General features: G+C 38.3%; 1 protein-coding gene across 4 annotated transcripts; it reads right to left on the minus strand.

The window, feature by feature from the left end:
- Window positions 1–1,997: 1,997 nt before the first annotated feature.
- znf609a (zinc finger protein 609a) lies at window positions 1,998–94,547 on the minus strand. Of its 4 annotated transcripts, XM_052597182.1 has the most exons (9): window positions 94,008–94,547; window positions 60,909–61,781; window positions 22,197–22,422; window positions 11,513–11,600; window positions 7,728–10,050; window positions 7,154–7,571; window positions 6,733–7,068; window positions 6,127–6,205; window positions 1,998–4,945 (listed from the first exon to the last, which is right to left on the minus strand). In XM_052597182.1, the coding sequence occupies exons 2-8, from the start codon at window positions 61,647–61,649 to the stop codon at window positions 6,132–6,134; spliced, it is 4,206 nt and encodes a 1,401-aa protein (XP_052453142.1). In that variant the 5' UTR covers window positions 61,650–61,781; window positions 94,008–94,547; the 3' UTR covers window positions 1,998–4,945; window positions 6,127–6,131. The 4 variants fall into 4 exon arrangements, with proteins under 4 accessions (XP_052453142.1, XP_052453144.1, XP_052453145.1 ...); XM_052597184.1 differs by lacking the exons at window positions 60,909–61,781; window positions 94,008–94,547 and adding an exon at window positions 50,542–50,751; XM_052597185.1 differs by lacking the exons at window positions 60,909–61,781; window positions 94,008–94,547 and adding an exon at window positions 34,959–35,086.
- Window positions 94,548–106,938: the final 12,391 nt, after the last annotated feature.

Here is a 106,938-nt window from a genome sequence, read left to right on the forward strand (position 1 = left end):
CTGGGTTTAGTACAAACACAACACTAGTCTAGGGAGGAATAGTCTTGTCTCTGAGAACAGGTTTCCTCAGTTTTCCTTAAGGCCGTCCTGGTCCAGTTTGCAAATGGCTAAAAGGGAAGAAAAAAGAACAGATAGAATCAGTTCACAGTTTTATGAAAAGCAATGAAATCCTTATAATCAAGTGATGATGAACTTAATCGGTAACACTTTTGAATAAAGATCCATTAGTTAATATTAGTTAACTACTTTAGTTAACATGATCTAAGCAAGAACAATACTTCTACAGCATTTATTAATCTTAGTTGATGTTAATTTCAACATTTACTAATGCATTATTCAAATCAAAAGTTGTGCTTGTTAACATTAGTTAATGCAGTGTGAATTAACATGAACTAACAATGAATAACTGTATTTTCACTAACTAACATTAACAAAGATGCATAAATACAGTAATAAATGTATTGTTCATAGTTTGTTGATGTTCGTTAATGAATTAACTAACATTAACTAAAGGACTAGTATTTTAAAGTGTTACCACGTAATCTTTGTAAATAAGTAACGGTAGTGAAATTAAAGAGAGAAGATTTACCTCCATCATTAATCTAGACAGTCAAAGGGCTCACTCTGTATATTGTGCTCATAACATCATTTAGTTTATTATATAAACGGCATACGGCAATAAGTTAAAACGTAATAAGAATTCATTTAAACTTTGAATTCTTATAAAGTCTCAGCTTTCACTGCGCTAGCAATATCGCTAGCCATTTATTAATAGTCTGACACTGGTGGTTAATTAAGCGGTCAACATAATGTTAAATGACCAAGAAACATCGAGAAAGAACAGCTGAGTCTTACCTGTGAAAAGATGACACCCCGAGATCTGTTTTTATTATCGTGTGACGGTTTGTAGCTGTCCAATCTGTCAATGAGTCAGGTACGTTTTCTTCTGTCCTGATGGGAGTTATGAGAGTTGCCCGCTCCAATATGGCGGCGACGTTGACGTGCGGTCGAGCGGCCAATGAGGCGTCTAGTCATGTTTATGGGAAATACGTTAAATATGGCGTCCGCAGTCATACACAGTCAATTATTTGGTGTCATACGAACATGTCAACGAAAAAAAAAATACTTGTTTGTTTTAATCTCGAATAATTAGTGGAACAGATACACATTTTGCAAATACGATCAATTTAAAGCAGGTAAAAGACAGCCCTCTTCTGGCTAAAGCCTGGTAATACAATTCCTGTTATTGATTTGGTCAGTTATTTGGAATATAGTTTTTTTCTCTCGCTCTTTTTCTCTAAGGTCATCTACTCTGCGTTTCTTATTGGATATTCTTTCAGATTGGCCTGGGTTTATGGTTCCAGATGGATGTTGAGAATATAATCGTAGTCTCGAGCTACACATCCCCCCCTTTAAAAACAAAAAGAGACTAATTTATTAACACCGAGGATAAATTGGCATGTAAGAACAATATTATGGAATATTATATCAATAATAACAGTAATAAACTCAAAATGATTTATAGGAACTCTGAATATATAAATATAATTCTTCAAAGAAACATATAATTAGAGAACTTTAACACAATACAAAAAAATGAAAGAATAGACTAAACATTTGGACCATAATGCTAATATATTAACCATATGGAAGCTTTTTTTTTTGACTGGGTTTATTTTAAAAGAGGCATCATAGAACATAATTAACTTTAGACATCTTTGCAAGTTATTGCAACCAAGTAATTTTGCATGAAAGTGTTTCATTTCCATAGGTATTTAAAATAAAAATGCAATTATACATATTTAAGTCTGAATTAGTATTGTTATCCCATTTGCAAACCTCTAGGGGTTCACAAACCCTGAAAAATCTCCCACTCGCTTGATTTAGTTTTTGTTTGTTTTTACTAAGTTTCGTCTTTGATCAGAAGATAGCTTCCAATTTTAATGCACAGCACATGCGACTCTTTTAGACGGATAAAACACAGACGATTACAGGGGTGATTGTCTCATAAAAAGATTTATTTTCTGCCTAAATGTACAAAGGCATGTTACAGTTTTGTATAAAAAAATGTAGCAATTTACACTTTACATGAGAGATCCCTAAGAAGAGAGTGGGAGCCAGCTAGAAAGAGAGGAAGGCAGGGAAAGAGAGAGCGATGGATGGTGTACAAAGAGAAGTGTTTCCAAACACAGAAATGAAGAGGTGTAAACATCTTTCTTTCAAGTACCGATGACTGACACCGAGCCGCTGCTCTCTGTGGATAGGTGGGGCTTAATTAGTGGGATGGGTTGTGGGAGGGGCCTAATAAAACCGGAAATAGAAATTAAACGAAAACAGCAAATTCCCTCTTCTCTTCTCACAAGGATCACACAGGCTATATTAGCACCGTCTGAGACAAGTATAAACCAATGTTTGAACTGTTAAAACCCTCCGTTTCGTCTTTCTACAAGGAGAAAACCTGAACTAGAAAAAACAACAGCAACAACAAAAGAAGAACCCTCAAAAATAAATTAAAACAATCAAGCGCTTTTTCCTCAACAATTATGAATCAAGTCACCCGACAGCACAGGTTTACTGGCTAAACGTGCGAAGACAGAACAACTAAAAGTGAGGTTATTACTATATATAAAAATCCTAACTCTCTGGTATTGGTGCAAGCCTTTCGATGCTGATCGGACACCAGTGCTGCAATATCTCTTAGTTACTATTTAGGGTTTAGGTAGAGAAAGCTGGTCCTAAATCAGCATAAAAAGTGAAAAGTTGCGCAGAGAGGAAAAAATAATTCTTAAAGAGATCTGGCCCGGGTCTCTCCTACAACAAAATAAAACCAATGCATTGTGCCGTTAGGCCTCATTAGCATGAACATTAGTTAAAATCAGATCAGGGGTTTTGTGGTGGCATTGAAATTAATGCTCAGTTCTACATTTAAGGAGCATCTTGCAGATACTGAACGTTTGCCGTTTTGTCTCATGAAAACAAATGGTCATGTTTAACATAGTGGAAAAGCCACCTCTTCACTATAAACCAATTACGTTAAGTACTGTCTTCTTCCCTGTGCTGTTCAATAATCGAGTTTGAAATCAGCAGAGAGCGATGAACATGCCAGGCTCAGATTTCAATAATGCTCTCCTGAGAGTTTCAGATTCACACAAGAACTGCATGATGATGAACTGGAACAACTAGCTCCAGATAGCACCGGAGTTGGCTCGTCGCTTCCCTCCATTGCCATGTATCTTGCAGGGGTGTGGACGAAAACTCCTGACCTTTTATTAAAACTGACTTTATTTCACTAAATGCAAAACATGTGCTTCCAAACTGTTTCAGAGCAGAGTGGGACCGATTTGACGTTGAAGAGGAGGGGTAGAAAAAGTAGTAAAAATCAAAAACACTTTCAATATAAAGCCGTTATACCAGCTAAACGTTGATATTACGTCAACAATGCTAGAAAAAAAGGCTAACAGAAAAAACAACGTAAGAGAAAGAGATAGTAAGACAATCCGATAGCATCCAACAACCCTTTTTAAAATAATTCCTTTGTACAGATATATACAGAAAGCACATAGTGAGGACGTCTGCTTGTGTCGCATTGCTCTGTTTGGATTAATGCTTTTACAGAGCGCTGGAATACACCGTGCAGACGTACAGAAGTTTCAGGTCTCCCTTGTTTCGTGCTGCGCAGGTCTGTGGATCGGACCCAAAGTAGAAGAAGTCTAGAAGCTGGATGCCGGCTCTAAGCCTCTTTTGGGGTTGTCTCACTCCAATCGCTCTTCAAGGTTCGCACCATTTTGGACTTCACTCATGCGGTCTGGCATGAGATTAGCAAGCAGCAAAGTATCAGTGAAGGTTCAGTTGGTGACCAGACACACACAGTTCGGTAGAGGCTGGGAACCCCATTGGCAAACACACACATCGTGTCCCAAATGACTCTCTAGAGCCTGGGAGAAGCAGATCGGCTTGTGTCCGCATATGATAACGGTCAACACAGGCCGGAAAAACCCATAAATCCAGTCTGGAAGTCAAAAGTTCCTGCTTTTTGGGCCACTCCATGTTAAGCATGTCAGAGAGCAGCCAATGCTTTATCATCCCTCCGCCATCCGGATAATCCAAAACGCCACCTAACTGGAAACCATCGAGTCAGTGTTGAACAGACTAATGCTGTTGGCTTGTTAGTTTATGCTTTAATGCCATACGAGCGGCCTAGGCCACATTCATGGCAAGAACCAACCAATGCAAAAGCTAATTCGCCCATTCTAGAACAAAACCAGTGCTAAGCTGATGGAGTGACTCTGAGAGATCTGTTCAGAAAGAAACCAACATAACTATGAGCCAGTGAAATGCGTTTATAAATGCCTCTTGGACAAAGAACGGTCTACTCTCAGGTGTGTTGACGATAGCTTCGCAATGGTAACATGAACTAGAGAAAACCAAGAATTATCCACTTGCATACTCCACAAATGGATTATGAATGTAAATGTAAGAAGATGAAGAACGGCAACAAAGATGCTGGAATCCTTCGGAGCAAAAAAACCTTGGAAATCCTCTTGGCTCTAGATCAGTAGCACTCCATGCTTTAAACACAATGTAGTGGCTTCCAGACTGTCTTTGAATCCAGGTCCATTCAAGATCTCCCAAACTCTGTAGGAGCTTGCACATCATATGAGGTTCCTGCAGACAGACTGTGTCTCCTCTCTCCTGAGTATGTATCCAGCAGCACAGAGAGGGAGGTGTACAGATGTGTGCTTCCCCAGGTGGAGTTCAGCTTGAATACAGATGCCTGGGCATCCACTTTCTCCGCTCTGAAGGTGTTGCTCAAAGACACAAGGAAATCCAGGAAAAAGAACCGTCAAGAAATCGGGAACATCATTGAACTGATGTCATAAGTTCCACATCACATCCTCGTGTGAACCAGTCACATGTCTGCAGAGGAACGGCCAGTTACTTCTCCCTAGAATGGAAATGAGAATAAAACCGATTATTAAAATCATTTATTTTCAAATATGATAAACGACTTAATAGACAGCAGACACGTGCTTATGCTGCATTATCATTATTTCAGTCTTACAAACATTCAAATCACAGAAAAACTGGGATAAAAAACTGATTTGTAGGCTAGTGATTTAAAAGTAAATCACCTTTCAAAAGTCAATTGTATCGATTACATTTTTATGCAAGGGGCTGTTAAAATGTGAAAACGTGAAACGTAAAAAAAAAAAATCAATTTATCCAGAATCATGCAATTCTATTTTGGACACAAACAGCCAAAAAAATGGCCTGTTGATTTATGTTGATGGTATTCAGCTCCAATAAATGGTTTGCAAAAAGGAGACACTGGATACAATGTAGGATATCATTATTTAATCACATTGGAATACAAAAGAACTGGAAATGATCAAATTCTAATGATACTTAACCCTAATCATATGTGACTAAACAGCCATTGTAGTCAAGAATGAAAAGGCCTTGGGAATGTTTGGAGATTTGGACCACTAGAGGACAGCAAAGACTGCACAGCACTTAATTCAGGGAATCAGTCAAGGATACAACACAATTAAGGCTTGAACGATATAGCAATATTATTTTGTTAGCAACAAAATTAACTTGCCTTGTGAATATTGCGATGATTTTAATATGCTTTTTATTGCCCATTAAGAATCTAAAGACCGTGGGAGTAGCCTAGTTATACATGCACTTCTTGTGCCAAGGCTTGTTTGTGAGATAATAAAGACATTTTAATAGCAGCAAAAATGAGTTTTCATTTCGGCAGTTTAAAGAGTTAACTCATTGAACGATTCACCTCAAGTATGTGGAGGCCCCTCATAGTATCTTTGCATGCTTTAAAATACTTTATGATATTTTAAATGGAAATGTATGGTAAATGAAAAAATGCATATGGTAAATAGGGTTGTTTAACCATATACAGTTATGATGGCCCATTAAAAAAAAATAATTCTTTAAGTCTGACGAAAGTGAAAAATTCATGATTATATGATCGTCTTTTTTTTAAGATTATGAATCTACCGAGCAACAATCACTGCCAAAATAATGGTTCTTCTGCAAAAACACCTACAGATATTTAAAAGTGTTGGAAAATACAGTATATATAACTATAGTGATGAATCTTCTTACCATTCTCACCTCCGTGCTGGAGGGTAAAGCGAGGGAGCAGAGGCCTGTTGACTGGCAACAATGGCTGAAGAGGAGATACCTGGGAGATGGAGAAACACCTTAATTACTTCATTACCTACTTTTAAAAACAGGAATTCAATCACGGTCAAGACTAGCTTTTGTGATAACAAGAAAATCCTTTACCGATTTTACAGAACACCCCTTTAAGTCAACTTAGACTAAGGAGCCGAGCGCAATTTATGCATTACTGGAAGTTTTCAAATGTAGAAATATGAACTGTACCGCATCTTCAGCATTATAATCAGTGTTCCTGTAGCTCAACTGGTAGAGCATTTGCATTATCAAGCGCAAGGTTGTGGGTTCGATTCCCCGGGAACACATGATAAGTAAATATTGATAGTATGAATGTACTGTAAGCTGCTTTGGATAAAGGGTCTGCTAAATGCATAAATTGATAACTATTTTACCTGCGCCGGACAGAGACTGACGGTGTCACTTCATGTCATGCCAAATCTCTCACGGCAGGCGCATCATCAGCTTTAGAGCGGTTAATGAGACACCGCCGATCAAACATCCCAAAGCTAATATCATGGTGAATATGTTTACCTGTAGCATAGGACAGGTCATACTGTCCTGGGAGTAGTGGATAGCCTAGGTGATGGTGGGACGGCATGATCCTCTGAGACGGAGAAGATCTCGGACGATCGCTGTCTCTTTCCCTCTCGCTCCCACTTCTGTCTCTGTCGTGGGGCATCTTTTCACCCACCGTGGGCGATTTGCTCTTGTATTGGCTAGCATGCTGATGCAGGATGTCCAGCGCTTTAGACTCGGATGCAGACTTGCCACTCACTGTAGGACTGGCACGAGCCTTCTCACAATCCTCTCCAGGTGGCATCTTACTGCCATATGGAGAGAAGGAGTACCCTGGGGACAGGTACGACCCTAGGAAAAGGGTTGAAATTAATAGTGGGCCTTTATATCTGGTAAAATGAACTGTGGTTTATAGTTAGCTCTACAAAGGACTCACCAGGGTAATTCTGCATCATGACAGCTGGCATCCCCCTGTATCCCGGATGGCTGGGGTCATAACCCTGGCCGTAGGGGTATCCGTGCATGTAAGACATATACGACTGGTGCTGCGGCAGAGGAGAGGAAAACTGCATGTGTGCTCGGGGATCTTTGCTGACTCCTCTGTGCTCATCTGAGGAAGATGAAGTGCGTGGTTCTGCCCCTTCCTTGCTCTCCTCTTTGGAGGGAGTGTCTTTAGGACGCATCCTTTCCTCTTTGCCTTTCCGTTCTCTATCGCGGTCTCTGTCCCGTTCTCTTTCCCGCTCACGCTCCCGCTCCCGCTCTCTCTCATCCTTCCATCTCTCCTCATCGATCTGTTTCTGAGCATCGGGGTACTTGCTGGGGTAAACGTAGGGCCACAGTCGAGAGTCTGGCTCCTGGGAAAGAAAGCAGAGTTTGAAATGCCCATTACGAAAGAAAGATACGTGCATAGAGAGGATTATCAAAATGGGAGTTGTACATTTATTAAAAAAACAAACTGTGATGAAAATGATTCAACAATAAATGTTTAAGCAATGCTTGAGGTTTCATACCTGTCTGTACATGTACATTGCCTGCTCCATAGCCGATCTCCCAGACTCAATGCCTGGTTTCTGCTCGTCTTTTGCATGATGTCCTGCTTCACTTAGCTTCATTTTCAACCCCTCACCTTGCTGGGTCTGTCCCTTGCCATCTTCCCCTTTGGGGATAATGACTGACTTGCCAGGCTCCGAGGGATCTTTGGGCTTGCCCTGTGGGGACGGTTTGCCCAAATCTGAGAGACTTGGTGCTTTGGACAAAGTAGGAGGAACCGAAGCTTTCTGCTTCCATTCTTCTTGCTTCATGGATGCTTCCCTATCCTTCTGAGCAGCCTCTGATTTCTTCTCTGCAGCACGATGCTGCTCAGCTGCTTGACGTTGGCGGTCCTCACACTGCTGCCTGTAAGCTGGGTTTGTGTTCATCAGGTGGTTATGGTAGGCCTGATCAGGTGAATAGCCGTAGGCAGGTACATAAGCATACTGATTGTAATAGAGGGGCTGCATGAACATGTTAGACCGCTGCTGAATGACTGAAGGCTGTGGTGGCTGCTGAGAGGATGCACCCGTGTCTGGCTTTCGATCTTCAGGTGGCTCTGATTTGCCCTTGTCATTGCCAGGTTCTGGGTCTTCCTCTTTTTTCACCTTCACTGCACCATCTTGCAATGATGTGACAGTGTTAGCAACTCCTGGACTGGGGTTTGGGTTGACATAATTGGGCGAGTAGTACGTTTCATAACTTGGGAAATAAGTAGAGTCTTTGTTTGGTGGTTGGGATGGGAATAGAGATTTCTTGGCTCCTTCCCGGATTGCCTGATCCTCAGACTTGTCCTTGACTTTGCCCTCTCCATCTTCCCCTGCATCAGAGATGTCGGAGTACGCCGGGCTGTTGGTCTTCACAGAAGAGTTATCAGCCCCATTTTGGGTAACCACATGAAGTGGAGTGAGAGGTTGTGCCATCGCCCCGCTTTCTATCCGACTGGCCACTCCTATTGAAGGACTGGGAGAATTATCAGAGAAGCTGTAGATTTTGTCGGCCTCTGCTTTCATGCTGGCTAGCCGACTTTGATGTGGATCTGTGGATCCATTTAACAGCCCCTCGCTCTTGCTGCCTTGGTCTGAGCTTTCAGAATATGGGCTTTTACCTTCTTCAGGTTTCCCTCCTTTGCCAGGGGCTTTTGGACTGTCTCCTTCCTTACCACACTCCTTCTTTTTCTTATCTTTCTTTTTCTTGTCCTTAGAGCTTCCCAAGGCTGGGTTTATTGAGGAATCTCCAATCACTGCAGGTTTGGGTTGAACGGTTTTTAGCTGGGGGCTCTTGCTAATGGACTGGACCACAGAGCCTACACTGGAAGAGGAGCCAGAATTAGGGGCAGGGAAGCTGGAGGCTGGTAAGGCGTACAACTGCTGTGGAGGTAAGGAAGGAACGAGGGGCCTTGCAGACTTCATTGGCTTCTGAGCAAGCTTGTCTGCCTTGGTTCCACTGCCAGACTTCTTAGCTTTGTCCAAACCTCTTTTATCATCAATGCCATCGTTGCTCGTCTCATCTGTAAGACATGGGCCATCTTCACAACCATCCATGGGCACACACGACTCATGCTCAGCCTCTGATTTCTTCTTGCCAGTCTGCTTGGAGCTGAACTTTCCTGATGATGGCGATGGGCTCTGGGCATCAAATCCTCTGCCTTTAGGGGTGACCGACCGTGCAGGAGACACACATCCCTTCTGTGAAATGGATGCACCATTGCAACTCCCTGGCTCTGGGTGCAAAGTGGAGTCTTCACCATACTCACTATCACCATCTATGTCCAGCTTGATGTCATCATCATTGTGTGCACGAGCCTGGTGATACTTCAGGCCATTAATGTGCTTGTACTTCTTGTTGCAGTTGGGATGGGGGCAGTCGATGAGCACCGGCGAGGGGCAGTTGCGATCCAAAGAGGGAGGCAAGGATTCAGCTTTGATGCTGGATAGGGGAAGAACAGTATGAGGTATTCCACTGTTTGAATTGGTGCGCATACGTTTGCTACCCTTAGTGTCCTCTGAACTGGAATTGGGCTCCATGTCGGAGACAGGTTTGTTCTTGCGTTTGTTAGCAGATGAAGGACTAGCTTTAACATCCTCAGTGTTGCTGTTTGGTGGGGTGCGCCGTTCAGAGGAATTCTGACTGCCCCGTCGCCCTTTGCTGTTGGATGCGGCTCGAGTCTTGCTATTGTTGCTGCCTTTGTTATCAGAAGAGTTGCTGTTCTCGTTGACTGGCGTATTGCTATTGGGCCTCATTCTTTTACCCCGTCCACGGCCATTCCTCATCTCCAGGTCACTTGTGGGTGACTCACAGAACCTGAGGAAGCAGGAGGAAAAATCCGTTCTATATGAAAAAGGAATTTTTCCATTGACAATGAATTCAGAATCAATCAATCAAATATATAAGCATTGTCCTTTTTCCACATAAACCTCTCACAATTATCTGCAAACCACAAAGGGTGCTAACGGTGCTCTTGGATGAGAGATGTCCTCTCTACTAAACCAGCCTCTCCATAAAAAGTGCTTCTCCAGTGGGCCCTGGAGAGCCAGCAACGTGCTGTGCGTTTTTATCCTCTCGTTATCCCTGATCTCGACAGCAATGCTTGTTCTGATGAATTGCATGCAGTGCCACACTGCTGCAGGATTAAACCAGGGTGACCTGGCTGCTGATTAGATGCAGTGTGATAACATCCTCCAACAGAAGAGCAAGATCAACCAGAGAGCTTGATTCAAGCACATGCATTAAACCGTAGTAAAGTCTACAGAACAGGATCATCACAACACCCTCCCACCCCCTTAACTAACTGGAACACATCTTAACACCCAAACCATCACTGTTCGTGTTAGATCTGTTATTAGAGGCTTCAGAAATGGTGATAGTAAAACAAAAACACAGGAATGACTTTTGCATTGATCTTTAATTGCTTTAACCTGTTCCAGGGACTACATGTGACTCAAAGCAGCAGAGACTGGGAAGCAAACATCCAGAAGAAACGCTCCTATATGAATGCAGTGCATCATCTTCACCGACACTCTCCCCAGGGGCTAACGCTGTGTTAGTAATGTTTGCCTGCAGCCTCCTGCAGCCGGCAGATAAAGTGCACCATGGAAATACAGCCTTTTCTGGAACATTACGATTAGAAATTACAAGCTGCCTCCTGAGGCAGAGTCTCTTAAATGTACACCGCGTTATGTACAGCAAATAATTTGTGCCATGCAGTGCTGGTATCTGACCTTGGGCAGGATACAGCATGAAAAAACAAAGTGTTGGAGTGTCTGTACTGTATAAAAAAATAAATTAATGAAAAAAAAACACTTTGCAGGGTGAAAAAGAAACACTATTATTGCTTCAAGCTATATTAGCCCCAATATTTTTGGCAGGCATGACTTTCATGGCATTAGGACCCAGTAGAATTATAACTGAAACGCTGGTCTGTGAAGGACTACTGCTGCTTTAGATCAATGCAAGGAGGAGAAAATCAATTCCTTCATGATGTTAGATTTCAAAAAGTGGGTGGGGATGGGGGCTGGGGGGGTATTGAGCCATTACCCTAATGTTTCCTTCATTACTACAACGGCAACACACAAAAGCCCAGAGGAGGTGATGAGAGGGTCGAGTATGTAGAGGCCAGGATGAATTCAAACAGATCTATTGTTCAAAGAATTAACATCATGCTGTATTTGTTCGGCAAAGCTGTGCCACATTCATAACAAGCTGAACGTATGCATCTGAAAATGATGTAGAATTTTCCCTACCAAAAATAAGAGCATAGGCTTACCGTGGGGGTGCCCAATCATGACGAGTGCAGTCTAAAAGCGTGCCCACATATGTCTTGTTCCTCCAGGTAACGTTCACAACCAGCATACCTGAAGAAGAAAACAACAATATAGGAAATAATACTTCCGTTAAACAGAACTACAACTAAGATCATCTCAAGTCAAAGATCTATTTGGGATCTTAGACCTAGACTACCCTAGTGAAAAATAAATATAATAAAATGTATTTGAAATCCATTTATTTCATGCTTAAGTGTATTTATTACAGGTGCATTTACATGGTTATGTACTCAAAAAAACAAAACAAAAAAAAAACGTGCAATTGTACTTTTAGCATACTAAACAGGTTTACTTACAGTCTCTTAAATTAAACAAATTTTCTACTTAATGCACTTTAATTATGCAGAAGTAGTCCAACTAAAGATATACTTAAGTATATGTGATTGTGCTTAAGTGGAACTATTCCAAGCATACTTCATGGACACTTTAAATATCTTGCATTTTAAGACAGAGATCATACATTCCTCATCCATAGTGGCAGTAAAACACATGTTAGGCTAAATATAAAGAAATGTGCATTGTGCACAAGTAGTACCCCAGATAATGATTTATTATAATGTTTATACGAGTAAGTCTCCTGCTGATATGTCAGAAAACATGTTCATGGATTTGAACTAGGGCTGGGCGATATCAAAAATCCACCAGAAATTAGATTTATGATTTAAATTGCATTGAAACGTATTTTAAGGTAGGTTTGTTTGCAATAACCATTAGCCTAGTTCTTGATCTACAAAAATGAAAGTTGGCAAAAAAGATAAATGAGTGCTTGTTGGCACAAGTATACTGCCGATTTTACATTCCTCGGCACAGATGTCCAAATTTAGAACACCTCCTGTATAAAGACAACAGGAACAGCAGGGTGCACAGAAACCTATTAGTATGCAGAGGGAAGTATAGGATAGAGAGAGGAAAAGAAAGGGTGTTGGGGAACACTGGTCAGCCCATGCCCTCAGTATGCAGGATCTCCACATATATTTTGTGTGTGTTTTGAACTGGAATCCATCCAAAAAGAATCATCTGCATCCAGCATTCCCAAGATCTGTCAACTTCAATCTCGGCTTCCTGCAGGTTGTGTGCCATCTGCTTGACATTTAGCACAACAAAATCCAGACACTGAGAGATGCAGCGTGCCAAAAGAGTGACAGGGAATTAGCCTACACCTACTGAACCTCATTGGTTAACACCAGGTGGCGGCAGCTATCATTTTTAAGGATGCTGTATCAGTAAACATCCAGTGCTTGGAAGACTTTACACACCTCTACAACTCCCCAGCCACCCACAATGCAATTCCACTGCACACACTCAATCAAGCAACTGACCTCCTAAACACCACCATTTTTTTTTTAAATCTATGGTGCTTTTGAGGACAGCCTCTGCAACCTTTCATTGTGACTGACAAAGCACACTAGAGATATCTGTTTGATTTCAAGCTGCAAGGCGCTATTCGCAATGGGGCATCAATTGCCTGCTTCTAAAACAGCTAATCAAGAGGTGCCAGGCAATAAAAATTTCACACCGCAGTCGACTGCGAAGGGAGACAAAACCCCTCCATGTGTTTAGTTCTGCCTTTCACGCTGTGTTTCCTTGACAACTGGCAACTGCGAGCAGCCACTGCAACGGCGCTCATTCCATCTCAATGACTCAAGTGGGGAAATTGAGCAGAATACTCAAATCACGTCTCCAAATGGGAAATGGCGATAATTGGCCTTTTGTACGCGACTGAAAAAAACACCACTACATCTGCTAACAATTAGCATGACATCAGCTGTTGTTGGAATGGTAATGGTTACCACTGAAACCAGACCCAGGACCACCGGCGTGGCAAGGTGAATTGCAAAGTTAACCAACTTGCCCATTCAGTGTCATTTTCTGAAATGCATAATATTATTTCTAATGGCACGCGGCGCGAGGACCTTATTCCAGCACCCTATAAAAAGAAGCTGTAATTGGAACCCTGTCTGATTCTTTCGGTTCCTGAGCCTCATTAAAACTCACTGAAAGAGTCCAGTACAGTACAGGCTGGGAAACAGGTGTGCGCTCACCTCCAGAAATAATAAAAGAGTATTATGACACAGGTGTGCCACAGCCAACGGGAAAACACTGCGACGTATTGAGAACATGAATGTGCGTAACTCACATTCCCTGCCATTGACCTCTACGTGTCAGCAAGTCTCTTTGACGAAACCTGAGCACTAGTCGTCAGCTCTGAAGCGACATTTGCACCCTTGCACTGGAGACCTTTACTGCAGACTACTTTAGTTTTTATAAGATAAGAGATAGCGCTGTATAACTGCAGGAGTGGCTGCCAATTCTCCAGCATGGCTCATATTTCCACAGTAGGTGTTTAACTCTGTGAATGGAAGCCCTGACCTGCTCAGACGACAGCCTTCTTATGTTTACCAAACACAAACGATCTTCCTAGCAGACAGAACATTCCCTCATGGTAGCGTTTGGTTCCCGTTTGGTTATTTTTCTGGGAACCAAAGAGTGTTTTAAGAAATTTCTCTTGAGGTTCGTTTTTGCAACCATAAACATGAACACAATAGCTATGTTTCCATCCACCTATGTTTATGTGCATTTTGGAATATCACAAAAAAAAAATATGCATAAAAAGCTTTCGCACACAGTTGAGTAGGATAAACATTTTATTCGTTAAGATAAAATTCTAATACCTTGTAAATTCCTCCATGGGCACCAAAAAAGTAATGTGACTTTGCACAATGGGATGGGATACCTTGACTAATTTTGACTAATTTTGTGGTCTTTGACTTGTTGGATGTAAATGGTGCTTTATTCGCAAATATTATAACTGATTTTCCAGTCTTTGGATGGAAACATAGCAATTGTTGCATGGGTGTTTCTCATGACAACCTAATGACAAATCATACATTATGTATCCAAAGAAATGTCATTCTCAGAATTTTCCGAGTACCAAAACTCTGCATGCTACACCAAGAAAACGAAGCCTTTAACACAAACAATAAGTATGAAATACAATGTAGTCTTAATCCCTCACTTCACAGTGCATAGTAAAAACCTCCCCACACCCCATGCCTTCATTCATCTGGAATTACTCACAGATAACCTGTAAATCATCTTAACATTCTCACAGGTTTGGTCGCAGACAGATTAAGACAGCGCTCCTAATCGTGAATCGCAAGTGAAGCAATGAGATCTGGGGGTTGGAGGGATGCTAGAACCGGCTACAAACAACGAGACCTAAAACCCAACCTTGTTTCCATCTGCTCATGAAGCAGCCATTTATTCACTCTCGAAAGCCGCCCAATCATTAACCAAGCTGAAACTCTCCCCCTCTCTCTGGGGAAGGGAGCCTCAGGCAGTTGGTTCCACTTATCTGGAGAATTCTTTCAACATTACACATTTCCCTCCTCTCTATGCCAGTTAAATCTTATGCAATCTGCAATTCTGCAAATCTGGTTGGATTGACAAACAAGAATACATATCTTAATGACACTTGGTTTGGAACAAACCACAGCCCCAAGTGTCGCACTCGCTCCAAAGCATGCTGAGCTAAATCAAACGCTTTGAGATTATTCTACGTGACAGATTCACTGCAGCCATCAACATGTTAAAGTGCCATGTCATTGTTTGTTGATTTTGCAAGAGCTTGCCCAAACTTTCCCTGTACGCCTCTTAACCCGGTGAAATTTCGAGAGGATGAATCATTACAAGTCTGTGGATCACGGAAAACGTGACGGCGAACAAGCTGAGAGCGCCTGCTTCATTGTGCTCGCCTTGGCTGTTTTTCCAGCTTGCTGCGCGGGGCTCTCAATGGCTGTTCTGCATACCTCTGTGCTGTCCAGCTGCCAAGAGAAGCAAATTGGTGCACCAGACAAGTCCAAACTAAGACTCCAGGCACATTTTCAAGGCTAAGAGAAGAGCCCGCTGTCTCATTGAGTTAAGAAATAGACACTAAAAAGCCCTGAATGATTGACGCTAGTCGACTGAGGGCACTTGTTTGTTTTTGCTTTTGTTTAAAAGGCAGGTAGCAATTTTACATATAACCACAAGCTACATTACATGAAACTGACATGGGGGACTGGGAGCTTAAAAAGACTGGATGTTGATGCACAGAAGAAAGACCCTTCGTACCACACCTGAAGAATCCCCAAGATCAAATGGATTGATTCCTTAACTAGCAAAAACAAACATGGTAAATTCAGAGACTGAGGCTTAGAGTACTCTCTTTGGGTTAGCCTTTAAGTTAATCTTGGCAATGACTTGGGGAGAATGAAAGTCTGATTCTAGCACCCCTCTACCCAAAAAGCAGTGCACTTGTCATCTTATACACCATTTCCACCCAGCGCCCTTGCCTCCGAGCAATAAAGGGGTCATTGCTATTGCTTTAGGCCCTTTAGTCCAACCTTCCCCCAATAGCATCATCAAAGAGTATCCTATTGGCAACAAAGAACTGACAAGCCCAAAAAAGAAGGTTGGGGGGGGTGGGGGGATAGGGACCCTCACTGCCTGGGTCACCAGTCTAATTTCTCCCTCAAAGAGTTTCAATAATGGGCAAGCATGGTCTCCATAATCTGCCCCTGTGTCCCGCTGGGTGTGGGGAGGGGGCAAGACTGCAGGTCGCACGGCATTGACCCAGCACCTCCTTTCCTATTCTCTTTTAACTCGCCATTCCCCACAGCCCCTCTTTTCACCGGCTGAAGGTCAAATGGAGAGAAAGAGAGTGGAAAGGGCATCGGTGTGACCGGGTGGACAAAGAAAGGCTAACAAGTCACTCACGAGAGCTCAAGGTCAGGGAGAGTCCATAGAAAAGGGAGTTTTAGAAGTTATTGTGTCTGATTAATTTGGGATTTGTCCGAACACAGGGACAAAAACAGAAAGACTAGAAGCAATATATATACATATAAACATAAACACACACACACACACACACACACATCAAGTCCTTACAAACGAATACAGGCAATTCATTCACAATGAAAAACAAAACACTGTGCTTTTGTAAAATAAAAACAAATAGGATGTCGCATTCTGCCATTTGAGTTTCCTTTCTGTGAACAAATTTAACGTGTCAGAAAAATGAACTGAAACTCAGCATAGGCCAATTTACGTGTCACACTGGTTTTTTCCCTTGTTTATCTGTTATCAAATATATTTCAAGAGAGATTACGTCCACAATAAAGAAAGGTTTCTTCAGTTATTTCAACTAAATGGCTCAAGTGTTACAATCACAATAAATAAAAAAATCATCTTTTTACGAGTGTAAATTTTTATTTATTTTTTTTACAGATTTTTGCCATGAGTATACACATCTTCATTAATTTTATATATATGTATATATATATCTAAAAGGTAAATCTGTTTTCTTTCTTCCTTTTTGGAGTCACAGCACAAGATTACACAACATCAAAAAAGAAAGAAAAAAGCACATTGTACACCTTGCATGTACTGCATTTTAATACATTTTTTGATTCAATAATCAATAGGAAAAAAAAATTCACAACGTTATGTAGACATACGTGCACGAAGGTGCATTATTTTCAATATTTATATGAAATGATCATCAAACCACTTAAGAAATATACAATGAAGGAAATCCTGAATTGAAAATAAGCTACAGATTTTCCTGTTTGACATCTGTTTTTGCATGAGACTAGTGCAGAAACAATCAGTTATCTTAAAACAACTGAGAACAGAATTGGTTGTCAAAGACCTGATTTTGTATTTTTTTATGAGGTTGTGATCATGCTTGCTTTGGTGGCTGCCTCTTCTGATTATCTGGGTCACATGACCGAGGTGAGCAGGTCTCCTGGGAAAGAAGAAGGGGAAGGAGGGGACGTGAAGGGGCCCTTCTTTTCTAATATCTACACTAGTGATTTGGCACAGCTTAGTAACATCCCTCCCCCCAGACATCCATCCTCAGAAGTTTTCCCAGTGGACGACGAAGGGTTGCCACATGGCAATTATAAACCCTTGAGTAAAGCGGGTGGACTGAATCCTACGAGTGTGAAAGGTACTCAACAAAACGCACCATTCAAACCTGGAAAATACTCACAAAGACCCAGGCGATATCACTTTATCGTTACAGAAGACAGCTCTGAGGAACTAACGTCAACACTGTTGAGGTCATTCTTAGCTTGCATGTCTTCATCGGTTTCAGATTTTTAGCTTGCACAAGCCAGAGGAGAAATGTGAGCGAGAACGAGCCGCATCTGGTCATTGTTGTCCAATATTGACAGCCTGCCGAGTGCTGACAGGAACCCAGAAAGCTAGCTGGATCCCCGCTGCGAGATGTGAGGGCCGTTAGACGAGGAGGAGAAAGACTTTGATGGAAGATCTGAGGAAAAAAGGAAGAGAGACGAAAAGGGAAGTGTGGAACAAAACCAAAAGCAGAGCGAGGCCGAGTTGAGGCTTCACCACAGGCTGAGAGAGAAACAGACAGGCTAGATCTGGCATTCTGTGTGTGTTTCGCTTGGCGAGGTCCGTCTGACTGACAGAAAAAAAGAAAGAGACGAGAGAGACTAAGAAAAGGAATGAATACCACTCTCTCCAGGGCAAACACGACAGCCCAACAGGGCTCTTTGTGTCTTTTCCAGAGCTGACATCCTCATGTCAAGTGTCTGTCTTCATTACATTCCTTCGGAAAAGCGCACAATGGCCACGGCACTAGACTTCTGCTCTGGATTTGGACAGCGCCACCATGTTTATGACAGACACGGCGGCTGGAGAGGTGGAAATGTGCCACCAAGAGAAACAGCTTTCAGACAGCTCCAAGGACCTCCTCACAGCGAAGTAAACAACCTCGAATTGTTTGGAAAGGTCTGGCCGTTCTCCAGAACAAAGTTTGTCTTATCTCCTCCGCCATTTTCCTGCTTCAAATCCCTTTTATTTCTGGGAGAGACAAAGGCTTATTTGAACATCACGCTTTGAGGATGGTGAAAACAGGACTGGTTATGGCAAACGTCTAATAATAGGAGAAAACTTGCTTGGAGATATTGGCTCAAAAGACAGAAAGAACCTGCAATGCGTGTGTAGAGGTTTGCCACCCGGATTCAAGAATCGAAACAACTCTGGCCTGGAAAAAACTCCGGTAGTTTTGCCAAAGCCGAGCTAGTGTCTTGCCAGCCCACCTCAGGGATGTTTTTCTGGCAGAGAACTCCAGGAGCCATGAAGCACTGGGAGATTTGAGGGTGTCAGCAGGTGGGGTTGACTCTTGGCGCAGAAACGCATGTTGCTGTGCTGCTCTTGCAAAATATCACTGAGCTTTTTGCTCCCTCGCCCAATCTACTGTCTCTTCTCCGTGAACCTCCCGTTACTCGCTCTGGTTTTGATGAGCGGTCGCAGGCTGATGGAGGAGGGTCTGGGTTGCCAGGTCAGGGGCACTTCCATCTCCTCATGCTGACAGCTCAGAAGGAGAGCGATCTTTGATCCGCACGCTTCCCTTTAAACACTGCCGCCCCAAAGGTCAGCATTTGGTAGTCAGATTACATCGCAAAGAGGTTGTTTAAACTTCAGGTGCAAATGAGCATGACTTCAGTTAAACAGAATGCAAGGTTTTGGATGAGAGTCACATACATATGCAGAATAATTCATGCACCAGTGATGCAGAGAAACTAGCCAGCTGTGCAAGTACATTTCTATTAGCTGCGGTGATTTATTCGGATTGCGAACACCTACTACTACAAGACCTGTCAGGTTTAATTGTGAAACACTGATCCCAAAAGCCATTAATGGTCTTTGCTGAATGACTTATTAAAAACAAAAATAAATTAATAAAAGCTATATTATTAGAAATGATATATAAAAATTTTAAATTCACAACCCACTTGCATTAAAAAGACTGGCAATATAGAAATAACATTTTCGATTAAATTATACTAGTTTAGCAATTGTATCAGATTAGTTTAGTCAAATGCATTTAACTTTGACAGTCCTAAAATATTAAAAGTATAATAAGATTAAAGCTAAATGAAAACTGAAAAACACTAAAGCGAAGCTAAAACTAACAATAGTGGAGTGAAAGCGCTAACACTACAATTTATAACGAGTTAATTTGTTTAACATTAGTAAACACGAACAAACAATGCCATAAGCATTTATTAATCTCAGTTAATGTAAATTTAATTTACTAAAACAATAAGACAATGCACTGTCAACTAAAACAGTTTTTACTAACATGCTATAAAAATAGTTCTTTGTTAGTTCACTATTAGTTGACTAATGTTAAAAAATAAGAATTTAGTGAAAGCATCAGTGTGAAAACTAAACCAAAAAAAAAAAAATTTTGAAATTAAAGTGCAAAAAAAAACACTTCATGTAAAATTCAAAACTATGATAACTCTGTCTCGTATGAACTTCATAAACACCACACTAGTTTATGTAAGCCACTGTAGATCAGATGAACCAATAACCCAGACGTCCATCCATTACACAACTCTCCAAAGAGCTCAGAAAGCCTCCGGGCGTCCGAACAGAGACGTCTCTAACAGCTCCACAGCCTCCAACTGCAAGGCATGCTGGTCTGGCTGTTATTGCTCATTCCCGTGTCCCTCTCTGGAGGTGCTTTCAGACTTTCCTCTGGCTTGTTTTCTGCATTCGTCAAATGGAAACCACTGTGCCATGAGACCTCAGCACTGAATCATCAGGACAGGAGGTAAAGCGAGACAGATGGAGATATGAAGAGACCGGGGGAAGACAGGAAGCATTTGATGTGGTGTGAACGAACACAATTTCTGTGCGTTAGCGGAGCTAATGGAGCTAATGGAACGAGTGGGCGAAGGTGAAAGTACGAGCTGCGTGGAGCCTTTTGACCTTGCCTGAAATTGCCAGCGGCAGCGATTCTGCATTAATCGAACAGAGAGGAAACACGGCTGGGTGTTCAAATAACAGACATCGGCCAAATAGCCGAGCAAGACTTGCTCATGTTACAACATACAACACCATTAGCCTGCTAAAACAAGACCTCTACTGTCAGGGTAACTTACCTATGAATGCCCACCAGTCTATAAAAAAAAAAAGAATAAAAAAAGGAGTGTCTGACAGATAGCTAATAACACACACTTCAGAGGACTTAAGAAGAAAAACCCAGAGGTTAAGCTTCACTAGGTGGAGAAAACAAACTGCGATGTCTGGATTTTGTTTGTTTATAGCACAAACACACATAAATGGCTAATGGCTACAGCAACGCAATCCTGACATACACATCTAAACAGTCTGGCACCGGTCCTGGATGAAAAACATCGGTTTTATGGGAGAAAAATGAGGCAAACAGCAGCTTTTCTGTCAATCACCTGCTCCAGCTCAAAGCCAAGGTGGAATTAGCGTCCAGGAAGCTTAACAAGCAAATGTGTGTTCTCCCTAGTCTGCACTCTACTAGATGGGCAAAGAGCACAAAACAGGCTTAATTGTTTATAGATGTATATGCGCAATATCCTGCTAGCATTTTTTGTTAAACCACATATTAAACATCTCTGCTAGCTGACAGAAATAAGCATCCTGAAGAAAAAAGAATCTCAGAATCTGAGTGTCAGCCAATCAGAACACTAGCATTGTTAGAGGGCGGAGCTTCAGTGAAAGTTTGTGGTCTGATTCTTTCAGTGCGGCTGAAGAAAAGCTACATTTAAGGATTTAGAGAAATCGAAATAAAACCAGCTGTTGTGTGTTATTTTAGTATTTTGATTAGATTTTTATATTCATGGTTATTGTAATTAATTAAACCTAAGACCATAAAAAGAATTTAATTGACAAATGTTAACTGACATTAAATGAAATGTATATATATATATATATATATATATATATATATATATATATATATATATATATATATATATATAAAACTTTAGTCATTATTATTTCGTTTACTTTGAGATACTACAACTGAAACAAAAATGAATTAAAACTATATAGACACAAATTTTTAAAACGGACAACTAAACTAAATTGCTTAAACATTCTAAATTAAAATGAACACAGAAAATATGATAAAAGAATTCAAACTATTAATAAAAATTATAATGCAATTCTAAATTATAATAATCTCAGTGATACTAAACATGTTTAGAACATTACTTTTTTTATTTAAAATTAAAATTATTTTACAAGTGTTTTTTGGCAACTAGCTGAAATAAAATATTTTTGTATAATTTATATAAAATTTTCCTAAATCATTTTATTTTTAAATACTGAAAATGTTTTTAGTTTTAGTTAATGATAACAAGCGCAGCTCTGTGTTCATTTACATATGAGCAGCTCATGATCCAGTGTTTTCAGCATCTCAAGAGTGGCTCAGTTTCACATCTCTGCATCTGTTCTTAGTTTTGGGACACTTATAATGTGTATTTGAAACTGCAACTGCCTTTTCAATACTGTAATGAGAAGCACTTATGAACTAGCAGTTATCAACAAGAGAGAAACTCAGGGCTCCCTGCAGATTTTTATAATCAAAATTGTTTTTTGAATAGTGCATGCATCCCGACAAAGAAGTGTAGAAATCCTGAAGTACTGTAAATCACAAACTGCAGAAGAATTGCAGTTAGACCCTCCCCCCACCCCACAATCAAGCAGCCCTAGCCTTCATTTCAACTGACATGAGCTTAACATTAAATATAAGAGTGATTAACTGTTTAACCTGGCTCCAGTCCTTACCGTCCTCAGTCTCCTGCCAGACGATGCCCTCCAGGTTGACGCTGGTGCCAGGTTCGCAGGGACCCAGACACTCGGGCTCGGTGGCCAGAGCCACGTCAGAGGTGTTGACGGCCACAGAGCGCGTACGGACCATGATCTGCTCACACGGGGAGGAGATGTCAGCGTTGACGCCCGGAGCGAGGAGGTGTAGCGGTGGAGGTGCAGGCGTGGAGACCGGAGACTCCATCTGTGGGAGATTTCAGAAAGGATTCAGTAAGCGAGTGACGATAAAATGCGAAAGATCCGCTCAACCAATCACAGTGCACCATTCCACACATTGAGAACAGTATCTGACAAGCTACACAATTATAAACTAAATATTGTACAGCTTGTCAGTGATTTATGGCTCTGTGTATTAAATGCGCTACATCTGAAAGCATGCGATGGAGATTTACTACTAATCACAGAACAGGCTTCACTGACAAGATGCACATGACAAATCGTATGCGATTGACCTTGGGGCACTAAAAAATGTATCATTTTAAATGCATTGATGAACCTGCGATGGGGAAGAAACGCAAGCTATTAATAAGATTAGTATTAACCAAGTTTAGAGGCTGTCATATGTGGATCAATTTACTTTGTTGTGTATTTTCAACAGTTTCAACATGAAAAATAACTTTTATATTGCTTCAATGGATTAATCGCTTTTTGGGGAACAAATAATCAGTTTGAATTTTTAATGTTATGATAACCTAAAGTTGCTATATTAAAAGTACGAAACAGAAAATACTGGTTTTTATATGCCACTTCCTTGGTAAAAAAATAAAATAAAACAAAAAAATAAATAACTTTTTTCTCAAATTATGAGTATTGGCTTAAAAGTGCACACTCAAATATATTAATAGAAACCAATATTACTACTACTACTACTAATATTATTTGAGTACTGATCTGCATTACCTGCATTTGATTTAAGTTATTTATAAAAGTAATACCAGAATAAACAAGTTTGAAGGCTTATGAAAGAAAAACTGGTTAGATGTATTGCTAGTTATGAATACGTTTTTTGGTTATTAAAGTTCAACATAATTAACATTAAATTTCAAGTAAGGTAAAAGGAGTAATGCGAGGATAAGTAATGCAATTACAGAGACTGTAAACAGACAGCTATGGAAGCATTAGCTGACATTAGGCTCAACGTCAAACCTCTACGTTCAATTACAGCAATTATCATATGTGAACACAGAACAGAGCTTGGGATTATTTAACCTCAGTGCCAAGAACCATTAGCGCTCTCTGTGATTATTACTCATGGCCAATGATGCTTAATGCTGTAGGTTCATCATAAGCTGCCACAGCTGTTCCTCCTCAACCCGTCCCCAACGCCACCATTGGGTCTCACAAACACTCCTGCAAACTCAGCACTTCACGCATGAGCCCATTTGATCATCTAATTATGGGCTATTGAATTAAAGCTTTTTGGTGGGTGAAAACGAATTAAAACCAAAGATAAATGTGCCAATTTAATTTAAAATGAATTTAAACTACTGCAAAGTAATTAGTTCGTTTCTCTGTTGACATGCATCCTTATGCTATTGAAGTAGTTTGAGATAAATGGACTTACTGACCAAACAACTGCTTTATAAAACAATCATGCAGAAGAATCAGACTATTTAATAAGAATGACTGACTTCAACTCAACTTTGAAAAAGTCAATGCAAATTGATGTCTGTGCACTAAATCCTAGAAAAAGTTGCGAATAAAACTGTAGAGCTATTTCAGTCTTTTTACATTTCATGTCAAATTCAATTTGTTACTTGATGCTTCTTTGTAATTATTTAACACATTTACTAGAAAACAGTTTCAATGCAAATTCTACACCAAACTGTCTTCAGTGTAATTTAATATTAATAGCAAACCTCGCATGTTGCATTGTTTATTCCTTCCAAAAAAAACAAGCAAACATTTAATTTGCCACATTTAGACCAAGAAAGTGTATTGAAAACAAAGTTTGGATTGATTTCATATCGTCTTCGGATGTAAACACCCTCATGACCGAATGTGTATTCTGTACCACAACAAAATATTAAATCTGTACGAAGTGAAAAGAAATTAGAAAACGGAAAGGCAAGATGTGGGTGGTTGTTAATGAGAGATGACTGAAGAAGCATAAACATTTGTTCCTATTGTGACTCACTGCTTGTTCACCAAAGCCAAGCAGCAGAAGAGGGCTGTAATTGATAAAGCAGCTGGCGTTTGCAATGCCAAGGTCACGCATTCAATTCCCAGGGAACGCATAACGGATAAAATGATGGCAATGCAAGTTGCTTTGGATATATGTGCCAGCCAAATGCATTAATGTAAAGGAAAACAACCATTTTGGATCTTTAACAACATTTCAGTGAACATCTGTTAAAAGAACCAATTAAAATAAAAACATTTGAATAATTTAAACACATTTTCTTATACTTTAAACTTTTAAATATGAAGGTTTTGGAATCTATGGAGAACCTTTAACATCCATTGAACATTTCAATGCACAAAACATGATTTATAGGTGGAAAAGAGTTTTTTATTTTTAGATTATTAAAATGTTTAACACTGAAAAAGATGGTTCCATCAATGCCAATAAAGGATCTTTTTTTTTTTTTTTTTAAGTCACAGTAGGTTTAAGATTCCTCCAAAACACATTGCACAAAATTATTACAAATCAAAATAAAAATGTATTTGTAATAATGCTTTCAATCGATTAAAGAAAAAAATTATCACATTTTTTAAATTGCTCACGATTAAGCACGATTAATCCTAACTAACTTTAGAGTTTAAAAAAATATTTTTACAGCATATTGCAATAATTCTTCACATTCAAGATGTGAAGCCTCCAAATTAAATGTAGAAACTAGGGATGTAAACGATTAATCGATGATTGGTTAATTGTTGATAAGAGATGCAATCAGATTAAGGCATATATAAATATATAAAGGCATCATTCATTCACAATGTACTAATTAAGCTTTTAATGTGATTTAAACTTTAAAAGTACATTAAAATGGAAACAATACAAAAGTTCTTCAACATGAAAAGCAGTAGAAATGTAGTAACTAAGTCATTTCATCAGATAACAAAGGACAGATAGATTCATTCATTCCTACAACTTGTTAATTCAATCCTACGACTGATTCATTTGTGGCGATTGTCCATGTTTCATTAATTTTGTTCCCAAAATAACCCATGATTTAACTGAAATTTATTTTTAATAACAAATTAATAAATAGAACGAATTCTTAATTCATGAAATCTTTAATTTCCCTTCCCATGTTTACCACACGCAGTCAAGAGATGCGATTAAAAGTGAAAGATAATAAATATAAACCTGCGAAATTAGAAGATTTAGGAAAATAAACCCGCAAACCAGAACAATGAAGGCACGGTCACGATCTAACATTTTCCTGACCCTATAAGAGCACAAATCTTTTGTTTTATTGTGAGAGTGCACAAATGAAAGGAAACACTTGTGAAATAGTTTTTATTTTTTTTTATCGCTGGAGCCTACGTATATTCTAGCGATTCAAACTTACATCGCAGTCTGTTCATTATCAAAATAAAATACAATCAACTAAACATTCAAAAGGTTAGACTGGTCAGTTTAAATAGACCAGTGTACCGGTCCTCTCTTCTGTTCCAATGACGTTTTTGCTCATATGAAGAGGATCATCTTTTCAGTTTAACATTCAAATACATTGCGAATATGGAACCATTTGGATTCGTGCCGAATGAGACATGAGCAGTAATCTCCAAATAAATTTAGCCAAACCCGCGCTCGCTCGTCCTCGTCTGCAAGTACACATGAGCTGTCATGATCTAATGCACTAGATGCTGGATTTTTAAAAATAGGCTAGGCCTACTGGAACGCAAAAAAAAAAAATCCGATCAAATTAATGTGAGCAACAGTGTGTTTTGCTGTAGCGAGGCTGATGAAAGCAGTTCACTTAATGCGCAGCGCAGTCACACGCGTGCCACATTTACGTTTGGGATCATTTTATTTTAATGCCTCAATGTCAGTTGAAAACATTGCAATTGTGTTTTAAAATACAACGAGCAGCACAAAACCATTTAAATACGCGCATTCAGCGGTCTCCGTGCCAGACCTCAAGTGTATGGCGCGCTCTCTTGATTTTATCAAATGATCATAATCACATCTATTCTTTTTTTAATCCTGCTACTAGCATTTTATTCCGGCTAAAACCCCATTAAATCAAGTGAGAAAGCTTTTACACATCCTTTCGTGCCAGTAACTGTTGCCTGCAAAAGATGCATTTTGCAGCATTATGGTTAACGATTAATCGATTAATTGATCGTTCCGACAATAGATCATGGAATTAATCAATATATTACATCCCTAGTAGAAACAACTATATGTAATGTTGACTATACTAACATTACAGTATAATTGAGAGCTATACATTTTAACATTTATTAGACTTTAAAAAGTAACAAATTTCCAATTTAAGTTAACTAAACACAATTTTCACGCAAACCTGTTACAATGTCATGTCATATTTGCCTGTGCCCTTCATCGAGAAGGAAATAAACAGAAAATGAATAAAGTTATCAAACAATACATTCTAAATTAAATATAGGTGAATACTTAAAGCTAAAAAAAAAGTCTTTGATTTCCTCGGTTTTCTTTTGTTCTTTGATTAACAGACATCACAGCAGCTGGGTTTTAAGGTTATACGGCTGCTGTTAGTTTAAGAGCTACCACTGCTGAACACAACATTGATCTTACATGCATTGCTCGGAGTTTCATTTGCACTTTAATATGAAATAAGCACAGTGCATGCAACTTTAGAGCACACACTATGAGCACAGTATAACAGCTGAACAGGGCAGGAATTCATTCGTAGATATTTTCAAAGCCATAAAACTGGGAAAATTCATTGCCTGCATCAACGTGCCAATTTTGACAGCACTAATTTGGAATACACTTTTATTAAAAGAAATATTGGACGGTTTTGGACCATTTGCCGGCTTTGTTCAGTGCGCCTTCCCTTCTCCAGTGAGCGCTCTTGAATTTACAATCTTGTTACTAAAAATTCACAAGACCACAGTGTTTGTGAGGGAACTGCGGAGTCACGCACTAATTCCAGTTCTCAGTTAAACCCAATGCATCTGACATTAAAGCATAAGCGTTTTGCTCAATTGAGACAATTTTATTGGACGACCAGTGTTTTTCTTTATGAAGGAAGGGCGATGCCTCAGCTCTACCTCTTCAGTTGGATGGCGTCCATTGGCTGTACTTTAGAGCGTCGGCAGCAAGATAGCGAACACATGGCTTCAGCTGGGATTACTGGAGGATTAGAGCGAGGGTGTCGCATTTGAACACCTGTCCTCTGCTACGCTACTCTAAGTGCTGTTTACACATACACCACCAACATCTATACCTGAGGACTACTAAAGGTCATGTTAAACCCACTGACACAAGACAGAAAAGAGCTTTAAGAAAGGTGTTAAAGAGCTCAATGAGAGCCACTTGCCAGTAAAACCAGTGTGGGACTTCAAACAACAACAAAGACCTCTTTAAATGGATTTGGATATATTTATTCATTCAAGTATTTATTATATTCTATTAGAATATCTTTAGATAACTTTAGCATCATCTACTGCCATCATTTATTGGTAAATATTTTAATGTACAGGCCAGAATTTATTAAATATAATATGAATTTATATATTTTAATGATTTTACTTAATTTAACATTTTTATTTATTTAATTATTACATTATATTAAAATTCAAATGTAGTGTATTTCTAAATTAGATTTTTAATTCATATTTAAAACATTTTTTAGATTCATTTAGCATCATCTAATGCCATCATTCATTGGTTATTGGCTTAATGCACAGGCTACAATTTATTGAATATAATATTAAATAACCTAATATTAATAGTAATTTTTTTTTTTATTAATTGAAAAACAGCAAAATAGGTAAAAACTTAAATCATATCACAATATTATAATGTACAATTTCGCTGGGGTATATTTGTAGCAATAGCCAAAAATGCATTGTATGGGTCAAAATTATCTATTTTTCTTTTATGCCAAAAATCATTAGGATATTAAGTAAAGATCATGTTCTGTGAAGAATATTTTGCTACTTTCCTACCGTAAATATATCAAAACGTACTTTTTGATTAGTAATATGCATTTAATTTGGACAACTTCATAGGCGATTACGAGAAATGTACATATATGCTCACACACACACACACACACACACACACACACACGTACATTCCTCGTAAATGTTTATCTTCAGCTTCCATCTTAATACGGCCTGTAGGAAATGAAATGAATGCATCAATTAATTTAAAAAAATTGAAATATTACGAAAAAATATTTACATCAATAAATTATTGCATCAACAGTGTCGTATGTTCCCATACCATAATCCAAAAATGTGTTATCTCCACAGAAATACCACCAAACGCTAACCATATGCACCAGCCGCTAAGTCGCTCAGCGTGAGGTGGAACGACTAGAGGGGAGGGAAAAAATAAAGAGCTAAATTAATACAGAACCTCAGAGGGAGAGACGGCGAGGTTCAACAAAAACAAGGTTGGCTTCCAGGCTCACGTTCTCATTTGTGGTCTGACGCACACCATTAGCGGTTCTGAGCTCGTTTTCTTTGAGATTCCCTCCAAGTTTGGCGTACACTAACCCTGCTGTCCACACACACCCCAGGGATCCTGCGGTTTACACAAGACTGAGTTTTTCAAACAAATGACAAACCAAAAAATAAATCCTGCACTTTTTCCCCCCCCTTTTTCTGAAACGATCATTTAAATCACCCCGAAACGGCTTCATAATCTGGGCCGACGACAGGCTTTACTTATCAAGTACAATTGTGTGAAATGAATACCTCTACAGGAAAGAAACATGATCTGCTTCTTCGGAGTCAATGGACGACCCAAGCGAGAGTGACACCCGATAGGACGCTTGTAAAAGGACACGGGAACACTTTCTTTACCAATGGAGAAGGAATAGAGGGGGGATCCCATTCGGTTCTGGAAAGCTTCAGGCAACCAGTGTAGAAAACTCTTTCAGCCGCGCAAATGATTTTGCCAAACCCTCTGAGGAGGACGTAGAAACTAAGAAGTCTCTGGAGAAAGACTGGAGGAAAAGAATGTCCCCCAGTGGTACAACAAATTCAGATACTTGGGTGATCTGACGTCTTGGGGAGGCGAAATGTGGCTGGTTCCCCAGCTGAGGAAACTCACATCTGTTCAACGAGTGTCACACATTAACTTGAACTGCACACCGATGGAAATAGCAGATGCCTCGTGCTCAAAGAGCAAAGTAACGTCTAGCCACAACAGAATGACCGCAGAGGTGGGTGTTTGCGATGACTTCAAAATGTTAGCAGGGAAAAAACCCAAAAGCGCCTGCCAAGACAAGCTGCTGCACCTTTGAGACGCGCTTTGTGGTTGAAAACACGGGATATTCCTCTCTTGTGATAAGAACACAAATAGCACTGACATTTGAGACCAATGAGGAAATAGCAAATGCAACTCAACATAGCTGTGAAGAAAAAAAAACTTATTTTAGTTTATTTGTTTGAAAGCTACAGTATCACAACATCATCATGTAGTATATCAGAAAAGGATGCACATTCAGATGAGTGTATTTGAACATTAGATGCTGCTATAAATATAATCGAAATCACCTGAAATGGATTTGAAAATTTCAATAATATCGGCTTATAACTGATATCTCTCTACTTTTATCACTTTTGTGCTTTTTAATGGAAGTTCCTGCTGTTGTGTCTAAAGGAACGCCACAAAAGCAAAGCTAGTAAGAATTTCACATCAACACTAACTTGGACCAAAAGAAAGGGAACACTATGATTCTTTAAACCAATCATCAATCAACACCTTTCAGCACATCGACATAGTTTAACCAATGTCACGTTATGTTCAGATGTACGTCAGTCTACGAGGCCTTTCAGGTTAGCGCCGTTAATCTGAGCCGTGTAAACATCAGATCACTTCGAGTTCAAATCTGGAGTACGAAAGAGAAAAAAAACAAGTCCGTTGAGAAAGAAAGAGGTGCTGGGAGACTTTAAACATCCTCTTGTCAGCCTCACATCCTGAAGTAAAGAATCGTTGCATTCCACCGCGTGAGAAAACAAAGTCTGCGAGCCAATCAACGGCTGGAAAACAAACGCAGAAAGAGAGCCGCGCTTAAACCCAAACACTTTCACACTCTGCCAGCCAAAACACGGCGCTCATGCGATGTTGATACTAGGAGGCCTGTTTTCTTTAAACGTGTCAGATTCAAAGTGGATTAAAAAGCCAAATAATTGCACACTTTGCAAGGTAATGTCACTCATGTTTATTCAGTTCCCTAAACGGAAAGCCACAATAATTGCTCTGTTCCAGCATGCAAACAGGCTTGCGTATGCTGAATCTGGTAATATCTCGAAGGTCATAAAACAAATGGGGCTCTAACCTCACTGGCCTATAATCAGAAAGCAGGGGTGACTTAAAATCTGATTCATGGAAACCAAAAACTGTCTGTAATTTGAGTTCGAGTGGCCTCTGGAACCTGCTCTTCTGACCACATTTAAAGCATTAAATTGGTACGTACAGAGATGTCAACCATTGGCCAGACCACCGAGGACAGAGGGACGGAAAGCACTTTTATACCACCATGTCATGCAAGTGCAAGCGTCCGAAAAGAGCATCACAAACACCACTTAAATATCATCTTAAGACATTATTGGGAGCTATAGAGTGACGACGACTGATATTTACGTCATTTTATGTTAGTATTGCTATATTGTTGTAAAGATCTGTTTAAAATCAACACTTTTTGGTTATAGAAATATCAGCATTTGCAACAATTGCACATTTTTGCTTAGTTTGGGCCTCTGAATAAATTGTTGTCCATGTTGTCCCTATGTCATATGAGGCATAAAAGCCTAATGTGTCAAATATGATACTCAACAAAAACACATATGCAAAATTTCTTCAGATTTGTTAAATATTTCAATAAGGTTTAATAAACCATACAATTTCTAAAAAAATTGGTTCTTCTGTAAAAGGCATAACAACCTAAATCGAGAGCAAAGGAAACATCTGTGAACCAAAACGGCATCTTCAAACAATGAAAGCAAGAAAAATGCCTTGAACCACGAGGGGAACAAAAACTGTGTGAAAAAGAGCAAAGAGGGGAAAAAACAAGCAAAGACAGCCACCGCATCGACAGAGCCGAGTCTCGTCTAACATCATAACCCACATCCAGAGGAGATTCAAAACAGACATATGTCTCATTAAAGCCAGAGAGCATCTCCAGATCATCTGCCAACATACCCCTGCCTGCCTTGTTTATCGTGCCAAGATTCATTTGGCTTTCCAGTTGTTAAAACCAAGCAAGCCAAGCAGACATTTCAAAGCATTTTCATAGTGTTTTACAAAAGCGGTGGTTTCTTTGAGGCACGTGTCGTGCAAATCTACATATATTTAGAGGGACTATTCTTAAAAGGTTGATTCACCCAAAAAAGAGAATTCTTTCATCCTTTATTCGCTTTATATCTTATGCATAACACAAAAGATGATATTCTGAAGAATGGTTCCATACATATGAATGTCAATGGGGACAAAAAGCCAACATTATTATTAAGTACAGACAAAGACTTTATGTATACAGTAGATGGTCCACTGGGAGAACCTGCAATGCATAGTTTGGTGGAATAAGCCAGCCTTTTTAAATAAAAGAGCCAATCACCAATTGGTAAAGTTGTCATCATTACATCATCAAAACAGTTCCAAGATTATGAGACTGATTGGCTGGAGTGACCTTCAATGTTTTTTGACACCATCTGAAATGTTCATGTCAGTTTTTATTGCTGATTTGAACCACGTAACTTGAACAGGAGTTAAACAGTTTTCAGTTTTTGAGTTGAAAAGACCGAGGTGCTACAAATATGGCCACAGAGTCAACTCGAAATGATTACAACTCTCAATTTATCCCCTTTTTCAGAATCCGCCTGCACGTCTTCCGCGTCCCACAGTCAGCAGATGTGAGAAAAAAGTGTGTATTACATTTGAAATCTGGATATTTATCTTACAAAAACACATGGATTCGCTACAGGGGGCCTTTATTTACCCCCCAAAGCCGTGTGAGGGACGTTTTATTAAAGATGCGCGCACTTTATTTATCGTCTTCTGAACTGTTGGTAACAAACACATGCTTACCCCATTGAAAGGTTTGGAAGAAAAATGACTATTTTTAATAGAACTCCGATTGGATTTGTTTGAAAGAAGAAAGACACTTACACCTAAGGATGCTTCGAGGATGTGTAAAACATGGACGCATTTTCAATTTCAGGTGAACTTAGCCTTTAAATCTACAAATAAGGGACGGCCTACACAAACACAACTCACAGTTGAACTCACAAATTGACTAGTTCTTCCCAATCCAAACCCACTTGGCTCGCTTTAAATGTGCAGTTATCAAATGAACAAAAAGCAGATGTGAAACTCGGTTTTTCTGCCTGACATCTCCTGGTAACAGCATCCCTGTGGATTTCTTGTTATCCTCCTGTCAGGGTGAAGAGCAGACTAGCCTCTCCACCAGACTCGTGACAGAAGCCTGGCTGTTGACTTGTTACAGTTAAAACCACCGCTGAGGGTTTGACAGCGAGACAAACTGACAGGTGAACGGAACGTGGCGTTTTAGCCGTGTTTACCACAGAAACCTCATTACCACACCTCAGCGACAGCAGGCAGAAACACACTGCTAGCTTCTGCAGAGAGACAGGCGTTATGCACGGTTAATTTGGTTCAATTGGCCACGCGAGCGGAGCGCGGCGGAGGCAGAATATCAATTTTGGAAACCACGCCGAGCAGCTCGATGTTCTGCATCGATGGAAACACTGGGGGAAACGGTTTCCTGGTTCAGACCGCAAACAATGACACCATCTGAGAGACATTTTATACCTCCTCGGCTCAAAGCAAACGATTGGATTGGCTCCTAACTGGCGGCGCTCGTTGCCAATCAGATGCAGCGGTTGATTGAGTGGGCGGAAGGCCAAGCGGAGCCCCGTGGGAAAGGCGGGATAATCACAGGGAGTTTCCCTTCATCCGACGGCCCTTAGCAACAGCCTCTCAGTGAGAGATCACCTGTTGCTAAGAGGATGAAGAGACGCACATCCTTGCAACAACAGAAGCAGCGACTCTCTCTTTCCTGGAGAACAGAAAGACACCTACGTGCCACACAAAGCAATTATGAGAGCTGAGAAAAAAAAAAAAAAACAGGAACAAAACCTTCTCATGGCGCTTCATAAAACACAACGTCAAATGCAATCAGCATGAAACAAAAAGCACACCATGCATCTATTTTTTCACACGCCTGATATGCATTTAAAATCCATTTACCTGTAAGACGCCTCTATCCGGCTCGGCGTTATGAGATGAGCGTGTGTGCATGCATTGCTGTGAATGTGAAAGCGTGTGAATGTGTGAGTGCGCGCGCGTGTGTCTCTGTGCATCTGTTGAGCAACCGAAAGAGAGAGCCTTGGAAAGGAAGCAAGGAGTGGTAACCTCAACAACACCTGTGTGCTGCTGCTAGCAACCAATAGTGTGTGTTTTCTGTGTGTCAGCAGACGCTCAGAGCTAAATATGGAGAACTGACAATGGTGAGGGAAAAAAACTGACTGTAACATCACTGCTACACCTAAGACCACCTAAGCACTTACAAACATTTACGATTATAAAAACCGGCAGCTGAAATTAATATATTGAACCCTTAGAATGACACATTTAAAATGTGATTCGGTAATAATATTTTTATATCTTATTGTCATTCATGTTGTTGTTTTAATAATAGGTACATCAAAAAATGAAAGATAATCAAAAAAATCAGCGTTACAATACAAGACTATTTCATACTATTACTATATACATTGAAATAAATACATAATATTATTATTATAAATAATAACAGTAATGTTTTTTCAAAAACAAAATATAAAAAGCAACAGTCAACAAGTCAATATTTTAAAGTGTTTTTTAACAAATTAGCTAATTAACATTATTATTAACTTTTTTTACATTAGATAAAAACATAAATAATAAATATATTATTAATATAATAAATAGATTTTAATGTTACCACTTTAACATTATTAATTAAGAAATAATAATTACTATTATCATTTATTTTATTTGTATTTATTTATTTTTGTTTTTATTAAGCAACACTTGACTCAAGATATAAATTGATGTGTTGCTCTTTTCCACAGACGTGCAGATAAAAATTGGACTGTTGGACTGAATAAAGATAAGGACTGTTCACATTAAAACTGTACCTCCAAGCTGCCGAGTTAAAAGTCGTGGGCTGTTAAAACAAGCAGTTTACTAACTACACGTTTGCACCGTCACCTAAAAAAAAGGCTTAAATTATATTTTTAAACCAACAGTTTTAATTGACCCATCCAATCAACCAACAAATGGCTCAATAAGTTACGTTCAGAACGAGAAAAATCACTGTGAAAACCGATAACATTTAGTTTTAATCCTGGTATCAATTCATATTTTATTCTCTTGGTTGCTAGTAGGCTTCAACATTATTGCATTACCAATGATTGTTGTCGCTCTAATTCTCATTGAAACTGAATGACTTTTCGGCATTCAAAGCAGTCATTGTGAAAAGTGTTATTAAACCACAACGCAAGTGTGAAACGCAGCACACATAAAGCCAGGCTTTTACTCACTGGTACTGTAGACACCACAGCATTTAGAATGGCTTTCTCCGCTTTTGCCCTAGTTTCTCTAAGATGGATCAGTGCCAGTTCACCTCTGGGGTACTCTCACTTTTCAGCCCATGCATGAAAACAGACAATCTGAGAAAAGAAAACGAGTGGAAGAGAGCGTAGGGGGGGAAAGGGGAGCGTTGGTGAAGATGTATTTGTGTGGCCCAATAAAAAAAACAGCCTAGTACAGCTCTGAGTAATCTGACCTCAACGCAAGCAAGAGCCGAGCGGAAAATCTCCCCGACAGACAGCATAACAATCAAGATAGTGTGAACCTTAACCGAGGAATGACAAGATTGCAAATCGAAACCCTGCAGAGTCTTGTTTCTCCATCTGTGGATTTCAGAAGCTTGGTTGCTTTGCTTATCAAGGTCTGACAATTAAAAGTGAATTGCAAATCTGATTAGCCGTTAAAGTGTCTTCAGTTAATTTTCGTCAATTAATCACGTATTTGACATGGTGTTAGGTTAACAATTAGGGATGGGAGACATACCAGAAGACACAATTATCCGGAAGAAATCTGTCAATAGTCTCAATCACGATTACACACTCGAGCAACGCTGTTGTGTTACTTGGTCACAACAACTTTTGAATGCATTTTTAAACATGCCAGTTTAAAAACAAGTGATTTTAAGCCATTTAAATGCAATTTTTGATATTTTACAGGCCTTAATCAGTTAAATAAAAAAATGGTATGTCAAAATGCCGTCTTTGCAAGTACCTTTTTAATCTCAATAATTTAGGTCTTAAGTGAAAGCAAACAGCTGAGAAAAACAAAACAAAAACGTGACAGTAGGCTATATTGGATCTGAGCTAATATTCTAATATTCCTGCTCTCTGTCATTCATGTTAATCAAACAACAAAAGAAAGAAAATCTCTCACTACTCTTAACTAAATCACTTTTGTGAGTTTAATAAGAAACATGTTGAATTTACACAGTGAAGAATATGCAGTGATCTTATACATATACATGTTGCATTGAAATAAAATTACTTAAGATTTAAGATTTACTTAATGTTTTTGTTTTTGAAAATTGGGTAGTTTGAATCTAGGCACAAATTTATGGCTGGATTGGCCTTGATGTTAAAGCACATATAAGATTCTACGTAAAGCCCAACTACCAATGAAACCCTTTAATATTTCTGTGAAGGGGTCACAATCTCGCCCTCAGATAGTTTCCATCAATACACCACCAATACACCAGAGACCAAGCTCTGGCTTCTCAAAGTTTGTTTTGCACCATTTAAGCTGTAGGCTAAGTGGAATGAGTCGGCAAAAAAGAAAAACACTTCAAGTTCGAAACGCTTACAAACCCCTACTTCACAACAAAATCCATTCACATCCAGAAGTTACGCATTAAAACTGCTGAATACAAAACTGAACAGGGTTCTAAAGTTTAATCTGTGCTATGTAAACTACTGGACCACCCCAACGTTTCTCGGCCAACCAAGTCCCTCCCTCCTGACCTCAGGTCATTCCACATAAGCAGAGCTCATTACAATAATAACCCACATTCAAGGTCAGCCACTGGTGCACTAGCGGTAGGGGGTGAAACAAGGGCGCGGTAGGTCAAGAAAGAGCTGATAAAGACAAAGAGCCCTAAGGGGCCGAGAAGAAGAAACAGCTCTTGGAATTTGGCAATGTGGACTGAAAAGGGAACTGGTGTTAGCTTTAAAACGTTCCAGAGGAGATTAACTTGTCTAAATGTTTGAGAACCCAGCACATGCCAACAATCACAAACAGATTTTGGATTTAATATAATTTTTAATCCTATTTGGCAATCATCAATGATCTGTAATGAATATTTTAACACAAAATGAGTCGAATAGCCATAAGGATATTTTATATCTCAGGATAGACGACGCAGATCTCAAACCCTGCCTACATAGGAACCTTACAACTGACTGATTTGGAAAACTCTACATAGTACTCATCGTGTGAACTGCATGAGAAACTCAACTCATAATGGATTCCAATAGATTTTGATTTAGGTACCTTGGTAAAATAAATGATGGGTACTGGTTAAGAACATTTACGGAAAACATCTTGCATGCCTAAAATGCAGTGAGAATTACATTTTTACCTTTATAGGTGCTTCTCAATAAATTAGAATGTCGAGGAAAAGTTAATTTTTTTCAGTAATTCAACTCAAATTGTGAAACTTTTGTATTAAATAAAGTTTCTGCCTTTTAATACAAAAATATGTATTAAATCAATTCAATTTACACATACTGAGGTAGTGATGATTTTGGCTCACATTTAACAAAAACCCACCAATTAAATCTCAAAAAATTAGAATACTTCATAAAACCAATTGTTTTTAAAAAAACTAACGTTTTTTGTGAATTGTTGGCCTTCTGGAAAGTATGTTCATTTACTGTACATGTACTCAATACTTGGTAGAAGCTCCTTTTGCTTTAATTACTGTCTCAGTTCGGTGTGTCATGGAGGTGATCAGTTTGTGGCACTGCTGAGGTGGTCTGAAGCCCAGGTTTCTTTGGCAGTGGCCTTCAGCTCATCTGCATTGTTTCGTCTCTTGTTCCTCATTTTCCTTTTGACAATAGCCCATAGATTCTCCATGGGGTTCAGGTCTGGTGAGTTTGCTGGCCCGTCAAGCACACCTATACCATGGTCATTTAACCAACTGTTGGTGCTTTTGGCATTGTGGGTAGGTGCCAAATCCTGCTGGAAAATGAACTCCGCATCTTCATAAATCTGGTCAGCAGTAGGAAGCATGAAGTGCTCCAAGATTTCTAGGTAAATGGGTGCAGTGACTTTAGTTTTCAGAAAACACAATGGACCAACACCAACAGATGACAGTGCAGCCCAAATCATCACAAACTGCGGAAACTTAACACTGGACTTCAAGCAACTTGAGCTATGAGCTTCTCCACCATTCCCCCAGACTCTAGGACCTTGGTTTCCAAATGAAATACAAAACTTGCTCTCATCTGAATAGAGGATATTTGGACCAATGGCAACAATCCAGTTTTCTTCTCCTTAGCCCAGGTAAGACACCTCTGACACTGTCTGTGGTTTAAGAGTGGCTTAACAAGAGGAATACAACAACTGTAGCCAAATTCCTTGACACTTCTGTATGTGGTGGCTCTTGATGCCTTGACCCCAGCCTCAACCCATTCCTTGTGAAGTTCACTCAAATTCTTGAATCGATTTTGCTTGACAATCCTCATAAGGCTGCAGTTCTCTCAGTTGGTTGTGCATCTTTTTTTTCCACACTTTTTGTTCCACTCAACTTTCTGTTCACATGCTTGGATACAGCACTCTGTGAACAGACAGCTTCTTTGGCAACGCATGTTTGTGGCTTACCCTCCTTGTGAAGGGTGTCAATGATTGTCAGAGACCATTTTGAAGGCTCAGGAAACCTTTGCAGGTGTTTTGAGTTGATTAGCTGATTGGCATGTCAGCATATTCTAATTTGTAGAGATCGTGAATTGGTGGGATTTTGTTAAATGTTAGCCAAAATCATCACAATTAAAAAAACAAAAGACTTAGACTACTTCAGTCTTAGTTCAGTCGTAGTGTGCACTGAATTTAATACAATAGTTTTACAATTTGAGTTGAATTACTGAAACTTTTCCTTGACACTCTAATTTATTGAGAAACACCTTTAAATCCATTTCTGCTAACAGTATCATATGTATGCCGGTCTGCTTTTATTTTGACTGTGCACATGACTCTTTATCAACACCAATACACAGGCACTAAATAACATTTATTCCAGCTATTGCTTGATATCTGCTAATCAGGAGAACTAAGACAGCAGCGAACTGCATCTAAAGCCAAGGCATCTGACTGAACAAACAACCCTGGAGTCAACGGCTTGAACATTGGCACACATTGAGTTTATCAATGTAGAGGACAGGGGATGATAGCAGAAGTTATCTCTATGTTGTGAGATAAAAGCGAAACAATTATAGAATCAGGAAATGCATGCAGGATGCTAAAAAGGGAAACATAAAAAATGAGTCAAACACGGAAACAAAATCACTACAAAAACAAAGATTTGGGGGTAGCATTTACAGATAAGCTATCAGCAAAAAGCAAGCTGGTGAAAAGTAACAGTAAAAATGCATGCTTTGTTAGACTTGCCTATTCTGAGGTTAAGAGTCAAGAACAAAAATGATTAATGGTAACAAATTCAATTACTGGTACTCAGAGCAAAACTTAAGGCTGGAGGGCAAAGCAGAAAAGAGGATGAACAAGAGAGGCCTAAATGGGAGGAGTAGCGTTTCACGCAAGGCAGAGTTGACCCTTGGAAGGTGATACCATTTCTGCCCCACTGCAAATCTCAGCTGCCAGACCTTACATCACACACAAACTCTCTTCAACCTGTTTTTAACAATCACAAGCTTGCCTCTCAAAGCAGCTTGAACACCACAGACTGCAAAATCCAACCTACCTCCTTTTCTCTCTTCTCAAATTCTCGATTTACTTCACCTCCCACCTTGTCCTCCCTCTTTTTTCCCACCTACTCAAACAGCCCTCTCTCTGAAGGATCCATGAGTAACTGACACCACTCTTGAATGTTGAGAGTTTTGGTACAAGGACACCGCTTGTTCGCCCAACAGCAGGAGAAGGGAAGGGGTAGAGAGAAGGGGGAAAAGCGCCCTGGGTGTTTTAGACTTGGCAGGGCTTGGAGAAGCTCTTCAGGCAGAGTTTATCTGCTGGGCGCTGGCAGTCAGCCGACTCTGCTGGTGCGCCGTGGGCTACAGGGAGGTTGAATACTGCATCCCCAGTCAACAACGAACCTGTCACTTACAGTGAGCTATCTGCAGGGATTTAGAGAGGGTGTGAGAGAAAAATGGAGAAAGAGAGAGAGGAGGAGAGAGAGCACACTATTTATAGCCTCTCAAAGGCTTCCTGTTTCTGTTCAGCAAAGCAGAAAGGAGGGGCAATCTCCCAGAGAGGGAGAGCAAGGCATAGAAGAGTAATGAGAAATAGAAAAAGACTCACTCCACCGCTTTTATCCACACAGGGAAACATGACTACCCATTATCAGTCAGCAAATATCACCAATGACCAGAAGCCCACTGCAACAAGCTCCTTTGTTGACAATAATCTCTAAGAATCTTCTTACCTAAAGTGTACATTGCCACAGGTCTTGGATGGACTGGGATTTTGGATGAAATGGTACAGCAACAACAACTATAATCTTACAAAGAAAGCATTGATATATTTAGCAATATATACATTTTTAACAAGTCAAATTAAAGGTTACCCAGATGCCCATTTTAGACAAAGCCACTTCAGCAATATGAACATATGATTCTACCACAGAACCTACACTGTGAACCTGACACTGGCTAACACTTTGCATGTATTCAAATATTTAGAGGAGTGAAGTGATGTTTAAATACATCTAGCAGACAAGGGCAAACCCTGAGTGAACTGTGTTCAGATGAACAAAGAGAGAAGAAGCAAGAGGGAGGGGGATTAGGGTCTGCGGTTTCCCTGTAAAGTTGCAATGCTTACAATCACCATTGTGCAAATCTTAGCTGCCCATAGCTGCCAAGGATGTTTTCTCCCCTCTGAGTGACAGGTATAAAGAGACACTGGGAGTGAGGCAATGGCTGATTAAGTGTTTGTGTGTCATTTCACCATAAGAATCCTTCAACAAAGGGCTCTTTGGTAGATGCTATCCCTTGGGTAGACCGAAATGTTCATGGGTAGACAATATCCACAAAATGGACTCTTTCACACTTTCGCTCTGCCTTTCTCAGAAAGAAGCCTTAGTTTGATGACCTCGTTAGTTCAAGCACTTAATCCGCTAATGCCCAGATAAAACTAAATGAGAGAGGACGGGAGGAGGAGGGTAGCAGGAGGAAGGGAGGGATGAGAACGAGAGTAGAGTAGGAGGAAAAAGAGAGAAGTTACGACGACAGATAACACACTGCAGAGCCAAGAGGAAATTCTGGCCACACGCTTCAGCCCATATTCAACAGCCCATGGAGTTATGGGAAGGTGTTGAATCCAGTGAACCCCTGACACCAATTCTAAAAACCAAAATATAAGATTCTCAAACACATACTGATCAGTTTAAATATCACAAGATGCCTTCTAACTTGATCTGACATCAAGTGGATTTCAAAGTCCAAGAGAAGATCCCAAACACTGGGCTCCTCCAGGGCCTAAATACAAGAGCCATACTCCAGTCAAGAGGTTGTGCCAGGTTGAGCCAATAATTGGATAACCATTCCATAGCCTCTTGACTGTGAGATCTAAAATTGTGGTTAAGGACAATCACGTGTGAACTCTAGAATACATTTTAGAGCTTAGCCATGAAATACTGCATTCTGCAAGCACCAGCTCTCTTGGCTCAGAACCAAACCCAATTTCCTCTTGTGAGGCAGATCCTTAAGAAGAAAAAAAACGGTTTAATCTGAGAACTCCGCAACTGCACCATTTCATGCAGAGCCAAGGGATCAATTTGCAGGGCAGAGAGACAAAAGGAAATGAGAACCCAGAGTTCCTTCTTGCTCTCAGAGGAGAGGTGAACCACATATTACAGAGAGAGTGAGAGAAATAGTCTGGCTTGCCTCCAGAACAGGCTTGAGGACTTTATTGTGGCCTTTCCTAGGCTATGGGGTCAGTTTTTGTTGCACCCCTGTTGTTACTTCAAACACAGTCATACACTGTGCAATGATAAACAATAGGTTTATCATAGGGATGCATCAAATGTATGGCAATTGAAATTATTCAGCTGAAAATAACAAATAAAGTTATTTCAGTGTACAGAACAGTTTTGGTGAGGCGGACAAACAGTAACCAAGAGCTCAATTTGTTAACTAAGTTAAAATGTTGGCCTGATTTGCGTTTAAGTTAAAGAGATAGCTGCACTAGGGCAACAAGCAAGCCATCAAGGTTTAAATAGACTTTGCCAATATTGGCAGGTCTATATCAAGGAAATAGTCTAGAGAATGGTCTCTCTTTCAGACATCTTTTCACTTGACATTCAGCTGTTGCTGGCCAACTGGCCTTAACAGTTCCTTCGTTCCTGCAAGGTTTTAGCTCATTTAGTAGTACTCCCTTTAAGTCCAGACTAGGGATGCACGATCATGATTTTTCATGGCCGATTCCGATTTTTTTACAAGCAAACTGGCCGATCTTTTAAGCAACAAACAAGAAAGAAGGGAAGTATGAATAAACAAGATGTTTATTTGGTATTTAAAAGGCCAAACTTAAAAACAATAACCATAACCATCTGAAATTAACGGCAGTAACTGCACGGTAAGTAGCCTACATTCAATACAACCATAGATGGTACAGACATCAGTATTTAGCTTTTGTTTTTGAATTGGGCTGAAACTACAGAGAACTGGCCTTAATTTAAAAGATTAACTGTAAGCATGTGAAATTAAAGGCAACAACTGCGTAGTTCTACAGTCTAAACAACACAATCAACACACAATCAATAAGATGCTTCTTAATCAGCATTCGGTATTTGTTTTAGTTGTTAAATTTGGTTTTAAATAAAAAAACTGTTCTTTACCAGTGAGACTAAATAAAAGTATGCTATACAAATACATTACTCCAAAATGTTAAAATCAAAAAATGTTGGTGCTAATAAAACAAAGATGCAAAGTGTTTCATTTCATTTTTAAAAATTACAAAAAATAGGGTAATGATCTATATTTTTGTTTTTTATTTGAGCCAAAGAAAAATAAATAACTTATCGTCTCAAGTAAAAAAATATAGATGTGAATCATTACCCTAAAATGTTTTAATTGGATGAATGAAACAGTTTTTTTCAGTGTGCTACAGCAGGTGATTTTTAAATCAAATTAATTCGATGTAATTTTAAGGTAAAATAAAAGGAATCATCCTAATGCAGAACTGACGTTTATTTCTGGCTTTTCAAACGTGTAAGCAAGTTCTAATTTGTCACAGTTTAGTCCGTTTCGTTTCTCATCCAACACGTGAGAAGTTGATCTGAACATCTCTTCACGGTCTACTCGTGTGCAGGGTGCGGACCGGTACAGTATATGCTCGCGCAGCTTTAGTGCGCAGGAAAGGGGCTCTTATTTGTCGCTTCCTGCTCTCTGTGCTCAGACATGAAGCTCTGCATTTCCAGTACTGATCGGCTGCCCGTGTCCTGCACACAGATTTCGAAATACTCTTCCACACAAATGAAATAGCGAACGATTACAATGACGTCTGTGCACGCATCGGAAAAACCGGCCGAAAAAAGAACAAAAACCGTCCGGTTCCGATTTATGGCCGGTCAACCAGTGCATCCCTAGTCCAGACATAAAAATTCTCGCCTAGAGAGAAAGAGGAAACCCTAGCACCCGTAAAGTGTCCACAGCTGATAAACCTAAAATAAAATCAAGAAAAAGTCAATGGCATCTGAATTACAAACTTTAACACCTTCCAACCATCCTTCTGAAACAGGCATTAGGGCAATAAATGGAAAGCACCTTAATTCCTTCCCTCAGATATTTTCTTGCTCATCTCTTTTTTTAATTGAAAAGATGTCAGTGCACATCAAGTAAAAGTCTTTAATATCACTCTTATCTTGATTAACAATGAATAGCTACTACTTTTGCCTGTCATTCCAGATGAGAGCTGATTAAATATTCACACATTCAAGCATTTCTCATACCGCAGAATGAACAGAATTTGAGCAGCTAACTGTATCTGGTGTATATGTCTAAACATCTCCATTTTCACCAAGCTGAGACAGGCAGATCTACAGAACTTTGATGAATAGCCAGATTTATTCTGACGGTTCCTCAGAGAAGGGTGCACAAGGACAGTTTCGAATATGAATTACCAGGATGCTGATGGGATCTCAGCAGCAGCCAGAGAGAGACAGCAGGGCCTGAATACCAACACACGCTTCCTGGATCAGGACAAGGACTTGATTACTGATGCCTGTCAGGAGGAGTGGAAAAGTCCTTAAGTGTACTCTGGAGGAAAGCCTGCAGGCAAGCACTCCAGGAGCGAGAGAGAGAGCTGCTTTCAATCAATTCTGATTCGGGGGTGGGGGTGGGGGGTTGGACGAGGGAGGGAGGGAGAGAGAGAGAGAGAGGGCAAGAGAGTGAAGACTTCAATCAATCCAGATTGAAAAAAGAGAGCAAGGAATATGTGCTTGCCAAAGACTTCTGAAAACACTTTAGGATTGCAAACGTCATTGGGGTTCAGAGAGGATGCAACTAAAACAGCGCTGACCTACCGGATAAGACAAGTTAATTCAGTCACAAATGATGACAGGTGGTCTATCTTTTAGGGCTCAGCACCTTCGCTCTGCCAGGAATGGTAGGAAAAACCATTGTGGTTTTAACCACAGGGTGCTCTGGGTATGTAATAAGGACAAATCGTCCTCAAACCAACCAGCAGAGCCTGATGAAACGTAAGAATGCCAAAAATGATGTGGGAGGAAGGGATGCTGGTTTTTCAGAACACAAGCAGGGGTAAAGATGTGGGAATTTTTGTTTTCTCTGCCCAAGGTGGAAGCATCTTTTGGTGACTTGTGGGGTCAAATCCTTTCTCCTTCTGCCAGGCGAGAAACACTGGCAGTGCCGGAAACTCTGTGGAATTCCGGAGAAAACCTGAGGTCATGCATTTGAAACTTTTTAAGGATGGAGTAAGAATCCATTAGAGTTTTTTATTCCGTAACGGGGACAATAAATTAGGCCAAATGCAGTTGACCCTATTCGATGCACAATGTGTGAAGGCCATATAAAACCTCAAGTCAATGTCTAAGGTTCTTGGCAAAAATAATGAATACATTATACAGGTTCTTCTGTTTCAGTTCTTTGTTCACCTCCACTCCTTTCAGAATCTCATCTCCGTCTTTTGGTAACCATAGTTACAAATGCTTTGCAGACATTTGATATTAGGCTCTAATCTGTGGCTCTTCCGGGAATTCATTTACAGTGGTACATGGAAGAACTTTTTGGAATAAAGCATCAAGCAGATACCAGGGGTCCGTTTTTCGCACATTGTTAACTCTGTTAGCTGGATTTGATTGCGGACGATTTGGCAAGATCTTGGATTGGTTGGTTATTCAAAACTCATCCCAGAGTTGCTGTCATAGCAACAGGACTGTAAACTTGCTTGGGAGCAGGCTTATTTCTTGTACACAGGATTGTGTAGATTGCATCTTTTTAAGCTGAATTTATACTTAAAATCTGTCCCAGCTACTGCTACTTTACGAGAGTACTTTGCTGGTCCAGGAACAATACAGTTACAATTACTTTATAATATATAATTATTGCTAACCACAACATTGAGATAAAAATATAAAGCCTATACAAATACTATAAATCATGAATATAAATAATTGGGAATCATGCAACAATATACAAATTAATTAAAAACGGTGCACATTTCATTAATGTTATAACATTTATGTAGTTTTGTTCACTTGAATATTTCCTTATAAAGGTCTAGAAATTTCTTGAGTTATTTTGTAAGGTGTCTTTTTTTAATTATATAATGTCATTACATTTCTGCTTTGCCACCAGCCAATCGCTGCATTGGTGATCGAGGTTTCGAGTATCAATACATGTGCACTTTTCGCGGAACACAAGAACGCATAGTTATCTTAGACCATTTAAAAAAGATGTTTTAATCAAATAGCAAATTTATTTAAAGAACTAAATTAGTTCTTTAGTTAAATCACGATTAGAAGATGTGGAATCTTTTAAATCATCTCAGATGTATGAAGCAAGGTATGAAGAACGGACCTCTGAATATCTGTGCAATTTCAGAACAAGGTCCTCCTCACAAAGGCCTGATAGAGCATCTACAGATGGATGGCTGAGCATGTGACAAGGTACCGCTGGCGGGGGCCCGTCTGGCTCGCTGCTTCCAGGAAGCCAGATTCCAGGGCGCTAATCCAGAGAGACTCAGAGGCCCAAAAATGCCATCAGGTCCCTTGGCGGAGAACACATGCCCGCTTGTATCCCAGGCTGCTGTCGATGGAGGGTTGCAGGCACGCAAGCCCCTGCACTGTTCCCCAAGTGGGAACCAAAGCACTCCTTGTTTAATCCTCTGTGCAAAAGCGTCAAGTAGGTGGAGTCGAGAGGATTCAGACGCCGGCTGAGTTTGGGAAAGAGAGGGGAGGTTAACGGGCAATCATACGGGACTCTGAATAGATCAAGGGGTTCAGGGTGAGGCTTTCATAGCAGTTCAGCTCTCAAGCTCAAATTCTGAATCAATCACACGTTCGGCTTTTCTCAAACTCACTGGGGCTGTAACAAATCTTCTTTCCAAAGCGGTGGCTTCTGTCACACTGCATTTTCTTGCAACTGTTAACAATTGATGTGTTTTTCTTCCGAAAAAGAGACAAAGACTATCGCTTTGTTTCACAGTTCAGGGTGTAAGCCAAGGAACTACGTGGACTTGAGGTTTGGGAAATAAACCGTGAACTGAAAACACATTCCACAGTTGAGCAGTCACTGCGTGCAGCAGCTCTCACAGCGACGTAGTTCACAGAACGCTTGACATTCTCTAACACACAGTGCGCAGGAGGCCGGGGGCCCTTCAATGCTAACACCTCATAAATCCCTTCATTCCTCCCCTGACTGCTACTTCAGAGCCCTATGGATACAAGGACAATTAAATAAGAGAATGAGAGAGGAACAGCGGTGAAATTTGACAGAGCTTTCAGATTTGTGCAACACAGTCATACTGAAAGTTCTTTTTCCACCTTTCACAAATATATAAATGCACGCTTTTCATAAGAACAGCACTTTCAACTGCACGGTTGCAAAATGCAGAGCAACTAACAGGTTAACCAAAGGTCTGGCAGAAATGACATGAAAACCGAAAACCAAAAACAGGTCACTGACATAAATGAAGAGTTCAAAGGCAGGTGAAAAACCGAAAGGTTGAAAGTGAAGGTCAAGTGATGGGAATACTTAGCATATTCATATTTCCACTAATAACTTACTAGAGTAAGTTCAAAAAATGGTAATGCTATGACACTTTCTCAGCGGTCAAATGTAGATAATTTGCATACTTGCACAAAATTTGTGTCTGGCCTTTTACTAAAATTGTTTTGTTGCTGTCATCATCGCTTAAATGTACATGGAAGAGAGAAAAAATAGAAAACCTCAGACAGACAGGGAAGTGGAACAAGGGTTATAAACAAAGCTCTGCCATATCTCCGGAAAACTCATATAGCATTTCTCAAAACTTTTAGTTTGTCTGGCGGTAAAGTTTGGGTCCTGTCAGGAGAGATGAGGTGAGAACAGCAGCAAACTCTCAGAAAGCCAGAACCGAACTGGCACCTACCTTTAAACATTTATGCCTTATGCATTTTTAACACACAACATAAAAAAGGCATGACTCTGATGTTTTCACTCCACCATCCTTCCCAGCTTGCTCACATACAGAGAGCCACACACACAAAGGTCTGCATTCTAGAGTTGTCAGGAAAATAATAACACCACACACTTGGATAAATAGTGTCTGTCTTACTAAAACCAGCACTGTTTAGCAACAGCGACATTCAGACTGACAGCAATTCAATCTCTTGTGCTGTTGGTTCCTACTCACTCAGCATAAATTTGAGTTGTGCACCACCATCGCCCACTCGGACTCTGACTTTAGGTCGCTTTGTTACTGCAAATCATTTTATGCAAAAGAAACCTCCACATTATTTCTTCCGTTTCAGAGTCTCAGTAGTGTTAGACTTTCAGACCAATGCTGTAATCTCATTAAAGGAGCCTTCTCTCCAAGGCCGACCTTATCAGGCCCAGACAGACACTGGTGTAGTGGCACCTCACCGGACGCCTGTTAACCTGCCAGCACACCTGTCAGCATACGTGTCAGAGAGAAAGCTAAGTTTTTCCACAGTCAATCACCACACCGGACAGATACATCAGAAACAGAGGGAAAAATGACACCAGGCGAGCTCATTATCAGTGTGAGGTGTGCGTGTGAACATGGGCAGTGCCAGATCACCAGACGTTCACAATTAGCCTAGTGTCTGTTAGTAAACAATCGCTTAACACAATAGCCTGCGATAATCTTAAATTAAATTTGAGTTTCTTTAAGAGTTCCTTAAAGAGAGGAATGAGGAAGCTTGTGATAACGAATTGGCTTATAAAAAGATGACTACCCACAAACCCCTAGTGGTTTCCAGAGCTCTTCCACAGCTGTGAATTTATTTTAAAATAGCTCAGATTTGAACAGGGCATTAAGTGTGATATTCTCCTCCTAAAAGGCTCCAATTGTTCTCTGATAAATAATCTAATGTCAGATTCGATTTCTAGACCAAACACAAAGGGAGCGGAAGCAAATCTGCACAACAAGACTTGCTGTTCATGAAGACACGGATATACGGCATTTAAACAGAGCACGAGAGATTGGTCTTATTACTGTTTATCAGATGTTTGTGTGGAGAATAAATTGAGTCGAAGAAACAGTCGACAGAAATATGCTTCTGTTTACTGATTAAAGAATATTAGATTAAATAATTGCATGAAAATACTGAACTACAAATGAAATAAAAACAAATTAAAGCTAAATCTAAATGTTAAAGAACAAAAAAACTATAAAAATGAAAAAAGCACATTAATAAAAACGGAAAATATAAAAATGCTAATTCAAAGTGTTAATTAGATTTATATACTAGTAATATTTTATTAGCATGTGTATCATACTTCAACAACACTGCTGCATAGACCTCATCTAACTCCAATCTACGAAGATAGTCAACATTTAGTTGACCATGATTTTCACACTAAGAGCAATGCGGCATAAATAAACAATGTCAAAAAAATCGGACAAATTCGCTCCGTGCATGAATAGGCTTTTCACATTTCTGGAAAAAAAGCAAAAATATATAAATATATATAAAAAAAATACATAAAGCCAATGCATCTGGTTTCTCTTTTTGTTCGCTCAAAGAAGAAACAAGCAGGGGGGCCAGTCTGGACTTATCCAATAGGCTTGCATGCAACGCATTGGCCTCCTCGGTCTGAGCATGTGACAGCCTGCGGTGAGGCTGGACCAGGCCTGCAGTGGCTGGATTGCAGAGGAAGGAGATGAATAAAACATTGTGGTTTTGTGTAGTCCTGCCCTCGGTTAACACCACGCTGTTTATACACAAGAACAGTGTGAACCGATGAGGGGAGTGGCACACATTCACACAAAAGCACAAAGACGTCGAGTATGAAACAGATATGCTCATGTTCTCCTTTCAGCACACAATCAATGAATTGACTCACAAAGTTCCTCTGTCTTGACCCATTTATAGATGCTGCCCATGAGAGAAGACGTTTCACAGGGTTATCGGGGACACACGATCGTTTAAAGCCTGAGAAGTCAGTCCAAGTAAAATTAGGATTCTAATTTTGTTCTTCAACAACTTTAATTACGAACAATTTTTGAATGGCTAGGAAAATTAGATTTTCTCCAACTTAAGACTGCAACTTATTAAAAGAGCCTTTCTATCAGACTATATGCTGCAGGTCAATTTGACACGTAACACAAAATCGAACTGTCGGAGATATAGTCAACCTTGGATCTTCTTTTATTTATTTTTGTATATTTTGTGAACATTTCTAATTTCGTGTCTGCAAAGTTTTGACACTTTGAGATGTTGTGGGATGTGTGTACGAAGTTTCTATTACAAAGTCCGACCTGCTAATTTTTGGCTAACGGCAGATGCACAGACCCAAAATACAAGAAATAAATAAAAAGATCTGTTACCTCAGAACTTCGCAAATATTTAGATGTATGCATTTTTGCAGATTTTTTGGCTTTTATCCGAATAAAGATAGACTGATTTTATCAGTATAAGCATTGTAAATTTGCTGGGAATCAAACCAATGATCTTGCTGCACAAAAATAATGAAAAATAGATTAAATTTCCAACAATTAAAAATAGTTTTAAAAGTATTAATGTTAAAGTTTTACGGTTTAACCGGAGTTTCTTTTTTATTTTCATGCTGTGATTTTTGGTTAATTGTATTGAATCCAATTAGGATCATTTTGACTTGCAACATAAAAGTTGCACCTAGAATTCGAACATAATACTACAACGGGAAATAATCTTTAGATTTTCAAGTGTTGGTTTATCAATGTCTTCAGTCACGGTGAAGATCTTGCACCATGAGTGTTGCATTAAAACTAGTTCAAATTTGAAAAACGTGTCTCAAGATCTCTTCCTGTTCCAATTAGATGTGAACGGCCTCTCACCAGATGGATTTAATAATCCCAATCTACACTGGAAGCGATCGCTCTATCAACAAAGCTATCTCTGTTATCACAAAGCTTGTAGTGTAGATATCTTTACTGATAATAATTGCACCACATGCACCATTCGCTTCTGGCGTAATACCACATGTTCCCTGGAAATATAAACACAACATACAAAGATTAGCCTGTTGTTGCGGTTTGCATTCAATCAAACGATGTTGGGTTTGCTAGAGCAGAACTAGTGCACTGAGAACACAATGAAAATGGAAGTACATTTTAGTACTGCAGTTCAATTAAATGTCTTCAATGTGGAAGTCAAGTCTGTCTGTTTTATGAGCGCTACAGTTTTGTCTCCTGAGTTCTTACCCTCCTAGCTGGTGGTGTTTGTTGTCTGGACGTCCTTTGCTTTCATAACTGCAGCTCAGACGAGTCTTTCTCTCTCTGTTTGAGCTGTAGACGGGACAGCATGGGCGTTTCCTGGCTCGCTAACCCAGGGGCCTAAAATACCCAGGGGCAGCCTTCACAAATTGTGCGGTGAGAGAGTTTAACAGCCTCTCCGTTCAAGAGCCGAGACGCTGTGCCAAAGTTACATGAGGGGTGAGAGAAAGGGGAGGAATTACAGGGGGAAGGTGGGGGGGCAGATGTGAGAGACAGGGAAAGAAATGAGATGAGAAAAGGTCACTGCCGACACTCATGTAAACACCAGTAAAGGATTTACAGTGTGGCGAGAAATCTCTCGTTGTGGAAGAGACACAAAAAGATTGGAGCCTCGGACCGGGAGGAGCAAGAGACCCAAAACAAGGAGACATTCCAGGAAAAGACAGACCTCCCCTTCTCTCCCAACTGGAAAAGCTTTGTTTTAATGGAGTACAGGCTTCCTGGCCGCTGTCAACTTGGGGACAGACAGGGATGAGAAAAGGGAGGTTTCTGATCTCAGAAACAATCCGGGAATTGGTTTCTTTCACACTGGCCTGCTCTCTTTTTAGCCAATTTTGAATGAACACTTGTATTTTTTGTTCTTTATTTACACTTTTAATTAAGACAACAACATGAAATGGCACTCAACATAATTAACTTAAATGTTTTGACATATTTCTGAGCTAAATTGTGTGCTTAGCAAGAAATGAGAAATGGATTGTGAAAGTAGGCTATGATGTCACTCCCCACCCACATGGCCTTACATCAGCAAGAGAAAAAAAGTTGTTGCAGAAGTGGAGAAAGGGAATTTATTTTGCAAAATATTATAAAAAAAAATGTAAAAATATATAATTAGATCAGGTTCGCAAAACCTGGTGGCTCAGGAGGGAACTGCAAGTGGTTCGTGATTTGTTAATAAGCTAATTAACTAAATTATAAAAAAACTTATTGTAATTAAAATAACTGACATATTTGAAAAAAAAGAGACACCTTTACCCATGTTTTGAGTGAATACATATCTATTTTCTTAACACTTTTTTTGAAGATAACACAAAATGGTGTTTGACATTTACCTTAATTTGCCGTATATATGCGTCTAATTCAATACTTGGCAAGAAATCATGTTGGACGGCACTTGATTTAATCTGATGGTATTAAAAGTAGGAAATGATTTCGCAAAGCCCTGGTGGTTCAGGAGGGAACTGAAAGTAAATCATGAGTTGATGAAAAGCTAATTCTTTAAATCATAAAAATGTAAAACTGAAATCATTTTAAAATAAAAAAAGAACGAAAATAAAACTTGCAAAAAAGATATTTCTTTGACCACGTTTTGATCAAATATGTCTTTTTCTTTATTTTTTGAAGATGACAACAACAAAAATGGTGTTTGACATTTAACTTCAATATTTTGTCTTTTGTTTCCAGTCTAATTGAATACTTAGGAAGAAATAATGAAGGGCGGCAGTTGATTTTTATCCTAAGGTATTAAAAGCAGGAAATTATGTCACTGCCCCGCCCACATGGCCTTGCTTACATCAACAAGACCAAATGCTATTGAAGAGGTGGAGAAAGTTTATTTAGCATTGTCTCGCGAATTTACTCATCATGAACAACAAAATGCAGATGTACGTGTTATGTAAGTATAAGTGTATAAGTATATTGTATTTATAGAGTGCAGATCGCTTCATTGATTATAACGGGAGTATTTTCTAGAGTGCAACTCATGCTACACTGAAGTAAGTGATGTTCTTTGATCATTAAAGTGTTTTTTGCTCATTTTCTGTAGTTGCTTTTTGAATAAATGTCGTATTAAAATATTTTATTACTTCCATATGCTACTTGACTAAAAAGATATGTGTAGTTGATAGATTATACTAACATTTGACTGCTTTTAGTCTTATGCTGGAGTTGGTTCACTCTCCGACTATGAAAGAGTAAATAAATTAATTAGCAAGATAATATCGTGTATCGGCGATCTCACAGATTGACGACAGGACGATATGATTATGGAGCATATCGCCCAAGACTACCAGATATATTATTAAATATTTAATGTTGTCTTCAAATTAGATACCTTAACATGAAAAATAAACCTGCAAAACTTAACCTAATAGTGTATTCCTCCTCCTATGTGCCCTTTCAAACATGGCCGCCACTCTTGCTGAATGTACAATGCATGCCCACGCTAAAACGCTGTCAACGGCAAAGAACAGAAAACTGAACGGCATCTCTCCGATGAAAACCGCATTTCCTCGCAGCAGCATGGGTCTTACCCTCCCCTCCCCTCCGCTCTCCTCACTACTCATGCACAGAGACACGGAACAAGGCGCATTGGAAAATACTCTGGTTGACAGCGAAGGACAGCTGCTCTCTCTCGCTCGCTCTTCCTTTCCCTTCCCCCTCAGCTCGCCGCACACACACACACATACACTGGTTAAGAGACAGAGCAAGTACATGAGGCCGGGAGGGAGAGAAAGAAAGATGGAGAAAAACTGGAGGGAGGGGAAAGGCGGCCATGAAGGGGCTTTGTTTCACATTTCTCTGATGGCTTTCGCAGGCCTCTCCACCATAGCAAGATTCAAATGTTTGATCAATTGAGACCAAATTCAATAGATTGCAATGTGTCAATTTTTTTTTATATTATTTAAATATTAATATGAATGAACAAATTCAATAACAACAGAGACATGCTGCTTTGAGGAAGGGATGGGAATCCCAAGGAAGTGAATTATTCTGATTCACAATTGTAGTCTTTATAGTACTTCTGAAGGAGCAATCGGTGTTTTAATTAGTATTAAAATGTTTAATTTTTTACTTTATTAAATAAAAACAAACACTATTAATTACAACAGAACACTGAAGCTCTTGTATGAGAGACAATCACAAGCTTGATTAATTTAATGAAATCAGTTCAAGAGTCAGCTGATCACAAATCAGACAATAGTGGTGATTTTTTTATGCATATGAATTGATGACGTAAACGCATTTCATGAAAATTATGAATTTAAGTTTTTATTAAATAAATTAAGGGCAACTTGATTTAGATGGTGAAAAGTATAATTACTAATAATACAATTTAAATAATTAAATTATAAAATTAAAACAAAATATAAAATGGTAATTAAACAAAATAGGAATACTAAAACAATTCTATAGGCTACTATTTTGTTTAAATAAAAATCACTAAAGACGTACCTAGACATCAAAAAAGTACAGAACAATAAAAATGCCCACATTTTAAGATTTTTGATTAAATAATTATCTGATTGCAAGTAAGACCAGTTTTTTAATTGTAAATTAGCTTTAGACAACATAACAATATTATGCAAAGAACAAAAATAAATTGACATTTATTTTGAGATTTTATATTTTTAATTAAATAAATCGGGTTCAGAGTAAGACCAGTTCTTAATTCGTAAAGGACATTTAAAATTATATAATTACATCTCCTTAAACAATTAAGCAGAGTAGTAAAATTATAATTTTAGTACTTTTGAAGGAGCAGCACTCATCTAAGGCTCACACAAAAGCAATGCTTTTTTAATAAAAAACAATTTATTAAAACAACTAAGAATTATAACTCATGGATTTAAGACAGAGTCTTTTGGATTGATTTTGGACTAAATGCCAGACTGTCACTAAAAATAAATGAAACAATGGATCAAAAGAGATATTATAACCTGTATAACACATCACTGGTTGTGCTGTTGGATGAATGGTTAACAAAAACCAATGTCATGAAAACCATTCATTACCAATATTTCTTAACAAACAGAACTGGTTCTGACTAAGACTAGCTCTTAAATCCCAACCCCACCTCTAACGCTGAACTGAAATCAATGATGTTGTTCAAATCACTAAGCATGAGTAATAGTAACAGTGACGGTTGCCTCAGCAAACACTGCTTAATTATAAAGAAAAAAGATGACTTGACTGTCAGAGTTAATGGCTGAATCACAAAGCAGTAAAACAGACAGAGAGAGAGAGCGAGAGAGGAAAGGCCATCACGATTCACCGGTTCCCACCTCCTCATCTTTATCTCCCGCTGGATTTATTGGCGAGGATGTAGCAATTACGCCCAAGCAGCCCAATGTGAAATTTTCAAAGAAAAACGTAGATAGTCTGCAAAAGAGAGAGAGAGAGAAAGAAGAGAGGCACGACGCCATCGCATAACGATAAACCTAATCCTGTTGTTGGCATGTCAGCCAGGATTATGCCAAAACTACAGCCTTCCGAAGCAGCGAAAGCCCTGCGATACAGAGATCGCCTCGGGGAACACGTATCCACCAAATAATGAAACCTTAAGAAGTGTTAAGAGGGAAAAAATAACCTGGGTATTTACGAGCAAAAGATCAACCCTCTGACAGGAAGAAAAAGAGAAACTATAAATCAATCTGTGTTCCTGTCAGCATCCCTTAAATTGGAGCAAGGCGTGCCAGAGCGTGTGGGTTGACAGATCGGTACTGAAATACCATGCACCATTACCGTGGCGCTTCTGTCGACCAGGTTTAAAATAAGGTTTTAAATAACACGTCACGCTAATCACAACGCATCGGTCGTTTACGCCAAAACTGGTGTGTTTTGATAAGGTTCTAGGAAACAAAAACAGCTGCCAAGAGCTCGAAGAAAAGCTTAATGTGTCTCCAGGGATTACAAATGTGCACTTTTGAATGCTTAAGATCCCAAGGGACAAGACAAAAAAAAAAAGTCACCTTTAAAGCAACAATACAGAGTAAAGCTTGTATGGTTTTACAACATACCCAAGTTAAAAGCTTTAATTAATTGCAAAGCACAACTAATCCATCAAGCGCCAAAAAGCTGGCGCAATAGAATCGTGTGGTTTAACTAGATTGCATTTTGTGAAGAAAGTCTGACTGGTAGTTGGCTTTACAAAAACCACATAAACATCAAGTTAGCTATTAAGTACTGAAGCAAACGAAAACAGAAAAGAGCAATAAACTCCATTTTCAGGTGGCTTTTATGAAGCGGCGATACCTTCATGTGCAGACAAAAGGGTTGCATCACTGCCAGATCTTTAAATCTGGATTATCTTGAGATGGTTTATTCACTGGCCGTCTAACAATTCCACTGAGCTGTAGTCTACAACGGCAGCTAATTCCTCGCCTGAGCCAATAACAACGGGTGTGAACCCACGGCCGGCCTGTTTTCGACTCAAGCGGAGATCCAGATGTTGGAAAACACAGTTTATGGGCAGCAAAGTTCCCAATATTAAACATTTGCACACCCAACGAATCCCTCAGAAAGGATTTCCTGGATCACCATCCGATGGAGCAATAAACTTAGCAACTCGCGTCAGTCAGAGTTATGGCCATGAGCTCTGATGTCGCTGCTGGGGCGAATTCACAGTGCGTGTCGTGAGGTCTGAGAGCAACTTCCACCGACTCGAAGCGATCGCCTCTATATTTAGGGTTAGAATGCAGACTGCTGAATCAACGTGGCTATAATGAATGATGGCATGGGATGCAGACGAACAAATGGTTCGAGTGTCAACAGTAGACATGTTATTTACAACATGTTCAATGTGAAACGGCATTCACAACTCATTTAATGGCTGTAATGTGAGCTGCTTCTGAATGAAACTGGATAATAATTGAAAGAGAGAAAAAGATAATGACTTGATTTGTAAAGACTAGGAATGACCAGAAAAAATAATAGTAATAATAATAATAATAATAGCAAATTCAACAACAACAACAACAATTATAATAATAATAACTAAAATAAAATGTTAAAAATGTCTCGATACACCAATAATGGAATTCTGGCCAGTATGGTAAATCAATAATTATACAAATACAGTATTGTTCAAAATAATAGCAGTACAATGTGACTAACCAGAATAATCAAGGTTTTTCGTATATTTTTTTATTGCTACGTGGCAAACAAGTTACCAGTAGGTTCAGTAGATTCTCAGAAAACAAATGAGACCCAGCATTCATGATATGCACGCTCTTAAGGCTGTGCAATTGGGCAATTAGTTGAATTAGTTGAAAGGGGTGTGTTCAAAAAAATAGCAGTGTGGCATTCAATCACTGAGATCATCAATTTTGTGAAGAAACAGGTGTGAATCAGGTGGCCCCTATTTAAGGATGAAGCCAACACTTGTTGAACATGCATTTGAAAGCTGAGGAAAATGGGTCGTTCAAGACATTGTTCAGAAGAACAGCGTACTTTGATTAAAAAGTTGATTAGAGAGGGGAAAACCTATAAAGAGGTGCAAAAAATGATAGGCTGTTCAGCTAAAATGATCTCCAATGCCTTAAAATGGAGAGCAAAACCAGAGAGACGTGGAAGAAAACGGAAGACAACCATCAAAATGGATAGAAGAATAACCAGAATGGCAAAGGCTCAGCCAATGATCACCTCCAGGATGATCAAAGACAGTCTGGAGTTACCTGTAAGTACTGTGACAGTTAGAAGACGTCTGTGTGAAGCTAATCTATTTTCAAGAATCCCCCGCAAAGTCCCTCTGTTAAAAAAAAGGCATGTGCAGAAGAGGTTACAATTTGCCAAAGAACACATCAACTGGCCTAAAGAGAAATGGAGGAACATTTTGTGGACTGATGAGAGTAAAATTGTTCTTTTTGGGTCCAAGGGCCACAGGCAGTTTGTGAGACGACCCCCAAACTCTGAATTCAAGCCACAGTACACAGTGAAGACAGTGAAGCATGGAGGTGCAAGCATCATGATATGGGTATGTTTCTCCTACTATGGTGTTGGGCCTATTTATCGCATACCAGGGATCATGGATCAGTTTGCATATGTTAAAATACTTGAAGAGGTCATGTTGCCCTATGCTGAAGAGGACATGCCCTTGAAATGGTTGTTTCAACAAGACAATGACCCAAAACACACTAGTAAACGGGCAAAGTCTTGGTTCCAAACCAACAAAATTAATGTTATGGAGTGGCCAGCCCAATCTCCAGACCTTAATCCAATTGAGAACTTGTGGGGTGATATCAAAAATGCTGTTTCTGAAGCAAAACCAAGAAATGTGAATGAATTGTGGAATGTTGTTAAAGAATCATGGAGTGGAATAACAGCTGAGAGGTGCCACAAGTTGGTTGACTCCATGCCACACAGATGTCAAGCAGTTTTAAAAAACTGTGGTCATACAACTAAATATTAGTTTAGTGATTCACAGGATTGCTAAATCCCAGAAAAAAAAAATGTTTGTACAAAATAGTTTTGAGTTTGTACAGTCAAAGGTAGACACTGCTATTTTTTTGAACACACCCCTTTCAACTAATTGCCCAATTGCACAGCCTTAAGAGCGTGCATATCATGAATGCTGGGTCTTGTTTGTTTTCTGACAATCTACTGAACCTACTGGTAACTTGTTAGCCACGTAGCAATAAAAAATATACTAAAAACCTTGATTATTCTGGTTAGTCACATTGTACTGCTATTATTTTGAACAAAACTGTATTATGGCAAATAACCAATAAATATAAGAATTTAATTTCTGTACTATTTTGCACTCCTATAAAATAAAATAAAATAAAATAAAATAAATAGAACACTTAAAATAATTACTATTAGTGATTTTAGGCATCAAAACATAAAATATATAAAAAAACATGAACTGAATCAATTAAATTTATAAAAATTTTGAGACTGGCTAAAGATCTAACTGTTTAATAACTGTTAGACTTAACTAAATTAATTATATGATGGAAAAAATAATTATAGGCAATATATGATGTCAATTAGGCCTATTGTTTGGTATCCAAGATCAGTCATAAATAAATACATATTAGCCGATATCCAATTTGGCACTGGTATATAGTGCAACATTAGTCAAATTTTGATGCTAATAATTTGCATACTTCTCAAAATAAAGACTGCATTTAAGTCATCACTAGCTTTTGTCATTGATGACTCAACTCTACCTCTCATTCCATCCTGATGATCTGACAGTAGCTACTCGCATCTGTTTGTCTAACAGACATTTCTTACTGGATGAAGGACCATCACATTCAACCTTACCAAGACAGAACTGCTTGTGGTTCCAGCAAACCCATCGTTTCATCACAATTTTGCTGTCAAGTTAACGCACATCAACCATAACTCCTTCAAAAACAGCCAGAAGCCTTGGAGTTATGATTGATGATCAGCTGACTTTCTCAGACCACATTGTTAAAACTGTCCGATCCTGCAGATTTGCTTTATTCAACATCAAGAAGATGATGAAACAGCTTGTTAAAGAAGGCTGCCTGCCCTCATCAAATGACTGAAGAGAGAGGTTAAATTAGCCCATGATATTCTCAGGGTGATAACGACTGTGTACGCAGTGTTAGTGGATGTGGTATCCCGACAGGGGCACACAGGTACCATCGCTCCTGCATTCCTGCATGGCCATGCTAGGTGGGAAAACCAGTCTTCCCTTCCATCGCATGGCTCGAGCCCAATGTGCCCCAACTGCACCAAGGGATGTGGAAATGCAAAACCACTTTAGAGATGGTTAAAAATCTGGTCTTGTCCCTCTCTCTGACACTCGAAAGCATCCCCTCTTCACACATCAAGATCTGGTTGTTAAAAGGGAAGAGGTATTTCATGTTTAGTTTGAGCTGTTGTCGTCCCTCCCCCCGAGGCCCCGGGGGGAAGGACCCACTGTGCTTGTTTAAGGAATGTACCAGAAGACAATAACAGCAGTCAGAGAAAGTCATGAATGGGGGCCATTGGTTGCACAGCACTATAGTGCCAACAGAAAGCTTTCTACCAGGGACAAAGCTCAGAATGGGTCTTCTAACCACCAGGACAGAGTCAAGCAGGAATACTACCCTTGGGACTACATCAAAAACACAATCAGGAACACAATGCAAGTCGATGCAAACGTCAATCTTTAACGAATGGCATGCAATTTACTACTAAGAATTTGACACTTATCCAAAAAAAGCTACTTGCATTGCATTCAAGGTATGCATTCAATCAGTCCCTGAGAACCGCACCTATGACCGCAAATCTCGAAAGTGCTAGTGAAACTAGCCATCAGTGATGAACGATGGCATCGTCTATCAGCCTAACCCTAACTGAAATTCCTTTTTTTTTTTTTACACATAAATATGGTCAAATGCTTTTGAAACATTCTACCATCCAACAACTTCAAGCCATAGTTATCCAAAAAAAAAATTCAAAGACATTACAAAGAGATCACCATCAGTTCTGTCTAAAGAAAAGCCCTTGTTGCTCTTTCCAGTAGCCTATATTTGGCTGCCTGTCACAGTTGAAAGTAAGCAAGGGGTCCAAGTGTTACATTTCAATGGCTCCCCGGAGGCCCACTATGTAGGGAACACAATGCTGTGAGTATGAACAACTTCTGACTGAGTCACTAGCAAGGAATTTCACAGATTTGTTGTAAGCAGATACGCTGGTCTATCCTCTCCGTTTGTAATGCACAACCCCAGCTTAGTCAATTGTTCAACTAAAAGCAGTGCAATATAATAAGTTCTCTGAATTTAATGACTTCAAAGACTACGAATACATTAGTCTTCGCTGATCTTTGTATCTCATATTTGCAATAGAAAACGGGTGTTAGTAGATGCTTCCGTGGTGAATATGCTGAACTCTACATTCTTCTAAAACAATCTGTTGAGGAATGGATACTTGTTTTAACATGAGAGATCAATCTACAAATTAGACCAGCTGCCAAAACTCCTTAAAAACTAGTAGGCCGATAATTGAGTGCAATGAATAATAGAGAAAAAACCCCTACAATCAGCCAACAGCTAAATTTAAACAAGACTGAGCAACAAGAACTTCAATCAGACAGAAAATATGCATGTACATATAAGATATCTAACAACAAGAGCTCTGTAACAAGACAGACTTAAGGCTTAACCAGTTGGCAAGATAGTTATTTGGTTAACAACAATTGGTACAATTATCTTATTAGCATTACAGCTGTTCTTATACACAAATCCTGGGATCTGATGGTCTGGTATCTCTGGACATCTGGCCTCTGTGCTAAATCTCTTTTGGCAGTGCTATATGCATTACTAAATGGAAATCTAGACCACCAAACTAAGCAAGCTCTGTCTTCCGCTCTTTAAAATGGACTAGTGCCAAAGGAACTGCAGCCAGCAAATTGGCACACCAGGATATATCAGGTGCCCCTAAGTCACTAGTTCACATCTAACAGTTGGAAAAGCATTAGCTTCCAGCTTCTACTGCATTATATAAATCACTGTTTAGAGTAATCAACAAGATTCTTATATGAATAACAACTTAAAACCCAACTGAATACCAGATAATGCAATTCTTGTTTCTAGAGCAAAGAAAACAAGTGGACTCACCTTTTCGCTTTTCACTTTCTTCATGGTCCTGCAGTCATTATTTTCCACTTCTTCTGGTTCACTCTTGATAGCCAAAGGTGTGACTATTCCAGTGGTATCAAGGGTAATATTCCCTAGTTGATCAGCACCAACAAGGTCCAAATTTTGCATCCCCTCAAACGGGGTATTGCGTGCCTGGCCTAAAGACATAACCTGTGTTGATTGGTCCTTTTCAGAGGGCACGCTCACAGCTTGTACCCCTTCATTTTTTTCCTTCTTGCTTTTCCCAGAACCCTCCTTGTCCTTTTTTCCACTTTGAACATTACGGGAGGCTTTGATACTTTTATCGGAACCTTTCCCGGAGGGTAAAGCTGTGGAAACTATTCCCATGGTTGGCCCAGTGGCCTCATTTTGGGTCCGTCCCTGGGCATCCTTTTTGGCCCCATCAGGGGTCGAGGACTTGCTACTATCCTTGGAATTCTTGCTACGCTTAGCTTTGGATTTGCTGTCCTTAATCGGTGGAGGAGGTACCGGGTTAATGAACTTGATGTTGTCCGGCAATGCCGCTACGGCACTCGAGGCAGCAGCCATTCCATCCCCGTCCTTTGTGCCAGACATCTCAAGCTTGTCTTTTTCCAAGTCGGCGTCGAGGTCAATGATCAGGTTGCCTACACCAATATCCCACTCATCCCCGCTGTCATAAGTGTCCACCGCATTCGAGTCCACACCTTTCCCGCCTGCAGTGTCACTACTGAGGGACATCTTAGTGCCAGCGGCCCAAGTGTGCCACAGGGAGGTCTGACCTTCTCAGACAACTGAGGCGGTTGGGAAGCACATTTACACAAGCATCAGGGTCCTGTTGGTTTCCCCTTCCCAGTAACCCACATTGTTGCCCTGTAGGAGTAAAAACAAAAACAAAATATGTAAGAAATTAGGAAATGTAGGAAAATACAATGTTTTAAGACCAACTGACAAGCACACTGCTATTAGAAAATGGGTTTAGAAATGCTGACTTAAATTTTCAGTTCTCAAAGTGAATGCTTCAATAACATCACAAACCCGTGAAGGCCCTAGATATAAAAGGTTTTGCAAGCTGTTCCACTGAACATGAATTACAAATACATGGCGTGTAATCTTTTTAGACTAGAAAAATTATTTTAGATGACTCAGGACAAATCAAACAGCTGAATAATGGTCACCATCAGTTCACTGGCAGAAAACAGACGTTGCATCATAACACACTTGGAAATAGGGCTGTGCAAAGAATCGAAGGCGATTTTCATGCGCATCTAGTCAGTAAAGGCGCTCCTAGTATATATCCAGGACGTGCGTTCAGATCAGGATTGCTAGGTTTAAAAAAAAAAAAACCTGCCCAATTTTTTTGGACGGGTAAAATTCACATTTTAGGGGCTAAACATCACATTATTGGGATTGGGGTCACTTCAACACGCAGACATGAAAAACAACTGCAGACTTGGCAACACTGGTTGGACGTTACTACACAAAACCGTAGTACACTGAAAATCTACACAAAATCTATTTCAAAATTGGAGGTGATTCATTGCCGATTTTGAAAGTGTTTTTGTGTTTAGCTTGTCCGTGAACTACGGCTCTGTGCAATAACGTTAAATGCTGCTCCACCGGAACGAGTTTTGCTGTTGTTGAAGTCCGTGGTTGTTTTTCGTGTCCGTGGGTTGAAGCGACCCCAGTCCCATTAATTAGGGATATTTAGCTCCTAAAATGTGAATTTTTTGCAACCCTGGCAAAAAAACGTGTATTATAACCCCGGGACGCAATGTTTATCGGGGAACCTCCTGGAAACGCAATTGGGCTAGTTTTGAACTAGTTTTGAGAAGCAACTGGGCAGGCTTTGTTGTGGAAAACTGGCAATTTTAACACACATGCTGGAGATATACTACTAATTACAGGAGCACCTTTACTGATGAAATGCGCATGAAAATCGAATACGATTTTTTTGCACAGCCCTACTTGGAAACACTTGACAGACTGACATCAAAGCTCAATGAATGACTGCACCAATCCTCAAACATGCCACTTGCTTTGAGACTAAACAGCATTGTAATTCATTTCCTCACATGTGAATACTAAAGATATTAAGGATGTGCTAAACTACATATTTTCAAAACCATGTAGTTGTTGGTTGTCTGGATGACGGTTAGTTAAGGCAGCACTTTAATTATAATGTTGTCCACTTGTCAAAGTTCCAACACCACCAGGTATTCATGCAGGACACGTTTTTTTTTTTTTTTTAAATCAGCAACAGTTCAGATTAAATCCTCATCAGGTTACACTGGCTACCAGTAGCCGCTCACATCAAATTCAAGGTACTGATGCTTGCCTACAAGACGACCACTGGCACGGCACCAACTTACCTAAACTCACTGGTTAAATCCTATGTGTCCTCCAGAAGTTTGCGCTCTGCAAGTGAACGACGCCTTGTGGTGCCATCCCAAAGAAGTTCAAAATCACTCTCACTGACCTTTTCCTGGACTGTGCCCAGCTGGTGGAATGACCTCCCAATCTTAATTCGTACAGCTGAGTCTTTACTCATTTTCAAGAATCATCTAAAGACTCATCTTTTTCGCCTGCACTTAACCAGCAATTTTCCTTTTCTTGTCTTTTCAATTAAATAAAAATAAATAAAAAATACCTGGCTAGGCGTTCTATACTAGACTAACTGAGACTTCTCATGGCACTTGTTTACTGTTGTTGTTCTCTTGTTGACCTGACTGCTTCTGTTGTTCTCATTTGTAAGTCGCTTTGGATAAAAGCGTCTGCTAAATGATTAAATGTAAATGTAAATCATAAAACTGGGGTTTTTAAAAACTGTTTATAAACTTATTACAAGATCAATGCACATTGAATGCAATGCAATGCTCATGTCACTGAAATTAAAACTTAAATCTGAAAAATCTGATGCTAATATTATTTTAGCATGTTGACAGTGCATTTACAGCAACTTTTGTAAGATAAATCATCTCACATGGTCATCATGCAAACCACTCAGCATCTCTTTTTGAAAAGAAATACAAGAAAATAAACATAAAAAATAAACTTATTAATAAACTAATGTTGCTGGATGAAAACTTAAGTACTCAGTCTATAGACTTATCACTAAAGGTATAGGTTAGATTTGGTTTGGTCCTCACACTGCACATAGGGTGACAGTGTGAGCCATTAAATATAAAGTTACATTATTAATTTAGTCTGAAACAGAAAAAGAACAGACGGACACAGATTAAAGGTCAAAGTCATTGTCCATAATACTTGAAAGTAGTCACATAAAAGACTATGAACCACAAACTGGTTTAACTGCACTACTACAGTTTGGCGGATGTCTAATAAAACTAAGCACTACTTAAGTTGAAAAGGATGAGTCCGGCTTTGAGCTGCATCTTAAATAGCCGAGGAGACAGATGGTTGAATGAGAAAACACTAATCAGTGGTTTGCTGTAATCCGTCAGTCCACCAGGGAACATGGAGTGTGTCCTGCAGGAAGCTTTCCAAACGTCTGCCGTTGGAACCCAACACAAGACGGACTTCCACTATCAGTCATTCATCAGTCCCCTGCTTTTCTAGTCACTTTAAAGAGCTTTGATAATAGAACTTCGAAAGACGTCACTTTTGAAAGTGAAAAAAGTCCATATCGATTGACCATTACTTAAAAAAAATATTTTCTATTGGAGTTTGAAAGTCAAATAGAAGTCGCTCATTGATTGTTTTCCTTCCTAAAGATTCAGAGAAAACTATTTCCAAACATTGATTTGCTCGCATGAGCATCCGGACATATCAGATTCAACCAACGATGCTAGTTTTGGGTGGGTTTTTCTGACCAATGGAGTGTTTGGGAAATTTGTTGGGAAATAGGTCATCCATCAGTTCTGTGTTTAGAGACACTTTCAGAGTAGAACTTCGAAAGATGCCATTTTTGAAGGTGAAAAATACAGGCAACAACAATGACATGCCACAACACAATATCAATGTTATTTTAAAGGATTTCTGAGCTACCACAACAGCATTTTACCTCATTAAAGGTGGAGCTACTTGATGTTTAAATTTGCAGATATTTGGCATTTTTAAATTATCAGGTTTTTTTTTTGTTCTTTTTTGCCCGATTTGCTGGACTTTTATTTGTGTTAGGCAGGACTTTGTTTTTCTGACAAATTGGTTGTTTGGGAAATTAGTTGGCAAATGGGTCATTCATCAGTCCACTATGTATCTAGAGACAGCTTCAGAGTAGAACTTCAAAAGGGTTATTAATGTAAACAACAACACTGAAAAGTGTCTTCTATAATGACATTTTACTTCATTAAAGAGAAAGAGACTGGATGTTCAAATATTTTCTACTATTTAAGTTTAGAGCGATGCTTAGAGTCAACTAGAAGTTGCTCATTGGTTTCTTAATGAAGAGCTGGCCATTGTTGGCGAATAAATGGAAGAAGGGGTGTTTATCCGTTTAATACTTTTTTTTAATGATCCGTAACAAAATAGTCAAAAATACAGATATACAGATAAACCAACAAAAAAAAAAAGAAGTCTGGAATAACAGACACGGTAGAAATCCACAAGCTGAAATATATTTCTTGCAGTTAAATCATACAACAGGTTACTAGTTAAAACATGCATTAGTGTAACTTTCCCCAGGTATTTGAAGTTGCCAATAATGTGAAAAGCCAAAGCTTTACAAAACTCATTCATATCCCATCACGGCTGATGATGCAAGCGACTGCCACAGTTCTCACACACAACCTAATTAGGAACCGAATGATGAAACTGTGCTCGGCACTATTACTATAAAAGGGAGTAAAAAGATACCCTTTGTCTGTTCCCCATTCAAAAACCAAAGGCAAAGAGACAAAGCTTTTGATTTGAGCCAGACAAGGACGTGGCGCACATGCTCGAGTTTTATTTTTTAATGTTGTTTGATAGATAACCAATCAGTACGCCAGAAGAAAAACGGTTTATTGAGAAGTGTAATTAAGTTGTGCTTCCCCTCGTCCTTGGCAAGTACAACTGAAGGAAAAGCAAGAACCCAAAAACACAATGTTCGAGTGGCTCTAGAACAGGTTGTGCTTTTTATTACCCCGACACTCAGGTACCAGGGGCCGTAAATAACGGCACTAAACTAATTTAGCTTTCTCTGCCACATGCCAACAAGCAGCGGGAGTGCTCGAGGGAAGACGAGCTGCCTTTCCACGCTCCCAACACCACCCGACATGACACGGGCCTAATTAACACAGGCATCCACTGCGGGCGCCTCCGCTTGATAGAAAAACGTGAGCTGAAACTCAAACGGGCACTTGTGCAAACACCTCGCAGAGATGACAGGATCGAGGATCGATACCTCTCTCGCCCCTGTTTGATGATGAAAACCAGAGAAAAGAAGGAATACAATCAGGAATGGGATAAAAACAACAAAAACAACAACAACTAAAAGAAGACAACAAAAGATGAAACGCAGAATTACTCAAGAGAACCCTCTGACCTGACTGAAAAGCACTTGTACCTTCGGTGCCAGAACTGCCTCTGGGTTTTAATTCCCTCTCGGTGATTGAGTAATTGAGATTCTCTAATAAAAAAGCAGTTTCAAAGGCTGCCGGAACTGACAGGCTCTCCGTCAGACTAAATCACAGCTCTGAAGAGCCTGGGCTCGGTGAAAGGGAGGGAAGCACTTAGATTACACACTGCACCAGATGAAAGAGCCGCCGCTCACGTTTTCATCTTCCCCTCTTGGAATTCTCCCCCGCTGCTGCCTTTTTCTTTTGAGATCTGTAGACAAGTGTAGGATTTTATCTCAGAGATGACGGCCGCCCTTTCTCTCCGCTCTTATTAGACCCGTAAGGTAGGTTTTCAGGAAGCGACGATCTCGCTCTGCCAACTCCATCATTAGCCAATTCAAACAGAGGCCATCTCCAGCAGCCATGTTAGCGCCCATGAAGGGAACATTAGATCCAACCCAACAGAGAGGAGAACAGCTGTCCTGGGCCAGTCTAGAGGAGTTGGGTTGCCCTGTTTAACTGCATGGTAAAGAGGGTAAAATCCCATCTGCATTTGACCTACTCCAATGCCCTTAACGCTAGCACAAGCGGACCTGTCCGTCTGATCACACTGTCAAACACAGAGGCGAAGCTCGCAACATACTAATCAGGGATAATCTGCGGTTAATGCACACGAGCCTGGCGGGAACACTGGACTGCAAAAGAAAAGTGTGACCGGCATTAATTAACAACACAATTATTGATCATTAACTAAACAATGTGATGTAAATTAACTGAGGCACATTACTGGGTTAATTTTTATTCATTTTGAGGTTATACTTTAGGACAATAAACATTAAGAAACGGGGGAGGGGGGGTCTAAATTTAAATTAGAAAAATATCAGTCAACTTAGTTATGAATTTTTTTTAACAATGTTACTGCACTGGCCCCGCCCCCAGACCTAGATATCATCTTACATTTCATATAGCTGACTATTGACAATTCCATACATGCAGTTAGTCCTGTTTTTGTCCGTAATTTCATAAGTTAAATGTGATTTTATACAACAGTTCAGTAAATGAGAAGTTGATATTGTGTTATATTTAAAATTTGCTCAATTTTGCAGAGAACAAATTCCTTTAAAGCCATCGTAGAATTGTTGCACATCTCCGAGCAACACAGCAGTGTTTAGTTTCTGAATGAAACAGCGTTTTGAACGAATCATTTGAATCAATGAATCAAAGGCCCATGCATGAAGAGAAGCATTCACTGAACTCCTGATGGAATCAGTCTTTGAACTAATCAAATACACGAATGACTCAAAAACGAATTTCCCGCCACCTGCTGGCAGATTAAGTTTCTTATTTAGTGTATTTAATTTCATTTAAAAAAAAAGAAGATAAAAATATAAAAACATTAAAGGGGTAGTTCACCCCAAAAATTTTAATTCTGTCATCATTTACTCACCCTTATGTCATTTCAGACCTTTCTTTTGTGGAAGATAAAAAAGTATTTTGAAGAATGTTGGTAACAGCCATTTTAGTCATTACATGAACAAAAATACTGAGATATTTCTCAAATTATCTTTTACCTTCAAATTATCTTTACCTTGGTAGGCCATTGTAGCCTAAATGTTTGTGTGCAATAACTTTTGAACCAAATTAAATATTTCTTCCTAAAACTAGCCTACAATTTTTCTACTTGAAACGTTCTCACTTAACACAAAAATAGCTTTAAATAATCATTTGTGGGTATTTTCAGTCAAATTAATATTGTGATTAGATTAAATAATCGACACAACATGTAATAAGATTGAAAAATTGTAATCTACTGTCAGCCGTAATGTACCAAGCTTATTAATATCCTCCTATGAAACTCCACATATATGTTAAACATAAAAAAAAAAGATCGGATCTGCTGCATAATCAAAACACTAATCACAATAAAGATGCATGTAGAAGTGAATGCCTTTATGACAAGCCACCAGATGTTCGAGGAGTTAAGCACAAACCTCAACCCATAAACATTTTGCAGCTCTGCCAAACACAGCCAAGCCAAGTACTCAATTACAGGGGCAGGAAAAGGGGGCTTCTTAACGAGCTATTTCTAAGAGTCTGCCTGCGGGGCCGGGCTCTTGTTCCGCGCTAGCTATCACACCGAGGTTCCACCGTGTAATTGGATTGTGTGCTTGAACTGCTGACTGAAACAGAAAAGTGCAGGAAGCTTCAGGTGACGGGAATCAAGCATCCTGCAGGGCCAGCCAGACTCCATCTCAGCGAAATGTCAGCTAGTCTGGAAACACAATGGGACTTCAATTTGTGGACGTACGCGATGTACCATTCTGCATTGGCCGAGAGCAGCCCGTTTGGGTCCAGACATCTGATGAGTCGTCGATTATAGACATGCCCCGAAGACCAGTCTGCAACTGACCTTTCGCTTGGACGGTTCTCTAATCAGAAGCTGTTTTTGTCAGACAGCAAAGCTTTGATGGAGTCTTTGTGTGTAAATAATGAAACATCTTTAGCCTTTCATCTCAATTCCCCTGTGCACCAATAAAGCAGGGGAGAAGCTTCACTCCAAACTCCAAAAGCCACGAGTAACTTATCTGGCACCTCAAATGACAGTTCCCACGGTACGTGAAATCTCTGGAAAAGAGCGCACTGGCTTCGGGAGTGCTTTTACAGCCTTCATGTCACAGATAATTTCCAGCCTATTCACAGAGAGGACAGAAATACTGTTTGCAGGGCACACTGTGTACCCGGCTGTGGAGGCTGACAAGCTCCCAGATGGATTGGACAGGCTGCTGCGGGAGCCAGATCATGGTGCTACTATTCACAAGCGTGGATTCCTGGCAAATTCAACAGCTTTCTCATCCCAGACAAAATCAAGAACAGTTTACGGTAACTTTGTCAAAGCCCTCGGGTCAGTTCAAACCCTGATGGACTTGCTTCCGGGGAACACAAAAGGAGAAACTCTGATGAATGTTAATGCTGCTCTTTTGACAAATGTAAGAAACACAACAAGAAGTCTCCAAATACATTAAACATGAAATTAAACTAAGCTGCTACAGTTGCAACTATAAAATCCTTCATATTTAATAGAAATTCTAACATTAAAGAAATTATGTTTTTCTGATCGAACATATTCAAGGCAGCAATAAAAGCACAATAGAATATTAAACCTGTAACAAAATGTAAAACAAAAAAATCTTTCAGTTTAATATTTCTTAAGTTTAAAAAAAATTTGCTGATTTCATTTTTGTAAATGTGGGAATTTCCCTCTTATATGTGACTCTTGTGAGAGCAGGTTTTATATTTCATTTTTATTTGAGGGGAGCATTTAGAAAAATTAAAAAATGTATATATCTCACCTAAATGTTTGATCATGCCGTGCATTTTTGCTTTGCGTGCATGTAGCTGTTGCACAATAATAGCTTACACGCAGCACAAAACAGTTGCTCAAGCAAGTGGCAAAACATTTCAAATACTTATCTTATGTTATCACAAACATTCTAAATTCTAATTTACCATTGACAGAAACACTCAGCTCTACTCCCTTTATTTTGCATTTAAATCTATATTACAAGCAGAGTTGGGTATAACGCGTTACAAAGTACGTTACTGTATTCTAATTACTTTTCGTGATAACGCAGTAATGTAACTCATTACATTTAAAATAAATGTAATTTGATTACAGTTACTGATGTCAATAAAATTAAGTTACTTGCGTTACAAATGTATTGGTAAGAAAAAATATTAAAGTAAATAAATTAAAATGCATTTCTAATCACGTTTTGGGGCGGCTGCGTCAGTTATTGAGCATGCGCTTTAATGAATTGCTGGAGAACTAGTGCTGTTAAAATGGACGGAGATTTTTGTTCAAGATCGGGAGGGAAGGTAACTTCTGGACAGGTGAAGAGAGCTGTAGCAGCGTGTGTGGTGGAGGAAATGCTGCCCTTGTCGACTGTGGAATCGCAGTCATTTAGAGACTTGCTTACGATATAGGCTACTTGGACAGCTCTGTACCCTTGCAGTACCCAAAGACATTTGCAAGGTATCTAGATAAATGCTATGCGGATAGAGGGCTGTCACTTTTGTGTAAAAAGCATTTTCGATTTTTAAGACATAAGTGTTCATTGAATCGATTGTAAAATCGATTTTCCATGTCTAAAAAAAAGACGTTTCCTTTTTCAACGCCACATATCGGACGAATGAGAGCGCTTGGAAACGCACAAGTCAGCAATACTTCTTATTAATTGGCATTAGAGCTGTAATCGGGCCTTAAAAGTTAGGACCGACAGGACCCGAGCTCGACAGGTTTCGGCCCGAGCCCGACAAGTACATTTTGATTGACAGCTTTTTAAAAGCCCGAACCCGTGTGCAGCGCAGCCCGACATTCAGATGTGCGCATACACACACAGCTCTTTTGCCTTTTGTCAACAATGAGTCATTTATACATGTTTTAACATACTTGATTCATAACTAACGTAGACTAGACCACTTGGAAGTTGGAATAATGAAATAAAATAAGTCCTCTGTAACATCGTAACATCTCAGCACTCTAAATAGACATAGACTCATTTAGCCTATAAATAAACCAACGCACCAATAAAAACGAGTCTTTTTTAACAGATTAAATTAAGATAAATTTTAAATTAAGATGGGTATTTAGCAATAACGAAATTAAGATAAAAGCTCCGCCGGATTTGCTTCTCCACATATCAGCTGACATTTAATAATAGAATAATGCCAACATTAGCGTAAATACTCAGTCCACATTATGCATTTAAGCCTTAATGAATATATAGTTATCATTTGAAAAACCTTTACTCACAGAGATTAGGCTAGGTCTACATGTTTTTGTGGAGGAAAATGAATGAATCCACTGTAGATGTCTTCAATGTGTTCCTGCGCTCACTGATGGTGCGTCATTATTCACTCATTATTCTTATTATAAACACGGTCAAAACTTTTCCACACCTCAGAACTTTGCTTTAGCTGCTGGTGCAACCAAAACGTATTTTCGCCAGAGGCAAGCCTCCGTTGCATCTACTCAGCATCAGCATCCATTTCACATCTTTCTCGCGCTAATCGAAACACATCACATGACCGCTCATTTACCTCACAAACCGGAGCGCAAGCCAGAGCCCACTAAAGATGATATAAATTAAGCCCCAACACGAGTTTTTTTACATCTATGTTTTAAAATTAATAGTTTGGTCAAAATCTATTCCCTATTTTCATTTTCGAAACTTTTTTTGGTTGGTCAGATCGATTGTGCAATCGATTTTCGAACGAAAAGTGACCTATGCGGATATGGAGTATGAACTTAAAAAAAAACATTCGAGCGTTTGGAATATGTCTCCACAACCGCAGACATCTGGACTTGTAATAATAGAAGCTTCCTTGGAATGACAGGCCATATGTAGTTAAGACACACTGTATATACATTTAAAAAGACTACAGTTTTCATTGTTAGGCAAGTTTATGTTAAGAATGTTAAGTTATAGAAATGCATTGGATTTTTAATTCAAGTTGCTGTTTTCATATTTCTGTAATATTTTTCAGTCAATATTAAATTACGGAAAGTTTCACTTTGTTTGTAGTTTTTTTCCTTGTATGTTTAATAGGTTTTCAAAGTAACTTGAAAGTAAAGTAATTAGTAATCTGATTACTTTTTACATGCAGTAATCAGTAATGTAATCAAATTACAATTTTAGAGCAGTAATTAGTAATTTGTAGTGGATTACTTTTTTTGAGTAACTTACCCAACACTGATTACAAGCAATCCTGTGTTTTCCTACCTCCACGAGTGCTCGTTTCCTTTAAACCTGGCCAAAAACCCATAGCCTGTTGACTGTGAAACACAGTAGACTTTAATTATATGCATTTATGGTGTAATTACTATATTTTTGTATTCATATTTATCATAAAACATGTGCTGTGACTTAAGTGATTGTGGAATCAATCGCTGCACTGCTGCAGACTGCAAACATGTGTGTTTGATATTTGATAGAAATACATACATTAAAAAAATAATCTAATAATTATAAAAAAAATACAAATAAATGTACTAATAAAACAATAAATACATCAAAGCTAATGCTTACAATAACAACTGTAACATTAAAAGCTGGGCCTCTGAAAATGACAATGACTTTCTGAAGTCAAATCCAAGAGACTGCCAAGTCATCTGCCATAAACCTAATGCACAACAAAGGTGAAGTGTACAAACGTGTGGGAAGTTAAAGCGAGCAATCATGGTGTGACAACGGTCTATTGAAGGTGGAAAGATGATGTCATGCCAAAGACGCCTCCATTGGCAAAGTCAAGTGTGTACTGCGGGTGTCACATTTATAGTTCAGACACAAACTACTGCACATCACAAGAAAGCTTTTCTTTTAACAAATCCATTTCACCCTGTTAGTGTTCACACTAACATTTCTGGCTGAAAGCATTATTTGCCAATCAAACTAAACTTTGTCGTTGTAGCAGTTCCTACCAACATGTTTAACGTGTTCCTAAATAATGGTTACATCTTTCATTGCTGCAAAAAGTGACAACACAAAGCTAATTTGAAGTCCCGTGTAGGTCCTAATTTAAAGTAATTTGAGGAAGGTGTAAAGTGCTACACTTGATACAAAGGTAATTGCTGCAAAATAACCCTCTGGGCGAAGTGAAGCCATTTGTTGCCAAGATGGCAATTAAATACCAGCAGAGGCCTAGAGATAACATGTTGACAGAAATATACACCAAACACAGCAGGAGAAGACTTGAGTAGACGGGCTACACAAACACACAAGACTCGTCTGACTCAGTCTTTCCAATCAGTTTTGTTTTATGAAAACACATCATCAATCAATTAATTATTCAAATGATGCTGAGAAAAGCTTAGGCCATTAGAGTCAGACGCTCTCAGCTAATTTCTAAATAAGGATAAGTTCACTGTAAAAACCCATTGTAAATTAGCATAATAACCAACCCTATCACCCCAATTCATGCTAAGATGAGTCAGGATGGTGGATTGGTAAAGACGGACTTGTTTATCTAGTATCGTAAAACTATTAGTGCAAAGCTGTAAATTTAGAAATGCAGCATGATGTTTTTTTGCATGCTACCAAACACGTTATCCAAAGGTTTCTCGAATTTAAAGCACAGTCACAAACACCAAAAAACAATGACAATTTCACCAACTTTTAAAGCCAATTTCTCTTATTTAATGGACAATACAACACTTACAAAGAGGGATTTTACAGCGATGCCATAAAAATAACTATTATTGGTTCCCTAAAGAACCCTTCAGTCAATAGTTCTTAAAATAACCATGATTTTCTTAGAGTGAACAACATTTAATAATCTAAAGAACCGTTTTCCACTACTGTCCATTGGAAAGTTTTAAAAGTTTCTCAAGGAACCATCAATGCCAATAAACAACCTTAATTTTTAAGAGTGTAAAGAACATTTTTTCAATGGAAAGGACATATACACACACATACATATATACAAAAATAATATTTTGAGAAGTGTTCATTGAAAGGTTCTTTGTGAACCAAAAAGGGTTCTTCTACCTTCTTCAAAATAAAGGTTCTTTATTGGAATTGATGGTTCCAAGATGAGCCTTTAACAACCTTGAAATGTTTTTACTGGAACAAAAGGTTCTTTAGAGTGGTAAAAGGTAAGTAGACTATTAAAATGTTCTTTATCCTAAGAAAATGGCAGAAAGGTTCTTTGGGGAACCCAAAATGGTTCTTCTACTCTATGGCATTTCTGCAAAATCCCCTTTTGAAATATTTATTTTAAAGAGTGAACATCTGAATAATCTAAAGAAACTTTTTACACTATATAGAACCTTTTGTAGTTCAATTGATGTTCTTCAAGGAATCACTGATAGAGATAAAGAACGTATATTTTTAAGAAAGAGTCTGACTCTACAAGCAATCCACCGACTGGCAGTTTTGCATATGCCTAGCAGTCACTATAAGGAAGCAATTGGGATTTGTCATGTGGGTCACGCCCAGCGGGGGGGATGGGATCTGGAGTTGGGTTCAGATGTGGTTTCCAGAAGAATCTCAGGCACACAAAACCAAAACCACAACAGACTGCCATCTGTTTTGATTACGAGAATGTGTTATTTATGAAGACCTTTCGGAGTCACGCATGTTTGAGTTCTGAAATACCGTCGCAGACCTGTCATGCATGGGATACGATGGGCCTTTGAGCTCCTGAAAATAGCTTGCCATGCTTCTTTGCATGCTTTAAAAGAACGATAACCATCGCTCTACTAGAGAAAGGGACTCTTTTTAACACCTTTAGCTCCTGTTCAACAAATTTGCTTTCAAAAAGTGCCTGTGCAAACCACAATATGGGCGGCAGCTGTGTGCTCAATTGTGTTTGTTCAAGCCAATAAATTTATGATGAACACATGTACAACTCAAGCCAAGGTTTACCCAACCAATTTCTACCCCTCCAAACACTGATTCTGCAGATCATGAGCTAAGCCCATTCCAAACTTCTCTTGTCATGCCGTCAAAAATAAAAACACTCCCAAAACACAGGGGAACCTCCAAAAAGTGAGTTCTGAGGTGCATGAGCATCAGCTCCAAGTGTTTCAGTGCTGCAAAGCATTGCCTTTACAAGGCCATGTTTAATTCATGCTGCGGCTAAAACGAGCACTTGAAGAAAAAGCACAAGGTTGGAAAAGAAACCGTGAGCATTTCCAGTACAATTCAGTGGAAACGAATGGAAGAATGGAACAGAAAAATGGCTAACATGAATGTAGATTTCATGTCTTGATAAACGTAAATTACAAACTGCAAAAGAAGTTTATATAATGCATTTTATGCAAAGGTTTTGGCACAAATTTTGAGGCATTATTTGGATAAATCTAAGATTAGAAGTCATGTTCAACTATTCTGAAAACAAAAAAAGAAAGAAATATTGAAGAAAGATAATTAAGCTTATCTTTAAAATGATTTTACATTTTAGCATTATGTTTAAGTATTATGCACATTTTGCCTAAATTCGCATTACAGTCAGGTGAGACTAAATGTAATCTATCTAACATGGTAATGAAATTTAGTATGCAACAGAAGAAAGAAATTCTTACAGGTTTGGAACAACATTCTTATTTTTTAATAACAAAGATAAAGAATGACAAACATACACATTACAACAACACATAATATTTTCAGGTACAACAGGTGTATTTAGCAGGAGCATTCAAGAAATTAAATGAACAAATATAAAAATAAAACACTATATGAACTTATTCCTAAAGCTACTTTATTACATTTCTTCAGTCAAGAGCAGTGAGGGTTTTTTCTTTTTTGTTGTTTTGTTTTGTTTTGTAGTTTTATTAACGTTAAAGAAAAATAAAAATTCTGTCAGCTGTCTATCAATTCTGTCATAGTGTTTTGCTTTTATACCACCATTTACTCACTCAAAAGTGAGTAAGTTTTAAACCTGAATGAGTTTTCTTTCTTCTTCTGATTATAAACGCTATTGTGAGGATTGTGGAAAACCAAACAGTGGCTGGTCCATAATGACTTCCATAGTATTTTTGCTACTATCAAATTCAATCGTACACAATCAAAAATCATCATATCGCACACCCCCTATTTCAACATTAAATAAAAAAAATGTATAAACAAATAATATTCAGATTGTAATTAAGATTGATGTTAAGATTGTAAAAGATTTAGTAAAAAATCCAACAGCATTCTCCACATTTTTTAAGATGTCAAACTTTAGTGTTTAAAATAATACAAATAACTACAATACTTCAAAGACAGCAAAAAGCAACAAAATCGCTGATTATAATGCATTTTCACTACAGTTTTCATAGTTTTTATTAATGTACATGTTGTAAGGGCAATCATCAGGTTTGGTTATGGTGGATTCCAAAAAACACTAATGCCAACCACAGTTACCAGTGTTTATATATTTATATTCCGAAGCTGTGATATTTTTAAAAACACTTAACACAAGGCCCACGCTGTAATAAATAGAGTTATCACCACAATCTTGCGAACTGTGCAATTCTTTCTGCCAATCTCCCACCCAAGGTCACTAGCCTGAACAAAAGAAAAGAGACATTCTGGCTGACGGTTTATTAACCGGCTGGCACGGAGAGAGAAACTGTTTTCCTTCAGTTGAACGAGGAGATGGGAAAGGCTGGCAAACTAAATCCCAGCTGGATGGTGACAGGGGGCAATGAAGCCAGCAAAACAATAAGTGCAGCTGCGCCATGACGGATGTATTCCACCATCCCACTGACACCAGAATGGAAATATTATAAAAATGGCACCAAAAAAAAAAAACAAGGCTTTCCTATAATCCATCTAGACAAGAGAATGAATCATTTATGAGATCTGCATCTATCTGGCCCATCTACCAAGGGTCAGTAAAATGATCGAAACCGTGCCTATTTAACTCATAAAGAAACTTCTCTTAACTGGTTACAAACCTGTACGTTATTATTTATGCTGTGCAAAACAAAAGATAGCTTAAGAATCTTTATACATACCAATTTTCATTAACCAAAAGCTCATTCAAAATGGATTAAAAACATCATAAAATATAATAAAATTGGTCCGTGCAACTTTCTCCATGTAATTGGTTATATTAGCAAATTGAGGGGGAGTAACAACAGAAATTTCATTTTGAGTGAAGTAGCTCCATAAATTGCACATGGTTTTCAACTGTCTTCAACAGTACTATTAACAGTAAAAACAATACTGCACAACTGGAATGTACTTTCCAAGAATTGAAAGTGAGAAAACAGGAAGCACTGCTTGCTAAAGTAGAGTAAAAATTAAGCCGTGTAAAATAGATTTTGGGGGGGTGGAGCAGTTGGAGTACTTGGACCTGAAGCCAGTCAAAGCCCTTTTTCTAGCATGAGCCTGACTGGCATTTCAGAAATAATTCTACAACCAAGACTGCTTTACATTCCACCCAATCTACGGACCGGTCATGCATAACTGAGATGGACATGCCAATCCAGACACAGTGGTGCTGAGATGATACTCTCAATACAAGCTTCCTGTCAAGAGCAACTTTCACAACTGATAATGATAGAATTTATACACTTATACACGCTGATAAAAGACAAGCTAGAGCGAGTCAGAGTGAATCAGCTAACCATAAGAGCCACGCCTGAAAAAACCCATTCACAAAAAAACACCATCATGCTTTACTTCCTGTCCACTCTAGCAGAAATATGGCACAACATCTGTGAAATACGCTGAAAGGAAAAGCAGGAATCGCGGTATTGAGCTGTTAGATGTCATCAAAGCCTCAACAAAAGTGCTGAGTGAATTTAAGGAACGTCTTTTTAGAAATGTCTCTCATGAAGAACTGCGGTTCATTATCTTGCTCCCTGCAAGAATGTCTCTTGACCTTCTGCTGATGGAGTTCCTCATCTGTTTGTGTTCGATCATGGCACTACAAAGAGAGCTGCTCTGTCGAGATACTCTGACAAACCAACAACAGATGACACATCCACTGTGAAAGCACCACATAGACAAATCACCAAGACATAAATACATTTCATACTGCAAACATCTTTTACACTGAAAACTTAAACTGCTTCTAGAACATTTCTCTTTTGCCAGGGAATGACAAGAAGAGGAATTTACTGATATTACTACAAATAAATTCAATCGAGAAAATGTACTCTTGGTAATGATTATCTTCCACTGATTCATTTATTTAATATGATAAAATGCTAATTTTATAGCTGGAATTTCAGTCTCTGAATCATCAAGGCTTCTTACATTTCTATCTATCAAACAAACGGTTTTTCCAAGACAGACCTCACTTATACTATTACATCTCAAACTTCTTAGGTAAAGTTTTTTTCTTAAACAAACAAAAAAAAAACTTGTAAAACAAAATGTAAAAAATATGGTTCTGTAAAATTACATAAAGTTTAAAAATTATTCTTAAGAAAAGCTTTTCTAGATTTAAAAAATAAATAAAGCTTTCAAAGGCAAACTTTGCTTTTCTATTTAATTCTTAGTTCTTAAATTCTGCAAAATACAGTAAAATTACTATCTGAAACTTCTAGGCTGGTTAGGTTTTGTCTTTAAATCTTCAAACAAATTCAAAGTTTTCCCGAGACAAATGTTGCTTTTTTTTTTTTTTTTTGTAAATCATGAGAGTTTTGTAAAATACATAAAAAATTACTATCTGAAACTTCTAGACTTCTTAATTGTTTTCTTTAAAACATCAAACTCATTTGAATTTTCCTTTCATTCAAATTGGAATTGCAATTCTGTATCTGGTTTGGTACCTAAACTCAAATGCAGGAATTGAACTGGAATTTTTTAAAACACTGTCAATTAAATCCTAAATGGCACACAACCCCAGCGTAAAACATCAAATACAAAAAAAATAAAACTGTTTTGCATTTAGAAATTTAGTTTTAACACTCAAAAATAAAGTAGATTATAATTTTCTTTTGATGATGGACTTTCTTAAATCAAAATCTGATATACTATAGTAAACACTTACACAGCAGACGTGTTTATGTTAAACAACTTCGATCTCTTGATTTGTACACCAAAACAAAACAGCCCTGTGGCCAATAATTGAAAAATATTTAGAACGCTTTTGGATTTCTGAACACTGGAATGTAGGTCAGTTATCTACGACAACAGAACATTGCGTTGCCGCATTCTTCAACCCAGCCCTATGGGACACTAATTTAAACTTTTTAGAATCCCTTTGAAATTTTTAACACTGGATTGTTGTTTACAACAATAGAAATGCTTCTTCAAAACGATCAAGCGTTTCGGTAACTACAAACAAAAGTCCTGAAGGCAACTGGACTAAAGAGGTTCCCACCAGCCGACCAGCTGTCCCCTGGATCTACTGCAGTCATCCCTTCAGAGACGACAGACACAAACAGGAAGATTCCTGTGTTCAACCAACAAGCTCCCAGCAGGCTGTGTTCAGTAGCCTCCACCCTTGCTGCTGTGTGACCCAGCTCAGAGGAAGCATATAATTGTCTTCCTCCCACAGGGGAATACGCCAGGAGCTCATAACAATGACTGAGAGGGCATTTCACTCACACGTCTGATCTGACGCTAAAACGGATTCAGATTCATAACGGAGATTTGAGCTGGAGGGCAGAAGTTATAGAGCCAGACTGAGACGTTTTACTTCATTTACACACAAAACAACATCCTCATACAGAAACAATCATACGTGAATGGATCATTTGTTGCCAAATCAGGAATAAATGCAGTAATCCTAATCAATACAAAGGGTTCTGGGAAATCTGGTCCCATTACGGAGCGGAAGGATTCTTTGATTTCCACATGACCACAAGACATACATATGTGCTCAACATCTGAAAACAAACCCTCAACGGCTAGACTGATCAAATATTCATCATGGATTCATAATGATTGTGCTGCTAAAATAAAAATAACCAATAAATATTGCCAATATTTTATATAGCGACTGGTTTAAATGTCATTCAAGCCTGTGAATATGTTCAAATTGTGAAAAGTGCATTAAAAAAAACTTGACTTTTGTTTTATATTTTCAGTTTTTTGTCATAACTCAAACACAATTATGGAAGTGCCTTTGACATTTAACACCTAAAATATTTTATATTTATTAAATATTGTTAAATTATTTGAATATAAATATTATGATAAGACGTCCAATTTTATCCAAATACACACAGTATACTCATTTAAAGCGATATACAATACCAATTCTTAACTGTTTGGTTGCTTGTATTGTCACAAAATATAAACTATATTATCGCCAAACTCCATTCGGCTGAATGTGACTTATAGGTAAGAAGATATTAAGATACATTAACATCAAGATTTCCTGTAAAGCTGCTTAAAAACAACGTGTATTGTAAAAAGCGCTATGCAAATAAATGTTTTATGTTGTGAGGTAAACATTTTTTGAGGTATATAATATTGTCAAAGGCTGAAACGTAAAATCATAGCTGCCTTAAATCTAGCCTCAACAGACTGCGAAAGATAAAATCTCATCATGTTTGGTCTCTGAGTGGGGAAGGACTGTGAGATAAAAGGATCTTTATGGTGGCTTTGAGAGAAACAGAGAGGGATGCGTGGAGCCAAACCCAGATCCGCAGGAGCAGATTCACTCATGACAACACGCGCAATGATCGCAGCATCACCTAACCCCAACTATTCAATCAATAAACAACATGCACAATGCTAATCGGTTATCCAAACTTGTGGATTTACTAAGATGATTTCTGTGGGAAAATTAATAGCTGTGACATCAAGTTAAGCAATTCCACGATATTTTTTTAAAATGTAGTATAATCATCATCTGATCAAGTGAATAAGTTGAATAACTCACTACAAACAAGCAACACATTTTCCGACCAAAGTTTGCATTTGAAGTTTCCTGACGTTACAATGAATTGAAAACTCACTTTAGCGATTAGTTTGACTTAACTAAAAAAAAAACATTGAACAATTCAAATATTTTAGTAAAATAAGTATAATATCGTAAGATTGGTGCAATGACAAATAGCGATATATCGAAATTCCTGAAAAAAATTCGGTCTTAAGTTTATGAATAAGTTTAAATAATTTGAAAACTTGCTACATTTTTTTCTTTTTTGTCATAACTTAAACAATTATCAATTAAAATGTTTTACTTTAAAAAAAATATATATTCTGGATATGACAGAATGCATATATAATATGCGTTTAACTTAAGCACAATACCAAGAACACACCATGACCTACATGAATCACTTAAACTTGTGCATGTTATTCATTTTGACTGAGTACTTGACAGATAAATCAACCGAGTACTCAAGCTCTGGATATTTGGGTCAAGCATTGAACGACAGGGGACCAAAGAAATCAAACCATCCTTTCAAGCCTTATAAAGCGAGGTTGTATAATCTGTCACCCTGAAGTAAAAGCACCGCAAACCTAGATAAAACCCAAAATCTGGTGTGCTGCCTACAGCATTTAAAGCATCGTTGGCTGTTCCTGAAAACTGCTAACATTCCTTACGCTAGCTAAATACTGACATAATGTCATGATGCATTTTAATTCGCTGCATACAATTTTAAACATACAATTTTTGTCTGTCAATCTTTTATTTTATCCCTTATAATTTAGACAATAATTTAGACAATCCTAGAGGACACTGTAATAAATGAGCAAAAAACTAATTCAGAGGTAAAAGCAAAATAAAAAAAAGTTAGAAACATTTTTTTAATTAATAAACAAAATATATTGCTATAAAAAAATTAACCCCATTAAAAATGAAATTTTACTAAATATCTGTGCTCTATGTATTTGTAATGCATATTAGAAAATAATGTTATGAAGTACATCTATCTACATTTTTAAAGGCACATTTAAAAAAAAATGGAAATCGTTTATTTTATCTTTACAATTAATTTGAGGGCACGTTCAATTCCATTTTTAGAAGCTAACTAATTAAAAAAATTGGACGAATGCTCATTATTGTCATTAAAATATGTAGCGAAGTTGCTATTTGAGTGATGCACAATCACTTTACAAGATTTCAAGACTGTCTAGACACTGCCTTCGAAGTCAGCACTCTAGGTTTAGGAAATAAATGAACATGTCATCAGAATTCACAACCAGCTGTGTGCAATTCATGAAGTGCAGATGAAGCCCACGTTAAACTGTTTAGTCTAGTCCAGGAGAAAAGTCCTGAGAGCCAGATAAAGTGATCTGAGATCTGTTCCTTCTATCCCTCGCTTCACCTCTGCGCCTTTCCTTTCGACTTCCTCTCCCTCACTGTCACTTTCCTGTCAGTCATCAGGTTCAGTTGGCGGTCAGTGGATGCGGCAGCAGAAACCCTCTCAATCTAATTTCCTCCAGCAGTCGCTCTCCGCTTCACCTAAATTACTCTCCGCTGAAAGCCAAATGAGAGTCAGAAGGGAGACGACATCATCTGGGTCCTTCTTCCATCTCATTTACATCCTCCTCGAATTTCCTCAAAGCAAAGCTTGGTATCTATCTGTGAGTCGTGTTGTGGAAAGTCTTTCGGTCGCAGAGGGAGTTCAGAAAACGTTCGCTCACAGAAACATATGCCAGATCACAAATGCTTTATTTACACTCTAATTAGAGCGATCCCTTGGGGACGGGAGAAATGAGAAAACTCTTTGAGGAACGCCGTAGGTTTCGGATAAATCCCTTCAGCAAAGACGTAACTTAGATCAAGTTTCTGTTCAGAAAAAGAGTTATTTTAGTATCAGTTTGTTAAAATATTGAAAAAAAATTTTTTATTCAGTTCACATTATTGTAACTATTATTGTAACTTTGCTTGTATATTTTGTATATCTAGGCTATATGGTTTTTATTAAGTTTCAGTTGATTTAATTTGAGTTAGTCCTAATTTAGGACTAAATAAAAATAAGAAATGTTTGCCTGGGCAACTATCTCAACTAGTGTTGTCATGGTACCAAAATTTCTGTATTCGGTACGATACCAGTGAAAATCCACGGTTCTCTGTACCAATTTCAGTACCAAAGCAAAAAAATAAATAAATAAATTATCACTAAAAATAAACCAATGCCTTTCTTTATACAATTGTGTTTAAAGCTTTTGTACATGTAATATAAATATGAAAAATAGTAAACAAGTTTCACCCAAATTTAATTCGTCTTTTAATTCATGAAATTTAAACACATTTTATTTTTTGATAAAGGGAATTGCTATTAAAACTAAACCATGGAAGAAATATTGTGTGATTTATTTCTTTAAAAAAATTAATTTTTATAAAAAAAATTTCAACAGTAGTAGCAGTCTTACATACATTCTACTTAATATAGGAATATTTCTAGCACAATGTCTTGACGAGCTACTGTGAATACCTTTAAATTGACACTGGTTTTCCTCAAATGAAAGGGTAAAATGCTTGTGAAGTGACTCAGAACAGTTCTGTTGATGTTGTTGATGTTTTCTTTGAGACGGCAGATGCTGAAATTACTGCAAGTGTTGCGCGCTTCAGTCTATGTAGTAAACAAACCATTCATTCACACAGAGACGCGCAGAACATGCAGGATTCAGATTTCAACCAACATTTTCAGATACTGGTCTATATTGAGATTTGATTTGATTAATTTGTTAACTTTGCAAAATTCATTGACTGTCCATATTATAATGTAAGTTTAATTTTAATGACTAGTTTTTGAGATTCTGTCCACGTTTTCTGCTTCGCGGAAATCATATCACTGTATGCGTCAAGAACCGGGTTGACTGGGTCCTCGGTTCCACTGGTAATTAAAGAAACCTGGCACCGTCACATTTTCATTTTTTTAGTACCGACTTGGTTACCGAATCACCAGGTCTTTTGACAACACTTTTTTGTGATTTTTATTAATAACAAATAAACCGTTAAAGACAAATCTGTCATGAGCTCAGAGGTTCTTACTTGAATGTAGCCATCTTTTCACATTAAATTTAACTTTTTTTTTTTTTATAATTCTGTTTAATGGCGTAATTCCAGCATAAAAACTATATTGCCTATAATGCTGAACAGAAAATTCCACCAATTAGTTGTGAGCGCTGTGCGCTAAAGAGAAATCTAGCTCCACCCACTTCCATTAAGTCCTGCGAATGGGTCACTCACAAAATACTTACATATTTGTATAGTTTCTATAACGATTTAAAATAATAGTTTTAAATGTATATGTTTTTAATTCGATTAAGTCATTCGCAATGCGTCATGGTATTGTAGTTCTTTCTCTCCAAAAGCCATTATGTACACAGTTTTGGATATTTGTCTCTTTGTCCAATTTTCACATAATTTTCTGCAACAAATCGAAGTTTGTAATGCTGTGATGCTCCTTGTAGCTGGTTGGTTTGATTCATCGCTTAGGTTATAATGTTTAAAAATAATAATAATTAAAGTTTTTAGAAATCCCTATCAAAAAAAACGAATGGATAAAATACTTCCAGAACAGTGCTGCTGAAGAAATCGGCGGGACCAATTAACCATTTAACCAACATGGTTTAAATGTGAAACAAACAAATTGTTAAATTTCTTTGCCAAAAAGATGCAGGAAATATGAAGGAAAATATTGTAAAAACCTGACTTAAACATCCTATATAATCAGAAATGCTAAATATGTAGACACATTCAGTTTTAGTGGTCAACTCAAAAAGACAACTCAAAATCAAAATGACGAAGTATAACACAGTAGCAAGCTATTACTAACAGCAAATCAGAATAAATGCAGCTTTCAGCCGGTCAGCAACATGCAAATATTAAATATCAGACATGTATCAGATCTTAACAGGTTTTTGCATTCCACTGTGCTTCTTTTCTATAGTTTTCTCAATGTAAGCATGTAGTTTGACCGGACTGATGTGCAAACTCATCCTGCCCACACTTGTTGAGTTGAGCATGTGCTTCTATAAGGTCGTGATCCTGCGCAGATAAGATCCAGACGAAGCCAATCTCAAACATCAGTGCTAGAAGGAAGATAAACTATTTAGTCAAGCTGTCTTGATGACTACTAAGTGCATGGTATGTCAGTGTGTGACAGCTTGAGTTAACATTTAAATTCAGCTCGCCGGTTCAATGACAGCTTGCAACCTCGTTGGCCAACCACTCGTTCTGCATACAAACGTGCAGCCGTGAGCGAAGCTACCGAGATCATCTGAAATCAAAGCACTTTAAAGTTCTCCTGGCTCATTCCTGATCTGCTGTGCATGTTCAACTAACTTTAACTAAATTAATATGGACGTCTGCAGGATTGAAAGTTCTAGATTATAAAAAAAATTGTGGTTTGAATTTTTTAGTTTTTTATTAATTACAAGTTTAATATTTTATCTAATATATAAAGATAAAAACATGAGAAGTTCTCCCTGCGAAATAGGTCTGGACGATATATCTAATGATGTGATCATGCGCATCTAATAAGTAAATCTGGTTCCATGATTACCGCTAAATTACCATCACCTGCTTTTAAATGGAGAGGCATTTAATAGAGAGCCGTAGATCACTGACAAGCCACGCAATATCGCATTCATTAACGAAGGCGATTCATCTGGGATAATGAACACAATATTGCGTAGCTTGTCCTGACTAGATGTGTATGATCATATCGTTAGATATATCGCCCAGCACGCTCAGAACAACATTATTAATACAACTGGTTGTGTTTTTTGGATAGGGGTGCACCATTCAGGGGCGGACTGGGACCAAAAAGTTGCCCTGGACTTTCTGGCCCACAGCAGCCCACCACATCGTAACGCATGTTGTCATTAATTTAATATTTAAGTATAGAGTTTGGGGATTTTAACCAATAGATCAACTGATCCTCCGTGAAAAATGAAAAGAAAAAAAAGAACAGCAGCTGTGCTAGCGACTCCTAGTGAGGGATACATGCTCATCAAGACACAAACATTCTTCTAGAACTCACACTTTGCATTCAGTTAGCAGATCCATATGAATCATGCATGAAATAGAAGTTTATGAACTCAAATGATAGCTTTATGTGCTTCACTAATGAACTTGAACTCGCCGATCGTTTGCATTTGTTTCTAAATATTGCTGACTCATGCGTTTTAAACAATTTGCGCATTCGGAGCTTGCGCTCACTCATTCAAAGCACGCGCTGTGAGCAGCGTTTCAGACAATGCGCGTACAGAGAATGAATTCGTAACTTCTGAATGAACACTTACACACAATTATATCAAAATAATTGTCTCTGCAAGTATTCTCGTAAACACAGTCAGTTATGTTTTAAGTGAACGTATACAGTGGCCTGCTGCTTAGAGAAATTCGCTGTACCGGATAAATCTGTCTCTCTCTGTTTTTTAGACGACGTGAAAGGGGGCGTGTTTCAAGATACGCATGCAGTAGACCAAACTAAACAGGGAGGGAGGGCAAAACACTCATCCAAACAAATGCTTCATTAACACCGGCTTTGGTTGCAATACTCTTATCGCATATGTTGCACTTTGCTGACTCGGCATCCACTTTTATAAAGTGTAGCCGGTAACGTTTTGAGAAAAAAACAACTACAGTTGTGTTGTGTCACTGTGAGTATCTTCAGAAATCCTCCTCGTCACGTCACGTGGTGGTGGACAGCCAATCACGGCGAATTTGGGTCCTACAAGCTACAAGCTCAGACAGACATAGCCGCTTAGCAAAAAAAAAACGGCCGCTTGGCTTTTGGAACCGAACTTTGGCACCGTAAGATAAATTATTTTTCGATACTCATAGTATCGAAGTTTTTGGTTCGATACCATAAAGGCATCGAAGTTCGGTACCCAGCCCTAGATGCAACGATACCATTTTTTCAGAACCGATCCGATAACAAAAATTCTGCGTATCTGCCGATACCGATCTAATCCGATACCAGTGTAGTTTTTTTGTAAATGGATGTAGAAGTTCTATACTTCTCTGCGTTGACCTGATCATCACTATTTTGTGTGTTAAACACAATCTATTACATATAGACATTTTTATGAGCTTGTAACAACACAGAGTCACATTGTGCAGTCCGCTCATTTTAAAAATGAACATTCATTCAAACTGGAGTAGTGAATTGATTTATCTTAAATCTGGTTAAAAAATGAAGATTTAAATATTTGTAAAGATTAAAAAGATTTTATTATCTTCAAAAATGTCCAAAATATTAACATCAAGACTGCATACCGAAATCCTTTAATCTCTCTTTTAACAAATCCCATAATGGCTTCCTTTCATTATTCTTACAGATGATTTTTCTCAGTCATTTACTGCTAATCTATCTTTCAGGTTTCTTCAAACAAACAGCATTTTTAGCCGCCAAACAGGGCTGGGGTCTGAACAAGGATGAAACGGCAGCAGAAAATCACAGTACCTGACATGTTTTGACACCTCATGAATGCAGACGCAGTCATCTGTCACAGCGCTAGAAACCTCTGACAAACACACCCGCTGTCTACCGGCTAAATATTCCTGCACTTAGCAGGTGGCAGGTGCTCATTTCACATCTTGGCTGGTTGACGGGCGTCCCGGGCGGCATCATCACATGATCTTGAGATTATGAACGGTGCACAGGACCAGCGGTGAAGTAGAAATGCTGCTCTTCCAGCCTTTGGCAGCACTTTTACACAAGTCACAAACAAATTTCATCTACAAATAAATTGTAGATAAAAGATTAACACCATCAAGTCAGACTGCACTACCATGGAGAAAGAAAACAACCGTGCAGCCGTGCAGAAATAACAGTGTAATTAAATAAAGACACAGACAAATCTGCTGCTGCTGCTGATGTTTGTGTGTTTCATATCCCACACATTCAGGTCTGATTTTAGCACATTAACAAAACACATCTGCCTGAAACTGACGGAGGTACAAAGAAAACAAACCCAAGGACACAAATTAGCACCATCTGCAAATGACAAGGAGACAAAAATCTCAGCATGCAAATTAAACGCTCGTCAAGAGCCAAATTAGAATAAAACAAGCTTAGGCCAATGCCGATACCGATATCTAATGCAATTTTTATTTCATATGCACAATAAATTACACAGTAATTTACAAAAAAAATTGGCTATTTATACAGCTAATGGCAATATTCTTAAAATCGCCAGATAACGTCTGAATAATTGGCCTGGCTGATGTATTGGTATTCTACTATCTGAACTGTTTTCATTATAGTGCTCCTCACTGGCATAAATGCAGAAAATGGATTAAAGTCAATCTATATTAATCAAGATATTCAACCGCACAAGCTGTAACAGTGGAGGTTTAGCAAGAACTCCCCAAAATCAATTAAAAAAATTGGGCTTGAGAGACACATCGCTTTTATAAAACGGAACCAAGAGCAATTGTATAAAATATGCCAATGCTAAACTATTTACATTCATTTGATTTCAACACTAATTGCAATAAACTATTTTTCAGATGGCGATAATCTCAAAATGACCACCAGAAAGGTTCTGGTTTCATACACAGTAATAAATAAATGTAAATTCATATTTGCCGGGGGGGGGGGGGGGGGGTTGCAGCATTACATATACATATATATATATATATATATATATATATATATATATATATATATAAAACTTTAAAGGAGGTTTAGCAAGGATTCAAAAGCTTCATGAAAGATCCATTGATGCATTAAAGCTTTAACATTAATCTCAGACAGAAGCAGTTGATACAGTCTTTACAAGACTAAAAAAACAAAAGAAAGCTCACTTAAAACTTTTTAGGAGTACCAGCAAAATGGCAACAGACAAAGAAAACTCACAAATGTGCCTAAAAATACCATCCTTCCATGCAACGTCCATTGATTATGATGAAATATCTGCAAAGAATGAAGTCCAATATGAGCACAGTTTGGCCAAAAACAGATGAAATCAATCTAAAATCCCCCTCATTCACTAGAATTGGAAACAAGACAGAAGCACAAAACACGGCCCCCAACAGCGAGCTGAAGACAAGGCCGTAACTCACTGCCATTCAAGACAGTTACAAAGCTTTATGAGGGGTGTAAAATCCTGTACAGCATCCCGCTCTGGAGTGTGTGTAAGGACTCGTACCGCTCCTCTGTCATTCAACACGCTCTGCTCCAGGCTGGATGAGCAAAGCGTTCGTCTTTCGCTGCACTAGAATCCACTTGGGTTCCAGCCAAATGGCAGCATGATAACAAAATGTCAGAGCGAGGGAGAGAGTGACTTAGCAGACATATCCTGCAATCACCTCACCACGCTCGCCGCAGGAATAGAAATCCCCAGCAAGCCATTTATCTCCAGGAGGCTTTGTTGGGGATCAGGACAACTCAGACCGTAGCAGCACCTGATGCCAAAAAGGCATCTGCTGGATCCAGAACATGCACCAAATCGTACTGAACGCAGGTTATCCATCCAACCGCAGAACAGTCAAATGGGTTTTTCCCAAAATCAATTAAAAAACTGGGTTAAATCACTGTGATACATGGCCTCCAGGGACATACTTTAATAAAACGGCCAAATAGTCTGATTAATTGGAATGGCTTAGGTATTGGTATTCTACTATTGGAATAGTTTTAGCTGTTGCACTCCACATTGGCATAAATACAACAAACCGATAAATAAATAAATGTAAATCTACATCAATTAATATACGCAACATTACAAGTCGTAAGTCAAATTTTAAAAATAGTAATTGACAGTGTTGGGCGGAGTTACTTTTAAAAGTAAAGCATTACAATATTGTGTAACTCTCTAAAATACTGCATGGATATGGAAATTAATGCATTGTTCATGCATATTGCGTAACTTTTTTTTATAATACTTATATATATACTTTTTTAATACTGAAAAGAAGTAATCCGATAGTGGATTTTACTGATACCGATAGATAGGTTGGCACACTCTGGACAATACCGATTAATCAACCGATAGTTTTTCAAATGGATATTAAATGAAAACCAAATCAGTGCTTTACTATTAAAAAAAACAGTGGCAGTACTGAACCATACCTTGTAGATGAATAAACATAATAATATTATTATATTGCTTATTAAAATTAATTCATAGTTTACCAATGTTAAAAAAAGAAAAAAGCAGATGTCACTGTTTTACTGTCATAAATGTATTTTTATTGTTGTTAGCATAACTGTTCTAAATAAACATATTTTATATTTTAAAAAAGTTTCCCCACTTTAAGGGGATAGGGATGACACTTCCATTTGGAATTTGCCCGTGAACCGTTCGGTACCGATACTCATACCAGCACACCCCATGATTACGCAATTCTCCTTACGTAATGCGTTACCTCCAAAACTGTTCATTGATGTAACTAACATGCATTAAAAGCTTAAGAAACATTACAAGGCTGTCTAGTCAAATATGTATAGCTAAGCATTGAGACATTGAGCATTGAGAAATTAAGTCTCTACGTTCGTGGAGGTTAAGGTTGTAAAGAACAGTTCATTTCAAATCAATTCAAAATTGAGCTTCAGAAATGTACTGCATTAATAAAACGGGACCAAGTGCACTACAATAAAAGACACCACGGTTCAATAACTAATTACATTTATTTTATAATAATATAAGCATTTTCAAGATGTCGATAATCTCAAAATGACTAAATGAAAGAGCCCAGTGCCTCAATGAAGATCAAACAATTCACATTAACACAACCGAAGATGGCGCCTAGGACAGAATAAAAACCTGTGTAGGCTATATCTTGAATAAAGGCAGGTTATAAAGCTCACATTTCAGGTGCTTTTCAGCACTTATCCACACAAAGCCAAGAGCAAAATAGGAAAACTAGATAACATAACCTCTAGAGTCAAACAACGCACAGTTTCACTCACTGAAATGAGGAACTAAGATGAAAATAACCTGAGCAACGACTCTCGAACGCACACAGCATTAATCCAAGAGCCACCACAATGATCAGCGCTTATGCACAATTCATAAAGAGAACCATAAACCCCTAAAAACATGCCAAAAAGTCAGGTACTTTCCATACACACATTTCTGGAACTGAATTTTTGTTTCTAGAACTGTAAAGCTTTTCGACAGCAAAGCAAAATGCATCCACTCTTCCACATTAGCACTTTCGGTTTGCTTTGGTAGATTTCTGGGTTTGTTTTTACACTCGATTAATGCACACAAAGAATACAACTACAACACTGAACTAACAAGAAATCCCACAGAAATCAAAAATATTGATTATTTTCTGCACATGCATTGAAAGGATATACTCAAGTATAAGTTGTAGAGGTGCATCATTTTGCTAAAAGATCTTCGCTTTTGAACGCTGTATCAACCAATCAGAATCCAGGACTGCAACTATCTGTTAAGAATATTTACAGTCTTGGAGCCGCGGCAGTACATCAGACCATCTTTGGCAGTGCACTGTGATATTCTGGAAGAAACTGTTGTTTTGGACTTAATGGACACAGAAGCTGCCAAATGTCAAGAGACATTAATTTGCGCAATTTGAGCTTGATTATGTTACATTAGTTGTAATGACTCGAAGTCTTTGAACCTGCGGAAAAGCACCTCAGAGCACTCCATCGACGCCAAGAGCACTGACAGACCTTGAATTATTAATGCAAAGTGTACATTTTCATGGCTTTCATGCATGTGTGGCTGAATTTCTGATCACTAACAGTGCAAACGTCAATGCTGGCTCACGTTAAGAAAGAGGACGGTTTTTCCACAAAGATTTCTGAGAGGACTTGTGTGGTTTGACGGCAGGAATGAGGAAAGACACTCGAGGGATGATTCTGCCCTTCAGCAAACTAATCGCGACACAATAATTACTGCCTTAGGATGACAAACTGACACCAAAACAAATCAAGCTGCTGTTCTTTCCTGATAAATGACCCTCGCTCTACCAAACTGCTTTATGAAAGTACTGCTGAAAACAAAGTTTTCGATCTGTCAGTGTGTGTGCTCTCTGTTCACTCAGCCAAGACAATTCTGCCATTATTTACTCAAACAAAACATATAGCGCATGACTTTTCAGAGAAATTCTGAATGATGTACTTTTTTGACTCTAACAGTTTGCTTCCAGAAGTAAAAATCTCATTCATTTTCTCCAAAGGTGGAAATGATTTTAAACCATTAAAGACAGACCTACTGTGAGATACAAGGTTGTTAATCAATGGTATAGGTTTCCGTTAAAGCCATCAGCCAGCAATATTTCAACATTCGTTTTTTTTAAATAATCATGTTTAACATTAAAATTTGCAATGAAAAATTCTTAACCATGGTTCTATAAAAAATATCCAACAAGGGACAATTAAATCACACCTAAACAAGCACCAACTCCCAGGAAGGATTGCAATTGACCAAATATAAACACATTTTTTGCCAAAATCCATTTGTTCTTAACTTTAAATAATATTTATCTCTATTGATTTTAATTTGAACATATCATTGCTTCATAGGATTGCAGTCCTTTCTCTCATTAAAGCCATTAAGTTCACAGCCTTGTAACTTAGTCTTTTTGTCCAATTTGGTTTGTGGATTACAACTCTTTCACAAAGACTTTTTGAAAATCCCTATGGGAAAACTTCCAGAACCAAGGCAGCTGAAAAAATGGGAAAAGCTGTTGAGCTCTATAGGGACAGGAGATTTTAAGCTTCAAAATGACACCTTAAGAGTATTAAAAGCATCATAACAGTTAAGAGTTGTGCAACAGTAAAGCACAGCACCAGCAAAACCAAGGTCATGGATTCAATTCCCAGAAAACGCATAAACTGATAAAATGTAGACCTTGAATGCAATGTTGGCTGCTTTAGATAAAAGCATCCGCATAACACATAAACGTAATGTTATATAATATGCACTACATTTCAAGTCTTATAGTGTCATATGAGTCACAAAGCTACCACATGACTTAGATTTGGTGTATGTAGGGCATTAGTCGTATGGACTGCCCTTAAGAAACATTTTGTCATTTTGGAGGCTAAAAGTCCAAATATTAACCTTTTTGTGTTCAACTGAAGTCATGGTTTTAACAAAAAGTAGGCGAGTAAATAATGAATATGGGAACACACGCAATGTCAAACACGAAAACCCATTGACAAAATTTGTTATAATACCAGATTTGAGTAAAATATTGCAGCAAAAATTAGATATATACTTTTCATTAGGTATCATTGAATTGCTTTCAACAAATCAACCACTTGCTCTCTAGATATCAGCCATAAAACCCATATGAGTCACTAACAATTATGCCAAGGTGGTGCCTTCCTTAGGTTGCACCAGGGTACAGTTATGGTATCATCGTGTGTTTTTTTTTTTTTTATATAGTACTAAAATGTATAATGATATTTTTAAAGGGATCTCAAACACACTTCCAATAATTCTATTACAAAATCATTGTACACAACCAAAAAACATGGTAATACCATTCACAGTTACCTTAATAATTTCTATACAGATGCACTGTTGCACTTAAGCAATTCGACTGTACTTCATGAATACCATGGTATTATCATATTAATTTGAGAAATACAGTCAGTGTGTGTGAATCTTGTGCTTTTATGCTCAACACACACACACACGCGCGTTGTTTAGCCGCTTTAGCTTTTGTAAGCACGAGTTCATCACACACTCGGCTAACTGATCAAACCGTCACACAAATCAAGCCCAACAGATCAATCATGACTCTATCGTCAATAAAAACACAAATATCACCTCTGACGCTGTCAAATATGATTATTATAGCGCTCAAAAACAGCCGAGGTGCACTAGCAGAGCTATCGGCGGATATGACAAAGAGCAGTAACGTTAGCGTTAGCATTAGCATTCAGACTGATTTACTTGTACAGACATATATAAACAAAACAACAACAAGTTCCACAATAATACACACGTTTGGACACATTTAACATCAACAACACATCTGAAACATGCCAAGATAGCTCACAGAACCAAATCCAGCGAAACGTAACGCACACAAACCATAGAGAATACAAAAACAAAAGATTTACACACTAATAACTATTTCAGTAAACATAATGAAATACGTAACTGAAAAATGACATTCCAGGTATGCAGACATGGAATAATAAAGCCATGAGGTCAATGCATTGCTAATCCTGACGGCTAAAGCTAGAGAATACTAAAATTCCTGCACAAAATATATATTAAAATGTAATAATAAACGTGCAACTCACCCCCCAGAAGATCCAGCCCGATCTAGATGCATCACATAACGTAAGATCCAAAAAAAAAAAAAATAAATAGCCCTCCAATGAAATGTGCTGGGGTTACACACACACACACTCATACGGACTCATGCACACACACATAGACCCATGCATGCGCGCGCGCGCACACACACACACACACACACACACACACACACACACACACACAGATCCAAAGACAGTCCGGTTTCACTGGACTGCATCCATCGGAACAGTTCAGATCCACTCCAGATCCAGGACAAGCTGCGGAGAAAGCAACTGGAAACACGACATTTCGCTGAAATACAGCAAGTGTCCTCGATTCTCAACGCAATAGATCCCACAGCATACGTCCCAAACACACTCGGAGAGCATCAGCTGCAGGCGCGCGCTACAGCTCTGACTGCTCTGTACGCTTGTTTGCATCTCTCACTGAGAGACATTGAAGCAGTGCAAGCCAGCACGAGCTCATGCACAGCCTGGATGCACGAGTCCACCTGGAGCGATTCAACTGAGAGGAAAACCCGGAGCTGGAGCCAGAGCTACAGGGAACAGACTAGGGAAGTTCACACACTAATATACTTCATGCAACAATTATTATTCGTTTACGTGAGCTCAAAAAACAACAACATAAATGTACTCATTAAACACACAAAAATTCTTCATACTGCACTATTAATTTTTTTTTATTTGTGTAATCTTAAAAAAGACAGCACCAACATACTGTGTATGTGTAAGTACACTCTCATTGATGAAAATCAGCAACGTTTACTGGTGTATTTATTTTATTAAGAGGTAAAAATAACCAATATAAATGTCAGAAAATTCTTAAAACATACATAGGCTACTATATGCATATACGTCTGTACAATCTATATAATTGTATAAAAATGCATGTTTTAAAAAACGAATATCTTGGCATTAAAAATTTATAATAATCATGTAAGGTCTTTGCAGTGACATACCGGTACAAATCAGAAATAATGAAATTGTCTAATGTGTGTGTGTGAACAATAGCACTTAAAAATCTCCCATCTAGATGTTACATTTATTTATTCATTTTTATTTATTGATTTGCTCCAGAAAAGAAAATACAGATATAAAAATATAGGTAATTCAAAAAATAAATATAAATATATATATATAAATATATAATAAATATATATAATGAAATATTAATTCATGCATATAGAGAGAGATAATATTTTATACACAGTGTATACTTTCTCTGTAACAAAGCACTTATAAAGCACTATATATATACTACACTATATCAATCTATTGGCACAAATATATGTACAATTTTCATTTTTATTTTATTTTATAATTGTATATTTTCCTAGATTTTCATTCACTCATAGCATGCTCCACAGCAGAGATCATTGACTAAGGCTGAAGAATACAGAGCATTAAACCATTAGACCATCTTATATCAGAAACAGTGTTTTTAGTACTCCCAGCAGATGCTGTGATTTTATATCTCTTTCATTGATAACCTCACGCTGCATAACTGTGAAGCCAGATGTCATATCTGATGTCTGTCATGAAGCAGCAGGAACATAGAAAGCAAGAGTACAAGCGTTAGGACAAGCAGACGTGACACTGTGTTTGTCATAGAACACAGGATGATAATCTCCTCTGTTTACTCAGGGCTCCGAGGTGACGGGAAAATTGAGGCATTCCAAGCCAGTTGCCGAGGCAACCAGGATATGATAATGTTGCTCTGACGAGAGAGAGAGAGAGAGAGAGAGAGAGAGAGAGAGAGAGAGAATGGAGTGCTGTTGTGTTCAGGGACAGAGAAGCCGGGGGAAGTGAATTAATGGGATCATTTTCACACTGTGAGGGAGGCAATCGTCCTGCTCCTTCATCTTCTCCTGGCCAAACAGATCTAAACCTTCAGGAACAGCAGACGCCTTCATTTACACACACGGATCTCCATCCCTCAAAACTGGAGGGGAATATTACCTCATGAAATGTGAATGATAATGCTGAAATTATCATAATTACATGATCTCAATATGGGGATTCTAGTAAAACACACAACATGAGATGGTTATCTATCTATCTATCTATCTATCTATCTATCTATCTATCTATCTATCTATCTATCTATCTGTCTGTCTGTCTGTCTGTCTGTCTGTCTGTCTGTCTGTCTGTCTGTCTATCTATCTATCTATCTATCTATCTATCTATCCATCCATCCGTCTATCTTCTATCTGTCTGTCTGTCTGTCTGTCTGTCTGTCTGTCTATCTGTCTGTCTGTCTATCTATCTATCTATCTATCTATCTATCTATCTATCTATCTATCTATCTATCTGTCTGTCTGTCTGTCTGTCTGTCTGTCTGTCTGTCTGTCTGTCTGTCTGTCTGTCTATCTATCTATCTATCTATCTATCTATCTATCTATCTATCTATTCATCCATCCATCCATCCATCCATCCATCCTTTATTTTGAGGTCACAAGAAAATTAAGTTATGATAACAAAAAGTACTTTTATGTTGTGATCACAAGGAAATTTTATCGTGATAACAAGAATAACTTTTATGTCAAAATCAATGAGAATTAATTCAATATCGTGAGAAAACATATTATGTTGAGATCACAAAAACATCTTTTGCTGTTTAGATTTTGAAAAATTAAACTGTGATAACTAGAAACTTTTGTTTAGACATGATCATGAGCAAACAATTTTCGGAAATTATGAGAAAATATTTATGTTGAAATTACGAAAAAATAAAATCACAACGATGAGAAACCAACTTTTGTCAAGTCATAATCATGTGAAAACAACTTTTGTTTTGTTAAGATTACGAGAAAAAATGTATATTGAGATTACGGAAAAAATCAATCATGATAACGAGGAACCAACTTTTAAATCATAATCATGCATTAGCAAATTTAGTAATATTAAAATTACGAGAACACTTTTATGTTAAGATTCCAAATTTTTTTTGTTTGTGATAAAGATAAACCAACTTTTGTTTAATCATAATCACGGGAAAAGAAACTTTCATTATGTTGAGATTATGAGAAAACGTTTATGTCCAGGTTACGAAACATGTAATTGTGATAACTAAAATAACAACTTGTGTTGAGATCCCGGAAATAAAGTCACGATCATGAGATCGTGTGTATAATGTGAAAGCAACTTTTATTATGATGAGATTATGAGAAAATTTTTGTTATGTTGAGATTACGAAAAAAAAAATCTTATTGTGGTAACCAGAAAAAAAACTTCTATGTTGAGATCAATGGAAAATAAAGTCATGATCATGAAATAAGCGAAATAAGAAAACCGAGACAATGCTAATATTAAGTTGTGATGAGAAAACAAAAAAGAAAAATTATTCTAAATCATTGCCTTTAAGGGCCTCTGTACTTTCCAATTAAAATGGCCTACAGTATATCTATTTTATGATGTCAGTCTAATTTGCAATGCATTTCAGAGATGTCGTTTAGCAGTGGAATGCAGGCATGTTTGAAATGCACACATAATGTCTGGCAATAAGAGGAGCATTTAACCTGTCAGGTCTGTCAAACAGACACGCTGAAGAGTCGTGTGAACAGGCGATGTGCAACACGTTCCCAATGCAGCATGCTGTAAATCACTCATTAGTGGCGACAGATCACATACCAAGCACAACCACCTGAGCCTAACTTCAGTCTACTCGTCACCTTAACTTTAATTGCTACAGCCAGAATGATAAACAAACACAGACCCGAAGTTAACTTAAAACTGTCTATACTTATGAATGTGAGAAACTGCAATGCGTGTAACCCCTCTCTCCTGGTTCCTACACCTCGTCCTTGCTCCAAGTGGGCATCGAACCCAGGTCTCCGATATGGGAGGCTGATGCACTAACAAGGAGGTTAAATGACTGTTACATTCACCTCCCTAAACCTCACTCCCATCTGAGTCACGGCACCAATAAAACCCCTCTCTCCCTGGTCCTCACTGCCACACCTCGTCCTTGCTCACTCCCATCCGGGTCACGGCACCAATGAAACCCCTCTCTCCCAGGTCTTCACTGCCACACCTCGTCCTTGCTCACTCCCATCCGGGTCACGGCACCAATGAAACCCCTCTCTCCCAGGTCTTCACTGCCACACCTCGTCCTTGCTCACTCCCATCCGGGTCACGGCACCAATGAAACCCTCTCTCCCAGGTCTTCACTGCCACACCTCGTCCTTGCTCACTCCCATCCGGGTCACGGCACCAATGAAACCCCTCTCTCCCTGGTCCTCTCTGCCACACCTCGTCCTTGCTCACTCCCATCCGGGTCACGGCACCAATGAAACCCCTCTCTCCCTGGTCCTCACTGCCACACCTCGTCCTTGCTCCGAGTGGGCATTGAACCCAGGTCTCTGGTATGGGAGGCAGATGCACTAACAAGGAGGCTAAATGACTTTTACATTCACCCCTCTAAAGCTCACTTCCATCCGGGTCATGGCTTTAGGATTTACGCTGCTGATGACTGTTAAATGTTTCATCACAGTTGTGTAAAAAGAGTCCATTGACATCCATAGAAAAATGGCCTCTGGTCTCCCTTCCATTATCATTAGCCTTTACTCTTTTTTGGCTAATGTTTGCAGGCTTGCCTTCTAGTAGCTTTGACTCTGAAATGAGCCTGTGGCACATCAGATATCAAATCAATCACATTTACCAAAGCAGCCTTTCGTTCTTCCTCTGCCTTTCTCGCACAGTGTTTTTTAATCAATCCATAATTGTCACGGCTGGGCAAAATAAATTTACATTCTCATTTCTATTTGCCGTGGTCAGCACGCCGTTTGCTATGCTAATTAATGGGTAATTGCGGTGAGATGTGGGAGGAAGCAGCGAGAGGTTGGTGTGGGGGTGGAGGGGAAGCTAATGAGGTGAGACAAAGGGGTAAAACACAAGCTTGATTTCTTCCTGTGTTCACTGCCATCTGTGAAGCATTGTGATGGTAAACTGGAGCTCCCTTGTGCGGCGATGCCATACAGATGTGGCATTGTTTCGCTCCTCCGCGGCCTAATTTGACGGCGAACGGCAACAAAAGAACGCATCCGTGGGTTCTGGCGTGTGGAACGTGAAGCGAGGGGAAAGAATCAAAGGCATGCTTTGACAGACCTCAAATTACCTACATATTATACAGAATGAAAGCAGCACTCAACCCCTGTGCCAGGTTACACGCTGCAGACAGGTGCATGAGCACAACACCTCATAGTGAATACAAATCAGCTGATGCATATGCACATGTACTTCAGAAGAAGTGCATTTTAATTAGAATGCACACATTCTACACATGCAAAAACATACTCCTCAAAATGTATGTGTTATTAAACCAGATGTGTTATATTACTAGGTTAGCCGGATAAACATGGATAGCTTAACTAAATTCACTTTACCTCCACAGTGTGAAAAAGAAAACAGACAGTTTAGCGCCTCTTGAGATGAGAATGCAACGTGAACTTGAAATCGAGCTTGTATACACAACAAAAATCAATGCGAGAACTAAAAGATGAGAATATCTTATGCAGTATTTCATGTTTTAAGTATGTTTGGATATGTTTAAAAGAAAGTATTATTCATAAAGAGCACAGTTCTCTGACTCATCTTTAAATTTGTTACTTTTTACAATTCTTTGTAATTTTTAATGAAATTTACTAGTAATTTGCAAGTAAAAAAATAGTTTGTTCTCCTATTTTTCTGTGAATATAACTTCTTTTTTTATTTTATTTTTTATGCGTTACCAATGTTATGTTTATTTTTTAAAGGAAAAGTTCACCCAAAGCAAAAATGAAAACTTGCTGAAGCTGCCTGGACCCTCAGGCTATTCAAGAGGAGTTTGTTTCTTCATCAGATTTGGAGAAATGTAGCACTGCATCAGTGTCTCAGCAATGGATGCTCTGCAGTGGATAGGTGCCGTCAGAATGAGAGTCCAAACAGCTGATAAAAACATCACAATAATCCACAGCACTCCAGTCCATCAGTTAACATCTGGAGAAGACCAAAGGTGTGTGTTTATGAGAAACAAATCCATCATTTGGAATTGGAATGACATGAGGGTGAATAATAATGCCAGCTAAACCATGAGTCCTCTATCCACACTATCGCTTCCTCCAGTGAAAAAGTCATCTCATCTGAATCAGGAGAGAAATCTGCACAGTTTATGGTGAAAACAGGTAAAACAGCCCAAAATAAAGACAACAGGAAATGCATTATTCCACAGAAAGAAGCAATATTATGGATTATGGAGTTGCGTTTTAGCTAGAAACATTGTTTAAAGTTTAAAAAATCTTGATAAATTTGTTTCATACAAACACGCAGCTCTATACTCCACAAGAGATGAAGTGGTATGGATTACTTGTGAATTATTGTGATGTTTTTATCAGCTGTTAGGACTCTCATTCTGACGGCACCCATTCACTTCCATTGGTGAGACAGTGATGTAATGCTACATTACTTCAAATATGTTCCCATGGTGAAACAAACACATTTACATCTTGGTAAGCCTGAGGGACAGAGGGTGATGACATTTTCAGCAAATTAAAAATTTTCTTCAAGGGGTGTTGCAACAAAGATTCCACTTTATTTGTAATTGTTTGTGACTGTTCTTGACGATTGCATTTTAAACTGTACTTATAATGTGCACAATTCTTCATAATGAAATAACTGACCTTCAGACCTGTTATTACAACACGCTGGCCCTCATGAGTGCATGTGAGCATAGTGTTATGTAACACTGAGCGTAACCCGGTCAAGTCTCTGAACATTCTTCATAGTTTGCTTAATCCCTGCAATAAATGTCTACGGAGGCCTGCGGGGAAACATGTAAATGATGAGGTCGAGGGCTTCTTCTTTAACCACATGAAGGCTTGTGAAATACGGGTCATGTGGCCTTTTTAAATCTAAGATGAGAAGAAACTCTGATTTATTCACCTGACCTTAATACAGCGCAACAGTAGGGCTCCGGAGGTAAAAATGCCATTCAAAGGCTCCATGGAGAGAGAAATTGATTTTAAGCAATAATTTTTCTAGACAGACCCACCATGAGGCCCAGGGTTATGAAATGATGATGTATTCTTCTGCAAAAGCCACAAGCCAGTGTCATTTCAAACTTAATTTTTTAGAAAATGTGATGCAACACCACAAAACAACATGACTTATTAATATCTGCTGCAGGACAGTAACACTAACAGTCACAATAGTTTGTGTCCTGCTATATAAATGCCTGGCTAGAAACGTAACATTCATCACAAAAAATTTTAACACACACACACACACACACAGTATTATAAATAATAAAAAAATAAGGTAAAGTTGTCAAAATTTGACAGTCTATATATATATATATAATTATTATTATTATTATTCATATTTTATTTTTATTTTTATTTTTGAACTTTAAAAATGTTAAATATTTTTAATGGTTTGAAAACCAATGAAAAACATCATAGAATGTGGTAGTTTTGCATTTTTAATTCAAAATTGAATTAGATGTTACATATAACATTATATATATACAACTTGCCCGCCTGATCCTATTCCATCTCATCTCCTTCAAGCCATTTCTGCAGTTGTACCTGCACTCACCTTCCACACTGGTGTTTTTCCCACAGAACTGAGACAGGCTTGTATAACTCCACTACTTAAGAAACCCACCCTCAACCCAAGAACTACAGACCTGTCTGCTGCTTGATCTGTCCACTGCTTTTGACACGGTTAACCACCAGATCCTCCTGTCAACCCTACTGGCAAAGGGCATATCAGGAACCACACTTCAGTGGTTTGAGTCTTACCTTTCAGATATGTCCTTCAAAGTATCTTGGAGAGGTGAAGTGTCCAAGTCACAACATCTAACTACTGGGGTGCCTCAGGGCTCAGTTCTTGGACCACTTCTCTTCTCTGTCTACATGGCATCATTAGGAATTGAATAGTTCAGGTTTACCTCTTGTCTGCTCGAAGGAAGCCTGTAATGAAGAAATATTGAGTTCTGTAGGAGTCGTGGTGTGGAGAGCAATCTTTCTCATCGCTCGAGCATCACAGGGCCGATCCGGTGGAAGTGCTGACAGACTGAGTCGAGTCGTCACCCTGACAGAAAGCAGCGTAAGGGAAACTCAGACTGCAAAACACAGAGTCTGCACACACACACACACACACACACACCCACACACACACACACACACACACACACACACACACACACACAGTCAGCAGGGAGGACCATCAGTCTATGATTTTAAAACACTGACATTGGTTAAAGTAGAAACAAACTATGGTTTAAGAAGATTAGTTTAATCAAATATGATTTGTGGTAGCAATGCAATATAATCAGCATGAATATACAAGAAAAAAAAACATGAAATAGATTATTTCAGTACTTGTGTTGTTTGTTTTGTGTGTGTGCATGATGATAGAAGGCAGCATATTTATATTCTTACCTAATGGAACAGCCATCAAAATAGACATAATATTAAAAAAACGTAATATATATATAATATATGATATCATTTCTGCCAAGAAATAAGCATTATGGTGGCTAAATATTCACTTGGTTTTGTCTAAAGCTCAGCTGAATTCGTTCTGCATCATTAGACGTGACATTATGGTGTGCTGGATGGCAGTCTGAGAGCAGTTTCGCTTGGAGGAACAAGTCGTTGACTAACTGGACAGCAATGCAGCTGTCTTTGGGTTTGGACATGTTTGGAGTCATTAAATGCGTGTAGAGAGATGAGCCTAACACACACACACACACACACGCACACACACACACACACACACAAACACACACACACTCGTCCTCCCCAGCTGTGTGTTCTCCTCAAAGTAAAGGGATCTTGTCAGATATCACAGAAAACCCAGAGCCCAGAGGCCCCAGGCGTTCAAAAGTTCACATACTAACCTTGAATACCAGTCACACACACACACACACACACACACACACACACATATAAACATGTGTGCCTTGTACCTTACATGTGCAGTGACAATAAAGTTGAATCTAATCTAATCTAATCTAATATACTGTTACATCCTTGAAACCGTGAAACCATAATTTTATTTTTCTGGATTCTTTAAGCAATAGATAGTTTCCAAAGAACAGCATTTATTTGAAATAGCAATCTTTTTAAGACCATAAAAGCCTTTACTGCCACTTTAGATTAATTTATTTAATACTTCTTTGCTGAAAAATGAAAATATACATTTCTTTCAAAAATGCTATTTTCAATTTAACTCTCTAAAGAAGTGACCCAAGAACAAACAAGCTTGATATGAACTCATGTGCACTAGTGTGCAGTATGTTTGTTTCTTCAGTACTTCACCTGACTTGCTCTCTTGCCGTCTTGTATTGCTTGGGAACGACTCCGGCGCATCACGGCCTTGACAAACCAACAAGACAGAGGTATAGCCAAAGTCTGGCGTCCTTTCGCGAAGAGCAGGGAGATAAGAGAGACACGGAGCGAGTGACACCTTCCCTTTGAAGCTGTTGATATTAGCACATCAAACAGAAATGCTTTCGTGCAGCTTTTTCACAATCTGAATATAAAAAAGCCTTCAGAAGAGTTCAACTCAAACATTTGAGATAGCCAGTGACAAATCCACTAGTCCCTACTTCTCTTCCACGCTCTCACATACATAAACACTGCATTTCCACAACTTTAATGTTCTCAGCAGAAGTTGAAAATGTATTTAGGTTTTTTTCTTACCTCAGGCTAATCCCAGAGTATGAGACATTTCCATGGCACAACTTACTGTTGAAGTGAACCCATGTTGTTGTTCTCATATTGACGCTTGATCAGGACCCCTTGGGATCACTTTTTGATGCTCAAGGTACCCTTTAGCACCAATTCCGACACATAGGGTTATCATTTTAGAGTCACGTATTCCATTTATTGTTTATTATTAATAATATTAATATAATGTAGTATTATTGCACTAAAACACTTGACGTATTATATTACTTTATAAAATAGTCTATTGCTTATATAAGTGTATATAAGCAGTATTTCATAAAGAAATGCTTAAAAGATGAATTAGGGACAATCAACAGATTATGAATAATTTATTGTCATTGTGTGATCAATAAAATGTAACTGTTGTCTGAAAACAAGTATTTTAAAATGTAATGTAATCTAACTTCAAGTATTTATAATCCAGATACAAGTAATGGAACCTAACTACACATATTTATAATCCAGATACAATTTGTGTAATTAACTACAAGTATTTATAATCCAGATACAAGTAGTGTAACCTAACTACAAGTATTTATAATCCAGATACAAGTAATTTAATCTAATTAAAAGTATTTATAATCCAGATACAAGTAATTTAATCTAATTAAAAGTATTTATAATCCAGATACAAGTAGTGTAATCTAATTACAAGTATTTATAATCCAGATACAAGTAATTTAATCTAATTAAAAGTATTTATAATCCAGATACAAGTAGTGTAATCTAATTACAAGCATTTATAATCCAAATACAAGTTGTATAATCTAACTTCAAGTATTTATAATCCAAACACAAATTGTTTAATATAATTACAAGTATTTATAATCCAAACACAAGTAATGTAATCTAATTACAAGTATTTATAATCCAGATACAAGTAATGTAATCTAATTACAAGGATTTATAATCCAAATACAAGAATTGTAATCTAATTACAAGTATTTTTAAATCTAATTATGTAATCCAGATTACATGTAACCAGTTTGCTCATCTCTCTTTTATTGAGAGAAGCATTTTGAGGCAATGCATTCCTCCGAGGAACATCTTAAAAGGTTATTTTACAGGAAATATATGATATTTAAAAAAACAAGCAAGTACTAACTTCTCTTAGCCTGTTTTATGGTTCCGCAGATGATAATGGGGAATCTAATAAGTTAGTGAAGAATCAAACACACTCTCCTCAAACAGACTTTCTGAAGAATCATGTCTGAAACACGAGCGCTGTAGGATGAGCAATAGTGAGGTCGTTTTGACTAATACACACATCACAATGTAGTCGACTGGAAAAACTGCTTCAGCACTAGTGCAGACGTCAGGATTGGTCTCATTCCAGACGGATGTTTCCGTTGGATCCGTACTCATCGTGACTGGGTGAGGTTCCCAAAAAACAGAGTATGAGGAAAAAAAGAAAGTTCAATTAATAATATCTAATTTTAAGTATCCTAACATGTAAAACTTACTTCATCTTGTAGAACAGTGAAAAAGATGTTTTGAAGAATGTTCAGTGAGAAAACAGTTGTCAATAGCCATTGACTTCTATTGTGTGGAAAAAGTCCTATGGATGTCAATGGGTACCGGTAACCCAGAGCTGGGTAGATATCTTTGAAATAGTCCATTACTGATTCAAAATCACATGACAAAATATGTATTTAGAAACATAATCAATTACACAACACATTTAAGGTAATGTAATCAGACTACTTTTGGATTACTTTTTACATAAGTAATTTATCACATTGATTTAAATAGGATAATCTCATACTATATTGATATAAAAAAATAAAATTCACATGGGAATAAGGGGAAACCAATAAACTATGAATAATTTATCATTTATTTAAATAATTTGTTATTGTGTAAATAATATGTCATCATGTAATCAATAAAATAGTGAAGTATGATTACAAGTATTTTAAAATGTAATTTACTTCATTTTTGGAATCTGATTGCATGATCCATATTACATGTAATCAGTTATTACCCAGCTCCGCGGAAACTGTTTGTTTCCCAATATTTTTCTAAATATCATCTTTTGTGTTCAACGGAAGAAAGGAACTCAAACAGGGTTGGAACGACAGAATTAGAATTTTTGTGTGCACTGTCCCTTTAAGAAAAAATAATGACCTTTTACTTTTGGGTGAATTATGCCGTTAATAGACAGAGAAAGAGTGGCCTACCACAGTTCGTGCTTTGCTCTTGAAACATAAGCTGCGAATACATTTCACAGGCTTGTGGATATTCATCACGTTGTTTTGATCGTCACAGAGAACGTATTTTCCACTCAAGTCACAGGAGCTGATGAACAGAGCAGGTGGAAAACACGTCTTCACTGCCTTTGTAATAGACTTTAATGAGAGAAGTAACCGCAGATCAAAACAGTCAAACCAAGTCCTGAGAGATTTCCACAGTGAAACTCTGGAGTGGCTCTCAGAGGCAACAGTCTGCTTTCTAAGGTGGAGATCTCCAGGGATTCTTCACTGATTTAGGGCTTGCAATGACCTTTCGAAAGTCTTAAAGAGAATTCATCCCATGATGTGTTGCAGTGTTTTCGTGACCCGCGTGGCAGTCGTGATAAGTGCATTATGGACGCTTTACATGCGTTACGGGTCTGAAACAGAAACACACATGTGACGTATGCTTTGATGACAGGTGTCTCCTGTTCTGGGCAGAAGTGTGAGGTTTAACTGGAGATTCATGCCATCCTGAATCCAGATGTGTTTCTGACTTAAAGGAAAGTTCAGGTTCATAACAAGTTCAACTCTGTTGATTACCACTGAAAATAATTCACAAAAAATACATTTATAGCAACGGATGTTTATGGGGAAAGACATTCAGAAGAGTTTAAATGGAAAAAAAAGAAAAGAAAAATTAGTTAAGGAATAATAATTTAATATAAACTAAAAGTAATAAATTATTTTACACAACTTTTTATTTGTTTAGCATCATTAATAGACTATTATAGTTTTTATAAATAATTTGAATTAGATATAATTTTTATTCCATTTTCTGTTTTCACATTAATTTTGATTAAAGTTTTAGTAATTTCAGGGTTTTTGTGATTTTTATGATTTTAAACATGTCTATATAGTTTAATGTTTTAATTTGTATTCATTCGTTTTAGTTATTTAAGGCTATTTAAAGTTTTTTTTTATTTATTATTATTTATTTTAAAACTCTGAATATGAGAAATGTTACTT

This window comes from Carassius gibelio, chromosome B25, assembly GCF_023724105.1.
Source record: "Carassius gibelio isolate Cgi1373 ecotype wild population from Czech Republic chromosome B25, carGib1.2-hapl.c, whole genome shotgun sequence".
Taxonomy (NCBI): Eukaryota; Metazoa; Chordata; class Actinopteri; order Cypriniformes; family Cyprinidae; genus Carassius; species Carassius gibelio.

Excerpts from the sequence above, each read along its gene's own strand:
- znf609a (XM_052597182.1), bottom strand. The coding sequence starts at position 61,649 with ATGTCCCTCAGTAGTGACACTGCAGGCGGGAAAGGTGTGGACTCGAAT. Across the intron at positions 7,069-7,153 it reads CATGATGCAGAATTACCCTG|GGTCGTACCTGTCCCCAGGG; the intron begins GTGAGTCCTTTG and ends CCCTTTTCCTAG. Across the intron at positions 6,206-6,732 it reads TGACCTGTCCTATGCTACAG|GTATCTCCTCTTCAGCCATT; the intron begins GTAAACATATTC and ends TCCATCTCCCAG.